The sequence below is a fragment of the Centroberyx gerrardi genome, chromosome 3 (assembly GCF_048128805.1).
Source record: "Centroberyx gerrardi isolate f3 chromosome 3, fCenGer3.hap1.cur.20231027, whole genome shotgun sequence".
In the NCBI taxonomy this organism is placed as follows: domain Eukaryota; kingdom Metazoa; phylum Chordata; class Actinopteri; order Beryciformes; family Berycidae; genus Centroberyx; species Centroberyx gerrardi.
Window position 1 is genome coordinate 5,786,380 of NC_135999.1, and position 117,592 is coordinate 5,903,971.

A 117,592-nucleotide genomic window follows, 5' to 3' on the forward strand; every position below is an offset into this window, starting at 1 on the left:
AACTCGAGCTCCCTGCCACCCCACCCACCCCCCACCCCCCGCAGCTGCTTTGCCTACCATTTACATTTCATGTGTCAGTGTGAATTCCCCTCCTCTTGAAGAGAGAGAGAGAGATGCAGTCACAAGCTATATTTGAAAACGGTTAACACGGAAATTATTTCAACTCACGCTATGTTGAACTTCAGAGTAAAATTCGAGTGTGTGAATGCAAAGCTTTATTTCCAACTCCATGTGAATACCCAAAATCATATAGAACATGGTGACAAGACTTTGAAATTCATGATTTCTGACAGAAGATGCAGGATAAAGTTGATTATTAATCATTAAGGAAGAACTGATCCTTTCTATGTGAGGAAAATGATTGCTTTCAATTGATTCGATGATTTCAATGATTTCACTTGACATTTATTCTTTAGCAAGGTGAAGGTGATTTATAGGCTTATTGAATTAAGTGTTATGAAAACAGAGATGAGCAAAGTCTGATGATTAAAAGGACAGGACTAAGGGGAAAGATTCATAGCAGCATTCATAGTATGGGATGATTTTTTTTAGCCATTGTTTTGGTCCGCTTATCTCCATGTGTGCAAGGTAACACTTCAGTATATCGTTTGAACTCCTGCACCTCCCTCCTAGCCTCTCTCTCTCTCATCCAGAGCGCTGCAGCCGGCCTTGTCCTCAACCTTCAAAGAAGAACAACAAGAAGAGAAAAGCACTGGCTGTCAAATCAACTGAGGTGGAGAAAAGGGCCAGTCAAAAAAAAAAAAGATCGAAAGAGAGGAAATGCATGAGATAGAAAAACAAAACCCAGGTTGAGAGAGAATTCATCCAGGGAGATGAATTTGAGAAAAAAACACCAAGAAAGTGATGCAATGACAAAAGAGACAAGGAGAGGGAAGAGGGAAACAAAGAACAGGAGTTTAAACAAAGTACCTCTGGGAAAAAAAATCAAAAGCATTCGGAGAAAAGCTGCAAATTGGTTGAAAGAGAAAGTCAAGGAGTGCAACCTCAGAAAGACTGAGAGGATGTACAGTAAGAGAGAACAGGAAGAAGGGGATGAGAGTTACAGAGGTGAACCTATCACTTTGTTTCTTTTTTATCACCTCAGTGTATTTTTTACTTTTGCACTTACTTAATGTTCCTGATACTTTTGCACTGACAAAGATGCTACTACAAGCTCATTGTTTGTAATGTCTGTGTTTCTATGTGTCATCATGTGTTCATCAGGTCCTTGTTGAACTGTGTATGTCTGAAACGCCAGTGGCAGTAACCTTTATAAACTGATGGCCTCTAAGTTACTGCTGCTGCTGCTGCTGTGGTGATTTTTCGGTGCAGCTGCAATGGAAGATTGCTTTTTCCAATTTAACATTTCTCTACAGTTCAAATTCTTATGAAAGTGTTTCAGTTGCTAGTAGAAGATTCATTTTTAGTCCCCTGGTTTCCCGATAAGGAACAGATTGTGTGATTTTGGTTGTGTATAAAGTGTGTTGGACCTCTTCATATGGATATAAAGGCTTCTGTTTAGTTACAAATTAGGTCTGTTCTCTCAAAAATGTAATGATCCTGCTCTATTATTCATAGTGAAAAATAGAGCAGTGAAACCAGATTTCTCTGTGTCCTCACTGCTTTGCTTCCAGTTTGATCAACCCTGCTGAAAAACAAACTGGGGTCCAGGTGATAAAGATTGTGGCCATGAGCCATTTCAGAAATCATTACTGGAGCCACAGTATATGAGAGGCTCCTATCGTTTTTGTCCGTCCCTTACCTTACTATCCCACCTTCCCTAACTCGCCTGCAATCCAGCTCTTAGTTCCTGCCAATCTTCCTAAACAAAAGGAAACTATCAAATCTAAAAATATCCAGCATGTCCAACCAGAATTTAAAACACTTTCCCCCCACTTTCAAACCAAGAAATAAATGTGACAAGGCCACACTTTCATCATTGATTGTATCAACAAAATAATTTAATAGAAGAAGAAAAGAATCTGTTATTTTAAGTGCTGCCAAACATAAGAAAAGAGTAAATATTTGGCTGTACTCTATATTTGTCAGCTCTAATAGAATCAGTATGGTAGCCACAACATCCACTGAAGCACTGTAGATCCTAGAGGCATCCCAGCAGTACAATTTTTATTTATATATTTTTATTTTATTTTTTTTGTCTAGTGAAACATAAAAAATGCACTGGAAGAACAAAAAAAAGTAAGGTGAAGAAGTAGCAAAGGATTTAGATAGGCCTATTTGATGTAGCCTACTCTAACAAAATTAACAAAATTTAGTCATGTTTAGTACAATGTCCATTCATCTTTAATGAATTACCTCTGTGGATTACTATGAGGTTGTTGTTTGTCCATTTAAACTCACTCAGATTGCTTCCTATTAAATATGTATTAAAGTATTAAAGGAAATATTCAAAATGTGGTGGAGTGGAAGTATCAAGTTCTCTACAATCCCAATACTGAACTACTACAGTATGCCAAAACTGGACTCAAGTAACCAGTTGAGTGCAGGTACATGGTAAGGCTATCCAGACATGAAGTAGCCAATAATCTCCACTGTATCCACCATGTAACTAACAAATAAATGGCGATATGCTACCACCGCCTGGAAGAAGTAGATGACACCGGTCGCAAAACATTTTGAATTTACACTGTTGCTTCTTTTTTCGCCACAAGATGGCGCTGTTATGTCTATTGTCAACATTCAACAGGTCCTGTGGAGAGATTGAACCGGACCAAGTTGCCTTGCACAAGGAGAAGACAACAGGAGTGTCTCCAACAAAACAATGCAAATGTCGTATAGGTCTGTGGAAAACTTTCATTTTAAAACACTTGATGCGGTTTGCCTTTCCTTAAATGAGCAAGCGAAAAGCAGTCCAAGAAGCCTGTTTCACTTCTTACCTCTAAATGCCATGTCTGCCGTGATGCCGCCCAACGACAGGTAAGTTCAGGGTCAAAGTGGTCAGTTATTTTAAAAACAACAGGGTTTTGTTGTGGAGATGGGGGACTCCATGTTAGAAAAACTGCTGCCCAAACTGCATCACATTACTGATGTTGACTGTCAGAGTGCCAAGGCAACTTTTCATTCGTCATAGGAATTAAGATGCACTTGCCAGCTCGCCAAGTGGATGACATTAAGTATTATCATGTCAAGGGCTTCACTTAAGGTCCCGACCCAGATGCAAAGACTGATCGAGTGCATTGAATTGAGCTGCCCCTGTTCACCCCTAATAAAACAATTACTAGGCTATAATATTCTTATAATATTCCTATAGGAACTTAGACTGTATGTCTGTGTACTCAGTAGTGAGTTTAGTGACGTTATCGCACTTTATGGTATATTTTTCTCTCATGGTTATTACTGTATTATTCCTATAATATTCTTTCATTATAAAATAGTATAGCATAATATAACATAGTAGGTATAGTACAGTACAGTCCAGTATAGTAGGCTATAGCATAGTATAGTATAGTATAGGATAAGACAGGATAGGATAGTAGCCTATAGGAATTGTAGCTTTGCTGTGATATTTGTATAGTATTCTTCTAAAATATATTATAGGATTACTATAGCTATTTTCGTAAGGCGTTCTATAGCTAAATCCATGAGGGAGATGCGCATGAGGAATGTTATTGTAAACGAGAAAATTATTTATGAACAAACAAAATAAATAACTAATATCTCGGCCTTTTTGATTCATGGCTGCTCATGAAGGCATGATCTCTAGCTCTCACTGTTTTATTCTGGATACAACGAAAGCTATAATAATCCCTGCAGAGACGTTTTGCTCCATTCACTAAACCAGAAGGTATCGAAAAGTCCCGCTATTTACTAGCTAATAGCATTTGCAACAAAAAATAAATAAAAATCCAAATATCCAGGGAAAAGGTGGAACAATGACGAGATATTATTATTATTTATTTTTTTATCAATATGATAAATGATTGGACTTAAACTGTACATAACTCAAAGGAAACGTTTATCCTGTGTTTGTTTTTTTGGCTTCCAAATAATTTTCTGCCAGTTTTTGCTTGATCCTTGCTCTCCAACAAGCTGACAAAAACGACATGATCACGTTGGGTCTCATTTATGGGAAGGCATTGGCAAGCGCCCACTCGACGCCGCATGGTTTGCCCCCTTCCCCCCCTTCCCGCGGCAGTTTGCATCTTCCCTCCGCACGTCAATCTCCTTGTATCTCTTTATTGATGCGCTACCAGTGGATGTCGTTGTTCAGCATGGTGTCACCCTTCAGGATGAGCTGACCTCACGCTGTGCCAAGATCCGTCCTTCACTTTCCTCTGCAGACAGTGTGAGAGACACACACACACACACAGAGAGAGAGAGAGAGAGAGAGAGAGAGAGAGAGAGAGAAGGGAAGAGAGGGAGTGAATGAGAAAAGACGGGCAAGAGGAGTGGAACTGCTATAAGGACACTAGCGACTCTTATATCCAGCCGCTCCTGTATTTTTACGCAGGAGATTGAAGAAACAAACAACAAAACAAGAAGAGCAGTGATTGGCGTCCGATAGAGAAAAGTACCACCGCTGGGTATTTTGACATCTTTTCTGGACTGCTGATTTTTGTTTTTTTTATTATTATTATTCTCAGGTATAGTGTGCTTTATAGAGATTTTTCAAAACCAGATTTGTGGGGTTGAAATTAAGAGTGAACATTATTCTTAGAACAAGATTACTGACAAGCTATTAGCAGTAAGTTAATTATTGGTGTTTGACTGCATCGAGAAAAAAAAAATGTAAATAACCAAATCAGACGCATTGATAACGCTCTTTTCTTCAACTTGTGCCATCACACAAACTTTATTCTCACTCTCTCCCCACATGGCTGCTGTTGTTTCTTCCCCCCTCTCAGCGACAGAGACGCTCCGGGTACCGAGGGCTCTACCATGATAAGGGCTGTGGATGTAGTGCTGACTGTGGCGGTCACCGTGTCCCTGTCGTGCCGGAGCGTCCTGGGCGGCTACGGCATGAGCCTGTTCGCGGCGCAGACCTCTCCGCCGGACCCCTGCTACGACGAGCACGGCAACCCGCGCCGCTGCATCCCGGACTTCGTCAACTCCGCGTTCGGCAAGGAGGTGCGGGTGTCCAGCACCTGCGGCAAGACGCCCAGCCGCTACTGCGTGGTGTCGGCGGCGGAGAAGGGCGACGAGAGGACCCGGAACTGCCACACCTGCGACGCTTCGGACCCCAAGAAGTACCACCCGCCGGCGTACCTGACGGACCTCAACAACCCGCACAACCTCACGTGCTGGCAGTCCGAGAACTTCATCCAGTTCCCGCACAACGTCACGCTCACTCTGTCGCTGGGGAAGAAGTTTGAGGTCACCTACGTGAGCCTGCAGTTCTGCTCGCCCCGACCCGAATCCATGGCTATTTACAAGTCCATGGACTACGGGAAGTCGTGGGTTCCCTTCCAGTTTTACTCGACCCAGTGCCGGAAGATGTACAACAAGCCCAACAGGGCCGCTATCACGAAGCAGAACGAGCAGGAGGCCGTGTGCACGGACTCCCACACCGACATGCACCCGCTGTCCGGCGGCCTCATCGCCTTCAGCACGCTGGACGGCAGACCGTCGGCGCACGACTTCGACAACTCGCCGGTGCTCCAGGACTGGGTGACGGCCACCGATATTAAAGTGACCTTCAGCCGGTTGCACACGTTCGGCGACGAGAACGAGGACGACTCGGAGCTGGCCCGGGACTCGTACTTCTACGCCGTGTCGGACTTGCAGGTCGGGGGGAGATGCAAATGCAACGGGCACGCGTCTCGGTGCGTCAAGGACCGCGACGGGAGTCTGGTGTGTGAGTGCAAGCACAACACCGCCGGGCCGGAGTGCGACAGGTGCAAGCCTTTCCACTACGACAGACCGTGGCAGAGAGCCACAGCCAGGGAGGCCAACGAGTGTGTCGGTAAGTCCATCCAAAATCCTCCCGGTGCATCCCTCCCGGCCCGGGGCGGCTGGTCCTCACTGTGACACATAGACTGTGATGGTTTTAGAGACAGCGGGCCTGTTTGAGTTGTCATTTTATTTGTGCTGGTTGGAAGGACTGATGTGATTTTGAGTTGTACCGCACTTTGAGAATATTTCATAATGAAAGAGAGAGAGAGAGAGACCGCGCAGTGTTGGATGGATATTCAGTGTAATTTGGAAATGAAAAATTCCGAGTAATCGGGTTTTCCAATGTGAAAAAATCCCCAGATATAAATTGTTTACAATTATATTATTATTATTATTATTATCATTATTATTATTATTATTATTATTATTATTATTATTATTATTATATTGAATTCGTTCGATTTAACGACTAATCTGCGACTAATTTTAGCCTTAATTCATAGCCTTAATTCATCAAACCCAAAGCTGAACATCACTGGTTTCTAACCAAAACCACAGCAAGTCCCATTTTTTTTTATGATATTATGGCGCACGTCCACAAGCATAAAATTGTGTTTAAGTCACATGCAACATGAATATGCAATTTGAAAGCCATAAGTCCATTTAGCCCGTTGCAGGCCATAGCTCAAGTAGAGGCTCTTAAACCACCTCAAACGGGACCACTGCGCCTAATCATCCGCAGGAATATTTCTCATGGCTCCGCTTTACCGCTGCAATAAAGCGATGCTTTTTAATTTATTTGAAGAGTTCTGCAACAAGCCCACCGCAGTCCTAATTGAACGCAGATTTTCATTTTCACATAATCATTTTCCACATCAAAGTCAATTGACCTAACTGGTGCAACGATATGTATCATAAAAGTCAGGTGTTGTAGTTAGTTATAGGCCTATTAAAAAATAAATAAATATATATATATATTATCATTATTATTATTATTATCATTATTATCATTATTATTATTATTATTATTAATAATAATATTATTACTGTCAAATAGCTTTTCTGGCTGTAACTTAGAAACTAGTAACGCAATTTGGCTCCAGTGGTATTGTATTAATTTTATTTTTTAAAGTTAGTAAAAATATAGTATATTTTTTGTGAAAATAACAACAACAATGCTTATTACTTTAACTTGAATATTGCCATAATTATTATTAGGACATGATTTATTTAGCCTGTTGTTTATTAATCCATAAAGACTCCAAAACAACCTAAGAAAAGGGGCACTGACGCATTTAAATATATATTTCTATGTAAAATACCTTTCTACCCTAAAAAGAAATGAAGTCTTACAGAAAAAAGCAGCTAATCTCTGCTGCATGTGGACTGTGGTGTGCTGCTGCTCTGTGTCTGAGAGCCAGCCTGCTTCATCAGCTGCTGATCCACAGCAATTTAGGGATCAAAGCTGCACTAGTTTCAGTAGTTGTGTTTTATTACAGTTTGGCACAGAGATCTAGATTACACATATAATCCAGGATCACTAGCCAGACATGTCAGTTTCAAAGCAGCAAGGCGCTGTAAAGATAAAGCGACATATACGAGACTTGAGACGCGGACGAGGAGGAATCCTGAACTTGGGGCGAGAACATGAAAAAAAGTGCCTGTGTGGATGAATGAAATGACTAAATGTCTCATATGCAGGATGTACACTACAGGATTGTGGGTAGTTTGTGTTGAAAATCATGTGGGAGTTTTTCTCACACACATTCCAAAAGCAGCTCGGTCTTCAGTGTTATCAATGTTGCTGCTTGATGATTTTGTGAAATCTTGTACTAGGATGTGTGTCCATCAAGCAGCCATTGGCTTGGAGTCAGGTGGCTCAGCTTGTTTGTTTTTTTTTATTTGGAGAGAAAAGCTTGAAATGTCTTCCCAGAATCCTGAGGATCACAGAATAACAGAGTTGAAGTAATTGAATGATGGCGCTGCTGCTGCTGATGAATAGGAGGAGTGGGGAGATGTAGAGGGAGGAGGAGCAGCAGGAGAAAGATGTTGACGATAGAGACCGAGAGTAAAATCTCAGTGTGACTCCATACAATCACAGAAAGACACAGTCGACTTGCAGTAACGCAAACCAATTCAAACCCCCTTGTATTTTCCAAGCCCGCGGGGTTAGAGGCTCTATATTGTTTGACAGTCACCCGTGGCACATGTCAGCTATTTTGACACATGGCAGCTGTTTAAAAGCTTTCTGTTTGCTGGTGTTGTCCGTTTCTAAAGCTCAGAGACGTTCTCGCTGGCAGATGTGGACGTGTCGGTAGATCAACAGGCGCGGCTTTGTGGAAATATCCGTGCACTCTGTGACTGTAGCAACTACCTAAGAATGCACTCGGGTGAAGGTCACGATGTCTTGTATGAAAAAGCAAGTAATGAGGCCGTGGCAGAAGCAGGGGCTTTTTCTCGCTTTAAATACTACCTTCATTTGTCAATTAACACACCCAGTCTCCATCCTTTTTAAAATATGCTATATATTTTGGACATCAATCAAACCCTATTGTATGATTTTCTCCAGCCTTCAACTGATTGACTGATGAATCCATTATTGCTAAGCTTTATAAAGCAGTCCATCCTCCTATAGTCTTCATTACAGTTGAGTGCAGCAGTAGAATAAACTTAAATTCCTACTTGGCCAACATTACGAGCAATCAAGAGTACAGATTGCAAATGTCAAAGCCAAAGCACCCAGACAATAGATGTAACAAATATTCCCGTCTCCTTTGAAAGTTCATGTATGATAGAGAAGTGGCAGGTAAAGATATTAACAGCCAGGCAAAACCACCATAGTCTCAACCTGCAACCTTTGAATATTTAGTCTTCCAGGCGTCTGATTCAAACCACAAGCCTGACTCTTTAGTCTCCCATCTACAGCGATGCATGCATGCTGCTGTAAAAGCAAGAAAGCCCATTTACGCAGAACTCCTGCCCTCCCGTAGAAATGAATGGGTCCCCTCCGCCAATATCCTTGACACTTTATTTTTACCGGACCAGCATGCGTATAATATGTCTCACACTGGAGCCACAAAGGCCCGTCACTCACTGCATCCATCATGTTGTCAGCGAGGCAGGCCCTTTAGTAACACATTCCTCGGGGCTGTTTTTCGGCACCGCCACCCGCACCATCGCACAGGCCATGGAAATGTGTGTGTATCTGTGTGTGTGTGTGTGTGCTTGCTAAAGCAAACACCACGTCTCAAAGAGGAGAAGAAAGCACTACCTCACACCTCTGGGAGGGCAGGGGCCAAGGAGAGGAGGAACAGTAGATGGGTGGGTGCGCGGCACGGGGCAAATCTCTGCCAATGCTGCGATAGAGCGACCGCACCAAGATCTGAGAATTTCCGCCCCAAAGTGACAATACTTGGAAGTTCATTGGCCTCTTCCCCCCATAAGGATGTAGTTATCGGAAAACGCGGGGTGTTTCTGTGTACAATAAAGAGCTTGGCACTGTGCGGGGTTGGAACGGACGCGAGCTATTGAGTGCGCGGATGTGAGTGTTCGATCTCACCAGAAAAAAAAAGAGAGATATACACAAAGCACATCTGAACACACAGGTCGCTGTCTTTCCTCTTGAAGTGCACTTTGCTGATTACTTCCATCAGGATCTTAAAGGACGCTCATGCGCTCCTGAGTGCGCATCTCCATCCATTTGGGATATTGATTCCCTATAGGCCGCACAGGAAAGGCTTCTAATGCAATGAGTTCAGCAGCACCCTAGGTAGAAGGAGAACCTGTTTCAGTAGTAAGTCAGAAGTGTTGGTTGGAAAGGGCTGTCTGCAGTTTAGCACTTGGAGAATTAAGGATGCACCGCGGCCTCGAAGAAAGCGCCCGCATGCCTCTCAGTCTAAACAGCGAGCTCCACCCTAAGAAATCCCTACTCAACTCAAAGCGAAACTTCAGCAAGTGAAGGTGACATCGTTTCGGCTAATCGTGATGAGAAAAAGCTGCAGAGTGTCCCTCCGGAGGAAAAATCTTTCAATAGAAATTAACCGCAATGGCTGCGCCTTCTTTCTTTTTTTCCTCAGCAAATATCACCCCGTTCCAGGTTCTCGCACATTGCTGGAAGTGTTGGGTAAAAAAAACAGAGAGAGAGAGAGAGAGAGAGAGAGAGAGAGAGAGGGGAAAGTGTCTTGAATAATTCAGGAAGATTAGAAAGACGGCTTGAAGGCATGCAGAATGAAGAGACTGACACTGCGCCACAGAGAGAAGCAGGGACAGAGGGAGGGGTTGGAGATGGAGCGGGACGACAATGGCGAAAATGAAAGAGGCGGACGTAAGGGAGAGAGGGGGAGCATGATGAGGAAAATGTGTGAGGGAGAGGAACAGGGAAATAAAGGAGCAGCAGAGTGACATTTCCATGGCCCGCGGGCCAGCGGAGTATTTTGACGACAGTAGGCTTTGACAATCGTCTTTTTTTCCAGGCTCCCCTCATTGGGCCGGCGAGTAAATGGGAATGTAAAGGCCGGTGGGATAGGAGGGAACGTTTTCCTTCCTTTCTTCCACTAACACAACTTCAGAACTGTGTTGGCACGGCGATAGCATATCAGTGACTTGGCAGGGATTCTCTGCTCGCTGCCTGTAACCCTCTTCCAAAACCTCCTGTCTGTGGATTTCCTTGTAGCTGCTGCCCCTTCTGTACCTCTGTTTGGACATGAGGAGTCTCTCTCTCTCTCTCTCTCTCTCTCTCTCTCTCTCCTCTCTCTCTGTCTGTCTCCTAAACCACAGTATCATCTGGATAATTTGAACAGACCTGCCGCTTGTCTCGCCTCGTTACATCAAAATGTACACTTGGACGGCTGTAGAGAGCGCACAGTGCACCAGAATGTTCCCAGGTGCTGCTCAGAGGCTCCTGACTGACAGGAGCGAGCCATGCGGCGCAGGAGACTTGACACAGTTGATTTGATACCCATTAAAATAATTGGGCTTTAAAGCCGCAACCACTTATAGAGAAGAAAAAATGTTTTCTTGAGTTTTTTTTTTTTTTTTGCTGTTTTTGTGATAGTAAATCTGGGTGAGTCTCTGACTGGAGAAAGATAAAGATGACCTGCTCTCACAGCCAGACGTAACTGAAAGTTTCCACCTCCAAAAACTTGAATGTTCCTTTTGAGTGTCTTGATTGGGTGTGAGAATGATTTTGAAGGGACAATCCACCCAAAAAACACTTAAACACTGCTTTAAACAGCTGGGCCCATTATGTTGTTTGGTGTATTTTTCTTTTTCCCGTGGATACCTGGCCAAACGTAGACAACGTAATGTCACTTAAAGATATTTCCAGTGCAGCTACAATGGAATTTGATAGAAAACTTTTCAGCGATCTAAAACATCAACAGTAAACGTCAGGTTTTGGTGTCAGTCACTCACAATCGAAGAGCAAGAGCTTCTTTCTGGACTCACCATTTTGCACCGACATTCAACAATCATACACGGACAAATCTGTTATAGACGAGGAAGAGAGACCAATTTCTCCACTGACAGCAGCCTCAATAGACCAGAATGCAATGCAGCCACAAGATATTTTGTGTTTTGAGTAAGGGGCGTGGTCGTGATCATAGGCCCGTCCCGATGTTCACAAGCTAATTGGCTAGCTATATTTTTACGCCCATAAATCCACCTTTGATTGAAAGCTCACGGCCGTTCTCTGGAGGTTGTCAAAAGGCATTCTGGGAAATGTAGGAAATCACTACCTGAAGTAGAAGTAGACGAGGCAGGCTGAGGGAAAGTGGGTTCACCAAAAAAGTAAATTACAACACTTCGTCGCAAAATAACTCCTGGAATGCACTGAACATCACAGATGATGGCAATGATATAAAAGTGTATCGGAGGGTGGAGTTTTCCTTTGAGATAATTCTTGCTAAGTTGGTTCACGTGTATAAAGACGATATTATGTTTAAAAATGATCTTACCAATCATCGCATTTATCTTTCCGCCTTTGTTTGTACACAGGAATGACACTTGTTCATTCCTCATGTCGAAGGCATCAAGTCAGGGGCGTTCCGCAGGTCTTCCCTCAGATGTCTCCTAGCTGTCACGTCCCCTTGGTACCTGCCTGACACAGACATGACTGAGGGTCTGGTTAATGTTTGAGCAGCTTACCCGGCACCTTTATAAACCGGCATCCTTCATCTTCAAAGGCGCCGGCGGCCTCGTTGGCTGGATGCGTCGCGAGTTGCTGCTCACGGCAAACAAAGGGAGCAAAAGAGGTGGGAATAGACAGACGGAGAGGTTTTGCACTTTGCACTGCCTCATAGGCTGTTCCCCACCTTCACTGCTTCACTCAGCACTCGCCTCTCCCGCCTGACATGCACACACCTGTAGGCATGCACGTATGCATACACAGGCATACCCACACACACACACACAAACTGTTTTCTCCAGGCCTTTAGCCGGTAGTTCAAACAGCGGGGGGAATGCAGCTCTTATCAGTGTTTATGGCTCTTTTTGTAAACCAGTGCGAAAATAAGTCAGTCACAGTCCAGACGATCGGCCCGCGCTTCTATTTTAGACCCCGCTGTATTAAGATCGGCTGCATCTGTCAAACACACTGAAACATGGCCGCCGAGCCGTCACGTAGTGTAAGCAAGGCTGATGGCCGGCAGTATGTCAAGCCTTGTAATCCACCACCACAGCCAAAAACACACACACACACACACACACACACATCCACACACAGTGAGAAGGTACTATTTTTCTGATTCTAACAGACTTTTCCCTGCATGTTGCAAGACTATATGAGGTTCTATAGGTGTGCATGTGCATGCTAGAGTTATTACTGAGCATTATTACGGAGTGTGAGCTAGTTGACTCCGCCCCCACCCTCTCCTCCCAAAAAACACCAACCCACAGCTTACACACACACAACTGCTGGGAAAATGTGTTGAAATGTTGGTTGTGGCAAATGCTGTTGCTGTGTCATCCAAGAATACTGGGAGTAACAGCTCTCAGTGTGCGTGTGTGTGTGTGTGTATTTGTGTGTGTGTGTGTGTGTGTGTGAGCCCATTGCTCATTTGGTTGAGACTCTGTACCGCTCCATAGTTCTGTAAAAGTTTGAGTAGTGAACTTTCAGCCTTGGTTAGCATTAACAGCTGTTGAGTGCTGTCAGTGTCGGGGCCCTGAATGTAAGGACTGTACATGCACAGTAAAAATACCTGGGTGGTTATGTCTATTGATGGACCTCCAAGGACAGGGGACCTCTGGGTAATCTTCCCCACCACTGGTGTATGACACAGACCGACCCCAATGCGCTGCAGCTCTGTCTGGCTATGGACAATGTGCTGTCTTCTTGTTGTCAGGTGAGACTGGGAAACCATTTTTGCAGAGCGGTGGTAGCGGTTGGTTCATTCAAAATTAGAATTCTGAGTTTCTATTTACGTCATAAAGTGACTGAGAATAGATAAATCAACTTGGCTGGTGACTGATGTGAAATTCCTATTCCTATTTTGTGTGCCGGGGTTCCAGGGCGAGAGAGTAGATTTATTCTGGATTTCAGGATGAAAAGGCTTGAACCTCGCCTGCAGAGGAATATGAAAGTTGTAAATCTCCATAAAAACAATGGAATTAAATACAACCATTACAATCGGAGCGATAGGACTGTCATAAAACAGCTATTTTTGGGTCCGTCTGCGACCAGAGACCACACTGGTCAGAGTCCCAGGAGTGAGATCATGCGTAACCGCAATAACTTATGCTCAATTGCAAGCAATAGATGTGATAAATACTGGAGATGCTGTTTAGTATCTCGAAGCGTGGAGGATCTTGAAGCTATTAATGTCAGCGTTTTGGCGGGAGGCCTTTTCAGTTGGAATTTTGGAGCCGGTCGATGCTTGTCATGAAACCTGTTCAAGAAGCAATTCGGTTTTGATGGAATTCCAGTTTTGCCGCACATAACAGATTTTGACAGGCCTTTGAAGAGTGGGAACAAGTTTATATTGGAAAAAAATGCGATGCACTGGTTGGTACAAAGCTATAATTAGAAAGTGTGTGTTTGCATGTGTATGTGTGTGTGTGTGTTGAGAGAGAGAAAGAAAGATTGCCATTGGCGTCTGACACCATTCATAAAAATTAAAATTAAATCCAAAATAGATGCATGACTCCTTATTACCAGTGCTGCTCCGTGCCGTCCCATATTACTCTGAAGTGGAAAAAGATCATTTTTAAGACAGTCCGTTTTCGAGCCTGTGACAAAGCTCGGGTCACACCGCTCGGGGTGAAGGAATGTGTTCAGCTGACAGAAAAGACAAAAACGCTCTCTGAAATGTTGCAGTCTGTGTGTCTTTTGTTGGATCCAGGGTCCTCTGGGCGAAGCGAACATTTCTGCGGCTGTGGTTTTGTTTCACTGCTTTGGCTAAAACACTTAATGCAACACAGATCCCCCGCTCACAGTGTGAGTCCGCATTTTTAGCCAGCGCGCGCGTGTGTGAGTGCATGTGCCTGTGTGTGTGTGTGTGTGTGTGTGTGTGTGTGTGTGTGTGTATATCAGAGATAGAACCTCGACCTTGTTTTTGAGAAATGGTTTGGTCGGGAGCCATGTTGCCTCTGAAGGAAAGCCATATTGCGTTACTCTCTTGGCTTCTGGCCCGCGCTCACTTCCTCTTGTCACCCTCACTGCTGCTTGAACTCCCCATTTACTATGGCTGGGTTATCACATGGTCAAGAAGACTGGTGTGATCGTCATCATCTTCATCACCATCATCATCAGCATCCTCTTTATCACCATCATGATCAAAATGATCAACTCTCCACGCTTGTACCTGTGGGTACAAAACATACGTGCTCTTATTATGCTTTGATCATGTGTTGTACGTCTGTGTGTGTGTGTGTGTGTGTGTGTGTGTGTGTTTCAGATGTTTCCATTCTCAATCTGAGACACACTCTTCCAGCAGCTGGGGATAATTGGTCCGGCTGATGAGATCCAAGCGGGTCTTTTCTTCTAGTTTTCTAACGCAGCAGTTCTCTGAAAGCAAGGAGTGACTCAATATATTAGCTGTCCTCCATTCAGAGAACCAGCACACACACACACACACACACACACACACACACACACACACACACTCTGCAGTGTGTTTTCATGCCTGCCAGGTATATTCCCAAGAGACAAAACTGGGGGTGCTGCACATATGCACTAAATATTTTCAGCAATCTGATTAATCTCAAATTTAGCGAAACGGTGTTGGGACACGATGTCTCCCTCATGCTGAAGTGTAAAAGGTGCTTGGAGGACACACACACACACACACACACACACACACACACACTCTGCCACCGCTCAGTACACTAATAACCACACGTCGCTCCCCATACTTAATTCCCCCAGCGGCAGACAGACAGAGGATGTTGAGCTGTTCTGAGTCTCTGTTGATACCTGTCCTTGTTGTCTGCCAGTTACCTGTTTATATTGTCTGTTGGTGTGTGTGTGTGTGTGTGTGTGAGCGTGTGTGTGTTTGCTTACGCCTGTGTGTGAGTGTTTCCATGTGTCTCTCTTGTCTGCCAGTAGGTCTTGATATTGTACAGTGTATTTGTTTCTTGTGTGTGTGTATGAGAGAGAGGGAGAGAGGGAGAGGGAGAGAGATTGTGCAAGTGTGTGTGTGTGTGTGTGTGTGTGTGTCTCTTAATCTGCGCTGTCTGCCAGTGGGTGTTTACGCTACAGTAATTCTGTCCAGGACATGCGCAGCTATTCAGCGCCCGGGGAGACGTCTGTTAATGAATTAATTGGTGACTTGATGCCGTAGTGAAAGCTCGTCTTAGCCGAGGGAGGATCTCAGCACTGTGGGTTTGGCATGGGCCGCGGGATGAATGAGTTTGTGTGTGTGTGTGTGTGTATGAGAGAGAGAGAGAGAGAGAGAGAGATTAAGAAGGAGAGGGAGAGGTGTTTGTGTGTAATGGAAAGGTTTGGTTAGAGCGGGTACCAGATGATTAGGGGTAATTAAAACCCACGCCAGACAACATCAGCATGTGTTCACACATTAGACACTAGACACTCCAGTGCCTCACTCATCGGCCCGATGAATCACAGCCCGCCTGTCTCTGTATTGAGTAGCAGCATGCACACCGCAGAGTAAATCCTCTCTCGCCGTACTCCGGCACACCGAGGCGAAATAATCAGCCAGGGCCGCGGTCGGTCCAAAGACCATCCCATTTTGCAAGAGGCGAACAGTAGGAAATAGTATGCTGATGACTTTCGCTTCTGTCTGGTTCCTATAATGAGGTTTTTTGGATGTGAAAGAAGCTTCTTCGTTTTTGTTCCCTTTTGTCAGAATAGCTGGATTCACTTTATTGGTGTATGGATCACATGAAGGGCTATGTTCACTGTTGCTATAGATGCTAAAAACTAGGGATGGGACGATATGTTTATCTCACGATACGATTCAATGGGGTTCACGATTCAATACAACCACGATACGATGTAATAAATAAAGGTTCAGTGACGTCAAAGTGTGACTGTGCAGAATTATGTTTATTTCTGAGCCACAAATCCTTCTAGCAATGACATTGGCTTGCTAGAGTGTAAACAACAATTTTAAAATGTCATTACAAAGTGTAAACAGTATAATTTGGATGGAGAGCTTGTGAAATCATGATGGGCAAGCCGTTTCATTTGTGATTACTACAGCAGAATAAAATGGAGCTAATAGTGCGATTTATTTTTCTGCCCCTCGATACATATTGTCACATTTTTGTATTGCAATATTTTTATTTCGATGTATTGTCCCATCCCTACTAAAAATGGCACTTTACTGCATGCAACAGTGAATTTCTACTGCACTACAGCTCCATCCCCAGAGGAATTGTTTAGAAAATTCAAATGTTATTTTCTCCTCAGGTGTTGGAAGTTATTTTGCAACCAGTCATTTGAGAAACACAGTTTTATCTGCTTTTTCATCCCGCTGCAGATCCTTTGATAAAGAAGCTGCAGTGTCCACAGCAGTACTGGAGGACAGACTCAGGATAGATGCTTAATGAGCGACTTCTGCAACTGCAACTATTTCATTTATTCAATCCCCCCAGCCTACGCACGAGCCGGCGTCATTCATTTACCCTGCGCAGAATTAGCGCCGCAGGCTCTTTTATGTGAAGTCATCAGGTCTGTCCTCCTCTCTGTGTGGCAACAGACTCTTAACAGGGCCGATCCTGATTCATTACCATCACAGACAGGCCCGAGCGCTCTCGCTTGTTAAAGTGTCAGTGGATTGTTAACAGGGGGTCATAAAGGGACCAGTAAACAGGCTAGGAAAACACTGTGTGTGTGTGTGTGTGTGTGTGTGTGTGTGTGAGACAGACAGAGAGAGAGAGAGAGAGAGAGACAGAGAGTGCATGGTTGTGCGCGACATGATGTATGTTCAGGCATTGGCAGCTTTTTAAAGTTGAACTGCAGTGTGTGTGTGTGTGTGTGTGTGTGTGTGTGTGTGTGACCAGCTCCCGAGGCCAGGGCCAGCGGCGCTGTAGAGGATCAGGGCTTGATGACCTCAGCACCTCTGTGTGGCAGCGGGTTACTGCGCGGTTACCAAGAGGAGGCCAAAGCAAATATATAATGTGGCCTGGAGTTAATGAGAGAGAGAGAGAGAGAGAGAGAGAGAGAGAAAGACAGAGAGAAATAAAGAAAGTGAATCTGACAGAGGAAAAGAAGGTCGTTATCCTGCGCCACGGGCTACGCTTTTTTTTTTTTAACTTTCCAGTGATTGGTTAATGCAGTATTAATGGGCTGAAATGTAACACCTGAATTCAGTAGATCTGGGCATGTTACATCAGTATTTGCGTCATCAGGTGGAAGGAACACGCAACAACAGGCGCTGGAGTTGTCACATTGTGCCGCCGCTATCCAAGCCTGTTCACACTTAACATGAAAGACTTGGCAAGGCTCGCTACAACTCCCTTCGAAAGCCGTCTGCAGCTGATAGGGCTTTAACAGCGTCAACAACAACAATAAAAAACAGATACGAGAGAGGGAGAGAGAGGGAGAGAGAGAGAGCGGCTCCATGCTCGATTCAAGGTGAGACCGCTGGCTAAACTTCTCTGGCAACGGTCGCCCCGCTTGCCGACAGGACCACCAGGCGCGAGAGTGAGCGCATCGGGCCCAAAGCAGGGGTCCTTAACACTCGCAGTTATGGATGATTAATGGCCAGATGAAGTTACACCCCCTCCCCTCCCCCCTCCAACACACACACACACACACACACACACACAGCACCCTGTCGCGCAGATCAGAGCGCCCCCCGCTTTTTCTGTTGCACACTGCTGTCGTCATCTGAGTGAACTGTGACCGGCTGGAACCTGCCTCTAATGTTACAGTAGAGATGCACCGGTTAAATAAGCTGTAAATGCAAACTGAGACGTTAAGTAAAGGGTTTTGACCCACAGTTCCTCTTAAATGCTCAGTAGATAGATAGATCTGACGACGGATGGGTTAATCTGGCCTGTTGCCTCTTTTTTTCTCTTTCTCTGACACACACTCTCCCTCTCTCTCTCCCTCTCTCTCTCTCTCTCTCACACACACACAAGGCACATAGAGGGTCAACGAAAGCACCTGTGACAGATCAAGCAAGAGTCAAACAATTTCAGTTTGTGTCAAACATGCTCACACACTGCCAGAAATAACCCTTCCCTGGTGGAGTTCCTTGTATGTGTTTGTGTGTGTGTGTGTGTGTGTGTGTCTGAGTGTGTGTGTTGGATGACTAGCTGAGGTTGATTTATCACCGATGTCTTTGTCTTTCCCATATAAGTCATGGGCCAGGCTGTCAGGCTGTGGGTGGCAGCCAGCGGGTCACCAGAGGTTTGTAGCACTCGGTCGCTATGGATGCCTCCGAGTCACAGTTTGTGTGTGTGTGTGTGTGTCTGTGATAAGTCCATATAACATATCACGGGCACCTAAGAGTCAAACCTCCAGTTTTTTATCTTTGTTTTAAGAGGTTGGCAGTGTGGCTGGTAAATAAAGCTGCAGTGGCAGACAGGAGATTGACAAGGTTGCACAAAGAGAGCTCAGTCAGCAGAGGTCAGCACAAAGTAGACAGTTTTAGAATAAACTCGAGGAAAGGACGTTTACGCTATTCATACTGTGCAAGTCGCAACATGTTCTCTTACACCGGCATGCCTGATTTCTAAATGGTAACGGGTTCATCGCTTGTCATTGGAAATCAGATGTCCCAGAATATGAGATATCCACATAAACAAACAGTGGGGAAAGGTCTTCCAAGGTAGCCCAAAGATAAATAAAAAAAACAGATAAGAAGTAACTTGAATGCACGAAGTAAGTTTATTAATGCTCCATATAAGTGCACAAATGAACAAAAGAGCAAGGGATATATGCGTATATGAGATGCCATTGTGTATTGGCTATGGTAAAACATAAGAATGTGTTGGTTTTCGAACGAGAAAGAGACATACACACCTCCCAATGAAACATTTTAGTAGGTGTTGGGAGTGTAGCTTACAAGCAAACACGAAAAAGGAGAATGCTGCACACTGCTTCCAATACACCCACATGTTTATTCTGCTATTTCACCACATCCTAGTGTCTTCATCCTGGGGTGAAAAACGCTGTAAAATAGTTGAACAAATATATGCCATCATTGGAAACAGTGTGCAGCGTTCATGTTTTTCCTGATTTTCATGATTCCTGCTTTTTTGCCTTTAATCGATGCCACAGGGTTGAACAGCCCTACTTTTAGGAGAGTTTCTTGAGAGAAAATGGGACTGAAGAGTGACTCCTGTGTGTGTGTGTTTGTGTGTGTGTGTGTGTGTTTGTGTGTGTGTGTGTGTGTGTGTGTGCGCGTGCGTTTGCTTGGATGTGTGAAGTGGAATGCAGACTTCTGGGAGGGTACTTAGGGGAAAGTTTGCGAGGTCATCTCAATTTGCCAGGGGTGATCCCAGGTTAATCCATCACTCATTAGCTCCCACAGATAAGACAGATAGTAGGGCGGCGGGGGGGGGGGGGGGGGGGACCACACTCTCTCTCTCTCTCTTTTTACCTCTCTTTCTCTCTGTCACACACATACACACACACACACACCATACACAAGAAGCCTGCAATGTTCTTTATCTTTCCCTCTCTCTCTCGCCACCAGAAAAGACAATAAAGAGAAACGGAGCGCATCAGACAGAATAAAGCTGTGCTCTCTCCCTTCGCCCCGACACTTTCCTTCCCCATTAACCCCCTTTCCCCTCGCCGCCTCTGCTCCCTCTGGGACAATACGGCCAATTAATTAGGCTTGGTATCCAACCGAGAGGAGGGAGAAGCTGGCCTCAGCTTATTTGGCCCCTCTGACGAAGGCCCATTATGGAGAGAGAGAGAGAGAGAGAGAGGGAGAGAGAGGAAGCAAGAGAGAGAGAGAGATAAAGAGAGAAAGAGAGGCTCTTGACTCAGCAAGCTCCCAGTAAGTGCTATTTAAATAGCACTGCTGGGTGTAGGGGTTGCAAGATGGGGGCTGCCTCTATAGTGGTAATGTGGGATGTATGTGTGTGTGTGTGTGTGCGTGTGTGTTGCGGGGGGGGGGGGGGGGGGGGGGGGCTCCTCAGCAGCTGTCAGGACCCCCCCCCCTCCCCCCCTCCAGATGAATAGGTCATTAGGTTCCCGCATGAGTCCCCTCTCTGCCTCTAATAACAAAAGGCCCGTATCGCTGGAGGATGACAAAGCAAACAAATGGGCCTAATTACAGAGGGGGGGGGGGGGTCCGATAAGGAAATTGAGTCATTACTGGTCATATTTGTGTTATGAGATGATAGTTCGCCGGGCCCCTCAGTGGTCTTCACGCTGGAAATTCATTTTTCCAAAAAGCCCCCCCCCCGCCATCCCTGTGTGTTTTTCCTCTGAAGCTCTGAAGCTAGGGGTCGGACTTTTATGACACAGAGAGAAAAACTTGGCCTCACTTGTGTTCTCCCCTCTCTATCTCTCGCTCTCTAACCCCCGAGAGAGAGCAGCAGATATTAGAAAATGATTATGTACCGGAGCGCTCTATAGATATCCAGATGTCCAGTTGATAAAAAAAGAAGTAGGCGAAGAATTCCACTTTCTTTTTTTTGGGGGGGGGGGTTCCTCGTAGACCCTGGGTTTTTTTTTGGAGCAACTCCCTCCTCTTTTTTTTGTGTGTTTTTCCTCTCATATTTTCTCCTCCGCCGCCAGGACAGGTCGCTGGCGGCAGATGAAAGTCGAGGTGGAGGATGAGGGATAGCCGATAGGAGACGGTCCTCCTGTCTCACCGGGTCTCGGAGGAAGAGAGGGAGAGGGAGACGGGTTGAGAAAGAGAGATGGATAGAGGGATGGAGCCCGGCCAGAGGGAGCCGTGGGTGGGCGGCTCGCTCCCAGCGCTCTCCTCCTCCTCCTCCTCCTCTTTTCCCCCAGTCTGTCATACTGATGTGGTGCTACGGGAGGATCAACAGTAGCCAACACCGACCCTGACCCTGCTCTCAATTTATGGCTTTATGGAATTTCTCAGTGAATTTTTATATTAAAGCTCACTCTAATATTCGCTGCTTGTATACACGGCAACAATGTCCATCTTAACAAGACATCTGCCAGTGAAGTGAGATGATTCCACTTGTTTCCAAAGTGTCAATATCTTGAAACTCAAAGTCAAAATGAGGCAGATCACACAGAAAGGAATTCTTAAAACAAATTGATTTGTATTGGAAACTATTGAAATTATTCTTGAAACAAGGCAAAGAAATCGCACTTGATTCAATAAACTTTAGAAACTAGTGACATTATTTCGGCCTTCTAGCAGATTTTTTCACTTGTAAGAAAAATAAGATGTTAAAGCTCAATATGAGGTTAAATGACTTAAAGGTATCACTCACAGAACAGCATTGAGGCCAATTCAACTGTATTATACACAAGGTGAATATTCACAGTTAATGATTCTTTGGAAGCTTGCACTTAATATTCTGACTTCAGCAATAACTTTTAAACTTTTGGCAGTACTGTTTTTAGACACTGAATTTAATTTGAAATACTAACCAGGCAGGGATTCTACACTTCTTGAACCTTTTGAGCCTGGAAACCAGATGAGAAATCGCTCTCTTGTCCTGGGACCCAGGCCTCATTAAAACACATTGCTGTTCTTGTCATGTGGGAACCCAACAGAAACAGGCCCATGACCCATTTTCATCCCGAACTCTAGTTTAAGAAACCGGGGCCCTATTATCAGGATGGCAGGTCACTAATGAGATGTGTCTCGGATAAAGATCACTACACCAGTTCCTTCATTACAGCTCCGTGTCCTGCCTCCTGCCTCCCGCCTCCCGCCTCCCCAACCTGCAACAGCCACCGTTTAATTATCCGGGGACAGCGAGCGCCGGAGTTTCCACTTGTTAGAAACACAGTATTTGGTTTCTGCGAGGGGTTTCCATAGCAATGAGCGGGAAATAAAGTGAACTCCGAGCCCCCCATAACAAACAAGAACAGACCAAAAAAAAAAAAAAGAGACGAAGCGATCGCAAACAAAGATAGAAAGAAAAAAAGCAACAGAAGTGTGGGATTTAAAGGAATAGAATAACAGTGGTTAGTGTTTGGGTTGCTGCACTCTGCGGTGACCTTTGACCCCCGTCGGAAATGACACCTCTCCCGCCAACACACTCCGTTCCATAATTCAGACGCAGCGGGCGAGCTGTGGATGTGTTGATAGGAGAGTATTGGCAGTAATGCGAAAATACATATTCGAAAGAAGTGTTGTCAGAAATATGTAACCATATAAAGATGATAAATCTTCACAATATGCTTCTGGAGAAAACCTCGCGCTGCTACCATCTTGATCAATATCAAATGTCCTGGAACGGCTTTCCGTGGGGTTTTCACTGCTTTATAAATCAGCTGCAAGATGTTGAGACAAACTTCTGCACTAAGAGGTGAAAGTATTTTCTGAAGTCATTTTCATTAGATTAAGTTTAAGTGGTCTATTTGATAATTACGGTCCATTTTCCTGGCCCACCGAGCGGCGCAATCATTCTCTCGCCGAGTCGATCTCCCGCCAGAGCAAATATAAAAGAATATCTACAGAATCAATAGCACATTGGAGGTAATATTATTCTTGACATAAATTACACAACCACTTGCTTTTCACTGGAGCGCGCGCGGAGCGTTCATCAGCCAACGCGCTCACATTAGTCAGAGTCTTTGGATGGGTGTTTTTAGGGAAACCTGTAAGCTGAACCCACCGGCTGACACAGGAAACAGTTTAAGTCCCTCTTTCCTGAACTCCCCTAAGCTGATAATCTGTTAACCTTTTTCAAATCCTCCTTCCTCTCCTGTGCCAAACTGCTGTAGAAAATGCTAATCTTATTATCAAATTAATGTCTTTGATATATGTCCGATATGTATTTTAGTTCATTAATGAGTTAAATTCATAGATTCAACAATCAGAACTACTGCAATTGTGTTCCAAAATGCTATATATCCATTTTTGGGAAGAAAAATTGTTAGCTGAAGTTCATCATTCAATAGCGTATCCAGTCTGTATCTGTCTTCTATCATCATCTCAACCAATGACATAACCTACTGTCCTTTAAAAAGTACTGTAATTCATTTTCATATTGTACCATCGATCATTTTGTAACAGCAAGTGTCATATTCCCATCTTGGAACGAACCCTTTTACTTTTAACTCCCCTTGGCCACTCAGCACTACCGCTGCTGGATTGCATCAGTCTTAATGGATCAATCAGTAGATTGTATCACATTGATCAGCCGGACTGATAGATGCCACGCAGGCTTTCTGTGGACGAGTCCTGGAGCTACGACATCCAGCTCTCCCAAAAAGCCTGTCCTCAGAGACAAACTTTTACCCCGGCCTCGTCTGAATAAATCCCACTTTGAAATGAGACATTAAAAATAATGAGGCGTCCCCCCCCCCCCCCCCCCCTCCTTTAATCTTCAGCGTGAGAGGGGGCATCGATAAATCCCCGCCGCCTTTCCCTCCCTGATCGACGGACTCCGCGCTGTTTCCATTCAGACAATGCTGTTACCCGCCGTTTGCTTTTCTTTCCACCACCACAGGCTGGAAACCCTCTGCCCTTCTCTCCCTCTCTCTCTTTCTTTCTTTCTTGTTTACCTTCTTGCCTCTTTTTTTCCATCCCCTTCTCGGATTCCCAAACTGCGTTCGGCTTCCAGTTGTTATTACCTTAAAAATAATACCTCCGTTGTCACATTATTAGCGCGGCGAAATTGTGCTTTTATTGCACGGCTCGGAGTTTACTCTGAATGTGTGTCAGCGCTTCGCTTGCTCTGGCAGGGAGCGGCCCTCCCCTCGCTAATTGCCTTCTACCGACGACTTAATTACAATGAGGTTTTGGGTTTCTGGATCAGAGGGGTCTCTTTTCCTCCGTCTCTCCATCCCCGACTGTATCCTTCCTGGCTGAGTCAGAAGTGTCACACTCGGTTACAGAAGATTTGAAGGGCTGCGATTTTTTTTTTTTTTTTGCTAGAAAACAGTTTCCTCTAAAAAAGCAACTTCGGAGGGCTACTGTTCCAGCGTTGCAATTAGAGCGGTGGATGTATGCGTGCGTGTGTGTGCGTGTGTGTGTGTGTGTGTGTGTGTGTGTGTGTTCAAACGTGCCATTGTGTGTATGTGTAGCGATGCGTGTGCGTGCCTGTGTGTGTGCGCCGGGGCTTAATGCGTCCTGAGCAAGCAGGCATCATGCCATGGCAGAGGAGTGTGGTAAATGTGGTTCTGGAGCCAGTACAGTAAAAACATCTCCGCTCCATCAGTGTCAGAAACAATCTGCGTGGACCAAACCAGCTGCCACACCGCCTCTTAGCACAGAACACCCTCTGCTGCTGCTGGAGGAGCTGCACTTTACTGTTTCTAGCTCAATAATTAACCCTTCTGAAACATTTCAGTTACTGGTAGGCCCTCGTTCTAAATGCAGGCTGCTTGTTTCGATGCACTGTGCAGGGTTAAAGAATATACATTGCGTGAGGTTATGGTAATGATGACAAATGATGGCAATGTGGCACTTCCATAACTATAGGAGCAGTTTTGAGACCACAGCCCTTTTTACCAGGACCAGTGGAATGGTTTTGATTCAAATATCAAAGCAGAGGAATAGAAACAACATTGTGTCATGCCATTGTCCCATATAATTCAGTTATCATGATTTGGTTTTCAAATATACTATGGTTTAGTAATAAGGATGATGTTTTTCATTATGCTTTGGAAAGTAAATGTAGTTTAGTATTTATTGAATGAATTTGAAGACTAAGACCTCAAAATACTGGACTCTGATTGGCTGACAGCACCAGCTCCTCTAATTCAAATGAGGTAAACCTGCTGAGTGGAGGCTTTCCAGTACAAATGCTGCGAACTGGCCTGATTGGAAGGATTTCAGTAATATTTTAGTGAGGGGAGCCAATCAGGACCAAGTCCAGTGGTGATGCGTTTTACTGGAGTTGGCCGGGAAATGCCTGTAAAAAATACAATAACTTACTCAAACAAAATCAAATTTTAGCAATGTCTACATTAAACATCATTGATCATATGTATAAAAGTAGAGAAAAATTTGAATTCCTATAATAGGGCCCCTTTAATATTTATGGGTATAGTGAGAAGGCAGACCTCGTGCTATTATAGTGTAGTCCAGGGTATAAACAGAGCACACCATTATACAGTACCTATGTCTTTCTCTGGCAAATTAGCCTGTGCTCACCTGTCAGCATAATTACCAGTGAAATGTATAAGAGGACGGGTCACAGCATACCCAGTTCACCTCAGCAGTATACCAGCTACCATGGGACCATTCCTGCACTGGTAGTATCCATTGAAAATGATTTAAGGGGGGTTGAAGGAGGACAACATCCCCCTTTGCGAGCATAAAAAAACCCAAATCACTCACTAGGTAGGAGTAGGAGGGTCTTGACCGACCCCTGAGCCGCTCTGGAAACCAACCCTGAACGTGTTCGATCTGCATTTACAGCATCGTATTCTTGCATGGGCTTGGATTTATCTTATGACTCATGATAGCTGAGGTAATATTGAAATATCGCGCAGACTTCATTTCACAACCCGCAGACATGTGCTGTGAGAGTGATGCATATGCATGCACACACTCCAGCCACATTTTGATCCTTTTGATCCTCTGCCTCTCTTTGAAACGCACCACGCTGTTCGCCCTCTCTGCTCCCCAGCACTTAACTGTGCATGCGCTCACTTTCCTCATAGTTTCGTGCAGAGACGGCCGCTATATAAAGCTCAGGATCAAAGTCTGGACCACTCTGGCGGTTTTGAAAGCCACTTAGACTTCATGTCTTAATTTTAAATCATAGTTTATGGAGTTTGCTGGTGATGATCATCCACTTATGTATAAAAAATGACTGATCACTTATATCCTGTGGCAGATATGTCGGTAACCCACACTGCGCAGTTCAGCGTCATCTTGTCGCTCGCTGGTGTTCGCTTTTCCATCACAGATTCATACTAAGCTGGCTGGTGTAAGAAATGGTCGTTACTCATGCTTATCCCAGCCCAATAGTTTTTTAAAGGTCATCTTGTTCGGTGGTTCTGTATCCTGTAGTATCCTGACATGAGCTCTCCTGCCAGAGCCTGGTGAAGCCTCTCTCTGTGTGAGCTCATCTGCCCGCACGCAGCTCCGCTCCCCGCCACCTCGTCCAAGAACAACGCCTGAGCCGTGGCAGAAGCGCCGCGCCGGCCGGCTTCACACTCCATTAGCGACCCTAAGCGTCTACGCCGGGCAGGGCTTTGAAGCCCGGGAACGCGGGGCGGAGGAAACCCGGGCTGCAAACAAGACGCGGGACGATCCTCCTCCTCCGCCTCGGCCCGCACACGCTCACAGATGCACACCGAGGAAGGGAAAACAAAACAAAAGAGCGCAGGGCGTTGAGGAATTCGGGGGGGGGGGGAGAGTGGAAGTGTGTGTGCGATTCTAAAAATGGACGAGAGGTGAGGACAATATGAGGAGGAGGGGAAAAAATGAAAGGGGAACAATAAATGTGTCACGGGAATGAAAGAGCTGTGCTGTGGGGGTTTTTAATTTATGGCTTTCAGCGGCTTCCTGCTCGCTCCCTCCTCTCGATAGGAGACTTGTGGCGAGGAGTCAAAAATGTACAGTGCACACAAACACAGACACACACACACACACCCCTCAACTACACTCCCTCTGTCTTCCCTACCTTCCCACATCATTCCAGTCAGTGCTGCGGTCTGCATGAAGTCTGCCATTAAGGCCAGAAGCAGTAAATAAGTGTGATATGTAGTGAGATGTTTAGTGTCTGCAGGTTCTGTTGTATTTTGGAGCGTCTGGGTTCAAAACAGTGTTAACGCCTCTCCTATTGCACAGTTTGAACGCCCTGCCTCTCTCTGTTTACACTCTGGCTCATGCAGCTGGATACCAAGCACACCCAGCGCTGCTCCATCCAGAAACCTGTAGAGCACAATCTGGTCCCACTGGTGTGTGTGTGTGTGTGTGTGTGTGTGTGTATGTGTCTTTTTTCTAACCTTTATTCATCTGGGGAAGGGTTTTACTCAACATGCATGTTCTTTTCAGTCATATAGATACACACATTCATTCCTGGGAGCTGCCCAGTACAACCAGTCTTTTGGTTCAGTGATCTAGATTTTCCCACGCAGTTTGGGGATTCAAACTTGTTTTTTCATATGTATGTGAGTGAGTCTGTTTCTCTGTGTGTGTGTGTGTGTGTGTGTGAGTGTTTGCATGTCTAAGACCTTAATCTTCTGAGCCAGAGTTGGATACTGTCATTCAACAACACATTCAAGGTGGATCTTAGGATAAATCCCGCAGAGCGATACATATGCATGCATGTGTAAAACCACCATCGCAGGCACCGATAACACACATTATCCGACAGCCATTTCCGCAAACAACAACTGTGCTCGCACTCATCAGGCAGGGCTATGGAGATGCTTTTTTTTTTTTTTTTTTTATTGCAATCTGGTCTCGGGCCAAATCTGCCCCCTGAGAGTCTTAGCAGTAATTGACAGGTTGTAAAAGAGCTACAAAAGATCAGGCAGCTAAGTAGTGCAACTTGAAGACTTTGTGAGTTTCAACAGGAGGGAAAGACGCAGAGGGAGGAGAGGGACGGAGAGCAGGAGGGCGAGCAGCGGCTTTTCAAGTAGCAAGTAACTCTAACGGAGAATTATTATGTTTTTCCCCTTTCCACCTCTCCGCCCCTCCACTCCCCTTGTCGCTGGATCAACTTGTCTTCGACATAATTCAACTCCTCTCCTCTCCTCTCCTCTCCTCTCCTCTCCTCTCCTCTCCTCTCCTCTCCTCTCCTCTCCGTCCGCCCGACCGAAGTCATTTTCATGGCTTATTAATTTTACAGAGAAACCGGTCTCGGTGAGGTTGAACCCCAATAAAGCAGCGTGGGGGCTTGTTAACGTCGAGCGCGGACGGTAAATGGGCGAAGTGACACTCGCTAACGACATTTGCAGCAGGGAAGGCCCGGCTTCCCCAGAGGAGGAGAGGGAGGAGGAGGGTCACTGCACATTTCTGAGGGGTGGTAACTTAGAGATGGGGGATCGAGGGAGGAATGGAGAGGGTGTGTGTGCGTGTGTGCGTGTGTGTAAAGGTCAAAGGTTGCCCAGCTGCTTAGGATGGCCACGGTGCTGCGGTTGCTAATGAGCCTAAGAGAAAATAGCGTCGAGCAGACCTCAAGAGTTTAAAGCACAGTGAGGGAGAGTGCAATTTTTACCGCATTACTTATTATTTTTATCGTATTCGTTTCCATATTCATTCTGATATCAGGTGAGTTATGAAGAATTCCACTAGAGGTTGGGGAAGAAAGTTGAACACAACAGGCAAAGACTGAACATCTGAACATTTCCAGACGACCGGCATCAATAATGTACCTTATATTTTTAGACATTTAGAAGAAAGAATGCATCCAGATTGGCGTTTTATTAGGGAGTGGAAAGCCATAAACCTTTACCCAATAGATGGAAATCCAAAGGAACATTCCTAACTCATCCCTAATCCAAGACTCATCTGCCTAACCTCAAGGCTGAGTCAGTCCAATGTGGGAACAGTTTACAGAGCGAGGTAGGGAGCCGCCTTCTCCCACGAGCCACAGCTTCACATAGGTAGAAAATGCGTTTGAAAAAACAAGGAAGGAACCCTTTACACGCACACATGAGCCATTATGAGGGTTGATGAGGATATCCGATGTCTGTCCTACCCTTTCTCAGAATCAAGAAGATCGAAGGAGGAAATGTTCTCTGCCTGAAGCGCCAAATTATCTTCAAACACTGTTTATTTTCTCCGCTCGCAACTGCCAATCAGTGCTGGCCCTCTGCGCCGCGTTATATCTTTAGTTAACCTTGTCGGAGCGGAGCGATCGCCTTAATTGCAGAGGCTGCCGGATTAGTATGAATCACAGTTTACAGAGGAGCGCGTAGCTCCGTCTCATTGTCTTGCACTGACAGCGCCAGCCCATCCCTCTCAGCCTCGGGCCAGCGAGAGCGCAGGGAGGACCTGCCAGGAGCCGTGCGGGCCCAAAACACTATGGATGTGTTTGTCTCATAGAAACCAAACTCAGCCGTGTAAATAGACCGGAGGTGATGTTTGACATGAGCAGGGAGAGCCCTTGTTTTCGGGGAGATTTTTGGAGATCTCTGTTCCGATGCTCTGTGAAAGCCCGAGCGGTGTTTGTGGACGTAGGCGGAGGAGACAGGGTTAGGTAATGGCTGCATGTAAAACAATAGGAAACGGAGACAGCGCAGGAACCGTATTATCATTGGCTTTGACGGCCGTGTTGACGGCGGGGAGCCGCGCTGCGGTCGCGCAATCGATTTACAGTTAATTTCTTAAAGATCACAACTGTCCCCTATAGTTCACGTTGCGATGATCAGATAAGACGTTGACGGCAGAGAGGAAAACTCCGGCTCTTGAGTCAATAATCCGCCCTGTGGAATCTACTTTGAAAAGGGAACACTGCTCCAATGTCGCAACAGTCAAACACAATACATTTATACTCCGTTCCCACTCGTAACCGTTCAGTAAAGAAAACCCCGACCGCTCATAAGTGAAAGCAGAGGTTTTATGGTTTTCCCACTACGGGAACTGTAAATCCAGTTAGTTCCAATCAGCATCACGCTCAGGAGGGATCTTTTGCCGGCGTGCCACTACATCCGTTCACACACGAGGTTCTCAGCTACAGCCGCCTATCCTGAGCGTCGAGGTGGTTCAGCTGATGCCAACGCTGTCGGCTCAGGTTCTGCAAAGGCCTGCAGGAATGAAGTAATAGAAATGTACAGGATGCATTCACAGCCCTGTCAAAAGGTATCCAAACACCATACCATCCTGTTAGATTGTATTATGTTATCACACAGCAGAGCGTTGTTTGGGGTGAGAAGAGTGGTGGGTACGAGTGGATGCTGCTCTCAGCACTGCGTCGCTCCTAAAGCTGTCAGTCCCTCACGCTATTAAGACAGCTGCTCTTAGTGTGTATTGTTCAGCCGAGAGCTATGGGGACCTGACAGGCCTAAGGAATCTTTATTCACCCTAAAGGGCCTTTCACCGCTATCGCCCTGAATAGGACCTGCCAATGTCATCCTCCACCCATGGCATTTTTATGGCATAGCTCACATACACACAACGCACTCTCACCGGCCCCTCCGCCGCTCCCTTTATTCCGGCACTGTATGTCTGCCGTTGTTTTCCCATAGACGCGAATTGGAGGAGATCTTTTCCAGGCAACGCCACTTCATCGAGGAATTACTCACGCAAACACTCGCATAGAGACACACACACACACACACAGTTAAGAGAGATGGGCAGACAAATAAAGACAGATGGACAGAGAGAATCTCCCTCCCTCCCTCTCTCTCACGCAAGTGCACGAGCACACGCTCACACACACGCACTCACACACACACCACTCAGACAAAAGACCCTTGATTACTCAGCAAATGGATGCGCCACTGATCACAGGCCGGCCCTTTTACAAACTGGCCTATTATGCGGTCTCAGCGTGGGGTGGAAGTGTTGCAGGGGCCCAAGGCGGTGTGGCTGTGGAGGGCTGAGGACTCTGTGTGTGTGTGTGTGTGTGTGTGTGTGTGTGTGTGTGTGTACGCGCGCACCACGGCTGAGCAGTGCTCCCATGCTGCGCTGCCTAACGAGAGGGCAGGTCAGCCATTAAATGGGCGCTAATGCGGGAAATTGGAGGCCATTAGGCCTCTCTTTGTTGTTGTGCCTCTGTGTGGGTAGTTAGACTCTTGAAATAGGAAAGGCCTTATTAGCCCCCACGTGAAGAAAGAGGGTGAAGAAAGAGGGTGAATATACGGGCCATTGAGCCGCGCAGCGAGCAGGACCGACTGCTGCTGGCTGCTGCAGGATGGAGGTATCCTGCTTTAGTGCGGCATGTCTCCAAACAGTTCCTCTTACAGCAGAGCCACAGCAAAGCAGCAGTAATTCAATACAGTACTGTATTGAATTGCCCCTGCATTTTACTCAGTATGCAACTACTGAATTTGTACAATATTAGGGACGCTTCCTCTTTTAAGAAGTACATTGATGGTACATTGATTAGTAAATCCATTATCCAGTGAAAGCCATGATCCTTTATTGATTTCCCTTATTAAATCTCTACCAATCACAAAGGAGGAGATGTAGATAAAGAGAAGCAGATTTTCAAGCTTTGAGACAATTGAGATGCAAAAGGGGCTGAAACTCAACATCAGGAAGCTGTATCTAATATTTTGTCCGTTCTGTGTATATTCTTATGATTGTGAAATACTGTACTGCTGCTGATAGAGATGTGGATGAGGAGCTCTGTAGATACGGAGTCGTTTCTCTAGGCCACTGGCATTTGCTCTGCAGCCTACTGTAAATCCCCTGCTTAACATGAACCTCAGCTCCAGCGCTCGATAGCGTCATCGGGGATCGCCGCTCACAGCCCGGTTCTCACAGCTCTTTTAATTGCACCGGTCGGATAATCAGAGTACGTTTTATCACCCGCTGACAGAACACGCACCGTAGGCTCCGCCGCCGCGGCCCTCGCATCCGCCTGCGCTGGGAATTGCATAATTTGACCAAATATGAGAGTGTTGAATTATGAAATAAAGGGAAAGGGGAAATAAATAAACAGCTTGACTGATAGGGGGGAAAAAAGGGTCAGACAAGTGGGGAAAGGCTGTTTGACCGCGAATGGAATCTGTCCATTGGAAATCAATCCCCACCGCATATTTAATCTGCCTTTGATAAGCCCGCAGGACTGATGAATATTCTGTATGGCCTGATCTCAATTAGCCAAGTCTCCTCCAGTCAAGCCTGGGATTTAACAAGCAGCAGACTGATCTCTTTCCCTCTCTCTCTCTCTCTCTCTCTCTCACAGTCTGTCTCAATCTTTCTTTCTCAGCCTCTCTTTTTTTCTCCCCCGTCTCACACTGACTCTCTCCCCCCCCTCTCTCTCTCCTTATCTCTCTCTCTATATATTTCTCCCTCATTCTCTCTCACTCTCTTTTTCCCTCGGAGGAGAAAGTACAGTTCGCGGTGTGGCTAGCGGCCCATTAAAAAATACAGCGCCGGTGAAACATGGCCTTCTTTGGGAGCAGCTGACATCCAGAGTTTAGCCGGGGGTCATTAGGGACCGAGCGAGGGATAGAGTGGAAATGAGGGAGGGGAAGAGAGAGAGAGAGAGAGAGAGAGAGAGGGTTAGAGGGCTCACAGGGGGCCAAAGTGCTGCCGCTAATTGGCTGCAATAAAGGAATTAAATTAGCCTGATATAATCTCTGCAGTGGGCGCCCCATCCTCCTCTGCCTTTCCTCTTCCCACTCCCCCCCTCCCTCCATCCCTCCACAGTTTCATGGCATTCCCAGGGTGCCTCTAATACACTAATACAGACGGACCAGGTCCACATACCCAGAAGTTTTGACCCCCCCCCCCCCTTTCTCTTTCTCTTTCTCTCTGTCACACATCCTCCAAATCACCAGCCTCGCCTCTCTTTTCCACTCTTTTTACTTTTCCCCTAACCCTCACCCTTAATGTTGATATGACACATGAACATTTTTGTAGCTCTGTGCAGAAGAAAAAAAATGAGGGGATGAAAGTGAAAGGAGGCTGAAAAGATGAGCATTAGTGAAGAAATGTTAGCTACAAAGAGAGAGCAGGAGACTGATAAAGTCAATTTGTTCCATAACAATTGTTTTGACCTTTTAGAGAGAAAAGTGTGCTGTTTGTCATTCTCGATGAATGCCAGTGATGTTATATTTCAATGGATTGATGCTATGAAAGGTGTTGGTGTGAATGGACAGCCTTTTGCTGCCTATCTACTTGCCGCTGTGTTAAATATGCTCTGCATGAAGACGTATCTCTGACTCAGTGTCCAGTGTTGTCATTCCAGCTCTTGTCCCCTGTCATAAAGGCGATGAAAGACTGCAGCGTAAATGTATTTGTTCCTTCTGCAGACTCAAATCTAGACAGTTGTTTATTTCACGTCAAAGGACATAGTCTAGAAACAGCCTGTTTTTCCACACGGGTTTCATTTTTTTATCCCAAATTAAATAGTTTACAGATCCTTCAAACCATCAAAAGCTTTTTAGGAACTTGGAAATTCAACCATCATCGACCCCAGCCATTCAAGTTGTTGCCAGTTTTATTTTTCTGGTGAAAATAAAGACCTGGTAAATATATGTCTTTTTTTGTTTTTTTCTTGTTTTGAGGGTTTTTTTTTTCCTTGCAGAATATCAGGATTATTTGATGTGATTTGATGCAAAATAAGAACAGCGGTGAGTTAATTTATTTTGAAAAAGCATTTGCCTCCAGTGCTTTTAGAACCAGGAGCAGATTGCATATTGAAGAGAAAAACAGCATAGGCTTTCTGCATAAAGGTGAAGATTCTTTTTATTTATTTGTGCAGCGGTTAAATATGTTCCGGAAACAAAATGAAAAAATAAATAAATCATTTGCTCATTTAAAATGAAAAAAATCATTTATTGTGGCTATCATGGCAAATTATATTTATGTAATTCCATAATTGTATCCCAAAGAAAAAGCATTGAGTTCCGCATGATATCATCTATCATCTGAACCCCTGAGATGCCCTCAATTAGCCCTCGTTTTATTTGGGGATTCCCGGCTCTATCGTGGCAATGTCTGGATCAACAAACGAGACGAAAACGAACATTGTTCTAATTTACAAGAGGCAAAATAAACAGTGTAGCCCAGACCCTGGAAACAGGATGTAATTAAATTAATTGTTGCCATGAAACAGATTGTTATGTTGATATGCGAAGCCGATATGTGACAGAGTGCAAAATATACAGCGCATCGGCATGGTTACAGAGCGAACACAAATATTTCCCCCATTTCGCATCACTCAGCGTTTCGGTTCAGCGATTATTACGGGGGCCTTTAAAAAAAAAAGTTACATTCTTCGCTTGTTTTGGGGAAAACAGTCATTATCGGCGATGGGTGATTATTTCCCTCGTAGTTAAATTCCAGGCCTTGTGAATCACATTCTCTGCCTTAGTGTGGTCCCGACACAATCTAACAAGAGGCACATGAATTACCTGTCAGGAGCATAATGTTTTTTAATCACAGACAGGGAAAGTGTCAACAAAGGGATGGATCTGGCTGCAAAATGATTGTTTGCGATGTCTGCGCTCAAGATAAAATCCCAGACATTAAAGGATAATACTGATGTTTTTTTCTTTTTAAGTTTGTGCTAATCGTCTATGTTGCCCCTCTGCTTTCCATTCTCCCTGCTGGTGTCTGCACACAGTCAGCGTAGTCGGAGAGATCAGCGCTCCTTTTCCTCCCTTTCATTCTTGTACAGTATGAAAAACAACTTCCACAGAGCGAGATAATCCATCACAGTCAACATGAAGCCAAGAAGTTTCTGTTTTATCGTTGTTTCACCGCACCAGAGTTGAGTTGTTTTCGTATCAGTGCCGCATTACGTTGCGCTCTGCTTACTGTCAGTCACCTGACACCCACAGGAAAGAAATGCAAGTCGGGAAATAATTCCTCAAAAACTTGTCGCCTTTTATTGTCACATCCACGTCTTCTTACTTGGAGTTCTCTTTATTAGACAGGAGAGAAGTTCATTTCAAGCTAGGTTTGACACTGTAAAGTTTGTATTTTAAAAGCAAAGTAAATGTAAAAAAAGCTAATTACATACGGCATGCGTTGCAAAATGATTGGAGGAAATGTAAACAGAAGTAAAGGGGCTATAACTCTAAATGACACCAGTATTCACCATTAAGGCATAATATCATCACAACCGCACTCAAATATCATTACATCCACATATCCGCATGCAGAGCTTCTATCATGTCCTTGAATTGCCTCGAAATGCTTCACAACACTCATGTCATGTGTGCACACTGACATGATATCACACGGTTCCACATCAGACGCTCACCCAGTGGAGAGCGGGCCGGCCCTCTGAAACGGATCCGTGCCGGGGTCTCCCTGTTGTTCGCCACACATCTGATTCTGTGTTTGGCCGTGACAGGCGGCAAAAACCTCCCAGACGCTCCTGGCATGTGTGTTATGTTTCCCCCATAGATCCCCAGAGAGAGGGAGAGAGAGAGAGGGAGAGAGAGAGAGAGAGAGAGAGAGAGAGAGACGCTGCCCGCAGGTTAGCGGACTAGAGGGCGAGCCAGCCAGGCACTGTTGATTCTAGAAGCTCCCAGCTCGGTACTATGTGTGTGTGTGTGTGTGTGTGAGAGAGAGAGAGAGGGAGAAAACGAGAGAAAGAGAAGGGGAAAGAGTGCGCATGAGGGATGCTGGAGGCTACAGTCTCTCATGATCTAATTTACTGCGCGATATAGAAGAGGTATCAAGTTGTTATAGAGGTTTGGGGCCAGAGTTTATGAAAAAAAATTGCAGAAATAAGTCATAATACTCTAATTCTCTCTCTCTCTCTCTCTCTCTCTCTCTCCAAACCCCCCACCTCCCCAAAACCAAAACATGGCAGAGGCAAGTGGACACCCAATATTTTTTCATTTTCTCTCAGGGGGGGTGCGGGGGTGGAGTTTTAGAAGTTAATCTGATTACTTTTGTGGGGCGCCCACAGGATTAAAAGTAAACCGTTGGTGTATGGGCTCCCCTCGGTGTTTGTTTAAAAGCACGGGGGCAGGGTTGGGGTGGGTTGGTGTTGGGTGTTGCCGGTCCGTCCTGTTTGGGCGAGCGGCAGAGGTCTCCTGAGGTGCCGGTACCATGTGGCCGGATCCAACACGGGACAGCCTGTGACCTCCCCAGACCTCGCAAAAGACTGGTAGTTCTCGCTTGATGAAATTGGTGTGGAGGGTTTGTGTTAATGATGGAGTGAAGGGGAAGACAGTAGTGTCACAGTGTGGGTGGTCGGATATTTCATAGGGTTTGATTTTGCAAAAAAAAAGTCGGTTAAATGAGATATGGAGGGCCTTACCTTCTTCACGTTTTCTCACTTTATGTCGTTCTCCTTTTTCTGTTTTCTCTTGTTTTTGCAATCTTGGGTAGTGCAGAGCCAAGTGAAAGTGCCAGTGATTGGTGGGTTGAGGCCGTTACTTCTGTGACCGACATCACTCAAGTGCCAGGCTTATCGTGACTAAGTTGAGCTTAACCTCAGCCCCCCCCCCCCCCCTCGCTCCGCTGGCTGAATTCTCTCTCTAATTAGCCGAGGGGAGCCTGACTTTGTGCTGGTAAGAGTTCTGAGGTCAGTCGACAGAGGCTGGGAACCACTTGAAGAAACTAATTAGCCAACTTTTCCAAAACACACACTAAATGCGCCGCGCCTGAAGCCCCCGTGTGTTGTTCCCTAGGAAAAAAAACAGCAACGGCCAATAAACAAATGGGTTTTAAATTCTGCCGTCGGAGGTTAAGCTGTCCCAACAGCCGCGTGATTCGAGTTATTCTGCAGCTTTTTGTCATTTCACAGAGTCGAGGTCTGCATTACAGGAGGCGCTGAAAAGCTTTAGGTAAGCCTAGCTTTATCCAGCTAATTCAATTACGCTTGTTTTAAAGGTATCGGTTCACACTTGTTTTTTTACGGCTCACCTGGGGGCGGTTACAGCCCGATCCAGCCTGAAGCAGCTCACTTGATTAAAAACAGGCCAAACATTTTGAAGCGCTTGAAAATGAATCCTAACATTAATTATTAAAATAAAATAAAAAATCATTACATTACTATTTAACCGAGCTACTCACATTTAATTAAAGGAAATATGTCAGATTTAATTAAAGGAAATATGTCTTACAAAATAGAAAAAAAAAGTCAGTTTCCTCTAGTTTTTAATTTTCTCTGATATTTGTAGTTCAGTCGAAGGGAGAGGGGTGCATTAGGTGCACTTTGCATTTGGTGTGCTTGTGTGTGTGTGTGTGTGTGTGTGTGTGTGTGTGTGTGTGTTTTGGTGTGAATGGCAGCGGTGTGCTTTGTTTGCCCTGCAGGCTATAGGTGTGTGAGCTGATTGCTTGGCAGGAATAAACTGCAGCTCAGCTTTTGTGTCTGCTGCCTCCATTGAGGGGCAGAAACCCTGAAATCCTGCTGGCTCTAAAGAGCAGGTGTGAGGAGCTTGTGTGTGTGTGTGTGTGTGTGTGTGCAGTGATGGTCCTATTTGCTATTATCTGGCACTCTTATCACAAGCGTCTTCCTGAAAAGAGCTGGCAGGTAGCTGAGCAGCTGAATGTGTGTGCAGCCACAGAGGAAGTGTCATCATGCAAAGTCTCCGCCTCCACTTCTACTCCAAATATAGCTTGTGCTGTGGAGTTTTTTTGTAGATTGGGCTAAAAAAAACAAAGCTTAGTACCCCAGATTATGTTCCCCGTAATTATAGAAGTGAGTTTTAACTGCATGCTCTGCACTGTTTTTTTTTTTTTTTTACGGATGACTGATGTCCCATTCATTGCGATCCGGAAGGTAAAACTCGTACTGAATCTGCATTAAAACTCTCAGAAGGTTCACAGATCCCAGACCAGCTCACACCGCTGCAGTGAGCGCATTTAGATTTTTCAGAAAGGCTTGGAAAATCAGAAACAAACTGATATTCCAATTTCAAAAACACAGGAATCGATATGTGGTGGGAGGGCAAACCCACTGAGACTCAGTTTATCCTCTTTTTTTAATTGTGAAATCAAATTTACCCAGCTTTTCAAAGCCTATATGAATTTTCACAGTGAAAATTTAAAGTAGACATTACAGCAAGTAATATCAAACTGATCAACCTGGAAATTAGGCCATTTTAAGAAAATAACAAATGTATATTCTAAAAATATAATGGTTTATTTGTGGCTAATTGCCTTATGGTAATCACTGACTGTAGTTCATAATTAACCCTCCTTTTTATTCACCACTACATCACCACACAGAATCTGGTGATAATATCTCATACACTGAAACGCGAGATTATCAGTGACTTGCTAAAAGAAAGGGTTGAGAACAGCGAGTCCTGCGTCCCTGAGTGACGGCCCGCTGTTATCTTTCAAAACAAGCTGATTATTCGGTCGATAGAGAGTCGCGAAAGAAAACAGGGAACTCGGCGCGAACGGAGGACGCCGAGCGACGTCTGAACGACAAGCGCTCGTTTCATACCGCTGCAGGAAACCCGATAAGCCCGCGCCAGACAAATCACAGATCGCCTTACAAATCTTCCGATTGTTTTTAATTAAAAGCGGCTGAATCTGGAAGAGGCTTCGGTGATGTCATTTTCAAAACAGTCTGTATTCATAAGCCACTTGGAAATACGTGCTTTTTTGTCTTGTCAATAGATGATAAGTAGTTTCCCCTGTGTATTCCAATGGAGACAGCAACCTGACACTGAAAAAGAGGTATTATGTGGACAAGCTTACATCATGCCTAGTGTCAGCGAGTTTAGATAAAGTGTTTCTCGCTCGTTCCCGTTATCGGAGACAATACGCGACGAAGCATGATACCCTCGGACACAATGCGGCCTTCCCTTCCCCACACCTTCGCATCCAGGTTGCGTTCCGTTCAGCGCCGACAAACCAGCGCGCCTTCTAGGGTGTCGCCATTATTCTCCGCTAGCCCAGAATTCCCCTCGGTCCTCCGTCTTTGATAGTGTAACAGAGACGCGTCTGCTGGTTCGGAGGCGGCGCAGGTGATCCTCCACCCGGTGATCCCTGTTAGCTCCGGGCGGGCCGAGGGATAGCTTTTTGCCGGCCCGGGGCAAAGGGCGGGAGGGAGGGAGGGAGGGACAGAGAGACAGAGAGAGAGAGAGAGAGAGAGAGAGAGAGAGAGATCTGGCTGAAGCTAGCCGTCCAGCCCCTTGGCAGTCACAGGCTGGATTTACAGCCAGCTCAAATTGTACTTTTTCTTTTTTTTTTTTTTCCCCACAAAGTGACACAGATCATTTTGTCTAAACAAGGAAGAAGCCGATCCATTGTGTTGTTGTAAAGGTGTTCAAGGTGTTCTCAACTAGTCTTCCTGGCAAAAATAAATGTTATTTCAGTCAAAAAAATATCAAAAATGAATGACAGAAAGATGTTAAGTGTTTTGATATGGGTTAAATGTGTGCTTGTGTGGGGTTGTGGGTATCCATAGGCTGGAGGCTATAGGGGGTTTCCAGTAGAGACAATCTGATAGGTCAGTTACACATGCATTCTGCACAGCTAAAAGCAGAATAAAAAGCTGCCATGTTTTCTATAACACTAACACACTAACACACAGTTATGCACAGGTATAAATCTAGCTCAACATTAGAAAGGCCGGTGGATTTTAGGGGCCTAACAGAAGGGCCAGGTCAGTTGAAGGGGTAAATGTAATTAGAACTACTATTTCCTTGCATGATTTTAAAAAAGTCATAGCAGGACATCTTAAAAGCTGAGATATTTCAATTCTAAAAACCAAAACAGCCGTCAAATGACTGCAGCTCGGCCTTTCCAGTGTTAAGACAGCAATGAAAACATCAGATCTGCAGCAGATAAATGATAGATATGACTTTCCGCGACTGCTCCAACACAGAAACACCAGCAGATCTTGGTCACACAGAGTTAATAATCAGGTCTTCAGAGTCCCCCTACCTACCGAGGCTAAAAGCCAACAGCCGCAGCCAGGGAGGGAGAACAAGCAGAGAGGCATCCTGCTAATTAAGGCCCCTGCTGTCCTGCAGGAAAGACAAGCTGGGAGAGCCAACGCATCCCACAGATAAGGCACGGAGCTGCTAGAGTGTGTGTGTGTGTGTACGCGTGTGTGTGTGTTTTAGCAAAGATATTGTAATTAGCTCCTTGGAGTGGAGAGAGGGGGTCTCAGGGGTTCCACAATACGCACACACACACACACACACACACACACACACCGCTGAGGAGCCCTCCAACCAGGTTATGCTGAGGAAGCTGAGAGTTTCCATTATGATAGGCAGATGATGAAAAGAGGGAAGGGCTGTGTGAAGACGGGGTGCTGAAAAACATGGATCGATGTGCCCCAGTTGCACCCGGATAACCCCCATTTCCATACACACACACACATATATATATATATACCCACACACACACATTACAGCAGCAAACCGTATCAGAAGTGTTGCGTCTCGCTGTTAATAATGCATGAACGCGTCTGCGGCGGCGGCGGTGGAGGACCGGCGTCTCGGCCGGCCGGCCTTAATGAATCCGGGCATGTCTGCTCTCTCGCTCCGCTGCCAAAAAAACGTCATGAATAAACATCAGCCGGCTAATTAAACTCAGCGCTGGCAACTGTACTCATCAGTAAACAAGCGGCAGCTAGGGGTCTCTCACACGCACCGGGGGATTCGCAGCGAAACAGAGGAATGGTAATACCAGGCCTCAGTGTGGACTCCGGAGAGCAAGGGCAGGACCTTGAGGGAGAGAGAGAGAGAGAGAGAGAGAGAAGGAGATGTCAGAGTGAGAGACAACGGGAAGGGAGAGAGAGAGAGAGACAGATGAGAAAAGGGCTTAGAGTTTGACCTCATTATCAGAAGAGTTAAAACTCTCTCACCCTCGCTCCTCGGGGAGAGGATCTGCGGTGGCCGCCGGTGTCAAGGCAGATTTTCATCTGGTAAACAAAATAAAAACGCCACCCACAGCACTTTGTCAGCACTGTTAATATACCTTATTGATGACTGACGTTGGAAAGATAGGAGGAATTTCAGGCAGCGAGCCTTCCAGCGGGTCCGACAAAATCGCTCACACATTTTGGCAGCGAATAAAGTGATTTTTGTATGAGAATAAAGCGTGGGAGTCATTTCATAGCAGATAGTAGACATTTGAAAGAGCAACTGAAGAGAACAGTGGTATTCCTTCTTCCAAGGTTTGCTGCAATATAAAACTTTATTGTCTGTGAAGCATCAGACTGATTGGAGGTAACTAGTATTATATCTCAAAAAAATCATAAAATACTTAATGAGGGAAGACTGCCATCTTTTTTGAGATAAAAAAAAATCCATTAAATTCAACTCAAATTAGTTCTGTTCAATTGTTCTGTAAGGGAATTTTGCTCTGCAGCCAGATCCTTTTGTGGGAGGTTTACAGTAAAAAAAAACACCAGTACAAACACCAATAAAACATTAATACAAACAATAAAAATACATAGTTTAATGATGTACTTTTTAACCGTTAGGTACATGCCAAGTATTTCAGATGGTTTACTCCTTCTGCAATTTGTGCATAATAATAAACGAATGTAACAAAAATGTGCAATAAAACGCATAACTAATCACCACACCAAGATTAGTTGATAAGACCAGACAAGGAGTCAGTAGCTTGACAGAGTGCAAAGTCATCCATCAGTTGCAAAATACAAAGTTTGTCTACAGACGCTAGATCATTTCATGTGCAAAATAAACAATCTGATTCCAGTGGGGATAAAAGAATAAATGAGTCTTGAGTGTCCGTCTGAGTGGCACCCAGAGGAGTCAAACTGTCAAACTGCCCTCTAACGGGGTGAGCAGGGCAGAGCGGCTCTGGCTCTCCTCACCGCATGCCTCTTCCAGATTGGCTCACACCAGTAACCTTACTGGCTAACCCCGCCAGGCTCCCCAGTCTGTTTTTATTGTCCGAGCGCGAGCTGCCAAGCCAGGCTACAATACAAAATATGAATACAGATTCAATAAAACTCTGATATTTCACCACACACGTCAAACGGGTTCATTTTCCGTTGCTTCATCTGTTTGTTTGAAAGAATGGAAATGATTGTCCATATCTAATCTAATCTTTCTGCATCCTTCCCTCTGTGCAGCCTGCAACTGTAACCTGCACGCCCGGCGGTGTCGCTTCAACATGGAGCTGTACAAGCTGTCGGGGAGGAAGAGCGGAGGAGTCTGCCTCAACTGTCGCCACAACACAGCCGGACGCCACTGCCACTACTGCAAGGAGGGCTACTACCGAGACCTGTCCAAGCCCATCTCCCACAGGAAAGCCTGCAAAGGTACGGCTCCTTCTGTTGTTTTTAACCACCATGACTTTTATCCACTTGTATGAGCAGTCAGGCGGCATTTACAGAAGTCTGTGAGACTAATTTGACCAGCAGCGTGGTTTGAATCCTTTAGAATATTTGCTAGAGGTAAAAAAAACAAACAACAGTCTATAAAGGGAAAAGACTTACCATACATACAGTAGAACAAGGCAAATTTCAGATTTCATGCTGAACTTTCGGTCTGCGTTCGTCATTATCAGCATATGCATCATGGTTGCGTTCACTGAAAATTCAGAATTAAGAGAATTCTTATTAAAATGCACTGAAGCCCTTCATTTGTATTGGTATGTAAAGACACAATAAGTTCTTGGTGGTATATGAATGTGACTTAAGATAACATTTAAATACCACACTGCTCAATTTTATCTCTTTTTCTCATGAGGGAATATAGAAACATAGATATCGAAACATGCACATACTCCATACCGGCCACTATTGAGATTTCTCAGGTCTCCCATTAAAGAGTTTGAGATGAATTACAGGAAGCTGAGAGGGGAAGAAAAAAAAAAAAAAAAAAAGGAAAAAGCCCAGCAGTCTTTACATTCCAGAGCCTGTCTCGCCCTCATCTCCCTCTGTCAGCGGAGATGAGTTGGGGGTCTGCCGGGACTGTGGGGGTCGGGGTGGTATGGGCGGGTTGGGGTGGGTGTTCCCTCATTGACACTGAGTTATTTGGCTTCATGGAGGGGGGGTGGGGGTGGGGGGTTGAGGGGTGGAGCTGACAGGACAAGCAAAACAAACAGACCCGAGGTGCGAAGTGATCCCCGGTGCAGGTCAGAGAGACGAAGGACAGCGAGGAGGATTGGTGGAAGGGCTGTAGGATGGAGAGAGAGATAGAGAGAGAGAGAGAGAGAAAGGAGAGGTTAGAGAAGAGAGAGAGAGAGAGGGATAAGAAGAAGGTTAAAGATGAAGTCAGGTTAGGAGAAACAGGGAGGTAGTGGAGGACAAACCCACCTAAATGAGAGTTTTTAGCCTGACATATATCTTTATGATGTTAATTCATAGTATAAATCATGGTAAGTAGCATGAAATTGATGTAAGTTATAGGAGGATAGGGGGAAAAAAAGCATTAATTAACACACTTTCCTGAAAATATGATAGATTTTTGTTGCTATTGGTGGTTGTTTTCTGGATGGGACAGAACGAGGGAGAAATAGGGAGTGATGGAGCGAGGGCAAGGGGGGGTTGGGAGAGAGTGAAAGATGGCAGGGAGGGACGACGGGTAGGGAAGCGAGAGAAGAAGGGAGGTCGGAGAGGAAGAAGAAGAAGAGAGGAGGAGGACAAGAGGAACACACCCCTGCGCAGGTGTGCTCACTCCTCACCGCCGGGATGAATAGCATGCCATCAGCCCTCACCGCAGCTAATAAGGGTCAAAGAAAGAGAGAGAGAGGGAGAGAGAAAGAGAGAGAGAGAGAGAGAGAAGGGGGAGAGGGGGGGGGTGATTGAAAAGAGAGAGAGGCTATGTTTTCTCACCTCTCCTATAGCTAGAGGGAAAGATAACAGGAGCCGAATCCCTGTGCAAACAAGCCCAGAGACACCTCGAGACTTGCTTTGTATAGGCACACACACACACACACACACACACACACACACACACACACACACACATTATACACACAGAAATACATGCATACCTGCTCGGGGTTTCCGAGCGCTGACTTCCAAGGGCAGTCCATGAGGAAATATTAGCTGCTCGCTGACAGTTTAAGCCTGCGTTTTCCCCCCACATCATTCACCGGGAAGTAAATAAATAAACTGACCAATCAGTCACTGTGACAGAAGGCATGTGTGAGAGGCAAAACATCTGCGGAGGAATCCCATGTTAGTTCAGAGGAGACGAGCGTTGTCGATCAGTGATTTGTGAAGATGTTTTGTTTCTAATTATTGATTTAAAATATCTGTGTCCTCAATGGTATTTTCGATGATTCACCTGTTCTTTGATTTGCTCCTTCTCTCCGTTCAGTGTATTCATTTCACAGTCTTGCACAATATGCCTTTTGCCACGATGATATGCAAAAACATGTCAAGCTTGTGTTTTAGTCTCATCAAATCGCTGCCATCCAACAACCGTACCAAGCACGTTTCATTCTCTGCATGACCGCAAACCTCATAACAAAAAACCTGACCGACGCACACCCGGTTATTCCCTCCTCCATCCGCTACCATGAGCGATATTCCCAAACTGACATTAACACCTTCCGTGGCTCCGGGGCCCGTTCTCCTGTCGGGCCAGGAATGCAAACAGGCATTCATCATCACCGGGGGACGTCCTGTATCATTAACCCCTATCCTCCGCTACGTCTAGCAGGCCGGCGAATAGCGGGGGATTTAACTCTCTTTTTTTTTATTTTTTTTTTTTTTACATCCCTTCTCATGTGTTCCAAGACTTGATTCTTTCAGCATCCCATAACTCACTTCCACGGGGGTTTTGTTTCTCGTAACGGGGGGAAAAAAAAAGTCAGATGCCTCGAGGTCCTGCCGTGCATTTTATCCCAGTGTTTGTTTACTTGTCCTTGTAGATAAAAGATACAGTACACAATATACAGTACGCAAAATCATTTTTCTAATGTAGAGCAGATAAACATAGCAGCTGCTCCTAATGAGGGAGGTTTGTGCTGATCTGTGCTGAGAAAAGCAGTTGTTCTTTATACAAATGGAGGTAAATTTTAAGCCCATTTTCATATTCATGTCTGGAAAATAACAGAATCATCATTTGAATTAGCCACTGATTGTATTATTTATTACCATTCCTCAATTTTCTCTAAAGCCTTACGCATATTCTAAGGCTACGCCAGACCTTAGGTTCTTACTTTTGCCCCTCGGAGACCTTCACATTTATAATCAGCAGAGGAATGATTAATCCGGCACATCCCAGATGACTAGACCGTGTTTTATTAAAACATTTTTTTTGCTTTCCGTAGAGGGCTAATGAAGGCCTGCTCCTCTCAGCGCGTTGGCCACTGAAATCAGAGACCTTGGAGGCACGCAGGCAGCATTTGGGTCACCAAAAGAGAAGGAATCTATTAAGGGGTTTTTGCTGTAGTTCCCTGCATTCTGTAGTGAAAACCTCAGTTTGTGTCATGATAAAGCGCTCGTAACCTAACTAGAGCACAGCCCGCCTGCAGTAACACAGTCCGTTTCCACTGAAGTCGACGTGGAAGTTTGTTTGATCATGACTAATTTAATGTTAGGAAACGTACAGGATACATGACTAATGAATTTGATTAGGTCAGAAACGGCGAGTCGAACGCTGTGAAAAATGCACCAGGTACGGACCTCTGGCATCTTCAGTAGACTGGACATGTATAGTACATGTGCATCTGGACCTGCGGGGCTGGCTCTGTAATTTATGTGTGTAAAGCTTTTGATAACCAGCGCTACTGATGTGGAACCCGACAGGAACTCTGCCTCCTTCATCTTCCTCTCAGTGTCATCTATGCATGGATTTACTCTCTCTCTCTCTCTCTCTCTCTCTCTCTCTCTCTCTCTCTCTCTCTCTTTCTTGGCTGGTTTTCTAATCTTTTTCTGACTCTGCCTGGTGCTTCTGCTCTTCCTAAGGAAAACTGACTACTAAGAGCAGCTGTGATGCTCGATGTGTACATGCAACATTGTGTCACTTTTGACCATAATATGGGTTTTGTCTGTGTTTCAGTGATATAAGGAATGTAAAATATATCGTGTTCACTGTTTCTTTTGTGACTCACTATTCTTGTTTTGGTAGTGTTTCTTAACACTGTGAAAATATTACCATAACGTTCATGAACGTCACTCCCAGTGTTATCTTCATCATCATTATTGTCATCCACATTAATCCATGTCAACACCCACGTTCACATGCACACTCGAGGTCATGCACTCATTTCAGGAAAAATACAGCAGTCAGTTATGTGGAACAGACTCTCAAGGCAATTTACCTGATCTATAATAATACTTCATACTGTATATAATTATAACAGAGATGATGGTAGTCCCATAGGCTCATAGCAGGAGTGTATAGCCTTGTGTCCCGGGACACTGCACGTCACACACTCATTACATCAGGGTCCCCAAACGAGGAAACACCAAGTCATCTCACCCACACTAGAGACTTAATTCTCCTCTCGACTCCTTCACATTCGCTGCTGCCTCTCACCGAAGTATAAACAGATTTCATCATCATTTATAAAATTGTCAGCTTACCCAAGCGGTTTTGTTCAATTTAATCCATGAAATTTGCCAGAGTTTACGCCCCCCCACCTCCCTATGCCTGTGTAATTATAAGCAAACACGGTCCAAGTTCTACTGTGCTATTCGATTACATCAAAACAGACTTACAATAAAGAATCTGTGGTAATTACCCCAAGCTGACAAATGATACAACGCATGAACCGCTCTCTTTTGCCAATTCAAACATTTTCGCAAACTATATTTGGAACCTTACTGGTGAAGGAGTTAAAGATATGAGTGTGTCATTGTGTTACAGAGCGCTCTCTCTCTCTCTCTCTCTCTCTCTCTCTCTCTTTCTCTGTTAATGAAGTTAATAAAGTTACCACACACAGGCCTTTCCCTATGTCAAACACCTTTATGTGCCGTCAAAGGCTTCCCCCTGCCAAATTCTCCCAGGTTTACCACATCATAACTCAAGATAATTCAACGAAACTCAAACCGCGGAACTAATTTCTGTCGGGGGTAGCGACAGCAATTAAGAGGGTCGGTTATTTATCGAACTCGGAGAGAACCCTTATTCGGCCGTGTGGCTCTTGGAAGGGACCGAGCGCCGCAGGAGCGCAGGGCCCGGGGGCCGAGGAGCGCGGAGTTTGCTTTTATACGCGAAATGCAATCCTCCCCAATAGCAGCTCGTTTCCATAGGAGGCCGTTACGAGCGCAGGAGAACGAGCCGTGCCCGGTGGCTACATTTACACCGCCGAAATTTATAACTTCACCCCTCATCGAGTACGAGCGTAAACACAGAATACGTTTCGAGCCGCTCTTGTTTGTGTCTTTAACTCTTTCACGGGTAAAACCGAAGCCACCGAGCAAAACCCACTGAGCTTGATAGAGAAATGCATGATCTTAAGCAGGTGATAGTGAGGGTTAAAAGACCCACAGATGGAGCTCTCTGGGTGGTCTTTGAATACTTCTGACAGATAACAAACGTGATTCTGCAGTGACAGTCCCAGATAAAGCATTTAATCAGCTGTCTGCACTGATATCCCTATTCGCTGCCTTGATATTGCAGTGATTTCCTCAAGTCCCCGTCTCCATTTGAAGTCTATATTGGCTGACAATGATAACTACATAAGAGCTCTCCACCAAATAATGATCCCTGCTTTTGATTACTCCCTCTCCTCAGAAGGCCATCGAGGCCTAATAGAGTCAAGCTTGAGCAGGTTGGCATCGGTCCTGCGGCTGATGAATTGCTTTCAGTCCCTCACATTCAGATCCGAACATCAACCGACGCATAATTACATCGGTCAGCGGGATCATGAGGAACATATTTTGCATACGGAGGGAAATTAGGCTTTGATTGAGGGACGGTCTGTTTCAATTAGAATAACATGCTAAAAAACCCGCTCCCCCTCTCCTCGGCATATGTCTTCCATCGACACAGTAGGGATTTTTTTTTTTTTTATTGAGCGCATATAAAATGTTTTCTGCTAGGGATTTGAGAAATATTGTTTTTCATGACTTTTTTGTTTTGGATTTCCAGAGGGGCCGCGCTGATATCGGCGTGTTTTCAATTAGAATAACACACACGCACCGCCTTGTCCGTAAAACATCAGTTGCAGAATCTATCAGCTTATGGCCAAGATGTAAAGCTCTCCGCGGCCTAAAGCGCGTCGACGCAAGCTTATTATTTTGATCAATAAAACACAGAACTACACAACCGGCGAGGCGCTCCCTCTCTATTAGATAAACACGTCATTTAGAGGAGCCGTTTATGTATAGTGCAACAACCCCATAACCCCTATCTCTCTCTCTGCTCTCCACAGATATTTGCGGAGGAGCAGAGACCTAATTATAATAGAACACAGACTCGGCTAGCTTGGGCCGTCTCCAGGGCCAACAAATTATTCTTATTGGCACAGAACGCACAAACCAAATGGCGGGGGTGGGGTGGGGTGGGGGGGGGAGCGGAGTTCAGAACTTCAAACGCCAGGCTTTATGGTAAACGATTGGCAGAGTTCAAAAATTCTCACATTGTGCAATACTCAGCCTCCTACGAAGCCCGCCGAAGCCGACCAGCCCGCCCGCCCGCCCGCCTTTGAAATGCCTTCCCACTCTCCCCATTAACCGAGAGCATTTTTCATTCTTTTATGTGCGACTCCCCGCGCCAAGACCTTCTCTTAACATTAGGAGCTCGGGCTTCATATACAAAAGTGACAGCTATAGGGGGCTAATCCCTCACCTGCAGATGCTGGACCCGAGCTATGCTATAACCGGCTTCCTCGCACACCTACACTTCTCATCCAAGTGAGCTCTCTGGGTTTTCTTCACTCAAGCGTCGCTGAATGGGGACCGGAAGAGGAGGCCTTTTGCTCTCTTGTCCCCCGTATCTCCCCGAGCCATCTGGAGGAGCCATGAAGGAGAGCGCGCAGCCACTTAACCGCTAAGTGGACGCACACTTAAACCAGAACACTCTCACTCGCACCCTCCGCGAGTCAGCCAGCCAGCAAGACAGCCAGTCGGTAAGCCGGTCCCGCAGCCGAGAGGCGGGTCATCCAGCCGGCAAGTCGGCCAATTTGTCATGCAAGCAGACAGCCAGCGAGTCAGTCAGTTTGTCAGCCCAGCCAGTCGCTGAGGAGGACCAAATGTGGAGGAGGAGAGAGTGAGTGAGAGAGGGGGAGAGCGGTTCCCACCTGTAGACCATGTGCTGTGCACCTTGATTTACTGGCAGGCTCGAGGCTCTGGGCTGCAGTTACCGGGCAGACGCTCTTAAAAATACAAGCGGAGCTCTCTGAAGCTCCGACCAGAGGCGCACTTTGCCCTCCTGCGCCTCAAACTCCGCTGACAAGCTCCTAAATTTACAGGCCCGGAGACGTGCCGGATTGGCCTCCACGCCGTTTATTGGGCGTCCTGAGGCCATGCGTGTATGTGTGTGCATATGTGTGTGCGCCAAAGGATGTGTGTGTGTGTGTGTGTGCGCTCTCCCTCCCTTAAGAGCTAGACACAACTGGGCAATGAAAGCGGTGACAGATTGGTCTGATAAAGTCCTAATCGGTACACACACTTTAAAGTAGGCGGTGTGATAAGAGGGGAGAATGGCACAAGCACACACACACACACACACACACACACAGACAAAACACACACACACACCAGTTTGTCTGCAGATTGAGATAAGAGCTGCAACAGAAGCTGAATCACAGGAAACAGGCAATAGAGATAAAAGGGAGGGAGAGCGAGACAGAGAATCTGCTGAAGCGCCTCCTACAAAAGCACAGACTTCACCAAGAGTCGTCTTGTAGCGCTCCACTTGTCAAAATATCTCCCAGGACGACAGATAGGTTGTTTTTAAGAGTCCGAGGCAGAGCACAAAGAGAACAGATTCCCTATTACATTACCACTTTCCAGCAGTGTTTTCCCTGAGGCCAGCTGTAATGCGGATCTCCCAGAGAGAGCTCATCTCTCACACAGAGCGACTCCAAGATTGAATAACAAGCGTATCAATGCACCGGGTCAAACTGAAGATATCGAACACGTTACACATTTAAACTGACAGTTCAGCTTTTTTTTTTAAAGCTAAACAAGTGGAATTCTCATGGGCAAACATCTATGCCTTGCAGTCAGATATGTATTACTACACCATTCTTTTAAATTCATTAGATAGACATATATATCGATATCTGTGGTTGCTCCTGATCATGTGTTGGTCCATCAGAATTCAACAAGGTTAGACTATAAATGCATAACTATTGGTTGAAATGTGTTTAGGTATCAATAGTTTGGCCTAGCACACTAATATATATTCAAAACTATTTTTATTTCTATGGGAAGAAGTGAATAGCCTCCATTTTAACGCTGTAATTCTGTTCTGTAGGCAGAAGAAACCTTAACAAGGCATTCCCTGCGCGGTCAGAAACAACAGGCCTAACCACTAAATACCCCCACAAACCACAAAGTACATAATTCAGCTTCGCCTTTGAAGGCTTTCAGAGCGACAAGTGACAAAAAACAGGTAGGGAGGGGCAGCGAATGAGCAGAGCAGGCCCTGCACCCCGAGGCTGAGAGTCAGCATCACTGGCTTTCCATAGGAAAGAACCAGAGAATACAAACACGTACGACTTGAGGGATACAGTGGTGATAGTTTCACGACAAACAGCCTTATTCGGCTTTGAAGACTGGGGTGAAGAAGGGGAAAGGGTGATAGATGAGCGAGAAGGTTCTGTTCTGGATCAGACCAGCAGGCTTTACTGTACGTACCGCGCGGCATACGATTAATTCCGCCACCTCTCTTTGTCGCCAATAACTATTCATGCACCAAAATAGATGAAAAGGAACAAGTCGCAGACATCTATTATTCAACGCTGATTTCAAACCTGACAGGGGTTTGGGTTTGAGACACATGAAGGGCCTGGATCGGAGCAGGCAATTGGAAAATGATTACATTCCTGGGGCATGTGTGTTCGATAGACCCCCCAGTCCGGGAGGAAGTGTGACAGACGTTTTGGGCCGGCGCTCAAAGCCCCGCATTAATCAGAAACAGACAATTAGGATTATCCTTCATTATTTGATCATTTGGTAAACACGCTCGATCCCTGCTCTTTCCCCTCACACATGCGACTGCAGTCGCACACACACGGACCCCAAGGCGTACACCCAAAACGCACACGCAAAGACGCACACAAACACAACCACTTTTGGGATCTATGAAGAAGCTGATGTCATGGTAGCTGTTCATTATGGCAGCTGTGATGGGTGTATGTTAATGAGCTAATTAGCAAATAATACCAGAGTGTCAAGAAATGTCTACACACTGAGGAGAGTTTGATGTGTCGGTTGCTCTTTCAGTCGCGACAGCGCGCTCGCCGCAACACGAGCTGCAACGAGTAAGTCCTGTCTCTCTCTGTGCACGGCTTCCCCCCCCTCAACACTCTGTTAGCGTTGCCACCACTGCTGTTGTTGCTGTTGTGTACCCACCTGCACTCTCTATGTGTATCTATGTGTGTGTGTGTATCTCCCCACGTGTGTGTGCGCGTGCGACCACTCACTGTGCCTCTCTTTCTTCCTCTGTTTCCTCACAGCATGTGATTGCCATCCCGTGGGCGCTGCTGGCAAAACCTGTAACCAAACCACGGGCCAATGTCCCTGTAAAGACGGCGTGACTGGTATCACATGCAACCGCTGCGCTAAAGGCTACCAGCAGAGCCGCTCGCCCATTGCCCCCTGCATAAGTACGTGGAATGAGTCTTTACCATATGATCTATTATATCTGCCCATCTGATGCCTCACTGTAGGGACGTACGGCCCGGGCTCAGGTCTGTAACACACATGCAAAAGGGAGGGAAACACCAGAAACTGCATCAGGGTGATCTATGGTGACACACACATGCACAAAACCACACACACGCAGTCAAGCTTATCATTTTCAAATGCCATTGCAGAGGGAGTAACCAACCAACACAAACATACACTATAACAGCAGACACTCACATTGGTTTTCTCCTCCATTGCTTTTCCTCAGACAAGCGCTTAGTGTCCGACTGTCGGTGCTCTGACCAGTAAATCTGCTGGGTTAAATAAACACGCCATTAAAGCGAACCCCCAGGTTACGGCGGCGCAGCCTCGCCTGCTCGTCGGGTCTCCATAAATCTGTGTAAAGACCCAGAGCTGTTAGCACCAGCGTCTCCAAGCCCTAAAGTCTCCCAGATAAAAGCACATGAAGATTAGGCTTGCACAGTGCGAAAAAATACGAAATCTGTCTTGCTTTCGAGGCCCCCGGGCGTCGAGTTCTCAGCACCCGCTTGCCATTTTTTTAAGCCAAGGTGTGCCGTGGTGTTATAGTCAAAATGATGAAAGAATATAGCGTAGGCTAGGGGAAGGCCGGTGCTTCTGAATTATAGCCCCATGGCTAACGCCACTCTTTTGCGCAACCACAATTCCTGGATTTTTAATTGGCTCTTTTGTCTCATTCTCAAAACAGCGCATCTTAAGCGGCGCTTCGATATGTCGATATAATTAGGTACCAGGGATTAAACGCTTATGAGGAATAAATCTTTACGAGGATATGCTTGGCCGTGGTCCAACAAAGGGATGAATTAAATAAAGTTAATGGATATTGGATATCTTTGATTTTCCTGGGAAGGTCACCTAAGAGCTGAGGTGTCAAACACGCGGCGATCCCTGCGAGACGGAAACAAAGTCCCTGTAGCTTCTCTGATAATCGCCAAGTAATCTAGTTTCATTTTTAACAGCCCCTCCATCAGATGTACCGATAGCGCTTGCCAAGTTTCATTTTAACAGCGAGTCATATTATATCTCTGACTTCATGTATACCTTCCAGCGCTGCGAGCCATAAATCCACACGAGTCAATTATGAGAAACAGGCGCATTATTTGAACTGGCACGCGTGGCGGGCGAACACTGACGGAAGATGGGTGGGTTCGGTCCACAATGGCATCAGCGGAGGGACCCCTGGGCTTCAGGCGCCATTGTTTTGGCAGCCATTGTTTTCCTTGTCATCGTATAGACCGATTCTTCATGGGAAAAGGGCTCATTATGTCCACAAATCAACAACGGGTGTGTGTGTGTGTGTGTGATTACACCCGGGAAAGATTTTGATTTATGGTGTATAATGTACATACATATTCTGCATGTTCAGAAAGTAGGAAGAGGAGGCTTGCTTAAAGAGTAACTAAACCCCAAAGTCAAATCTGTGGTGGAGCCTGACACCAAATCCTGAAAAGAAGGGTACTGAACTGGCCATCTGCTATTGGCTGGTTTTTGTTGCCAGGTGATGTCACTACCTGTTGTACTCTATAGTAGATGTTTTTTTAGTACCATCACCTGGCACCAAAAGATCAGCCAATAGCAGATGGCCAGTTCAGTACCCTAGTTACTCTTTAATCAGGAATAATTTTTGATCAAAAGACTTGATTCTTTCTTTCTTCCTTAATACACAAACTCTCATTCTACGCACAACTAAAACCACCACCGTCCACCTCTTTGTATCTGTGTCTTTGATCCATCTTTGTAGTTTCGTACTTGCTTTACCCCCTTGCCACACTGCACAAAACTTTTTTTGACGGGCCCCCCCTCCCCCTCTCTCTCCCCTTGCCCACAATAACAAAAATGCATTATGTGTGTTTTATATTTTTCTGTTGCCATCCTGCTCCTTTGGAGATAAGAGGAGCTCCCTTCATGCATGGTTTCCCTGAGTGTCAGCTTCCTACCCGCTTGCGAATACGACCCGAGTACGAAGGAGGGCTGAGAGAATCAAGTCTTGGGACATCAAAACCGCCGACACGCCCCTGTTGTGGCTTTTACACAGCGGCAGGTTGAGGAGGGCGAAAAGAGAGATAGATAACAGTTACATATTTCACACCTTTACCCCCAGATCGTGCAAATGATTGCATCGCCCTGTTGATCTAATCTCCCAGATATATTTCCACCTGAGCCAGGGAGAAAGAAAGGCACTGTTCTCTCTGGCAGTGAGGTATCTTGTACCGAAATAATCGCGGATTTACACTAAAGGCTTGTCTGCTGAAAAAATAAATAAATAAATAAATAACGGAGCTAAGACATTTTCCTTTCTTAGACTTGTTCTATCTTTTGTCTTTCATATCAAATATACACATTTACACACACACACGTGCGCACACACACTCACACACTTACTGTATATGTACAATATAATGGAACTGATGTTGCTTTGTGTCTGTGTCATGTTTTCCCTCGGAGCAGAGATCCCAGTCGCACCTCCTACAACCACAGCCAGCAGTACAGAGGAACCATCAGGTGAGTTTTGTGGAGAGTCGTATGTCTAATATTTTATGTATTTGTATATCTTATAAACGTGCAAGATGTATGAATTCATTTCTATGCTTATAGAAATGTGTAATAATATACAGCCATGGCCACACCGACTGATGCACATCCCGCCTGGAGGAAAAGACGAGGAGGATATTGTGGAAGAATGTATTCATGGATTTGGGAGTTTGCAGCACTTCCACACCCTCACCCCAATATTTTTCCCACAAGTGTAAAGTACAGTATAAATTGGATCCCTCTTGCCTTCCTCCTCCTTATTAGGGCTTCATGAATATTAAATCAATTAGGGGCAACCCTGGGATGGGCCTCCTTTAATCTCTCACACTTTCACAATTAATCAGTCTAACTGCGGCGCAGTGGGGTGTGGGTCTGCTCTACGGCGCGGGGGCCTCGCAGTTTATTTGATTTGTTGATTTTTCATCTCCCCAAACTCTCTCTCTCTCTCTCTCTCTCTTTCCTTCTCTCTTTCCTGCCTGATGCAGTAAAGCGAGGGCGGGACAGTAGGTTGTGATACTGGAGGAATGAGGGAACCGGATCTTGTTCCAATTCAGTGCTTATTCCTGTCTGACATTATACTTTGTGGTCTGCACAGAAAGCCACTGCACCGTCAAAACATTGAAGCTCTGATTTTACTGTCCTATCTTTGTGGACAGGATATGGCATCAGGATTATTTACATCCACTCCTGTGCATTTTTTTAGATATGCAGCTGATCAATAAATGATTTCTTCCCTTTATTCCAATACAAGTGTGCAGCTTATGACATGAAGGCTACACATTTAAAGGGCAAAAAACCGAAACATATGCAACACATGCTCAGTAAACAGACTTGACCTGTGTGAACCCTGCTGGAACGAGCACCATATTTTGTCCTTTGGCCCCATGGTGGAAAAAGTTGAGTCATCTAGCTCGCAGCGAGTTTCTTCTGTCTCACCCATGCGGCCACGGGAGGCCGAGGGCGTGTACGTGCATGTGTGTGTGTGTGTGTGTGTGTGTATGTGTGCAGGCCTAGCGTGCGAGAGGCTCCCGCAGCTGTTGCCGGACCCTCGGAGGTCCCCAACGCTCCCCGGACAGCTTCGATTGACAGCGCAGTCGAGGATACCGCCGGTCCCCCCGGCACCTCCTCCACCTCTTTCTTTTCTCCTTCGATCTCTTTTTTTCCTCTCTCCTCCACCTCCTTCGTCTCCCTCTGTTTCACGCTTTGTCTTCACGTGACACTGTGGGTGGTGCGGCGCGAGAATATCTGGAGTTTCTCTGTGGCCCCCTTGTCAGGAACCACTTTTTGGGGTGCAGGAATTTTTCTTCAGCTCATTGAGGGAATTCTGGGCAAGTGAGTGAAGGTTCGCCTTGAGTAAATGCACAAAGTAAATCTGAAAAAATTATTGCATTTCTTTTTTTGTTGATGAAAAGATCCAATTGTTTCAGTCCCGAAAAATTGGAAACTTGAATTTTACAGCACTTCTAGAGATGTTATGTATGTGTGTTAGTAAGAAACCTATACTAAGACCTCTCCATCCAGTTCAATCCTCCATTTTTGCCTGTAGCTACATCCTATAGGAAGGCTCAAAAGCCTCTTCTTCTAATCCCATTGATTAAACCGTGTCATCGAACCAATGTAAACACAACCTAGAGGAAACTGTGTAATGCCTCGGACCGCGTAGCTGCAGGTAATCTAATCACAATGGAGACTTCTAGGAATTCCCTCACATCAGTGTAATGGGCAAGGCTCCGCTCAGCCATTCAGCCCGGACAGGCTGAAATCAAGCAGATTGCAAGGTGGAGCACCTTGACGGACACACTTGCGTTGGTCATGTCAGATCCAGGGGCAGCAGAGGGTCCCGCTGGACCACCCAGGCTCCGGGCCCAGAGGATGCATACATTACTGGCTCTGCTCAGAGGGTCGCGCAGCCAGCGCACCTCTGGGCGGCCTGCTATTTGAGCAGCTATGATATCACCCAACGTGTGATTGCAAACAGATGTGGTGTGTTCTTATCAGAGCATCGCCTCCACAATATTTTCCTCCTCATCCTACAGTACATGCACAACCCCCCCATCCCTGTTAGTATAGCATAGTAAACAACAGAGAGGGACAGAGAGATGAACAATAATAATATTAATGGTAATGATAATGATAATACACTTTATTTATACAGCAGCCTTTTAGAAACACAATTTACAAAATGCTTTACAGAGCATAAAATGACAATACATAAAAAAACAGATTACACACAAATTAATCAATTATATTATGGATTAATCAATAATAAATGAGTCAACACTAACTAAGAACAAAGGAATTAAGAAACGAGTTATTATAAAAAGACATTTTAGAAAAAATTGAAAAAAGAGAAAGACAACAGAAGGAAGGAGAGGATGAGGAAGAGTTAGAAGGAGAAGAAAAGAAAAAAGGAAAAGAAGGGGAAATATGGGGAAAAGAATAACAAGAAAAAGATGGAGAACAAGTAGAAAAAAGGAAGAACAAGAAGAAGAAGAAAAAGAAGAAAACAATATGGAGGAAAAATAAGAGAAGGAAGACGGGGGGAGAAAGGAGGAAAAAAGGAAGGAATTGGGGACCGATAAAGGAATGTAGAGAGTTCATGTAGAAATAAATATGGGAAAAAAGATGGAACCTGAATAGTATGTGTGTGTGTGTGTGTGTGTGTGTGTGTGTGTAGTTGACTAGGGGTGTTGGGCCGACAGCTGTGAGGCAGGTGCCTCCTTGCGCCTCAGTCGAGAGGGGGGATGTTGTGTGTGTGTGTGTGTGTGTGTGTGTGTGAGTGAATGGAGAGGCTGGGGGGGCGGGGGACGGGACGGAGTGGATATTAATTTGTCTCCTGCAACCGGGGCTCTCCCCCTTCTCGACCGCATGGCGGGCTGGAATGCATGGCGAATACCTCCGATGGTGTGGCCCCAGACAAAACACACATTGTGCTGCTGGGTCACGGATGGTGTGAGTCGCCACTCCCACGGGTCGTGACAGAGACGTCTGCACGGCACCGCAATGTGGAGGGGATTAACCGCCGGTGACCTGCGATGGCCGCCCTGCCCTGTCAGGATATACAGGCTGTGAAAGTAACTAATGATGATGAGGAGGAGGAGGAGGAGGAGGAGGAGGAGGAGGAGGAGGAGGAGGAGGAGGAGGAGGAGGAGGAGGAGGAGGAGGAGGCGGAGGCTGGTGATGATGATGAGGACGATAAGGATAACAAGCATGTGTGTGTGTGTGTGTGTGTGTCTGTCCAGGGGCTGGAAGTGATCAGAATTTGCAGCGGACCCCTCCTTAGATTTTTTGGACGTGAGTCTCGCTCCACACGCCCTTGCTTTAGACTTCAGAGTCATGTCATCGTAGGATCTTATTACCAGCGCTTGAGTGAGGGAAGAGAGAGAAAAATAATGGCGAGAGACACGATTTGCAATAAGCAGGACCGGGGAAAAAAAAATAGCATAGCACCGTATCAAATTCTCATTATCGATACGAAGCTTTTTTGCGTTTGATTTAGTTTCTGGCGCGCGAAAGCCCTTTCTGACAACATGAAAACCTTGGCGGGGCCTCTTTCTTTCCTCTCTCTGTTGTCTGCGCGCTGGGTGATAACCAACAGGAGTGCCCGCTGACTCATCTGAAAGTCATCAGTTACAGTAATGCGGGTTGACCCGAGTCATCAGGACCGACGCCACGCCACCCAGAACGAAAAAATCCCAAATCAGGTCAAGAATCATAAACAGCCCCTTCACACTGGCTGTTGTCTTCCCCAGCTTGGCTCTCGCTGCGGATCGAAAACAAACCCTCTTTTACTCTTGGACAATACAAGGAGAGAAGGGGAGGGGGGAAGGGGAGGGGGGGGGAGGCTCCCTCTTTCTCTCCTCCTCTCTCTCTCTCTGCTGGACAGGGCCCAGCCTCGCTGCTCTGGTCTCAGCGGCCCGGGGCAGAGCGGAGTAGAGCGGGGCAGAGCAGCACACTGGGCTCCGTAATCTAATTACATGCTTTATTTGCCGCAATTTGTTTCTCAATCAGTCTGCTGGAGGGAGAAAGCCCTCCTCCTGGGCCCTCATTCACACCTCCTTGTCTCACCGCTCTGATACCTCTGATACCCCTGATACCCCTCTGCCTCCGAGTCTGGCCAGCAACCAGAAGCTTGGATCCGTCCCGTGCTTTTAAACAGAGGGAATGTTGCCCCCTTGATTTGCGCAATACTGTACAAACCCAACCAAAACTTGAATTGTTCCACACACCCTGAACTGTTAGATTTTGGCTGTTGAGCAAAACTTCTTGTGATCTCTGTTCCATGTCTACCCAGTTCCAGGAGAAGCAGGGACTCCATGAAGAAATTACTACCTTGAAGAAGGATCGGAGCCCACCTCAGAATGTTCTAGACTGTTTTGCAGAGTAAAAAATAAGAATCAGAGGCCAATCGCCTATTTGTTGTTCGGTTGTTCTACTTAACCGTGCAAAGCGGACAGTATACTTGCTGCGGAATCTGGTTTTGGCAGGTTCTTACGGACCAGAGGACATGTTTGCGGAAAAGCTTCTCATTTCCTGTTCCGGTTCATTGGTTTTGTTTAGATCTCTGCGTTAGCATCTCGCGCTAAGCTCTCCGTCTCGTCTCCTGGTTTGATTTAGCGGACAAACATGCGAACGTCACTGTTATTTCCGGGTTCCTTAGGTTACAGTTACCTCTTTAATCTTCATACACCTCTTTAATATCTGTGCGTACAAATTTGTGTTCATCTATGTTTCTATTTCAGGCAATCTTGGGGCTTCATTGTTAGTCTACCACCCACCTCACACTGTGGCTACTGAACTTAACACAAGCCTGGTTTTGCCCCAATGTATGTTACTGTAAAGTTCTGGCTCAAATACATGGAGCTGTACAGCGCCGTATCTTATCTCAGCTCTGGTAAGAAGCGTCCCAAGAGAAACCGATTAGCTTAAATGGTTGTACGGGACTTTGATAGAGGGGGGGGGGGGGGGGGGGGGGGCAGAGGTCCACCTCTCAGTTACTTCTCAATCCTCTGAAAAAACCAGGACACAAAGCGCGGCGGTAACTACATCTACTCGGAACACGCACAGCACCGTTTAGCTCGGCGCTCCAGGACCGTTCCCACTTCCCCCCTGCTTGTAGCGCGTGCACAAAGGGAACATTTGTCCTCGCGGTAGGGGACTGCCTGGCCCTAAATGGGGATCTCGGGGTGCTCTCGGCAGGGCCCGGGGCTGGTGTCTCAGGGGTACACTAATGGGGAACGAGAGGCTATCAAAGGGAAGTATCATGATGGCATCAAGGGGGGTTATGAGAAAACAAAGCCGCCTTTCCACAGTTCCCCCCTCCTGTCATTTACATGGTAATCAGGCGCCGCTGATATAGACTCCTCTGTTTCATTTACTTTGCTATTTTTTTTTGTTGTTGTTGCTGCTGCTCTCTCTATTTGCTACCACCAGCACCAGCTTTGGGCTTTTTGCTGATTTTGGGGTTTTACTTGAAATCCTCCTCCTCCTCTTCTTCCTCCCCCTGATAGATTCACTGCTGTCTTCTTTTTTTCTTGTCAACCCCTCCACCCCTTCGCTCTCTACGAGTATCCATTCTCCCGCCTCCCTCCCTCCCTTTTTTTTTTTTTTTTTGGGTGCATTTTTTCTTGTCGCGGTGTTCCCCTGGCAACCTCATTCAAATAGAGTATAAAGGAGAGTAAAGGCATGGAGCAAAGATCTGGTCACAACAATGAAGTTTGTTCATATTCAGGCTGCCCTGAAAGCTCCGATCCTTCTTCCACTGCCCCATCACTCCCCTCCACTACTCACCCCCCTATCTGTCCATCCCTTCCTCTCTCTCTCTTCCCCCTTTTTCTTTTACTATACTCATTACACTGAAGTGTAAACCAAGCAAATACTCTGGATCCAATTTGTGTCAGTTGGGAGAGGGCAAAAGCCAGGGGAGAAAGGGGGAAAACATTTCTTTTTTTTTTTTTTTTTCATGAAACGGCCTCACGTCACACATTCTGGCCCTCACTGTAAGTGGCTGGCAGTGTGACAGCATAGCATGGGGCAATCACCGAAGCCCTAAGCTTTCTGGATTGCTGGGGTTAAACCCAACAAAGTGGAGAAAGGGATAAACTGTAGCCTCCTTCACCTCTTGGTAATCTATCATAAAACTGATGGCACGCGCGCAGCCGCATGGAGCTGTTGGGAGACGGAGCGGGGCCAGTTATGATCCAGAGTGCACAAGTGCGTGTCTGAAAGAGCAGTAAAAATAGTAGTAGTTCATTTCCAATACTTCAAAACACAGCAAACTTTGGATTTATCCTGTGATTTGTCTTATTTTTGAGGCAGTTCAAATATCTGGGAAGGTAGATCAGGCACAAATCAACCGCTTAAAGCATTTACTATAGCTCATCTAGCTCAAATATAGCTTGTGTGTGTATGTGTGTATGTGTGTGTGTGTGTGTGCGCGCGCTCCCCTGCAGCAGAAGGCTACAGAGCGATTCGGGCGACCCTTCTGCCTGCGTGAGGTATTTATTTGTTCACGGGCCGCAGAGTGGACGCCCCCCGCCCCCCCTAACGCTTCATGGATGGCTAATTTTCCCTTCCTGACCCCCCTTTGTGTGGCAGTGACCCCCTTACCCCACCACCCCCACCTTCAACCCCCCCACCCCTCACACCCCACCATAGCTGCTAGCCAGTACCCCTCCTTCCCCCCCCCCCCCCCCCCTTCGTCCGCACTGCAATAAATGCAAAAGCTTGACATGGTCCTCGGTGGGGCCTTGAAGGGATCCCGGGGTTATTTTTTTGGACGGGCGGGGGGGTGAGGTGACAAGAGAGGTGAGATGGGGGGGAGGGGGAAGGAGGAGGAGGGGGGGGGGGCGCGGTGTATAAGTCTTACTCATTCCCACAGTGCTACTTTGACAGGGAATGAGTGGGTGGATGGCAGTGGTAATTTGTTGGACGGTTCTCAAAACCGCCGCTGGTACCATGAGGTCCTCGCCATCAGGGACGGAGGCTGTAGACACAGGCGAAAGTGCAGGAAACCCCCACAACCACCACACACACACACACACACACACACACACACACACACACCTATTGTCTGCTCTTTTCTATAGTGCACCAGTCCCATTAGACAACACAATCGAACCAGACAGATGTGTGTCAGCCGGAGCAGCCGAGGGAATTCCTCAAGACGTGTTGCCACTATTATAATCTCTCAAGACATTCTCTCTTTCTCCTCTTCCTCCTCTTTTTATCCTCTCCCTCCACCCTCCTCCCCTACCCACCGTCTCCCCTCTCCTTCACTGCATCTCCCCCCTTCCTCCGCTCGCAGACTGCGACTCCTACTGCAAGGCGTCCAAAGGCAAACTGAAGATCAACATGAAGAAGTACTGCAAGAAAGATTACGGTGAGTTCGAAAAGACGAAACGCACAGCCCGCCGGATGGCTTGGCTGAGCGTTTTATTTCTGCAGGGAAGGTTAAAAACACAACAGCCTGCTCAGACGTAACAAGATTATACTTTCTTCATTGGCTTGGCTCAGGTTGAAACTGGTTTTGAGCAGGTTTCCCGTTCTGCAGTGGGGAAAGCGGTGAAGGAGTAATAGTATTTGCAGACAGTTTGGGGGAAAATTGGAAAAGAATTAAAAGAAGAGAGTATGAGGAAATTCTCCTGATATAAGAGAGGCTTACTGTATAACTGTATAAACTATGATTATTTCAATTTATAGGCGTAATGGAACCATAAGTGCCCTTCTCAACAGACCACTGTCTAGGGGAACATCGATTATAGATTAGAGCAGATTACAGTTTGTGCTCCAGAACTCCACTATGGTTTGTAGGTCCAAACCGAGCCTCTATAAGTGAGTCATATTGCAGCGGTGAAGGAAAGTTGTAAAGGAAGATTGCATTGTTGCCAAGGAGAGGTTTGGTCACAATTTGCTCTATTTTCTACACCTAATAACCAATAGACGTGGATACGACACAGGTACATATGGCAAAAGTTGACTTTTTTTTTCTGGGCCCAGTGAGTATTCTTCCCATCTCATACATCCCAGTCCAGCCTGTTGCCGGGGAGGCATTTTACTGACGGCTTACTCCAGCTTTCCTAGGACAGAGACAAAGGATCAAACAGAAGAGAGCAGATCTTCAAGGAGGTAGAGAGAGGCAGACAAACAGAAGGAGAGAGAGAGAGAGAGAGAGAGAAAGGGGGCTTGAGAGAAAGAGAGAGATGAAGAATTAGGCTGAGGTAGGTGTGTGTGTGTGTGTGTGTGTGTGTGTGTGTGGGAGGAGGGGGTCTCCTTGATGGACAGCCCAGCAGGCATCTAAGACCAAAGCGGATAAAGCAAAGGCAGTGTGACGGACAGTGGGTGCTCTCTAAGAGGTCCTCATTAAGGCAGCCCGCCTCCCCCCCCCCCTCAACCGATTCGTTTCTCGCTGCATTCCTGTGAGCGTCCGTCCGCCACGCCATTCAAGGTGTGGATGAGACGTGTGACCTCTCCCCTCTTCCCCCCCTCCCTCCATCCCTCCCTCCCTGATTGAAGTCGGGCTGCTGAACCGGTCAGCCAAGCGGCGGCGTCCTGCAGCATACCTCAGCGGCTTGACGGACAGGCCCGGGGCTTTTGTCCCGTTGGAGGATTTGAAGGAGTTAGGGGGGAGGGTGCAGCTTATAGACACCTCCTCTTCCACCCGAACCCTAAACCCGCCGCTGATGTCAGGAGAAGACCTCTGTCTCTGAAATATGCATCAGTCCATGTGTATGCGCTTCAGCAAAGTGGCTTTGTGCATTTGTTTGGTTTGGTCAGAAAGCAGACAAGAGTGATTAGGTTTCAGATTCTGATTTTTAAGCATAAATATCTAATGAAATGAGAATTACACACCATAGAATATCCAATTACCTGACAGTATATTATGGCATTATGGCTGATTTCATATTACAGACAAATAGACAAACATTGGGCCACGGACCCCTACTTGATAAGATTTTGTCCCAGGTACTCCAGTATGGGAAGATTTTTGTTGTTTTCGATAGTCATTCATGTACATTTTCTAGAAAATGGGATAATGTCCAGTGAATTCATAATGAAATGTAACTCGCTTCAGAATTCCTGAGTGTCCCTGGACTCCACTTTGAGAACAACTGCATTATGCGACTTTCAAAACACAGATGTGGATTTAAAGTTGTGGTAGTTCTGCTCCCAGCATCTCACAATGTACAGTACATGTGCACAGTGCAGCAGCATGTCTACAGCAGTCTCTAGTAGCGACTGTAAAATTAAAGCCCTCTTAGTGTAGGATATGGAGCATAAACCTCTAATTGACTGGAACCAAGAACTTGTTCCACTTTGACGCACTTTGCTGCGTGCATCTGTGTGTGTGTGTGTGTGTGTGTGTGTGTGTGTGTGTGTGTGTGTATGGTTTATGACTCCTGGAACAGCGTTTAGTCTCCCACCACTACTTACATGTTAAATCTATCTGAATGAGAAGTACAGGCAGCATCCATAGTGTTGTGTAGAGCTACAGAGGAAGACAGTGCCATGAGGATTTCCTGTTGTCAAGCTGGAGAAAGCATCACTCAACACGGGGCTGAGTATCTATCTACCCCCATGTTCACCTCCCACCACGGCCGAGGGGAGCCGGGAGAGCCTCCCCGCTGATTTGTGTGTGTGTGTGTGTGTGTGTGTGTGTGTGTGTGTGTGTAGGGGACCTGCTGGTGCTGATGAGTGATTTAGCATCACCACAGCTAAGGACAAATTGGGTTTCCTCCTCTGCACTAATATGTGTGTGAGAGTGTGTGTGTGTGTGTGTGTGTGTGTGTGTGCAAGTATGCATATGTGTATTATGCGCCAACAACAAATCCAAAACCCCATCCTTTGGAATGGGGTTCATTTCTATAATTCCTATTGAATAAATAAGGAGAATAAAAAGAGAATCTTTGAAAAAATATAAGCACGTTCTATAAATAGATTATCAGTGGATTTTGGCCTTTTTTTTTTTGTGGGTGCATTTGTGACAGGCAATGCAGAGGCAACAGGTTTCTCACTAGGAAATAGGTTTAACATGTAAGTAGTGGTGGGAGATCACCCCACTCAGTTCCCTCATAAACCATTCATATGCACACAGTCACATGTACACATGCACACACAAACACACACACTCTCACGTAGTTATATATTAAGTTACATATTATTAATTACCTTATTAAAACTCTAATCAGAGATATAATTCATTGGAGAACCCAAATTCAGTAACATAATCCGATTACTTTCAATGACTTTTGAGTTATTTTGCATGAATGTGCAGTTGAATTAATCATTTATGCCAGGTTGAAAAACTTAACTGACTAGTTGATACGTGGCCAAAACAGCAGCAGCAGCAGCACATTTAATTACAGACAGAACAACAATAAACACTTTCCACAATAGGTAATAGATTATTTCCGAAAAAGTGAGCGGAAGAGAAGGAGACAGCAAAAGAAAATGACAGAAAATGAGACGGAAGATATAAAGAAATAGAAACGGCTCAGTCCTAAAACAGTCAGCTTATTCAAAGCATTGACAATTTCCAGTAGTAAGTCCTCCATTATCCTAACAACTGTTTTAAAGAGTTTCTTACTAAGAGGCTATTCCACGCAGAGGGGCCAGATCATGATTTTTTTTTTTCAGCCTGTCTCTAACCAGGCTTTAGGCACAGTCAGCAGAAATGACTCTTGGGACTTCAGACAATACGGCCTTCACACCTCAGTGGAATTTAAATTCATAAATAGTAGGGAAACTTGACTTTCATGGCCGTATAAATAAAGGTATACTAGTGATTAGGCCTACACATGGAATACAATGTGCAATGAATCAACCATGATATACAGTAATTAGCATACTCTAGCTTCAACCTCAACTTTTTTCTGTTTAAAAAGTATATGTAGTCTGTTTTTTTTTCCAGCAACCATTTTTTCCCCCCACAATTTTTGTTAATATTTTTTGTAATCAGGTTACTGTAATGCCGTTTCGTATAATCTGCCCCCCCCCCCCCTGTAACTGCTACATCATCCTCTGGGCACAAGCTAATCCACTTTCTCCTCGCCTTGCTGCCACCAGGGGGGCTTTGTGCCGGCGACGTACATGAGACCCATAAAAAAGCTGCTTGACATCCATAGTTTGCAGGAGCATGTGCAAAACGCATAACAGACCAAAGCAATAATCCCTAATCTTACAGTATCTCCCACACACACACACACACACAAGCACACCGACGCCGATCCCAAACTCATACACAACGTAGACCAACAACATAACTTAAAGAGAGTCATGGTTTAGGACTGTTTTGAAAAGAGCAGCAGGGGAGCCGGGCTCCATGCTGCGTCGGGAAACGATACTACAAGCTTCTGTGGCCGATATACAGACACACTCATAAAGACTCAGAGGCAGGGGGGTGGGAGGAGGTGTGTGTGTGTGTGTGTGTGTGTGTGTTGGGAGGAAGGAGGGCAATATCTCTCCTGAGCAAAATCCCAAGGATAACCACTCAAGGCATTTCGGTGTTTACAGTGTATCTGTTGTCCAAACGCAAACAGAGCGAACAGCACCTTCCGCTGGTGGCAGCTGGTAGGGACAAACTGATGGAGGGCAGAGTTCACCGTCAGGTCAAACACCTGATCAACCAACTGTAGCATTTAAGTGCCAGTTAAGATCCAGTGACACATTGATTACCCTGGGAGCATACAGTTGCTGTTTAAACGGATGAAGAGAGGATATATACTAATTCTTAGCTGAAAACTCCTCAGTGTTAATAAGTCTGAATCCCCAAGGCTGTGATCCAGCATGCATGGTAGAAAACCTGCATTGGACATTGGATGTGCCATTAGCATCGCCATCGTCTTCAGCTCCATTAGAAGTAACGTGTTGGAGGTGAAACCAGTGATCCCAAAAGACCGCGGTTCATTTCAAAAGATGTCCCATAAGTGCATAACGTACAGCAGAGCTATAACGGCACTTAATACCGATATGGTCCGTATAATACATATTGATACTGCGGGGTTATGGATCCGTGAGAGGCAACCCTCTCTTTCCTCCTTTTCTTCACTCTTTCTTTCCCTCCCTCCCTCTCTCTGCGGACCATACCAGTTCATCCATCATGTGATATCACTGAGTGTCTTTCCAACTCACGTCTCCAATAGCCCTACCCTGCCTCCTAATCACATTACAAATCACCCAGCTCTGTCAGTAGTAATGGACATAATGCTCGTGGAGCTGTATATCACAGCCTGGCCATAGACCAGCCTTTTCCACTGAGGATATAACACAGTATTTATACCATATGGGTGTCCGTTTACGGCCTTAAGGTACCATTTCTTCTGGGGCGGTTTATTGGGCCTTACAGTACATGGGTGCCCATTTACCACCGTAAAGGGTTTTTATGTGATCTGGTCAAGTTTTTCTCTCTTTGTACACCAACACCTGGTGTTTAGCATTCCAGGTAATTTGTCAGTGTGTTAGTATGGGGTTTGGTTACCTCTTGGCTCACATCGACTGCAATACAGTCCGTAGATACTGGTCATTGCTAGCGTGTTTACAAAGGTAGTGGTTTGCATGGGGAGGATGTTGGTTTATCAGCAGTTGAGACTGACGACAGTGATGCCCCGCGCTAGATCCGGATGTTCACCCAAGCGTTCTTATTGATGTCCCCTCCCAAGGTTTCTTCCGGGTTTTTTTTTTTCCCCTAACAAGGTTTTCATGGAAGTTTTTCCTTGTTCTCATTGAGGGTCTAAGGTTGGGGGGTGTTGTTTTGATTTATTGTTTTCATAATGTGGCCGTTGTGAAGCCCATGGGATGTGCTTTGGTGGCATGCATTGCCTATGAGGCAGTAGCAAAACTGACTTTGTATCAGCAGTTTTTGAGCAATTTGGGTGCATATCCAATTTGAATTTCGTGAATTTCCAGGCTAATGTTACAAAAGTGATACTGCAATTGTCCCGAAGACGGGTATCTTCACAGATGAAAAAAATAGATCTCTAGAGAATGTGTTAGATGGACTTTGGAGGTACAGGGAGCAATAAAGCAAGCCCATTTCAATTAAAAGTTTCTGCAAAGGCGATGAATGGGACTGAAAGGCTGCGCTTCCAAACCTCTGAAAGCGACTTAGCTAAGATTGTCTTTGTCCCATTTGTAGAAGTCAGCACAACAAAGGCAACGTTAGCGCTAAGAGGCTTTCGGGGGTACGGAGGCCAAGCCAGTCGTTCCACACAGAGCAGGCGTCAGAGCTGCAGGACGCTCGCAGATGATCCCTCCAGGCCGCAGCATGGCTCAACACTTACTGCAAGCCGCTCTGAAGGAGCCACACTGTGAACTAGCCTTTAGTCGCCAACTCCAGGCTTGTGCTTACTGGGGACACAGTCTGCTGCTGTTTGGATAATGGTCGCAGCAGGAAAAAGAGCCAGTGTGCCTGGGAGAAAGAGACTTTTCCAGCCACTGTGACAGAGTTCTTTGAATGTGGCGGTTGCTCTCCCAGTGAAAAGCTGATGCAGGAGATAACTGAGCTGTAAGGAAGTGTGTGCCGCTGTGTGGCCTAGGGTTATCTTCTGATCCAAACAGTTTACTATACTTGTAATAATGAATAATCAAAGTCACATATCTTAATGCAAGAGAATGACGTCTAGATACGATATCCTGTGAGCCAGTGAGTTCAATAGAATGGAAATTGTTTCCAAGGGAAAACCCTTGACTCAGACAGGCAGGAGTATTTTTGCCTGGACTGCCATGGTAACGGGGATGGAGAGACTGTCTGTGTTCGCGGAGATGAGCTGGTTAAAGGTTAGGACGGCATGAAGAGGTGGAACACACAATAAAGACTGGAGAGACTCTGTGCCTTTTAAATCAGGTCCGAGATGCAGACATCGGAAGGCTTTGAACGGGAAATTTCTCCAGGAAAAGTTAGGTGTAGCGAGAAAAAAATAGCACAACAACTGATAATAACGTCTCATCTCTTTTCCCCGCCCCCCCTCTGCAGCCGTCCAGGTGCACATTCTGAAGGCGGACAAGGCCGGCGAGTGGTGGAAGTTCACCGTCAACATCATCTCCGTCTACAAGCAGGGCGAAAGCCGCATCCGCCGCGGGGACCAGTTCCTGTGGGTCCGCGCCAAGGACGTGGCCTGCAAGTGTCCCAAGATCAAGCCGGGCAAGAAGTACCTGCTGCTGGGGAACGACGAGGACTCCCCCGGCCAGAGCGGCGTGGTGGCGGACAAAGGCAGCCTGGTAATCCAGTGGAGGGACACGTGGGCGCGCCGGCTCCGGAAGTTCCAGCAGCGCGAGAAGAAAGGCAAGTGCAAGAAGCCATAGGCGGGAAAAAGGACGGAGAGGCTGCCGGAGAGGGAGAGGAATCCAACAGAGGGGAGAGGCTGAGCGGGTGACAAAAAAAAAAATAAAAAGAAAGAGAGACAGACAGAAGACTATGGACAGAGAAGAGACTGTATATGTCGCTGCTTTTTCGTGTAGAAGCATGAAGAGAATTATTTAGGATGATTTTTTTTTTTTTCCCTAGTGAACTTTTGTTGAAGGAGGTCACCTTGCAGATTTGGTTTCATTGTTTATTTTACTTTTGAGATTCGTCTCTTTTTCGTGGATTTGCCGAGTTTGCACCTATTACCAGTATATAAAGTTATTTGTGTTCATTTTTCTTTATCTCAGTATGAATCCATTATATTTTATGTTTCCGATTTTATGGACATTTTCCGCTGGTGCAAAAATGACACAGAAAAAAAGCCACTTAATTACCACTGCAATTCTGCCTCCGCATGGTTTACTTGCTGTATACTTAGCTAAGAAACGAGCTCGTTTCATCAAAAGCCTTCACTGCTCTGATTAAGGTGGTAATGCGTCTCCTATTAAGTGAACATGCAGCATACAGGTAGTGTGCATTTCTCAATTTAGAAAAAAAAAGTGCCATAAAATATTATTGTTTCTAAGCCTCGGAGATGCAGAGTTCTTCTAGCTTCCAATGAGTTGCCTTTTGCTTGTCCCTGTTGTATGAAGGCAGGTATATCTGCATTAGAAACCTGCTTTGCTAAATTGTTGGCTTTTGACTAATTTAGAGCAAGCCAGTGACCGAAGAGAATTGTGTCAAGAGGACCAAGGATTAAGCACAGTATTGACTCGAAATTTTTCTCCCCCATTTGCCCCACTAGATCTCACTGATTGGGTTGATTTTCATTCCTGGTGGTTAAAACAGTATTGTACAGATCGTCCTGCATGTGAACGCTTCTCCAAACGAGGCTGTAATGTTCAATTCACTAACTGGTGCTGCTGAGAAGACTAATGTTTTCATCATTTCGCTGGATTTTCTTTAAGATGACAGACTGCATTTGACGTCTTTGATTTCACTGTCAGTACTTAACTGTGACTCTTTTTTTTTTTAATAATTTTGCAACTCTACCAAGGGTTAAATGAATTGACTCATAAGAGGACAGGAGGCCAGCCACAATCATTATTGTCATAATTCAATTGAATACCATTATAAATTATTTGATGATTTCCTGGTTCAAAACATTCACAAAAATACACAAGTTGTCCTTGGGTAGAGCTAATAGAAATAAAGAATAATGAATGTGTGTTCTTTCATGGATATGTAATATGTCAAATGTTTTTTGTTTTTTTTATCAATATTAGTTGTATACATTTTAATGACAATATCACGCTTGTTCTGCCGCAAACGACAAGAAACCAAAATGATTGGAGCTGTAAAAATGACTCAAGGTGGTTCATCATGCAAAGTGGATGCAGCAGTGGAATGGTGTGGGTGCAAGATCGTACTGTACGCTCTCAGAGAATATTAACAAAGAATTGCATATAAGTATGTTATGAAAACACTGGCACACATTTTCAAAGTGCGACAATGTAGATATTTGTGTGATTTATCTCTTAGGAAATCTGTCCCTTCATACCAATCTGTGCAAAATTGTACAAGGTGTCAAAATTTCCCCTTTAGGAACTGCTATCTTCTTTTGTATGAAAAAGAATAAGAAAGTAAGAAAAAAAATCCTTCAAATGTAAAATATCTTTGTAATTGACCTACGCCTTCCTCTAAGGTACTAAAACGTGGATGGTTGCCGACCACTAAATCTGTAAAGGTAGTATTTTTATGTGGGAAAAAAAATAGATAACTTCAATTTAATGAGTGTAGATTGTAGCAAGCGAAGAGAAAGGGCAGAGTGAAAAGAAAAGAATTCCCTTACCATCTGAGGCAACAGAAATGCATCCTCCTAGGGCAGAAAAATGAAACTTTCCTTAACGCAAAGCGTACCTCTAAAACGTTCTCAGCGATGTCTTAAGTTTCATTTCCGAATCCGCCTCAGTCTCCTCACACCGGCCTGTATTTATCTAGAGTCGGCCCGGGATCACCGAGCAGCTCCCCCAAACCTTCGACAGGTTGCTGCGTCTCAGATAAATACCTTTCCAGCCACGGTCCGTACACTCTTTTGTGAACACACTGCATTGACTGTACATTCACCAAAAGGACACTGTGTGACCAGTCAGCAGCTGCGGCCTCCTATTGAGCTGTCAGGTTAATTCTCTTCACGACGCTTCGCCCCGGCAGCGATGGAGGAATCGCCAGGAAACTATAGTTCAATCACCTGATTATACCCCGGCTGGATTCAAACCACATTTCACATTCATTTCTAACCATTTCAGCCTGCGAGGTATCTTAGTGTTAGAGACAGTTCAGGTTTTTAAAAGCCCACGGTGCGTCTGATTTATCACAAACCGGGGGTTGCTTCAGTTCATCCAGAAACGCTCGCAGCAGTGTTTTTGAGTCATTGGAAGCAGAAATCGTTGGCGTTTGTTAGCGATGCTGTTGGAAGTCAATGGGGCTAAAGGCGATGTCTCATAAAGATCACATGTAACACGTTCCAAACTGTTCCACATCACAAGTTACTGTGAATCATTTTACAGATATGTGGTTTTAATCCCGTTGACTTCCCGCTTCCCTTGATAACAAATGCCAATAATTTTTGATCCAAAATCTCAAAAACCCAAGATGCTGGTCCAAGCGCTTTGTGGATGGACTGGAATGACTCCTAGATCATGATAAACAGATAAAACAGCAGGCTTGTTAAACCCTGAGATATTCCTGCAAGATCACCTCTGCTCCAGTGTGAGATACTGGACAGGAACGACCTTGGTGCTGAAAGACTTCTATATATCTGTACTGACACTTGATTGTGAGTGATGACCCAATGGAACCAATTTTTCACTGTGCAGATCAATCAACTGAATCACGATGGCAGTCCAACATGATGCTATGCGCTGGTATTCTCCAGCCAAGACAAACTATATTGATGATGGCCACATATTTATACCTATATTTACATGTTACTGCCTTTCATTGTTAATCTTACAACATAGCAATACATGTAAATGTTTCTGTTTGGCACAGTATAATGTGTAATCACACGTCTCCTTCTCTGTCTCTGTAGCCCCATGGTGTAAATTTTAGATCCGTTTCCAGAGCAATGGTTTGACAAGCTTCCTGATGAAATGCTACACACACACACCTGTCAAAGCGTTGCTTTGTGTTCATACTATGAATTGTAAATGTTGTTTAGCTGTCACCGTTGCAAAGACTTTTTGCAATGTTGTTTTACGATGCGTACTAATATATTATGGTTATTATATATGAATATATTTAATGACACAAGACATTGTGGATTTTATTGTCTTTTTCAACTTTTATTTTTTACTTGTTTGTGGTTGTTTAGATGGTTGCCATTAAAGAAGGAAATAATAACTACTGAACACACCAACCTGGTAGAACTAAATTCAGATTTTCAGTTGAAATAAACTCTTGTTACGTTGAGAAATGTGTGTCATTTGTCTCTGTTGCCTGGAGTAATGAATCTGTGGTGTGTTCAGTGTCTGCTCTGGATCTCCGAATAGTGGGCGACACACACACACACACACACGTCCATCATCACTTTCATGTGTGAGTTAATGCTAAGGCATACAGCCAACATCAGACCACTGAACTTGCGCAACACATACTGATTGCCACTTCATCTTACAACGTTACCCGCACACTGGACAAAACAATATTATGCAGATTTCACAAGGCAGTGAAACGAGTGTGTTGAAACTTTGGCAAAGGACCCTCCCAGTAAGAGCTAAATATGTCGCAAAACATCACAATCCTCCAGAGCGAGTCCTGAGAATAAACACAGACAGACAGGAGTCCAGGGACTATTAACTGGAAATGTCATTTATTAGAAATTACAACATATCCATTAGGCTGAATTGATTTACAGGGAAGGAAAGCAGCCATGTTAGTAACACAGCCGCACTGTTTGTTTTGGCTGAGTGCTATTCTATAAACATTATAAAATCCCAAGACAAATGATAACATTACAGCAGCTACAGTAATGCGAGGGTAAATATATACGAGCGTGAGTATTGCAAAGCTAGCGGAATTACCGTACCGAGCCCGAGCCTCGGCCTACACCACAGACAGACTTATGAAAGGAAAACTCCTCCCACCTGCGGGACGTCCCACTGTTGGATCAACACTAGACCTGGGTGAGAATACATTTCAAATTGCTTACAAGTCTCCCACTAGTTAAACTGCTTCAGACATGCTTGATTTAACCAGCCAGACACTTGCAGAGCTACAGAAGTGGACATGTTACTTGTAAGATGACCTCAACTGAGCATGTCTCATTTAAAAAAAAAAAAACATATTTTAAACAAAGAAACCATCTCCTGTGGGGTCACCAGTGCCCTTTAGGCAACCAACACCTTACTAAAAAAAAAACCTAACTGTGCTGATGCTAGCTGCTTAAAGGACTCCAAGTCTTCATTCCCCTTTGCCTCGCTTAGGCACAGTGACACTTCCTTTGTTTTCATTGGAGCGCGAGGCTAAGAAAATGTAAAGAGAGAGGAGAGAGGGTGGGGAGAGAGAGTGTGTGTGTGTGTGTGTGTACTGTGGGTACAGGGGTTTTTAGTCCAGCGTTCTCCCCCAAAGGTTCTCTCTGGAATTTGAGCGGTCATCCAACGCAGCTCCATGATCGTCCCGCTGTCCTCATCAGCTACACAGGCCACACGGCAATCACTACGATGGCTATTAGCAGCAGCACGATGACCACCAGCATCCCTGAGGGAGAGGGAGGAGAGACAAACACACGTCAAGTTTGCACATTGGTGGCCCCAAATGGCAGGTTAATTGCTTAAAATGTAAGGACTTCAATACCCAGAGATCAAATGTATGGCGTCTCAGTTAGAGGGGATGGGACGCTCTTCTCTGCTGCAGCCCCACTTCATGATTTAGGCCGATAAGACGGGTGTATTTCTACGTTAAAATCTTCCCTAGTGCAGCTTCAAGACCAGAATGCTAATAGTAAGTGAAGGAGGGGGTGCAGTCTACTCAGCACTGTCATATAAAAGTCTGAACATACAACCTTTTTTTTTTACTTTGTTGTTACCCGTCATGATAAAAAACCTTTTGAAGTTGGAACATTTCCCCTTAACCTAAAACGCTCAAATCTCAGGCAGCAGGATTCAGACAGATTCGAACCGAAGGAAGGCAAGGCCGCAGACGCGCTCGGAAGAGGCAAGGAGCCGGCATGCCTCGCCGCTAATTTCCGAAGCCCTTGATCTGCGGCGAGACCCGAGCGCTCGTGCCCTCGCGGCGTATCTCCGCTCTTCTGCTGATGACTTAATGCGAGCTACATGCGTCCGACAGCCGCGAAAGCTTTATTGACGCAGATCGCACGCTGTGATAGGCATGTGTTTCTGATTCTGGCTGGAGAGGATAATGGTTGTTTTGCGCTGATACTATGGAAGCGGACGAAATGTGCAAAGGCTCGCTCGCACTTCATCAAAAGCCGCTTCCCCCCCCCCCCCCCCCACCCCCACCCCGGGGACCTGAAAATATTACAGGTTTTATTATCGTCGCCGCCCAAAAAAAGAATCTGTGGTAAAATCCGCTACAGATGGAATTTTCATCCTTAGTGAAGAGAAGTCTACTTACTGAGAATTTTTGCCATCTATGTTTAAAGCATTACTCTGCATCATGATGATAACACTTGAGAATTTAATCAAGGAGCGCTGGTTAAATTTGCAAAACCTAACAATTAAGTCATCTGTTTCGAATTCTGTAAGTCTTGAAGGTGATATAAGAGAGAAGTGGTGGTGGGTGGCTTATGTCATGCGCATCATAAACACTGAATGCCTTCAGGATGTGGTGGTCTTTCCCTCGGTGCAGTATATATATTCTATGACCTACACTACAAACCATGCCACACACATCAGATATGGAAAACTTTCTCCAAGGGCGCATTCCCCCCCCCCCACCTCCCCCCTCCTCTCCTCTCTCGCCCCATTCCTTCTTCTAGAATGGCACCGGAGTGAAGATTTCAAACAACTGCATCCCTGGCTGGTCTGAGGCCTGTCGACAGTCCCCTCACTGACTCAACTTGTCCATTGTTATTTAGCATGCGGCTGGTATTTTCCCCGGCCTTTCGCTTTGGGTTTACATTTCTCTCATTCTTTGGCTCTCGCTCCTCCCGCGTTCTCCTCGGCGGCCTAATTGGTCGTCTTTCCCCGTGGGGAGAGAGACGGGGCGAGATATAAGCCATGCTGAACTAATTGCTTGTGGTGGTGGTGGTGGTGGTGGTGGTGGGGGATAGGGGGGGGGGGGTCTTATGAAATGTAATGCTGATGCTGGTTCCTCCTGCCAGGAGATGGGGTCTGGCTGTAAAGGGTCCAGATGTCTTTGCAGCTCTTTGGCTCACTGTGCCACTCTCTCTCTGTCCATCTCCTGTGTCTCTTTGGAGCTATTTATGACTGCCTGTCTATCTCATCTTCATATGGCTATATTACTTCTTGGGCCACAGTTATTGTACTACATTTAATGGAATTGTAGTGTGCTACTCTGAGAGTGGGAAGGAAGGTGTTCATGTATAGTATGCGGTCCACAGGACATGCATGTTAGGAGTTATCACCGGTCCAGACAGAACCTCTCCTCTTGATAACTTACAGATGCGAGCCTCATTCAAACGTCAAAGTAGAAACACGCGTTCCAGCGGTTCCTTGTGATGGCTCTTTAAACACCTCGCACCGAAAGCAAATATACACACACAAACTCCCAGCAATTAAGTTTGGGTATGAGGGATGCCGAGGCAACTTGGAACAGACAATCCACTTTAAGAGTCAAGACATCGGAATGACATTCAGCCCGGCCCCACATCTGTCGGCGACTCAATTTGACAATGACACGGCAACAATGCCGAGAGGGGGCGAGCTGTGTAACACGCACATATGGGCCCGCGGAACAGGGCTCTCACACCCTCTAATGTCACACGGAGCCACATCAGACACCCCGTCCTGACCCCCGCCCCTCCCCTCCTCTTTTGGACCGTCACCGTCTGCCTGAGTAACTAAATAAGCTCCCCCTGACCCTCGGAGGGCCTCGGGAGACTAATGACAACGATGGCGTTTGCTTGCCAAATAGATTAGGGCTCGGCCGCGTCACTGATGCCGAGAGGGCCGCTCGGTGTCGGCTGTCAGACTTGACCACCCAGGAGCTTCGGGGGCCAGAGTGCGGGCCCGTCCCATCTTAGCAATTTTCTGACACATCAGTAAGACAAATCACAGAGAAAAGGAATAATTGGTGAGAGGCGTAGGCTGGCGGAGGTTAGATTCTGGGCAACCCCTGAACCCCCCCCCACCCCATTACCCCCTTCATGCCCCCTGCTTATGGTTCATGGGCCTTTCTGGACCACAAAAGGCGTGAATGACCTCCAAAGAAGGAGGAGGAGGGGGGGGGGGGGGGATTTTATGTTAACAAGGTTAGTGCGGCGCTTATCATTTTACTCCCACCACATTGAATGGAAATAAACTGCTTTACATTCTACAATTTTGGACTATGAGTGGTAGCAAGGATGCACTGTTGAATTATTGGTAATGCAACACCCTAGATACTGCTAAATTATTTGAAGATTAGTCAGAGATAAGCAACTCAAAAGTGGCCGTTCCAAGTCTATCCTTTTCAAACTCCGATTCCAGTTCCAATATTCCACTCCGGCCTGCCAAAATCCAGCTGCAAAGGTGAGGTAAGTGTTTGTAAACGTGGCAAACCTTGAGCTTCGGGGATGGGATATTCTGCGGCTCGATCAAACCACATGTGCCACGCTGTGATCGTGCGGTGTGAGCACAATAACTTGGATCGGATTGTTATTCGCTCAGCGAACCCGGGCAAAAATGAGTTGTGAAAAGGGCTTTCAAATATTTACAGTTCGCTTGACGTGGGTTTAATTTCACTTGCCAGTCACTCCGAGAAGTTTCAAACGCGGACCCAAACGTCATTAGCAGGATGTGTTGCTTTAAGCGCTCCTTTCATCAACCGTGTGAAACGTATTCGATCGCTATTTCTGTCGGATCAATAAAAAGGAACAAGCAGGGGGGGAAGACAGACTGCCACAAACTCCCTGACGAGAGGTGACAAAGGGTTTTAAAAGTAAGCCTTCCCTAAACAGCGAAATTAGCGTTTTCTTGACAGCCCCAGACTCAGAATCAGTGTTAAGTTGCCCTAGATGTTCCTCTCCCAACAGTGTCAAAGCCGCCCCTCACCCACCCGCTCCTTAAGACATGCCCTCTAGTCCAAACAGCTCAAACCTACTTGAGATGCGAGCCACCTGCAGGATCCACGGGGCTGCAGAAGTGGCCCTCTGCAGACCGAGGATTAGCTCTGTCGAGGAGGGCTGCCCGGGCCCTGATGTTGCCTGATGAGATGCTTAAGCCCTGGGAAACTCACACCACTCTCCAGCAGACCCTTTGGTGCTGTGGACTAATCTGCCACTCTAATCCTAAACCCAACTCAAAGCCTCCGCTCCTCAATTCCCACTTACATCAGCTAAAAGAAGTGGAAATGACTCTGTGAATCGGGCTTAGTTTGTTTCAGTGACAGCCTGAAGTTGAAAAGTTTTGGTCCAGGGGTTAAAAAAAAACAAAAAAAAAACTTAAAATGCTAGCAGGTAAGATTAAAAGGAAACCTCCACTCTTGGATACTCTCACATTGATAGATGTTCAATGCATTCCAAGAGTTATTTTGTGATACATGTGTTGTAGTTTACTTTTTACCTATTTCACCTGCTTCTACGTCAATTAGTGATTTCCTACATTTCCCAGAATGACTTTCTTTCTTTCTTTTGACTCTGACTGTAGAAGTGCAGGGGGAGAGTATAGTGATGGCATTGTAAGTTTTTCCAACAGAGAAAAAGTGAGCTGTTCAAATTACTAAAAAACTGTTGGAAAGGACATTATATTTCACACGCTACCAATGACATATGAGGCTACTGTTGATGGAGAAACTGGTATTCACGAGGGATTTCTCCCTGTATGATTGCTGACAGTCAGTGCAAAATGGTGAGTCTAGAAAGAAGCTCTTGCTCTTTGATTCTGACACCAAAACCTGACGTTTACCATTGATGTTTTAGATAGTTTACATTTTTTTCTGCTATCAAACCCCACTGTAGCTGCGCTGGAAATATCCAACATGACTTCACGTCTAAATTTGGCAAATTATCCACGGGAAAAAGAATGAATACACCACCAAACAACAAAATGGGTGCAGAAATACATCGGCAATGGCTGTCAAATGTGAGCATATAAAAAGTCTTCTTTGTTTTGGACTATTTTGACTCCTCATGCCTCTGCTTAAGGGTGTATAGGCACACTGAAACACTTTTAAAAAACTCAAATTTTCATGATCGGATCACTTGAGTGGAAAGTAATGTGGTATTTTCATCTCAACCTTGTAAGTAATGTATGGAGCAGCCTTAATATGGCTAAATCTGGTCCACATCTTCTAATGTGCATCCAGGAGACAGATGTCTCCAGAAGCCTGTGCTGTACTTGACTTGTGTCCCTGTGTGTTTCAACACGACGGCGGATGTTTCCCAACGCTACTGGCACCAGTCACGCCCAGCATGCCACAGGAACCACGGCCCGGCAATACGCGGGCCCTTCCCTCCTTTAGGGGAGATGACCCTTACCATTAGCTCAGCTTACACTTCTGCAGCTTTCAGCTCCTTATTGGAAATCTCTGGTGCATACACACACACACACACACACACACACAAGCTGTTGTACCTTCGAGTTTACAGAGAGTGCAAATGTTTCATTTATTAATGTTGGTAATCAAGTGAAGGAGTTTTTCTGACTTTTTAGCATGTGTTTTCCAACTTTTAGCACAACTTGGGTGCGTAAAAGCTAAAATGCCTCTTCTCCAATGAGACAGTTACTGAAAGCTATGCTAAGTATGCGCTCGCCTGTCAGAGCCAGACGTTCCCGACTTTACAAGGACCCGGCAGAGACATAACACCAAACGCCGGCTCTGGATGAGAGGTGGTTTCAAAAATAAATAAAGCCTTAAAGCTCAGGAATCATAAACACACGGCCGTAGAGAAAGAGGGAAAGCCCTCCGAAAGATTTGTGGCATGTAGTATTTTCAATTCTTTCTCCGCTCGACACAAAGACGAGTGTCAAACAACCCGGGGAGAGGAGCAGGGGGGATGACAGGGAGGAATGGAAAAAAAGAGAGAAGAGAGCATTGAGGTGAGAGTGAAGAGGAGCATAGGGGAATTTTCCATTCACCGAGAAAACTCCGACACACACACACACACACACACACACACACGTGCAGATGCCTACAAACACGCGTGCCAACACAAAACACACATGCAAACACACAACAAACACAGTTGCATGTACTGTATGTGCATGAAAACTCGCAGAAAATCACAAAAAAATATGAATGCACTTGCACACATAGATAATGCATGTGGACATGCAGGCAGACATGAGCACACATCACATCACATCACAAATACCATGAATATTCTTCAGCCTGGAACCGAGGTGAGGAAGGAGGGAGGTGGGGCGGCAGAAGAAAGAAAGAGTAAAGCACAAAGAAAGAAAGCGAGAGTCCCGCTCGCAGCACAATGCGAGCTCTGGGATCTTCAAACAAACCCGTGCTCGGGCGCCATGGGGACAAGGCCGACGGACCGAAGCATTCTTGGGGGCTGACCTTCACGCCGCCTCCTCCGCTCCCGTCCCTCCGCCGCCTGTTAGCCGGGTCGCCTAGCGCAACAATGCGGCCTTCGCCGCGGCGGTGCCGCCTGGCGTTTCGGTGCCGCCTGGCGTTTCGGTAGGCAAACGGAGCCCGGCCCTTTGCCAAGAACACGGCCGCTCCCACATTCCAGCGCTCGACCGCAGCCAGCTAACCCGCCTCCCATGGCAGCCTCTTCCCTCTCACCGGAGTCGCCCCATTGAGAGAAAAAGAGAGACGTGGAGTCTCTTTGTAGAAGACCAAACAACGGTTAAACAAACTGAGGCAGATCGGGGGTAATGGCGAGGGAGGGCCGTGCGTTGACAAAGCCTCTCAGCGAACAACTCAACTCTACCGAGGTCTGGAGCCGAGAGAGAGAGAGAGAGAGAGAGAGAGAGAGAGATGCTGCTGACTTAGGGCCTTCGCCGCAGCACCCAGTGATCTTTTGAGGATTCCTGAAAGCACCCCAGAAATCAAGGGGTGGGACGGTTGGGAGACCTAGCATGGGAGACCCCTCTCTAAAGCCCGGGGAGCCATGTTAGCAGGCGTGACGGACAGAGCCAGTCCACCCACCATTCACCGGCGAGTCGCTCCGTGCCAAGAGGGCTTGTCGCCATCAGTGTCATTGTTTCTGCCCCATTAAGCACTACTCATTCTGGTGATGAAGGCGAAGGCAGCATTAGTAATGATATCCCTCAATGGCCGATGACACATATTGCTGGCAGCGTGCCTCTACCCGGCCCACACATACACTGTACATCATCGTCTGTCACTCAGTCTAATTACTGTGCGGAGGTAGATTATAATCAAAACTCAGCATGTTCCATATAATAAAACAGAGAGGTGGAAAAAAAAATGACAGGAAAATGACCACAAAGTCACATGCTAATGTAGTACACACTCCAAATCACATTATTTTTACATCAATGTTAAACGGAATGTAAACAGTGCTTTTATATTTTGTTTGCCTATCATGATGTCGACTTTCTATTCGGTCATCTTGAATGACAAATGACAAAAATGATGAGGATTATTAACTTTGTATTGCCAAAAGGAATTATGAGAGACTGGTAGCCCTACATGACCGCCTCTAATTACATCTAAGGAAAATGGTATTCCCAATCCATCTCTATCTTTCCATCTATCCATTTCTACTGTGCATCTCATACCTGGCCAGAGTCATTTCCTTTATGAAAGCTATTGTCAGTTGGCTGTAAAGAAGCAGCATCCTGCTCTGAGAACTGCAGAAAGGAGAAGACAGGAGGAACCTGATGCTTGTTAACTGTTAATATTCAGAGTCCTTATGGTTTGGTCCCTCATACTAGACCGTGACACTCTTGAGTCCCTCCAAGGTGAAAGAAGGCGGAGCTCACCACAGGAGGCAGACTTGGTTTCCACCAGCTTCACCCTCCGCGTCTCGTTACGGATCCTGTCGTCCGTCTTGTCCACCAGGTGCGCCAGGTCGTCAATGATTTCTGAGACGGACAGAAGAGAGAGAGACAGAAGAGAGAGGGGAGAGAATGTCAACAAAGTTAGTTGCTGCTTGGTCGTACTGTGCCGTTACCTCCCATCATAAAGACTTCACAAAGCAATTTATTTTTCCTGTCTTTTTATGACATAAAAGACCTCCCAACACGCTGCGGGTAATAAAAAAATTGCCCTTGATGGAAAGGCGACGGGCTCTGCAGGAAATGACATCAGAGCAGTCAACAACCTCAAAAGGCCGCGGCTGCCAGACAACAGACATGAGCGGTGGCGAGGGAGGGAGCGGGGTGTGTGTGAGAGCGCTCCTCTCCCTTTCAAATGGTTTCACTACTTCCTGAATCCACTCTGGATTTAATCAGCCCCTTATTGTTCGTGTGTTTTAATGGCGGCCAAGACGTAAGCCCAGGCACAGGGGACTGGAGTCCTTCAGTGGGACTTCCAGAGAGAGTGTGTGTGTGTGTGTGTGTGTGTGTGTGTGTGCTTGGCGCTGATGCTGGGGTCCTTCAGTAGGAGTTCCTGACTTGAAGGTCGTCCAGATGGAAGCCTGTGTGATTTGTTAGAGCTAGCCACTGTGTCGACACGGCAACTCCAGAGGTCTAGCTCCACAACAGAAACAGATAACCGCTGAAACGCTTCCAAATTCTGGAGTTGTGAAGGCTAGACATGAAAACCTGATACTGATTTCAGTTCATATTAGTTACCCAGAGCAGTAATTCTGAGTCCCGACCCAACGGAATCAATGACTGATTCATGAATTGATTGAAATGAGCGATAAAACTAATTAAAACGACAACTTAATCTAAAACACAAGTATGTTAAGGCAAGACAGTCTTTTGCTAAAATTAGCTGAAACCATTCCAGCCTCTCTTCTTGTTAGGGCAATTCAACAGCCTCCCCCCCCCCAATCCCAGCCCCCAAAATGACAAACAACTATGAATAAATACTTGAGGAAATATATGAGCGAAAAAGAGTCAAAACAACACGGCTCATTACTCTCGTTATAAATCAGGGGATTTATTACGAAATAGGATTCAAATTGGCCGTTTCATCTTAAGCGTGTGTGCGTCTGCAGGACCAGATTTGTGGCCCCGCTTTGTTTTTTTTCTACCCTGACCGTGATGATAGGTCCTGTCCAGCAACCTTCAAAAATGAGAAGAAAAAAAACGCTGGTGGCTGAACAATAAAGAAGACTGCAGAACAGAGACCAAGGCCGGGAGAAAGAGAGGGAAACTCTTCACAGGCTTTATATCAACCACTGATAAATGGATGTTTCACAGGGATGGGAAGCTAGACTCTCATCCGCGGACCGCAGTAGAGTGCCAAGTCAAACAGGCCGTCCCGTCCGGGGAGGGAACGAGCTTTCATTGCTGCTGCCGTAAGGTAAGGAGCCTTCGGGCGTGTTCCAACATCATTTAAATATGATTGGAGCTGCAACGGCCCGGGCAGCGGGGCCCGAACTCCCACGGGCGAGCGCTCGAGGTCGTCCGCGGCGCTTGTCTTCCTGAACACAACTGTCTCTAAATTGGTAGGAAAACATGTTTTCCTCAACGAGAGCCGTCACCGGCTGACAAGGGAGCCTGCTCTTGGCTGACGTCGGACAATTAAGTCGCGCGGATAATTTGAGGGAGGGGAGGGAGGCATGTCAGTCGGGAGGGCCGGAGCGCGGAGGGGCGAGGACGGGGAGATGGGGAGACGTGAGAGCGCCGTGTGTACAGCGTCTCCCGGGACGCCCACATCATCATCCGAGCATCAGGCAACAATTTAGAAGGAAGGAACTCTTCCTTTACTGGCAGGGAAGGGGTGGAGACACTGGACCATTTGTGCCGCGTGCCACTCCAACTAGTCATAAAGGATGTTTTTGGGCCGGCGGTGCCAAGTTTCTTGATTCAGTTCTGGCCCTGCAATAACACCTCATTTCATTGATGAATTCCCCACCAAGCCAAGATGTAACAGCGCTAGGACATAACCCAACGTCTCACAACGGTAGGCGTACAAGGTACCGGCTTTTCGCAAACAAACGAGCGCGCGCCAGTTCGCCCCTGTTAACAAGTCATGGTTCTAACATCGTAATTCTCAATTTCCTATTGTAACCCTCGCTGCCATGTATGACAGCTGCCGGCCCTGGCCTGGGCTCGGCCTATCTGCCGCACCACAATGCAGGGCCTGTTTCAGGCAAAGATTGTTTATTTAAAATGCTATTACGCTGGATAAACCTCCAAAGCCGCAGCGTGGGAGAGAGCAAAGCACACACACACACATACACACACACACACACACATCTCAATTGTCCTGTTTGCCAGTTGCCTTATGCTGCATTGTAAGTCACAGTGAAGATGCTTTATTTTACACTTAATCCACCTTTAGTTCACAATGGACTGGTGTGAATTCCTGCTCGCTAGACATGCAGGCACCTTGAGTTATTTAAAAACAAAGGGGGAAGTGAACTATGACCCTTTTTTATTTTATGCTACAGGGTTTTCTGCCTGATTGTCAAAAGTCTGCAATATATAGTAACTTAATAACTGCAGCTCATTGTAACTAAACACACTGACAGGAATGTAATACTGTGCGTTTGTTTTATTATACAGTACACGTCATGAACAGACAAGTACAAAAAACTGCATGTCTCCTATAGACAGGGTGCTAAAATGTTATCCATAGACATACATCCAGAGAAACGTTGAATTAAAATGAAAGTTCCCTCAGAGCACTGGCTGACGTCACTACAGACGAGGACTGAATCTGTATCAGCATCCTAACAAGCTGAATTTTCTTCTCTGTCGAGGAGAGCTCGACTGCGCTCTTTCCTAATTACACCTATGAAAATGAGCAGCACAAGGCAATTAACGAGCTCTCTTTGGGCCCAGGGACTCGTTTCCGTTGTCTTCGCTGTTTGCGTTAAAAAAAACGAAACAACAAAAACACAATTAAACAACACAATTAAAACCCGGGTGTCTGGCCGGGCAAGCGGTCGTTCGGCAGCCAAGAGGCAGCGCTGGCGAGATAACGCGGATGTGCTGAGTGACAGGCCAAGTTCACAGCCCTGAGAAATAAAAGGGATTATACTTTCCTTCGGGAAAAGTAAACATGTACGTTCTGTATATGAATTCCTCCTGTCACTTTGCTTTCCTCGCTCTCAATTATCCCGTATTTGAAAAAAACCATGGACAGGTGCCATATCCAGAGAGACCTGAGGTTACCTCAGTTACTGACGATCCAGTACCTGACAATCTACCTGATCCCCTTTGAGTACATTCTGTATGATTTACAGCTCACTCAGATGCACATTACCTAATGTGTTATGCCCGGGGGGAGTGTTGTTGTGGGGCGGGTTTGACACGGATACATACATAGATAACGCTCACTCACCTGCTTCTCACAATATGGACACATATAGTAAAAGCATAAGTGGATTTTATAAATGGGGACGGGGTGATATATTTTAATTCAAAATCTAATAAAAAACATCACTTCAAACATCAGTTGTTGACAAGATTTCCATGCTCCCTCTGTCCATAAACGTCACATCTCAGCAACTTGGGGATCATAGAAAATCCTGACTTTCCCTGTCATATTTACCCCGTTGTTTATATCATTCCTGTGTGCTCAACTCGTAAGTCGGATATTTCTGACAGCACCTTGAAGGCAGCATTATGTTTGTTGGGTCAACTCACGCCCCTTGCCCCTCAACATTTTAATTAGAATCCATAGGTATCTAGGGAAAAACATGATACAATGTGTATTAAAAAACAGCACACCACTCCTTCTTACCATCCCCTCACACCGCTCCATCCAAGTCACACAGACACCTAAGTAGCAGCTGCTGTCTGTCCGCACGAGCCCGGGCTACAAACTAAACACTGAGGCTAAAAAAGAAGGGGATGCCAGCGCTCTGTTCTGTTTCTCTGCTACCAATACAGCCTTTTATTCACGAAAAAACACAATGTGCGTAAAAACCTGCCCTTTCTCTGCAGAGGCGCGAGGGAGCCTGGAGCGCACACACACGCCAATAGGAGACAGATGTTGCTCCTACATGACGTCACCTGCTGCCCCGCGCCGCCCGCCTCGCTGCGCCGTCCCAAACGCCGTTCCACCTCTGGTCCGGTACATTGCGGCTTTTGTGTAAACAGCCTCTCTCTGATTAGCTTTCATTCGCGGCCAGCCCGCTGTCTGGCGGCTAACTGGTTAACAGGTCTGTTTCCGTCCCTGTTGTAAAGCGTCATCTGGAGCCACGGACAGACGCAGACACAGACGCAGACACAGACACAGACACAGACACAGACACCTCCTGTCACTGGGCTGGATTCGCATTAAAGGGCCGAGACGCAAATTAGAAGAAATAAAGACACTAAAAATGATGATTTGTGTTTGTGTGTGTGTGTGTTTAGTTCATATTTAAAGGGATGTTGGACTTTGGTAGTGCCTTAGGTTGTGTAGCTTCTGGAACAAAGCGCACAAAGCAGATACATGACAATACATAAAAAAATAGTACTGTCACTCAAATCACTTTCTTGATGTTATTAAACCTTTCAGTTTGAACAAGTGTAACACCGAAATTCTTAAGACCGGATTTCGGTGTTACACTAGTTGGTTTAATAACATAAAGAAAATGATTCACTTCAAAAATTCGTTATATATTGTCAGAATCTGCTTTGTTTGCGTTCGTTTATGGGCTAAAAGTGTAATTTTCACACCTGTCGCCACACTATGGCAGTGAATGGAGAGAGAAACAAACAACATCCCTTTCAGTACATAACTAGTCAAGAGTGTAGACAGGTATTTGTAATATTTCCACCTCTTTTCTGGGTATTTACAGCCATGTCCTTAACTACCACTGGTTAAGGTTAAGGTATTAGGGCTCATCATAAACTATTAGGTGAAAGCTGTATTCTGTTTGAACACTGCAAACACTGACAACAGGGAAACGCTAGGCTCCTAGCCACAACCACAATAGTACAGCACTTCCTTCCTTCCTTCCCTCCTCCCTTCCAAGTCCTGTCATCTGTGCCGACTTGCAGACCAGATGCACTCCCTCGTAAGCAGGAGTCCCCTCGTCAGACCTCACGATGATGATAACCCACCTCGCAGAGCAATTAGCGGACGGGCCGATTCGACTTCGGGCCCGACGGAACGAGCCACATCCAAGGTCGTTACAGAACTGCGAGCTGCGATACATTTTCCAGACCTACGCAGGCAAGTGGAGGACAAGGACAATGGAAAAAGAATTGTCAGGCCAGAGCATGGACAACAAGCAGGCCCGGATGACACTTGTTGAGTATGTTGCTCATTGGGTTTCAATTACAGTGTTGAATGAACAGAGAGAGAGAGAGCTAGAGAGAGAGTGAGAGGGAGGCAGGGAAAGAAAGGGAACAGAGAGAAGAAGAAAGAGGGAGAAATCCATTTGTGTGTGTGTGCGTGTTTGTGTGTGTGATTCGTAAATGTGGCATGCTGGGAGAAATTTTCTCCGGTCTCATCCTGCAGGATGTGGTGCTGCCGGGGCCCAGAGCCGTGTCACTGCCATGCGAGTGCGGACTGCATCACGCTAACTTCACTTCCCTCACCTTTCCCTCTACAGATCTACAGCATCCCACCGTATTGTGCCGAAGCAACTCTAGCGCCCTAGCACCGTGCGTTTCAAAGCAAAGCATAACATGATATCATATAGCCTAACTCGAGTCAGACAGCAAATATGAAGCTCACACGCAGGAGTATGGTGAGAAGTTTGGGAGACGGTCTCTTATTTTAATATCTTAAATTCCCGCACGATAGATCTATATCCGCTCCAAGCCTCCGAGCTGCTGACTCATCTTCACAGAGGCTATAGCGGTTGTGGTGGTTTTGGTGTGTGTGTATGTGTATGTGTGTGTGTGTGTGTGTGTGTGTGTGTGTGTGTGTGTGTGTGGTGGAGGCACCACCATAAACAGTGACACCCCAGCGCGGCTCCAGGATGTGCTGTATTAAGTCTGTGTGTTATTGTAGGACTCCTTCCCAGAGCGGGCACAGCGCACACAGAGAAAATGCTTGTTTTCTCTCGCCGATTCAAACACAATCTAACTCAGTGGGGCTAATTCTGTTGCGCTTATTCAGGAGATGATTTCTCCTGAGGATACGAAAGACAGACGGAGAGAGACAGAGAGCAAGGGAGGGTTTTTACACGACGCTCCTCTCGCATCCCGTGTTGTAGTGCAGGGGGGCTGACCACAACTGTTACCAATTGGCCCTGGTGTGACTGACTGTGTATAGAGGGGGGAGCGCTCGGTTGCCAACCAAAACACACACAACTCTGGACGTAACTGGAACTTCACTTGGCACGCAGCGAGGCACTCGGCATGATGATACAACTCAGGGCAATTATGGTATTTACAAGAAGTTGCGCAGTCTTGGAAGAGTTTCTTTCAACTTTTTTTTCTCGAGTTTTTTCTCCTCTCGCCCGCTTATTGTAAACAAACTCACCCCGAGGGTCTGTGGGGAGCGAGGATTAGGGAGAGTTTCACTCAAAACCTCAGAGTTTTACCAGTTCATAAACGGAGCGCGAAACCCGACGAGTCCAGCTGAGCGGCTGCCAAAAAAAAGACAAAAAGTGAAACAAAGAAAAAATAAGAATTCTGTCTCAATAAGATGAGCTGGAGTGTAGAAACAATGCAAAAAATGTGTTTGGCCAATCTGACAAGTAGGGGGAGAGGAGAAATAAACACAGCCACTTTCTTTTACTAACAACCCTCTAGCACGGCAATAAAAAACGAGCTGTCGGTTTATTTGTTCATAATGGGCTTTCTATTATTGTTTAAATATTCACATTGGTGATGGATAGTTAATGACTTGATTTCTGTTGTGGCGTCCAACACCAACAGTTCAGGGAGAGCCACTACATTTTTCACCCGGCGACCGATCCAGCCGCAATGTGACACATCAGCAAACGACGGATAATAAGCAACATTTCTCTCCGTTGCGTTAGGAGCATGACAGACATCAAGAAGACCGCCTGCTGAAGCAAACAAGATGGACAAAGTTGCCTTCAGTGGAGATGGGAATGAGCAAGTGGGATGAGATCAATGTGGATAACAACAGACTACAAGGAACGTATTACATATAATAAAACAGTGCTGGTGGAAATTGCTGCCAAATTTGTCCATCACTGCCCCTGAATCACAGAAACGATGTCCCATGAGCGCAATAGATTGATGGCAGGGCGTATGCATGCATGGACTCCATTCAGACGACATCAGTCAGTGCTTGAAGTGAGTAATAGCTCATACCCCTTGGCAGTCTCTGTGAGTGAGTGCATCTCCATGAAGTATGCCTTCTCAGCATCTGGCCTGTGTGTGTGTGTGTGTCCGTCTGTCTGTCCGTCTGTGTGCACATGTGCTGATAGGGTTTGGAGCGAGGGCATCGCCATACACACAATTTGCCCTCCCAGCATCTGGCCCTCTGAAGTGCCGGGCCACATGTGTCCAGATTAGTCTCACTGCTGGACATCATCGCCCCCCCCTGGCCCCTATGAACCCCCCCGACTGGACTGACGGGGTCCCCCAGTCACCGCTACAGGGTGGAGATACCTTTTGCTGGTTAGAGAGCTTAGAGAGTTTAGTGTATCCGTAGGTTGTAGGGAACATGTGTTTTTACTGGGCATTTATCAACCTTAATGCCATAAAGCCCCTGGCACACTGAGCGATTTTGGCAGTTTTTGTTTAAAATTTTACCATACAACATGACAAAATGACAACATGCCGTGAATGATGGTCGGCAGTCTTGGTTCACTCAGTGTGACACAATATGGGATGGACAAGTAAGCGCTCCTGTGTTGAATTCTAGGCTTCACACAAGTTCTGGCAGCATCAGAAAATTTGTGGCATAATCGTGTAGTGTGGCCGGTGTTACAACATGGTTATTCTACTGAGTAACCAATAACAACACAGCAGGCAATGGCGACATACTGACGCACCAGGAGGAATGTAAACAACCAAGATGTTGAACTCGAAAATAAGGCCGTCAGCAGATGTCGGATGCGACCATGCAAGCGCAAAAGACAATCAAAACTACACTGCCTGGAGGGGTTAAGGATATAAATATATGAGAAGGTGTGATCAAAGTACAGCAGTGACCCATCACGTCAGCTACATCGCGAGTCCTAATCTTGTGAGCCAATTTGAAAACCGAAACCAGCTCAGTGTCCAGGGGCAGTTTCACCTCTCCCCTAAACCCTAACCCCTCCACATTTACCCCAAGATCCATCACCACACATGATGGACACCAAGAAGGATGACCAGCTGATGAATGACTTTCTCAAAGTTGAACCTCCATTTGGAAGAACTCACTTCAAAGCAAAGCATATAAATTGAGGAAAAACCTCTACACGAGTTCCCCCAGGTTTAGCACGTACAGACCGGTCTTGGGGCTGTACCTGCTGGACTCCAAAGAGAGGATCCAGGTGAATTATGGGAACGCAGTGGAGTGGAGGGTTGTGGGAGGACTATGTTGGGTTTCTCCCACACACACATACACGCATGCATGCACATACATATGTTATCGTAGGACGGTAGTGTGATAAGTTACGGAGCGGAGGCTTCTGAAGGACTACAGCTGTCTGCTGGCTTCTGCCGTTTGAGGAAGTGTTGCTGCCACGCAGCACCGGGGTCAGACAGAATAATTCACTCTATCCCTGAACAGAGGAAATCTGGGCCTTTTCAGGAGCATCGCATGACTAGAATACCACTCAAGCTTTTCAAACACCCTGGGTTGCACATTCTGCAAAGACTGGAAATGATCAGCACGCTGCACACAAACAAAAAACAAGTGAGTCACACTGTCAACTCATGATACAGGCCGAATGAAAACAAAGCCTCATCGGCAGAGCTAGAGATGTCGTCAAGGCCGTCAGGCGTGTGTTAACTGTAATTCAATAGGTTTTCACAATCGTGGGCTTGGGCTGTTCAGGACGACTGGAAGCTATCAGTGCATTGCATACAATTAATTAACTCACAATGTCATCCACAGATGAATGAAAAACAAACCCTTGAAAAAAGAAAAAAAACAAGAGCGAAAGCAATGTGCAGAATCTACACATCCGCTCTTCAGTCTGCATGCAACTATTCCTGCGTTGGGTTGCCAGATTCACTAGCATCCCCCCTCCCATGGCCAGGTGCCACTGAACAATGAGAGTGTGATGAGAATGAATTGAAGTTATCAGTGCACTGCAGGCAATTAATAAACAAGTGATTCACAATGTCATCCTAGGATGAATGAAAACAGTTAAAAAAAAAGCCTGGAAGACCAAATGAAGGGAGAATCTCCAGTACTTTTTTCAAGCCCGGGTTATTCTTTCTCCACTGGGTTGCCAGGCTAGCCGGCATCGCCTCTCTTATGGCCAGGTGCCACTGAACAATGTGTGCGTGATGAGCATGAGGGTGCCAGCAGCAGCAGCGGCAGCAGTGTGAGGCGGGGACCACCCTGTCACTGGCACGGCACCTCCGGACCAGCCGCTGTTACACTTCATCACTACCATCACACTTCATTAGCAGGGACACCCATGAGAGGGGCGACATATTGAGAAACCAGGAACTAATAATAAAAAAAAACTTCGATTAGACGGGATTTACGGGACTTAAGAATAGTCAAGCTCCTATAGGATCTGTAAACATCATTTTGGCACAGTTATTGCTTTATTTACTGTACTGTGCTATTCCATTAACAACTACTTCATCGCATTCGTAGCTGCCAATATAAATATTAGCTGCTTAAACTAAACGTAACCTCCAATACAGAGCTGCCAGAACAAAGCACTAAATTTCCATGGCTTTTATAAATACAAATGGGCAACTTGCATATATTTCATAAAACTTCCTGGAGAAAAAATTAAGTCATCATCAATCAACTGGGTTTTTCAGGGATTGCGTGCTTTTTGGTAAACTCACTAAAAGTAGTAAACTTTGTAGAGCCATAGTGCCCCATACAGTATCTACAGCACTATCTCCATACTGTTGTGTATACTTTTTCCAGCCTGTAGGAGTTGTCACTGTGCTCTGTAAAAGAAAAAAGTGACAGACGGGAAATTTCTCACTAACTAACCAACAGCGGTCTAATTGAACTGATCTGAGTCTAATAACGAAACATCCCCCCGTGGAGAGCGCGGAGCTTCCCGGCAGCACGCTGGCTGGCTGGCTGGCTGACGGACTGCGAGGAGTTATGGGGGGACTTTGATCTGCGCGCCAGACCCCGTTTCACTCACAATACACTCACACGCGCACACACACATGCACACACATATGCTGACATAAACACACATGCGTATACACACACACAGGCACACGTACGCCCGCGCACACACATAGGCACACCCTGACAAATAGACATAAACGCACAGATACACATACACACTTCCCGGATGTGACACACTTCCGGCACTTGGGTCCCAGACTGAAGAAAAGTCATCTCGGTGATGACTGTTAACCCACAGTGGAGCTCAGAGGAAGAGCAGGAGCAGTGAGAAATGCGGAGCCATTACGCCCATGATGGAGATGTTTTATTGTGGAAAACCGAGTCCGCGGCCAGCTGTTATTTATCTACTGAAGAGAGCACTGCCGGGACGGGGAACGTGAAACATCACTGTGCTGTTGTTCACTATGGAGACTTGTCAGATAAGATGGGATCAAATGTGAAGTTCATATTACTGGGTTTGTGGCTCTCGGTGGACTTTACTATGGATCATGCGCTTGGCATGAGCGCCCTTTAGAGTCCTCCCTTACAAGAGCATGCAGTCCCGCAGTACGGCACCACAGAAACACAGAGTGCTTTCAATACGTATGTTCAAAGTCTTGACATGTGGCACCTCTGATAGAAGAGCCTATCAGTAGCTTGAAAACAACAAGAGGCAGTTAATAGCAAGATAACGACAAGCAGGTCAAACAATTAAACCTCCTAAAGTCGACTTCAAACAACATTCGAGTGTTACGTTGTCTTTGAACTCTGCTTGAGTGCAAATTCATTCATGGCAATATAGATTTATGGCAGTATTAAAGTGTTGTTTGGATGCCTCGTAGGTTTGCAACACTTGCAGCTAACCGCATAAACATCTGATACATAAGCTTTGTGTAAGCAACTTTCAAACGGCGTGTCCGTTTTTGGCACAGGGCATAACAAGAAGCTTAACAGGGATTCGATGTTTTTAATGGGGTTATGAGGGAGAGAGAGAGAAAGATGGGAGACGGGACAGGGAGAGAGACGGAGATGGGAGCGCTCGGCATACCAGGGTGGCACATGAGTTGCTCTCCCGTAATTGCTGTAAATCTTCGAGGCAGTGTGTATGCGGTGGTTTTGGGGATAATTGTGCTCTACCAGCAGGGGCCAGAATAAATGTTTGGGCAACAGTGCGGCTGAAACAACTTCCCATCCTGAGAGGAAACAGCCTCCCACATAGCTTGTGGACAGCTAGGAGTGGTGCAGGGCACTAAGAAAACAGCGAAAAATATGACGCAACAAGACCACATGCTATAGTGTGGGATACATGCACGCAAAACATGGCTGGACACACACACACACACAGTAAAAACACATGCACATACATACACAAATATGCAACATGCATGTATAGTCCTAGTTTCTCTCTCTCTCTCATAGACACAAAAGACACGTGAATGACATGGACCAACACTACAGCACAAGTCCCATAATCACATAACTAGGAAGTCTCAGGGAGAGCAATACACGCTGCAGTCATTTCCACAGCTGCACCTACAGCTGTCGTGTAATTACCCAGCTCTCCCCAGCTGATGAGGGAAACGAGGAGGCGCCGATTACTGGGGGAGAAGAAGAAACCTCCTCGGAGGGATTAAACAAATTAACAAACGCTCACTGAGATTCTGCGACTCCCTCCCTCCCCGTCATCGGCCCCTTGGACCGCGCCGCCGCCGCAACGCATCGATCCCACGGAAGGGAGAGCGCAGAGCTAGAATGAATCACTCCGATTGGGTAGGTGTGAACGCCAGGAGTTCCACTGAGGAGTACAGTGTGGGAGCCGCCGCTGCCTCTACTGCCCACTAGTGGGGTCATGTGTGAGCTGCAGGGAGGAGCAGAGCCAGGAGGCCACTGGTTTTCAACTTAGGTTTCTTTGTATTTTAATTGCTTTAATGCCATGAAAGAGCATGGCACAAATGTAATGCATGACAACAGTAACAATTATTATTAAGACATGCAGTTCAGGTGAATTGAAGACTCTAAATTGCCCATAGGCGTGAGTGTGTAGTATGGTATATGATGTATATGATCTAGTATATGATCTATTGTGTGTATATGATGTAGTAAACAATGTATATGAAGTATGTATATGACCTACTATAGGATGTATATGATGTGTATATCTGTGTAGTATGTATATGTATGATGTAGTATGGTATATGACATGTATATGATGGTCTGTAAAGCCCTTTGAGACTGAACTATGATAAAGGGCTGTATAAACAAACAAGACTAGACTAGAGTAGATTATTATTATTATCATCATTATTAACTGAACTGTATTGGGTCTATAAATAGCTCTCATGCAGGACATCCTCATCCATGTCGTCAGTGTTAACAGTGCCAAGAGCGTACAACAAACTTTAGGGAAGAACAACAAACTTTAAGAGGTCATTCAGACATGCTATTTAGATAAATATTAATATCATTTGGAATATGTCACTTTTTTTTAGGTGGTCAGAAAAATCCCTTAGGCAGCGCCACATAAGAGTGTAATATATTGACATGGGTGACTGCCTCTCCCCTCCCCTCTTCTTGATCGTACCAAGTCAAAGAAGTTCATACAGTATAAAGTGGCAGAAAATCAATATGCAGATGCTGAATGAACACACAGTCGGAGGCAAATACTCAAACACACACATAAGGTACTGTGCGTATGAATTCAGAGATATCACAGAATATATACCAAGTCATTAAAGAGACTGCTTGAACTGGTTTCTTTATGCAGCTTAGTACAGAAAAGATGACATCATATTGGGAAGAGTCCACCAAATCACAACGGTCTCATCTCTATATCATTTCTGAAGGGTTTCATCCTCTCTCTGTGATAGAGTGCAGGTCTATGCCCACATTAAAATGCTTACAGCGCAGCCTGACTGAAACGTGGAACAATAGCAGCCTGGAAACAAAACGGGAGGCTGGTATTACGCCAAGAGTGAAACAGATGAGAATGATTAGATAACAGATCAAAAGCCTTTTTTTTTTTTTTTTTTAGGGGCACGTGTTTGTTCGAGCACAGCAGATCTGCGCAGCACTCATAACACATAAAATGGACGTCAACATTTTACATAAAAAAAATAGAGGCCAATAAAGGGCCTCTCGTTTCATTTGTGAGGCAAAAGTGGGTTTTGAAGCCGGGTTTTGTGATACTGTTATCCCGGGCGGGCCCCTCGTCCTTAGCTCGGTCTGTGAGTTGTGTCTGATTGCACACACGCAGGGTTATCCGATAACAGATCAAATGGATGGGACACAAAGGATTTCCCCTCCGAGAGCTTTTGTTCTAGAAAGGTGACAGATAGGCGACACATTTTTACACCATGATTAAAGCCTTCTAACGGTCGTTTCTTCTGGGACAGTATGTGATTACGATCGGCGGAGATGCGTCACTTTGAAGGTTATATGATAGCTATCGCTTAATGTGTTTTAAAGCCTGTTAGGATAGATGAATCGTCCTGATTGGCGATGTCAAACACCTACCGAAGAATGCAGAAACGGAGAGGAGACGCATCCCACTATTCAGCTTTCTAGAGTGCTGAAAGCCTCTTGAGAAATTGACTTCCACAGTACAGTAGGACATACTGTATCTGTCCAGAGGTTTGAACAGCTTCTCGCAAAAGACGCCGAGCAACATGTGTTCTTAAAAAGTGTAACGTGAGCTCAGCTTAAGAGTGAGCAGACAGATCGAGACAGTGTTCAGACACTTGGCGGTCAATAACGCAGACAAATTCTCTTCAGAAACGTGTTCTGTGGGCTCCGGCAGCGCGTAAACAATTCCACGATGGAGTGCAGACCATGTGTGCGCTGCATGCCGGGCCTGCGTCAGTGCTTCACACTTACGTGTACACACACATATGCACATACACACGCACACGCGCGCACGTATGCGAACACAGAGTGAACAAGCTGCTGATTGGAGCCTCCCTCCTTTACATCCTCCACATGTTCGCTTAGCGAGGGCCGACGCCTTTCAAAGAGCTCACCAAAGACGCTAATGCTAATGAGCCGTTACTCAGTTAAAACATGAAGAGTCGCCTTCGCCCTCTCCTTCTTCCCTCTCTTTTTTTTTTATCCTCCTTCCCTCCGCCTCTTTCCCTCCCCTTCTCTGCATCAGCTGTGATGAATGGCTTTAAATGAGTCCCTGCTGTGCGATTCCAACGGGCCGAGTTCTTCCAAAGCCACTGAGGGAATAATCTCTCTTTCTCCCTTTTCCTATCCCTCTCTCTCTTTTTCTCTCTCTCGTCCCATTTCTCATTCTTTCCTTCCCAGTCCCCCCCCCCCCCAAGCTCTTTCTTGCACCCTCTTCCTCCCACCATGTCGCCGCCTCACTCCCTGCATGAAATCCCGGACTCCTTTGCCTCATTGCCTTTGCGCAGTGCATCTGTAAGATTAGCCCACCCTCAGCTCTACCGCACTGTGTGTGTGTGTGTGTGTGTGTGTGTGTGTGTGTGTGTGAGAGTGTGTGTCTGTGTGCGCGTTAGGTCCTGCTGTGACGTCTACCTCTACTCCATCCCTTCTCTGACTGGTCAATTGCCTCAGAGGCCCTCATGCTGATATGAACCGGGCCTGTGTGCCAATCACAACCTGACAACATGTGCTGGACATGTGGTGTTCACTTTCAGCACAAACACAGCGCTCGCACACTCAAATACGCTTACATTCACACACCCACGCGTGCACACCCATCTCCGCACGCACACACACATGCACGGAGACTGTAAGGCTGCTCAAGAACAGATGTATACATGTGCACTCGCACACACATGTGCACATACACATAAACACTTAAAAATGTCCAGCAGATGAAGGTGCAATCTTTCCCCCTGTGCTGAAATGGGAACCACGTGCTGGCTTTGGGTCGGGGAGGAGTTAGTAAAGTAAGTCCTTCCACTCATTATGTGGGATGACCCATGCTAGCCCGAGGCTGAGGGGAACGCGAGGCGGCTCTCCGCCGGTCGGCCCTTTGAATGTGGCTTCCAAACCGGAGCGGTTAGCAATTAAATAAACAGAGGGGGAGATTTGTTCCCGCTGTCACTTGCGTTAGCCAAAAGGAACCTGCCGGGCCAAGCCTGACTCAATCCAAGGTACCATTAAATGGCGGGGAATCCTTCGCCCCGAGCCAAAGGAACTGGCAGCTGAAATTGCAGAGGTTCCCAACCACCAGCACCACCAACACACATGGCTAATGCGCTTCCCCTGGACAATCTGTCCGCAAGAGCTCTCCAGGGGAAAATTACAGCACAATATCAATACCAGTTTGCCGTTAAATTGTACACATACCACACGCGCTAGGCAATCCTCCTCAAAAAGCCATAGCGGAGACCTGGCTGTGTGAACCAAATGCAGTCAGATCATAACTTCCTCAGCTTGTGAGCAGGTAATCCAGTGAGGTAATGCTGACTGGAGGACACTGGAATATCCCTAGAATGTCTAATATTCCATACACTTCAGATGACGGCTACATCCCACACACTCCATATTAAACAGTGATGGCCATCGTAAAAGTTCCTGCACCCTATCCTACAGTAATAATAGGATTTTCCTTACAATTCCTGTGGGGAGGAGCAGCAGCGGTGCAGCCAAGCAAGTAAAAAGAGGCGCTTTTACATTGGCTACATCTGTATGGAATATCAGTGACTCTCGTCTGGAGAAGCTACAGAACAAAACTCAAGGAGGTTGATGTTGGTATTCAGTCAAACCTGCACTGGAGCTTGATGGTGTTATAAGAGGTGATGCTGTAAATTAGACTCCTGCCATGAATGACCGACAGTGGCCAACAGTAGAAGGCTGCGGTTACGCTGGGCAGCTCCCAGGTGCGAATGTGTAGAACGATGTAAGTGTGAAGCAGGGTGTGCTGAAAAAGAGCATGCACCGTCTGTCAATCTTCTCAGGATAAATAGAAGTTGTAGGAAAAAAAACAAAACAGCTGAATGAACTGTCCTGAGCAACGAGTAGAGTGGTTTAACGGCTCAAATGATACTAACCGAAGCTGTTTATGCTGTGAATAAAATGGTGCATCATGAGTCAGTCATGAAGCTGATGTGTGGACGGTTAATAGACAAATTCTACAGCGCCGGAGAATCTGTGGTCACAAAGCATCGCTGTAAAACCCATAACGCCAGCTAAACCCCCTTTAATGTCCACTAAGACAGTTTTAAAGAGATGGATTACTCAAAGACACGGTAATGAGACCAAACCCTTCAAAGCGCGCGCACACACACACACACACACACACGGCCCAAAAAGCGTTTGTTTCCAAGTGTTGTGTCATCCTCTGCTTTAAAGATGGTGGTGGGAAAGAACCGGTGAAATCATACCTCCCTGCATTTTTTCCCTTTCTTATTAGTGTATGTTTTTTCAGGGAGAAAATGCACAATTGATAGTTTGTGAAAGAGCCTGTGACTGCCAGGCATGGTGGCTGAGCTTGTTGCGGAGGATGGATAGAGGTGCTGAGCGGAGGGGAGACGACCTCGCCCAGTCTCCAAGCGGGCCCGCTGGAGGACATCTGGATGTGATCCGGGTCCGCGCTCGGGAAACCAGTCGGACCAGTGCAGATGAGCTGGGCAGGGCAGGGCGGGCCACATCCCTGTCCTGCATCATACTGGATACCAGGGCTGCCCTGGGTGCCTGTCTCCCTTAGATACCGACTGTTTGTGGTGTGTGAATGTGTGTGTGCATATGACAAAGAGAGTGAACGAAAGGGAGAAAGAGAAACTGGGAGGTGTTTTGGGGGGAAGCACAGTTCTCTAACCTCCATCACCATCCTTAAGCGGTGGGTGGTCACTGCTGAGATGCTCTCTGGCTAAAGCCGGAGGCAGAGGCGGCCAGTAACTCTTCACATCCTCTCCGAAATCAAACACAGAAGTAATTAAACACCCCTATGCCTTCTCTCTTCTAAATCAGATGCCAAGAGGATTTAGACAAATCATCAGACATCTGAAACAGTGCACTGCCGCCCTAACTGCTGCTATCATTTGCCTCGCTTAATTGCTGACAAACTTGTCAGCAGCAAACGCTGCACTCTAAATTGTTTGTTAGAGGACTGCGTCAGAGCCAGTGTTGTGCTAAACGGGCAACACTTGAGTTGAACGGCCTCAAATGGGAGTTTTTTATTCAGCCATTTCAAGCAAAAGAGCCACAGAAAAGCATTGGGCCCCCATCAACATGCAGACTCAGGATCATTTGATCCATAGCGCTCTGGGGCAGCCAGCTCTTAATGTACTTAATATCCCTTACACAACAGGACAGAGAAGAATCTAGAAATAAGTCACCTCCAGTCCATTCACTTGTGCCATTTAAACCATTTAAGACGAAGCAATGTTGGGGTAAATTCTTCTTAAAACTTAATTACATGAACCGCATTCCAATGTGCTCCACTCCTGTTGCGCCTTTTCAAAACAGCTTGCTTTTAATCTGTCATCTTGTTCATAATCAGCAGCAAATAACCCGGTTTTACATAAACATACCACTTACAACCACAGTTATCAATGTGCCAGCACCTGCCTAACTGTCTGTTGTGGGGCTGATGACATTATTGGCACTGCAGAAGAAAAAAACGTATTGTGTGGTTTGAGGGAGAGAAAACGTTTTTTTCCATTTTCAGAAATGTGTCTTTACAGTATACAAAAAGGAATGTGACTTAATGTGAGGTGTAGAAGTCGTCCAGTACTGCTGCAGCTCGCTCTCCTCTGTTATCGCCATACATCAGCTCTCTCTTCTCTGCCTGGAGTCTGGGAGTTTCTGCCACCGGCTTTTTAATGTGGGGGCCTTTCCTGCTAACAACTGTCACCAGCGCACATTTGTTCCAGATGGATCGAGGCAAAATCAAAGCCACGATCCGCCAAGCAAGGCTGCAGCCTGGAAAGCAGAAAATACCTCCTACATACTTTATAGCATCTACTAAAAAATAAAATTGAAAAAAGAAATTATCTCTTACTCCCCTCTCCTTTTGAGGCAGAAAAAAACTCCATATTTACTGAAATGGAACAGTAGACTACGATTAAAACCACTGCTTTGTTCAAGGAAGAGAATCAGTCCGCACTCCAAAAAAACATGTTTTAAAAAATGAAAATACAAGTCCTTCAATGTATAGCCATAACCACTCATTGTATTCACTACAGACTTACTAAGTTCAAGTTCAAGTTCAAGTTTATTTATTTATATAGCCCTTTATCACAAGCATGTCTCAGAGGGCTTTACAGAGAGTGTGTCAAGCTAGGTCTAACTAAACACAATCAGTGGTAAACAAAATTTTGTAGGACAGCATGATGAAAAACACAAGGTAGGTAGGAGCAGATTTAGCGAGACAAACAATCTACCTATTCTATACAGCCTAACCTACCCGGCACCCCAGCCTTAGACCCTAAATGCACACAAGGAAAAACTCCCAGGAAAAAAAAACAGTCTACAAATGTGATCCTATGGATTAAAGTGTTTCATATTTACAGAGAGGTCCTCGGAATAGCTCTAGTTTACTGGGTAGACTTCATTTCAAAGATGTTCTACTTTTTATTTCAAATTTTCATCAGCGTGGCATTCAAGCCTTTGCATGCACTATTGAATAGAGATTATCAAAGCTATCTTGTGCAACTTGTAATGTCTGACAATAGGGCCAAAACCCCCACACTGTGCAAAGTATTTAGCAGCTCTCAAAAGCATTACACCAGCAATGACTCCATCACAATGCAGGCCTAATGTTTATAGCACATGGGGTTACCTTAATCATTGCCAGGTATGACCACTTTCTCTCCATTGTCACTAAATAACACTTCTGAGTGTGTGAGGGGGAACGACCCGCTGGCACCGAGCCGCTCGGTCGGCAAAACCACATGAGGAAACATTTAGACAATCATTTTTGTATGTGGCTTTTTCACGCAAACCACCACAGGCAGAGTCCAAAGGGAGACGCACATGACTCAATATCTTTTACATGTACATCAGTCGCTGGTTATGATGCCACAACACGACCATGAGGGGATTCTGCAGCTTGGAACCCAATGAGAGGAACACAACTTTATAATCAATTCTGAACATGTCAGGCAGGAGTGTAATCTCTTGTCCACTAGCTTTTCCTTTTAAGTTGTAGCTGTGTTCTTGCAATCCCACACCTCCTCCTTTCCGATCTCCATTAGTAACCCCACGGAAAAGGAGCAAAGAACCACAATGAAGGTACAACAGGTCGCATTTTTAGACAGTGAAGAAAACCAAACCAAAAGAAAAACACGCTTTCTGGGTAAAAAAAAACAAAAAAACAAAAAGGATGCATCAATCCAGGGAAACTTAAGAAGGCGTGATTGATGAAACCACCTTCAGCTGTTTTTCTTTAGAGTCTCGGCATGCAAATTTTCTCGCGGTGCCCAAAACCGGATCATTCATCACTCGGCGGTCGCTGGTGTGACCCGAGTCCCTTGTGTCATTGTTAACCCCCCCCCCCCCCCCCCAACCCCCTCCCCTCCCCTCCGCGACTCCATCAGCGTGACACCGCCGGGCCTCAGACAGAGATGGATGCCAGGATGGATAGACGGAGAGAGGAGGAGACGAGGACTCGTGATTGATGGTACCCTGGTTTAGGATGTGTGGCACAGGAGGTTGGCCCGGTGACTATAGCGCTGTATCCTCCATCTTTTGTCATTCTATCACAGAGTCATCAACGTCGTCTCGGAATCTTCATTCACACCCGCTTCAGCTCAGTAGCTATAAGCTGTTCCCAGGATCTCTCTCCGATTAAGGAGTATAAATACAACACAGCTGAATCTACAGGATCACAATTTTAATTTTTGACTGTAGTAAGTCTGGAGTGGACACAATTCTGCATATACGTGGAAGGACTTCACTGTACTTCATACATGGCTGTCTGAAATCTGTCCACGAGCCGCTGTCCTTCCTGGCGAGATCCCAGCAGATTCACAACAATAGAGTTTCCATATGACTCACAACTTGGAAAGCCGCTGCATCTTTCCCATGAACCTGCTCTGAAGATCTCTGTGCATGTTCACGTTATCACCATCGGTGAACCGTGAACACCCGATTAGGTCCCGGGATGTGACCAAATATGAGATCGGGGCCTGGAGGCTTTTCCGGTGCGATTCTGAATAAAATAAAACCACCTTGCACCTCATTCTGGATGACTGGTGGAATAGTCACTCGGCCTGGAAACTAGCAGAGGTGTGATTCATCAAGAAGAGAGCAAAAAGTAGCATCAAGTTAACTTTCATCTCTATATCACTGGGACTGAATCATGATGAGACATTTAGTCCATGTGGATAATGTGTTTTCATTAACAATAAGAGTGAATACACTAACAGATTCAGCAGATTGAGCACACATATTTGAGCTGCCACACAAAGTGGAAGATGAAAGCAAAAAATTCCACATCACAGTTTTCCTCAGAGGCATTTCAAGAGCGCCCTAAACTTGAAAGACCGTCTGCAGCGGTAACTTCGGTACGAAATTAGACTGAAGAATATTATAGGGCGTGTGTCAAACACTATCCCTCCCTCATTTACAGTTCTCAATAAATCACAAAGTCAAACGCCAATCAGCCAATCCGGTGGTCGAACGAGATGACGCTCTCTTTCGTGGCTCATTGCAAGCTTGACATTCCTCTGATGACAACACTCTTCTGAATATCACATCATGGCTCTCCCCGCGTTTCCGCGCCCTCTGGAAAACGCTACTCACTACTACCACCCTCGCTTCCAAACGGAGTGAATCAAACAAACAATAAATCAATCTTCGGCCCGAACCGCGCTGACTTTCTGCCGAGTGCCATCATTAGCGTGGTTTATTTGCTCGCCGAACTGTTTCTAACAGCAGGACGGAGCGGAGGGCTGTGTTCTCTGGGGTGGCTGCTGATGTCACTGTCCTAGCCGTAAGTGCCTCTCTCCTCTCTCTCCGCTGTTTATTTGGAAGTCATTAGCGCTGCCCAAGTTGGGCCCTGTACATGCTCTGACGCAGGAGCAAATCAATGATCTAATTATTAGCCAAAAATGAAGTCCGTCATAGGAGCAAAGCCGTTTCTACTGGTTTAGTGGCCGGCTTACAAAGAGAAAGGAGCATTGGCACGCAGCTTTACCTGATGAATAATCAGCTGTGTCAGGGTGGCTCAGGGCTTTGAGAGCCTGTGCCCATCATCGAGTCACTAGCTGCGGTTACATTAGCAATATTTTTTCCATTCTGAATGAAATCATTCCGATTGAAGATTCCCCCACAATTGTTTACATGAGCGCTAAATAAAAGGATCGCATGGTGTGCGTTTACATGCTCCACAGTATGGAATCAGAATAAAGGTTCCTGACATGCGCAAAATACCAAATCCAGCATGGGCTTACGGTTTTAAAAGATGGACCTGCGTCAGGTGCTTGGCACCATTTTTGCTTTACTGCTGTTCTTTCTGATGAAGCAACACTTCTATCAGAACATATGACTCCAAAAGTGTCAGCAACAGACGTTTTTTCAAATTCCCCCGGAAAGAAGTAAACGTCATTGACGTCACTTATGTCAAATGGGGGAGCGTGCGCAGAAAGAATATAGATATACCAAACAAAGAAAGTGATCGGAGACACTAAATCCCTACAGAACAAAATAATAGAAACACCACATGAAAAAGGATTTGAAGGATTTGAAGTATCTAAATCATAATTACAAAGGCAGGTAAGACAGGTGAGTCTTAATTAATTAATCTGAATGCCAACTAAAACTATGTATCAGCTTCTGCCAATCGCCACTTTTACATGTGTTTTCAAAGCAACAGGAAGCAAATGACAGAGTTCCAAAAAGGCAAAATAGTCAGTGCCTGAATTGCAGGTGCATCAGTCACAAAAACAGTAACATTTCATGTGATAAGCTTTAAATAAAGGACCAACACCCCTCTACACTGAGTTCAGGATTTATTTGACAAATTCAAAGGAAGACAGAAGCTGTTCTGAAGGCAGTGGCCCCACCATTTATTAAGTACATGATATTCAATTGTTAGGTGTTTCTGTCATTTTGTCCACGCCAGGTATACGCTCACTATCTGCTAAGTCGCCCTGGATAAGACTGAAATTAAATTAATTAAATCTTACGAGCAAACATTTGTTCAATGAGCAAACACTTTTACACAAACAACACATGGATTCAACCTAGACAAAGTCACTACCGAGTCATGTAATAAAGGCATCCACTTTTATTTATCTCCAAGTCTCAGTCGCTCAGACATAACAACAGTGCACATGTGGTCAGACCGGTTATACTACTTAAACGCAAACATCTTTTAGATCCAACTAAAATTTGTTCCAGAAGGTCTCAATCTAAATGAGGGTTTGTTTCTCTCCAGTCCCGGCTGTGTTCTCAGAAAAAGATAGGAGTTGCCTAGCAATACCAAGCATCCCAGAGTATTATTATCAAACAGAAAGGAGACAGGACATGGAAAGGCCACGGCTGGGATACTTGATGTGAGAACACATCTGCTAGAGCTGTCACAGGTCTGAGGTCTACTTAGAAATGAGGTCTGGAGGTGGAGGAAAACACACGGAACAAACGGCAGTGACTAAATTCATTTGAATGGTTTATGCGTGGTGAACTCTGAGGGCCAGATTTAGCTTCGCTGGAAACTCCTGTTGATGAAATGACTTCAATCAGCCTGAGAGGGAATGGAAAATAGATGAACTCATCACCCATGCATTTGATTGGCCTAAATCTATTACGTCTGATCTTGATGAAGCTGTTAGCTAGAGATAAGCAGGCAGATAAACCTGAAAATGGATTTGCGCAATGTGTATGTGTGTGTCTGTGTGTCATACCAAGATATACAGAGCGTGAGTTTTTACAGTACATGGCCAACTCCAAAGCTGCAGTATCTCACCACCAGTGAGCTAGACAATACAGCCTAGGGGAAGCCCTTGAAAGCCTGAAAAGTGAAGTTCAAACCCTTATCCCCCTAAAAAAAGACACTTTAACAAGCCAGCCACTGTCTGTCACTCACAACCACAAGGCATTGACATGGGCTGATGTCACTGTTCCAGGCCCCAAACTCAGAAATATCAACACTAATAAAGTCAAACAATGTTGATCTTAGTGAAAGAAAAAAAAAACCTTTTCTGCTGATGCAAGCCATTTCAGTTGGTAAGCGCAGTGCTATTTTCTGCTACATTGAATTTGGAAATGAAAATAGACTAATCTTTGGTTACATCATGCTAGAAATATGAAAAACATGATGATAGCGCACCTCATAAATAATTTTAACACCCCAAAAACCGTGATTGACTTTCTTTTTATTGTGACTGGCCAGTAAGATGAAGTGGAAAAATCTACTGCTTGCCATGAATTAATGTTAGGTGCTATAATACAATAATACACATATTGAGAATTAAAGCAGTCAGTCCGCTCACTCATTTCTGCATCACAGTCCTTTTTGATCCACTTGAGGCTGGGAGGGGAGAGACTGGGGGCTTTGGGTTCATTTCTAACCCTCTGGAAAGGGTCATCTTCCCAGTTGACCTTAGCGGGAATTGTTACCCGAAAAGGAAATGACTGCAACCTCCACTGCGCTTGGGTCATGAGCTAGGCTTGAGCAGCCAAACTACAAAGAGCTTAATCTATTTATAGGAAAACACCGCTACAGTACAGCGATCAGGGGGGAAAAAGGAACCCTACAAGACGGAAAGACAGGCGGACGCCAAGGTTATGCGCCAATTGTCAGGATCAACAAGGAGTCTTGCCTTTCCCCCGCTTTATAACTTAAATCCATTTTCCCTGCCTCTCCGAAAGCATTAAACTATCCCCTTACTTTTTACATTGTCGATTTTGTCATTTAATACAAGCAAGAAATGCAGCACCTACAAAGCTGTCCGAAGCAATAACCCAAGTAATTTAAGTACAAGTCTGGAGGAAAAACATTCCAGTGATTTTTTTCCGTATGCAGAAAACATTCATTGAGCCTCAATGTCTCATATTAAGACAAACTACACTTTGACACTTTAGTTTGCATCAATGCAGACATAATGCTTTATAAACAAGGATATAAAACTTAGGAGTACATGAGCTTCGTTCCTCACATACCAGGTTAACTACCAATGAGAGCCTGAGTGAAGACTGGGTCTTCAGGGTGGCGTAGCCTGAATACATACAGTGGAAAAGGCACAATACTCTCATTTAAAAAATATTTGGGTTATAACACACAAAGTTAAATTTAGCAATACTCCAAGAAAGAAAAGAAAACAAGATTTTGATTACATTTAAGAGTCTAAAACTTTGGATTGGACTCTGGATTGAAAACCTTTTAAGGCCTTGTGTTACATAACTCAATCAAGACACCCTGATAACAAAATCATGACATTTTATCGATATGGATTTTCTCTTCCAAAATCTGGATGGAGGCCAGTATGGATTCATACAGTATAATGAATCATACTGCACCTAAATTCATAATACCCCAAAATAAAACCTGGCCCTTTCCACCAGCCGCCAAGTTAAAATGACTCTACGAGCCTGAAGAGAAAAAGAATAATGCCCACACACTAGAATAGCTCTCTGTGGTTTATTCTGCGCATTGTTCCAACAAAAACTGATCTTTTCCAGGCATACCTTTACTATAACTCTAAGACGTCAGCAGTATCAGCCCTGTGGGACACACCAGTGCAGTGACTCTCCTCTAGCAGGGCTGCTGGGATGCCCCTGAGACCCCTAAATCAGGCTTGGGAACCCCCGGGACTAGCCCGGCAGCCAGTAGGTCACTTCGTTTTTGAAGTCCTACCTCAGTTCCAGAATCTACATCTATGTGATATATCCCCGTTTTCCACCCTGTCTAACACTTTAAGGAGCCAAGATCTCGCCCATAACTCAGCGTGAGGGGACGCTGAAGAGACACACGGAGAGGAAAGAAGGCAGAGGGGAGAAATGAAGGGGGTTAAAGAAGTAAAAGGAGTGTTGAGGGGAGGTAAAGAGAGGAGAGAGGAGAGAGGGCGGCAAAGGAAAGAAACAGAGGGAGGTGGGGAAGAGCCGTGGAAGACCGGAGCCCTGGAGGCCCTGTGAATCATTGCCTGGTGTCAGCGGGCCTTGTGAACTTGAAGCCCGGCTGTAAATTTGGAGCGAGATCCAGTGGGGACTGTGAGGTGCTGGGACTGGTCCATGAGGAGATCCCCTTTCTACACTCCATCTATCACTCCTCTTCCTGCCCCCTGGGACCGGTTACATTGCATGCACCTTGAGTACGTTCTAAAATAAACAATATACAGTGCATATACCATGTATTATTATAGTCAGCTAGCATACCAGGAGGTGCTTGCCTCTAGAAGGCAGGTGGAACCAAGTGAGAGCTCGTACAAACTTGCCAGGTTTGGGTTTCAACAGATGGAGCCGATTACAAACCCACAGGTGACAAAGGAGAGACACATTTGGCCCTTACAGAAATACAGAGTTCCCATCAAACTCATAGTCAAGTGTACTTCGGGGGTTTTGGGGACGCAGGAATAGTGAAAGGCAATTTTTAAATCGAGGCCGAATCTCATTTGCCCCCTCGCTCACTTGCAGTGGAATTGGTGTGATTCTTCAGTTACAGCTCTCCCATCACCCGTTTGGGTTCATATTATCGGAAACACTGACGCCAAGCTGAAAAAAAAGACAAGAAAAACATGCCGGTCGCCGCATTAAAGCAATGATCCGTCTCTAGTTCAATAAGGTAAGAGGAGAGCGGGCTGAAACAATCAGCTTTCCTTCTCTCTGTGTGTCTTTCTCTCTCATCGGTGTCAACCGAAATCAGCCAAACATCTGCCGTTCCTTCCCAGCAGAATGGGAAGCTCGTTTGTTTCCACTCCAAGATCATTCGATTACACAACCTCTGGAGTTGTTTGGGTACATCTGCTCAGACAGGATATTACAACGCCTTCTTTCCCAACTTCAAGCTGGTCATCAGGATAAAAACAGACAATGAGTAAAGGCTGTCTGTACTGTAGGTGTCTGAGACAACTCAATGATTGGTTAGGGGTCTCTGAGAAGTCAATCAGACAACCAATAAGCGTTAAGGAAAGCCAATCTATACGTTTTAACTTTGGGTTTGACTTCAGCAATTCATTTTATAAAGGCCAACAATCACACTGTCTAGACATGCAGCCATCCTCTCTGCCCTCCTTGTCTCCAGACACATTACCTACTACCCTAGAACGCCTGAGCTTTCTAGGGTCAAACACTTGGCTCTACCTTGTAAAAGGTTATGCTGTCCACTGTAAGAATGGAGTCACTCAAAAGAAAGTTGTGATATCAAGATATTGCCATAACAGGCTTTTAGATTTTGTATTAATAGAAGAGTGCCTTGAACTTTCTTCAATCAAGGTTAATCTTGCCTGATTATTCCAAAAGAGCACCTGCAGATATGAATTCTACAAATAAGACCCAAGCTTAAGACCCAAGTTCAGTCTCCCTATTTCTTCATGTCTTCACTTTGTTTCTTTCTGGCTAGACAACTAGAAAGAAAAGCTGCACAACTAATTACCCAGGCCGTGAGACTGTGGTACAGTGGTACAACTCGCTGTGGCCAAGAACAGCAAGCAGGATCTAACAAACTCTGTCTACAGCATTCCCCGACAGGACACCTGCTGGCTATGTAACGTGACATTTGGCCTCCATGGGCTAGACTTGGAGAGAGCGATACCAAGTCTGTGGGATGGTTTGGTGGTTAGAAACACTGTCCTGTAATTGAATCTCAGCAACAGCCAATGTATCCACCCCCTGTTGAAGTGTCTGTGAGCAAGACACCAATCCCCTCTCTGCTCCAGCATCGCTCTTGGCTGCCCTGCTCTGACTCTTCTGGTGAAATGCACAAGTGTCTGAGGGACATACGAAGGAATAAATTCCTAATTACACCGTGTGTAATATGGAGATAGAAGTGCTCAAATGTAAAATGTAAAAAATATGTTCCTTTTCTTCTGTCCTTTACAGACCAATGCAGATTCTGGACCAATTGTGAACACAAGCTGTAGAAATAACTCTCACAATTAACAATATGAAAAAAGAAAAAAAAAATCAAATTATCACATTAACCAAGACACCAAAGTACTCAAGGAACACTCAAAAGCTCTTCAGAGATGTGCTCAAAAGCTGTAGATTATGTGGGAATTCTTCCTGACAATGATTAGTCATTCATCATTCATTCAGTCAGTCAATGGGAACTATGTAACAACATAACATAATATTTGCCGTTTAAGTGTCTCTTCTCTGGATGCCTTTTGTCCATTTTAGAATTGATTTTAAGATTTTACTGATTGTTTTTAAGGCTTTGCATGGCCTGGGCCTAGTTATCTCTCTAAACGTTTGATTCTTTATAAGGACAACCATCCCTGTGTTCAGGCTAAAGACTAAAAGTGACCGGGCTTTTGCCGGTAGGGCTCCTACGCTTTGGAATGACTTGAAGAGCTCAGGCTGGCAGAGTCAGTATCATCTTTTAAATCTCTTCTTTAAAAAACTTACTTTTACCTCTTTTTAAAAAATATTTTATTACTTATTTTATTTTTATTTTTATTAGTAATAGTAGTAGGAGTAGTAGTCGTAGTAGTAGTAGTATCCAAAGAGTGACACATCACCTGTGAAACCAGAGAGACATCCTCATACCATTCTCTCCACACTGATAAGAACTAGTCCAACTTGCTGTAATACATTTTCTGAAGAAAACTATTTGAACACACAACACCTGAACACAACAACACCTGAACCTGAACACCTGAACACAACAAAATGGAGTCTTGCATGTCTGCAGCGAACAGCATATGTGTGTGTACTCCTATGTGTGCGGTAACACTCTCGGGCCTTGGCCTACTGACTGCCACGGTCTTCTGAGGGCGATGCATTAAAGGATCTGATTGTTCTCTGGTTGACAGATGATCATCCCCAAGGCTTCTGTCTCAAGTACCACCCGTCTGAGGAGAAAAACACTCTGGAGCAATGCACTCCGTTTTCGCACAGCCCGTTCTACCTGTGACAGCGGCTATTTATGGGCCGAGGAGAGGCATTTAGCCAAAAATAGCTCCGAAGCACCATTAGCTCAGAGCAGATCTGATTGCAGAACACAGAGCTCTGACTCTTCAACGCATTAAAGTAGCAGCGGGAGAGAGCTCACTTACCTCTGTGAGAAGAGAGACATGGATCTGAACACAGGTTAGCTAAGGAACTATGGTTAACTAGCTAGACATGATCGTGACCTCAACACGAGGTCACCTGCTCTGACCATGGTGGTTTGCGACCGTGTGTGTGTGTGTGTGTGTGTGTGTGTGTTTGGTAGCGACGGTGGCAGTGTTGGTGTTGAGGGAGCGTTTCTGTCCAGCAAGTGACATGACCAGGTCGTTCCACTGCGGAACAAGCATGTCTGATGAACTGTGTCTGGAACTTTATGGACCAATATGTACAGACACACACACAAACACACACACATGCAACTTTACCATTCTGTTCCTCCAGCTCGTTGCCAATCTCCTGGCCCATTGTCTTCTGCCGGCTGATGACTGCTGCCAGTGCATCCAAACCAGCATCTTGGACTGCAAAGAGATGAGAGAGAAGATAATTTGAAGAGAGAGAGAGAGAGAGAGAGAGAGAAAACATTAAAAAAAACAATCAATGTGATCAGCGGTACACGTATGTGCACAAGAATGTATGTCACGTTTAGCAATGGGGTAGGAAAAACAATAAAGACATGCCGCAATCCCCTTTTAATAAGCCAATTGTAAGGAGGGAGCAATTAACTGCACTTGTGATTTCACGGGGCAACCATTTGGGGAATAGGAATGACAGGCTATTGGGGTCCAGCTCAGTGGATACAGTGCCACATGTGAGTCATTCAGTGCTTTACCCCACTCAGCCTCACTCCTGTTATTACAACTGCACCGGGCCAAGGTGGAGAGGAGAAACAGTGAGGCTGAACAGTGAGAAACGTTTAAAGAACTAAAAAGAGAAGAGAAAGAGGAAGAGGAAGAGAAAGAGAAGAGAAGAGAAGAGAAGAGAAGAGAAAGAGAAAGAGAAAGAGAAGAGAAGAGAAGAGAAGTTGGCCTCCGTAGGTCTCTGTGTTTGACACACTCACTACCACAGGAATTTGGTATGACCGCAGGTTCAGGCGCTCACCATTACCCAACTCCACCAGAAATCCCACTGGGGACTAGAAACCTCCGTGCGGTTTGGTTTCACTGTCTTAACAGGAATCCCCCCATCCCAGATTGACAATAGCCAGAGCCGTAATGGAGACGTAGCAGTGAAGTGTCATACGGAGTCAGGTGAGCTGGCGTCTGAGCGTTCAGGCCATGTGGGAGCCATTCAGGAAACGGGAAAAGCAGGGGAGGGCTTATATCTGCTAAATGTGAATTACAATGGTCACCTTCCGTGTGTTAGCGTCGATCGTTACCGTCAATACCAGCTCCACGCAATTCATCTCCTGTCTAGAATCTTGCAGAATCTTTTTGTTGCACCTTACTACCAACACAACCACTTTTATTTGACTGTGTTTTGTTGGAAGTGCCTTCACATGATGGCACTGCCATACTGTGTTTGCTGGAAAAGTACAAGTAACGACTAGGTCCATATGTAAAAGGCATTATGATGGCAAATAAGGAATAAGCCTATGTAAAAAGAAATACAATATACATGTAGCATGAAGTGAGGAACGGCCCTATGTGAAAAGGCATTATTGTGATGAGTGCAGTGTGAGTAGCAAGCACTACAAAAAACTAGGTCTGGTTTTTATAGTTGTATTTGGTATTGACTTCAAAATCAAAGCTTCAAAATGTTGGGCATTTAAGCTTTCCATTAGTTTATGGGCATTTCTATGGGAAAAAAGCAAACTGCATACACAGAAACGTATTTACTTGTTCACATAATGAAACAGTCTCCCTCAACTGAACATGCTCTCCTATTTTAGAGCCAGTAGTGAAACTGAAGTCGTGACAGTATGGTATTGTGGTATTTTAGCAGCTCCTTTAACTCTGAATAACCTTGGCAGTCACTCAGTCACGTCTGCTGACCTTCGATGATGCGCTGCTGCTGCTGTTTGATCTCTCCGAAGCTCAGCCCCTTGGTTTCCTCCGATTCGTTGATCAGCCAGGGGTTGGCCGCCCCGCCTCCGCTCGCCCCCCCTCCTCCAGACATCAACGTCGACCTGTGAAACATCAGCTTATCAGTACCTGGCTTCCAAAATCTATCACTGTAGCTCTCAAACTCCGGAGTTTTTTGGGGGGAAATCATGACAAGGACAGGCAGGAAAAAGGAGGATTTGTTGTGGAAATAGGACAGTTTTCATTAGCAATAGTCCTGCCTGAAAACAGTGCAACAACTGTTGAAACACCAGAGAAAAATCAACATAACTGCACACACACTAATGTCAGATCGTACTATATGTATAAGGCAAAAGTGCCCCTTTTGTCTGTCAATCACCATCCCAGCACACCAGTCTGAAACACTCATCACGCATCAGTGACTTCTGGCTACATAAATAAACACAGTCAATATGCCTGGATGGAATATGAGCACAACGCACATGTGTACGATCCCTGCAGCAATCACATCTGCACCACGCATGTTCCTTTTCAAATATCTACACTGTAAGCTTTCGGACATTTATGACAACAAATAACATCACAAAACCCTTTCAGATCAGGCAAAAAGTATTTATTTACTCATTTTGTCATTTCTTTTAAGTTTTTTTTTTTTAGGGAGGTTGAGAAAATGCCAGGTTAGCTTACTCAGCATGTACACAGAGCGTGTTAATCTGGCACAGGCCTGGAGGTTGCTGTGGGGGTTTTGCACGCCGGCATAGCGACAGACCAGAGAGCTCTGTGTTGTACGGTGCTAAACACTGCTGTGTGGTTTAGAGCTTTTCTTCTGGTAATGGCTTAAAGCTGCGCCTCAGACCCCCGCGGCTGTATTGTGGCGACGGGGTTCAGGGTCTCAGTGTGAGGCTGGATTTAACCGTGTCGAGCTCAGAGCGAGTCGTCGGCTGGTCAAGCCCGGGAGAAGTGACCGGGGGCCACATGGAGGCCTATCTATGACTCATGGAAATCATAATGCTGACACAACTAGGAGTGAATGCAGCGGTTTTCCTGTCCTACTAAAATATTTCAGTCTCTCATGGATGCATTTGGAGCCGCATATTTTCATCCGGAAAAACTTCTGAAGGTGATGGAATGGTATGAAGGGAAACCTTAATCAGTCTTAAACCTAACAGTAGTAGGGATGGAACGATATGCTTATCTGACGATATGATTCGATACGCGATATGGGGTTCACGATTCAATACAACCACAATTCGATGTAATAAATAAAAATTCAATGAAAACAAAGTGTGACTGTGCAGAATTCTGTTTATTTCTGAGACACAAATCTTTCTAGCAGTGGCATTGGCTTGCAATTGTCATAATGTCATTCCCAAGTGCAAATAACATAATTTGGATTGAGAGCTTGTGAAATTGTGATGGGCATCTAATTTGTGATTACTACAGCAGAATAAAATGTAGCTAATATCGTGATTCATTTTTCTGCCCCACGATACGTATTGTCACATTTTTGTATTGCGATAAATTTTGAGACATTGTCCCACGCCCATCCCTAAACAGCAGAGGTCAAAATTTTGGTAAATCTCTTCTTTTATACGAGCAAAGACATATACGGTACATAGATCTAGTTTCTCATTATGCGCTGACTATTCCAAGCTGCTTTTAAAGTGGTCAGTGAAGCCTTGTGAGACCATTCGCACCGCTGCCGTCTCCTCGCCCCGGCCAGAGGCTGACACCACCGGGAGAGCAGGTGAGACAAGGCATTTGGCCTAATCTCTCTGACATGTTTGATTACTATGTGACCGTGTGGCAGCCCTCCACTTCCTTCACGCCGGTGCCAGTGTGTGAAGATCCAATTAACCAGTCAGTGGGGAGCGCCAAAATCAGTCAGGCGCATCTGCTGGCAGCCACAAAACACTAGACCGCCGCCGTCGGGGCCTGGACACCGACGCCCTGACTGAGTGACTTGGACAGGAGAGATTTAACTAATTACAACTATTTCCAGGGCAATCAAATATAAAGGAGAGGTTACTGAGCGGCGGAGGAAAGGTGGGCCCGAGGGGTGACGGGGTGAACCGAGCCTTCAAATCTAGGCGCCATGTCCTTTTTTGCCTTATCTGAAATGGAGATGCTTAGAGTGTATTGTTTCGGGGATAGATTAAACTCCCTTCTGCAACCCCCCAAGCCTTTTCCTTTACCCACAGCTCTCACAAAATGACCGGCTTAGGCTATCCAAGCATGGCCAATCCACCCCCTCCCACATTCTGCCCTCAAAGACCACACAGTGGGAATGGGTGCTACCCACAATCCCACCTCACCTACCACACATCACTATTAAAGTTCGGTCTCACTGAGCAGTCTTAAAACAGTACAGCCACATGATTACAGTAATTCATTAGTGAATGTCATTTGAGTATTTTCTTTTTACAGGCCCTTTAATGTAATTGGGTGTGTGGTCTGTGTGAGATGAAAGCCTGTATAAGGCACCATTAACTAGATCAATCCCAGCACAAAAGCCTGTGAAAGATATCAGAAAGAAACAGTCTCAGACCGAGCCGTCCATAAAAGTGTGCCTGAATCTTTCTGCAGATTCTGAGCCTCTAGAATATCACAAGAACATGGAGCCGTCAAGTGGAAATACCCCTCATTCACAAAACAGAGACATGAACAGCTGGAGGAAGTCAACAACATAACACTGCTTCCCCTTCCTGTCCAAATAAATATCACCTGGGCCTCGGAAGGTCAGACCTTACACCAAGTAATGACTGTCTGCTGGCCAAGTTTTCCTAAGCTGTCACATTGATGTGAAATCATCTGACGAAGAGGATATAAGTTGTGGCATCCAGTGCTTTGGTTAGCCTGACTAGCATTAGAAGAAATGCTCAGTGGAGAGTTAGAAACTGTAAACTCACTCTTTTCAACCTCCTTAATCAAGCCCACTCTATATGTGTGTGTGTGTGTGTGCGTTCATTTCAGGAGGTGCCAAACGTGTGATCATCAGTGCGAGGCGAGCAAAGCTCTTAATGAAAAAGAATTAGCAAAAAAGTCAACCGGCCTGCCAAAATGGCAGACAGACAGACTTCCTTCCAAATGATAGCGGAGGGAGAGGTCAAGGTGCATGGGTCATACCGGATGTCCAAAGACTTTGCACAAAAAGTTAGTGACCGGTGACTTATCCTCAAAGGAGAGCACAGAGCCTACGACCTCTCTGGTCTAGGACGTAGTCAAGAGAGTGAGGATTCATTATTTTTAATTGGACGACCGGCGCCAGATATTATGAAAAAGGCTTCAGGGAAAAATCACAAAATGAAAGGTGGGGTCTTGTGACCGGGATGGGCCTGGAAGCATTACCATTATCATCAAGGGCCGATGCTTAGTTTGGCTCTACTGACATTGACCTGCAGTGACAGACAGATTCAAGGTGGACAAATACTCCAAGATTCCTTGAACTAATTAAGCAACAAACTTGCTGTCCCAGCTAATTTTTCAAAATCAGAATGCTCCAAGAAAGCCACCACTAAAGACAATGATGTTGTGAGCAGGCTATTAGCGGCAGCAGGGTGGCCTTGTGTTTAAAGAAACCGTCCTTTAAAACGGATGACCCGGGTTCAAACCCCGTGTCACTAAGTATTCACCCCGCTGCGGTGACCTTGAGAATGTCACTGAAAAATTTCCCTCCTGGAATTAATGAATACATATTTGAAGATTCACCCAAATCTTTCAAATTTGCATCCAACGGCCTAATTGGGGCCAAATCTAGTCCAAGTCTTGCAGTATGAGCCCACCCTAACATTAGGGGATGCTTAATGAGATTTGCAAATCCTGACTTTCTTGTCTTTTGCACTTATTAGTCATTCTGGGTAACAGCATCGGTGTACATATTAATACCTGGAAGGCTCGGGCTCTGTGATGTCGCCCCTGAAGGTGGCGTTGAGCTGCCTGTCCCTGGTCACCAAGTCATCGACTAGGTTCTGCCTCCTGTCGGCCTCTGACTGCATTCTGAGGAGGCCACGTTAAGGTCAAGACAAAGGTCAAAGGTCAACAGCCCTTAACCCTGCTTCAGTGACAGTAGAAGGGTGATGCTGCCGACGCTGATCTCGGGTCAATTTGGAATCAATCTATTAATAGTGAAAGTTTGCTAAAAGGGAACACTGCAATAGAAATGACGAACCTTTACAAAAGACTCTGATGCCCTCTATAGGAACAAAACTGTGACTGCAAGCCAAGCATACTGTAAAAACTTCTAGCACACCATGTAATCTCAGTCTCATGACTTCCACGACTTGTGACATGGTCAGAGGAAGGATACATGCGGCGGGTCGATGATGACCGGAGCAAACTCTCTCTGAGCTGGGCAATGTTCTGTTTCAGTTTCTGCAGTGACGCCCGTAGTGTCATGTTGATCTGAAAAGACAGAGGAAAGTCACACCAACTGTTCCTGACTTACAGGAGTAACATGTAGCCAATAACACCTTATTTGTGGATGTAATTATGTACAAACTCCTTACCTTTGCAGGGTTCCCCCCTGTTCTCTGTTGCCTGTTCCGTTCATGGATGTTTTCTGCTATTTCTTGTGCCAGGCGACATGTGGCATCATAATTCTGTAACCTATAGAACAATGTATAGATGTACAGAGATGTCATGTCAATTGACCTACCATTGTTAATTTGTGAAAAACGGTATCCACTGTTATATGATGGGGAAACAGAGAGAACGATGGTAGGTTATGTAGTTTTCTAGTAATGGATAAAACAATACACTTAATCATTTGTGTTTAGCCTCCATTTAACATTCATACTAACACCATTCATACTATTTGCCTTTTGATAAGGATAGCTGTTATTGTATAGAGTTAAGATAATTTGCTGTTGTGATTTCCAATTTGCTGCAAGTCACAAGTTGTGACGTCAGAGCTGAGCTCAAGCTTGGCATTCATCATATGACATTTTCAGCACTGCCTTTTCCTCATGCTAACGTCGCAAAGTCTATTTCTGAATGGCACACAGCAGGATAGTAAAACTACATTTTCACCACAAAAAGAAAATGCGAGTCGCAATATCAGTCTCAGGTTAGCTTGTTTACCGTTAGCCTAAGTTCAGTGCAGAGGGGAAGAGCTAGCACATTAGCTAGCAAGCTAAACAATGCAGGTATCAGGGTTTTAAGTTACTATTTGATGTAATTAATCGTCAAATTGAGCCTATTTGTTGTGACACTCGAACGGGTTACTTACCAGGGATCTTGAGACATTCTGACGAGTGTTAGCTATAATAAATATCCAGTTTGAACCAAGGAAATAATCATCAGCAATCTCCTTCTTGTTTGGGTGTGACGTCAGTACGGCATACTGCGAGGAACAGTTTGCCCCAGTGATTACACGCCTATAATGCGCAACATAAATTGTGCGCTATTACTGCCCTGCAGTAAAAGAGGGGTGTTGTGGACAGTAAACGCAGCTAAACACAGTTTACCTTTTATCAGCAGAATACAGTTTACCTTCCTTTAGGCTGACATGACCTATTAGGAACTAAAATGTACTTACATGATAATAAGGAGCAACAAACTGTTCTAAACACGGATAGTGTATTATAAGGAAATTAATCATAAATTGATGCTTTTCTAAAACTATGCATCATATTTGTTCATGCTGGTGGTTGTTTGCCCTTCATCCACTGGAGGTCATACTTTACCCACTTTTTTATGTACCACTAAATCAGTGGAGAGACATCAGCTGATGGATTTCACTCAGCAAAAGACATTAAATATGAGCCATAATTTTAATGTGTCCATTTGTTTTTTGCTCTTCATACCACCTTATACTAGTCATTAAAACTGTCCTGTGCACATAAACTTTCACTCTGTATTGCAAATGGCCTACAGGTTAACACAACATAGCAAGTCTTTCAACAACAGCATGTAATCTCTGGGTTTAAATATTTTTGATACTTTATGAGTGAATTGATTACTTAATTAAGACAAACATGATTGTATCTTTGACTTTTATATTGAGATCCCCTACATCTTAACAGAAAAACATCTCTAATGCCCAACATAAATGTAATAATTCATTACACTTTCACTGCTTTAGGCTACAGGTTACCCATAACTGCATGAATAAAGGTGTGTTTTGAAGAAATGTGCAAAGACACTGTAACAGTAGGGTGCAAACAACTGTATTGAGTTAATATGATTCAGTTGCTGATTGTGTAAAGTGGATAGGAAGATGACAGCAGTTCAGAAGTGGACTGCAGGTGCTGTTGCAGATTTCTTGTTCTTCCTCCTGAATATGCGGGGCAGCCAAGAAAAGAAGCCATGCTTCTTCTTCTTTGGTTTTGCAGACAGGCTGTCTTTGGCACTGGAACTCTGAGGTCCTGCAGGTTCGACCAGCTGGACGGGTGGAAGTGTGTTTTTCAGGGTCAGACAGGACAGATCCTTGGTGTCCTTGGCCTCATGGAGGAAACTGGTAGGAGCCTTGATGTCAACAACAGCCTCACACACACGGAGAAGAGTGGGTGAACATGAAGCTTCAGCCTCCTGAGTTAGGCTGGTTTTAGCCTCAGCCTCCTGAAGCAGAGTGCTGGTTGTCTTGTTTCCAGCAGAGAGCACAGTGACTTTGGTTCCCTCACAACATTCAGGT

General features: G+C 45.6%; 2 protein-coding genes across 2 annotated transcripts; one reads left to right on the forward strand and one right to left on the reverse strand.

Annotated features, from left to right (window-relative positions):
• The first annotated feature begins 4,899 nt into the window (after positions 1-4,899).
• ntn1a (netrin 1a) lies at positions 4,900-70,840 on the forward strand. The gene is made up of 6 exons (XM_071922550.2): positions 4,900-5,923; positions 41,989-42,177; positions 51,447-51,596; positions 54,106-54,159; positions 61,496-61,570; positions 68,159-70,840. Exons 1-6 carry the CDS (start codon positions 4,900-4,902, stop codon positions 68,485-68,487), a joined length of 1,821 nt encoding a protein of 606 aa, XP_071778651.1. The 3' UTR covers positions 68,488-70,840.
• Positions 70,841-72,386: 1,546 nt separating this feature from the next.
• Positions 72,387-116,301, reverse strand: stx8 (syntaxin 8). The gene is made up of 8 exons (XM_071922560.2): positions 116,189-116,301; positions 115,467-115,566; positions 115,268-115,362; positions 114,847-114,957; positions 110,932-111,065; positions 109,366-109,458; positions 80,617-80,718; positions 72,387-73,288 (listed from the first exon to the last, which is right to left on the reverse strand). Exons 1-8 carry the CDS (start codon positions 116,203-116,205, stop codon positions 73,224-73,226), a joined length of 717 nt encoding a protein of 238 aa, XP_071778661.1. The 5' UTR covers positions 116,206-116,301; the 3' UTR covers positions 72,387-73,223.
• Between the last annotated feature and the right edge of the window lie 1,291 nt (positions 116,302-117,592).

Coding starts and splice junctions, on each gene's coding strand:
- stx8 (XM_071922560.2), bottom strand. Junction 115,363..115,466: donor CAGGGGGGAACCCTGCAAAG/GTAAGGAGTTTG, acceptor CTGTCTTTTCAG/ATCAACATGACACTACGGGC. Junction 114,958..115,267: donor TCATCATCGACCCGCCGCAT/GTATCCTTCCTC, acceptor TGGCCTCCTCAG/AATGCAGTCAGAGGCCGACA.
- ntn1a (XM_071922550.2), top strand. CDS start 4,900: ATGATAAGGGCTGTGGATGTAGTGCTGACTGTGGCGGTCACCGTGTCC. Junction 51,597..54,105: donor GCCCATTGCCCCCTGCATAA/GTACGTGGAATG, acceptor CCCTCGGAGCAG/AGATCCCAGTCGCACCTCCT. Junction 54,160..61,495: donor CAGTACAGAGGAACCATCAG/GTGAGTTTTGTG, acceptor CTCCGCTCGCAG/ACTGCGACTCCTACTGCAAG.